Below are 112,522 nucleotides of genomic sequence, written 5' to 3' on the forward strand. Positions count from 1 at the left end.
TAATCCAAAGAAGCAAGGTGTGTTGGGTCCATCAGGCTTCATTTTTTGGAGATCTGTTTTATTAATTTTGCTTGATTTAGGAAGCTTCTTCAATATAGTTGTGATCCTGAATTCCTAATGTTATCAAAGAATTCCTGAACGTCATCAAAGATACCAAAATAGAAGAGGACAAAATAATGGTCTCCTTTGACGTAACAGCCTTGTTCACATCAATTAACATCAGCCTGGCCAAAGAAACACTGACCGCACTACTAGACAAATCAAGGACACAAATACCAGATAGCACCAACTCAACAGCAAGGGCAACATCCTCAAGCTAGTAGACCTGTGCCCCACTACTCACTCCACCTTCAATGACAAGACCTACAAACAAATCAATGGAACACCTGTGGGCTCACCAATATTAGGCTTCTTAGCAGAAACAGTAATGCAGAGACTCAATCGAACAACCCTCCCCACGAAGCAACCCAAACTTTGGGTCCACTATAAGATTAGAGATTAGATTAGACTCCCTACAGTGTGGAAACAGGCCCTTCGGCTCAACAAGTCCACACCGACCCTCCGAAGAGTAACCCATCTGGACCCATTTCCCTCTGACTAATGCACCTAACACTATGGGCAATTTAGCATGGCCAATTCACCTGACCTGCACATCTTTGGTCTGTGGGACGAAACCGGAGCACCCAGAGGAAACCCACGCAGAAACGGGGAGAATGTGCAAACTCCACACAAACAGTCGCCCGAGGCTGGAATCGAACCTGGGACCCTGGTGCTGTGAGGCAGAGTGCTGACCACTGAACCACCTTGCTGCCCTATGTGGATGATACCTTTGTCATCACAAAATGGAACAAATTAAAGGAAACTTACAACATCCTTATGGCATAAATTCTACAAAAGAGGAGAACAACATTCCTAGATGTCACAGCAGAACAAAGAGTTAATGGAGACCTGCAGAAAGCATCTACAGGAAAGCAACTCACACAGACCAGATACTTAACTACAGAAGCAATCATTCCAACACCCACAAACAGAGCTGTATCAGGACATTATTTAAACAAGCCACAACACACTGCAGCACCTAAAAGCTATGAGCGGCAAAAGAAAAATACTTAAACGGTTTGTTCAAGAACAACGGGTAACCGATAAACACAGTTCACCGATTCTTAAACAACAAAACCAAACAAGTAAACACCACATGCCCATTAACTATAGCCACATCAAAGACATCTTGGAGATGACCACCAGACCTCTCCAACCCCTTGGTATCATGGTAGCCCACAAACTTACCAGCACACTGAAACAAGTATTGATGAACCTAAAGGACCCTATACACCAATAGCCAGCAAAACAAATGTCATTTGCAAAATACCCTGCAAGGACTCTAACAAACGCTACATCTGACAGACAGGCAGAAAACTAGCCACCAGGATACACAAACACCAATTAGCCAGCAAAAGACATGACCCACTATCACTAGTATCTTTACATACAGACGAAGCAGGAAACCACTTTGACTGGGACAACACATCCATCTTAGGACAGGCTGAACACAGACACACATGGAAATTCCTAGAGGCCTGGCATTCAAACCGGAACTCCATCAAGAAGCAGATCAATTTGGACCCCATTTACCAACCTCTGAGAAAAAGAACAGGAAATGATATCACCTTCCGTAACAGACCAAAACACATAAATAGAATGTGGGACAGAACACCAGTGCTTCACTGGAGGCACACTGATGATGTTATCTAGCATGGTGACAAAACGTATGAAAACAAATATTCTAGTTCAGCGAGCAAACTTACAACCTGGGGTTAAAATTATTAGATCAACCATGAACTAACTGAATGGTGTGGCATACTCGATGGGAGGAATGGCCTACTTCAGCTGCCACGTCTTACAATCTTATGGTCTGATGCATAGCTGGGCTTTAAGTATGGCACCGCCTGTGGAAACAAGGGGCTTGCCTACAACTTTCCACAATTTTTGCCAATAAATTAATGCAATTTTATTTTTGAAGTATTTCTAAACTTTCCTTTAAAAGTGTTATGAAACCAGTTGCGTCATTTCTGAATTCATAGTTTTTTTTCATCAATTGCTGATTAGATAGTGTTTGGCAGATTATTATTTTGCAACAACATCAACAACTTGCATTTATCTAGCACCTTTAACTTTAGGAATGTTCCAAAATTTGACACTTGGACAGTGAAGATATCAGGACAAGTGAAAAAGTTGGTTTTAAGATTTGCCTTAATGGAGGAGAGACAAGACGTATGAGTGATTCTAGAATTTTACACCCAGTAACCACACGTATTGCTACCAAAGGGGGGCAATTAAAAGAAGGGAGGCAGAAAGCCCAGACCAGGTGCGTACAGAGATCCTAGAGAAAGGAAGGGATGAGGCTGAAGATGGGACTTTAAAATAAAAGTGTTGTTGCATCAGGAGCCAATGTGGATCATTGAGTACCTTGAATGGTGGGTGAGTGGACTTTCTCCAAGTTAGGAAATGGGTAGCAGCATTTTGGCTGTTTAGTTAGAGCATTTTTTTGCCTACTGGAAGTCTAACATGAAACACAAGACACCAGAAACATTGGAGGCACTAAGAGAGATAAAGTTGGGTGTACTCAAAATACTGTTGTTTTTAAGTTGCCAACAGTCAGTGTCTGATTATCTAAATTTTTTTGTTGTACATAGTTTTACTGATCATTCAAGTCATTTATGTTTCTGATTATCTTTATGGTTCACTTTATGGAATTTTCTTCATATTTAGTATTCGACTGAATAAATTCTGAATTAAAATGGCAGTGTCCCTCACATTGCATCCTTAGAATGCACATAACCCACACCTGTAAAAAAAAACTAAGAGACCAAAAAAACTAAGAGGCAAAAAAAACTGTAGATGCTGGAATCCAAGGACACTGAAGAAGGGTTACACCTGAAACGTTGACTTCTCCACCTCCCGCTGCTGCCTGGCTTGCTGCGTTCTCCCAGCCTCCTGCTTGTCTACCTTGTTAAAAAAAACTAAAACATGGTTTCTTTAGAATGGTAAGTTAATCTTTGCCTTCAATCATTCATAACCACTAGATGCTATAATCAAGTCAGTAAAACTAATTATTCGATACACAAGTGCAACATGAATCATTCAGAGAAATGTATTTTTTTGTTTATATACATTTTCCTCTTTATAACAGCTCGTTTCTCATTTTAGCATTAGGTTTCTAAACAGTCAGTATGTCTGATGGCAGACTAAACACCTGGTGAGAAAACTGTAGATTTTAGTCATCCAGAATATACTTTAGTAAGTTCTTACTTAGAATCATAGAGACTCAATGTACAGCACGAAACAGACCCTTCGGTCCAACTCGTCTACACTGACCAGATATCCTAATCTAATCTAGTGCCATTTGCCAGCACTTGGCCCATATTCCTCGAAATTCTTCCTTTTCATATACCCATCCAGATGCCTTTTAAATGCTGTAATTGTACCAACCACCACCACTTCCTCTGGCAGCTCATTCCATACACGCACCACCCTCTGCGTGGAAAAAGTTGCCCCTTAGGTGCCTTTTACATCTTTCCTTCTATCTTAGAAAAACAAATTAGGTAATTGACATGAATGTCTTACCCATACTTTTGTTTCATGCGGAAATATTGCATTTCAGTAAAACATTAATCGTGAGTAATCAAGAAATTGCAAAAATAAACAAGGTGGCCATCCTTAAAAACAATCTGCTGTTGTATTTTGCTCTTTCAGGGCGGAGGAATATTTAAACAGAAACAGATGAGAGTTAAGATTAGAAGAAACCTGTAATCACGTAAACGTAGATGTTAACCAGACAACTTTCAACACTGTCAAAATTGTCATGAAGCAAAAAAGACCTCGACAATGAATGAAGAATGGTGTATGTCTTTATAAAGTAAATACAGCCCCTCCCTCTTACTTCCTCAAATGATCTTTCCTCTTATTTCCGATAACTGAGCTCTGATCTTCTACTCGCTCCGGCCGAAAGGCCTTTTTTTTCCCTTATTAGGCGATAGCGGAAATTGGGTCCGGGGTGGCGCGGGGTGTTGTGGGATATTGGCGGTATTTCCGGCGACGGTTTTGGAGGAGCGAGAGCAGTTCGATCTCAGGTGAGTGGCTGGGGTGGGGAGCATTCGGGTACTGTGCTGCTTGTTCGAATGCACTGTTTGTTTTAAGAGTTAGCTTCTTTAACGCGAGTGGATGAGTGCCAGTCGCTGTTGTTCTCTATTCGGTTCTGTACGCTTTATCTGTTATATTGTGGTCGTGTTCTGAGGTTTTTTTTTACGTTTTCAGGTACATGACTAGGGAGGGCTTTGTGGGGTAGGGCCGGGGTTTCCATGACGACAGGAAGGTGTGTGTGAAATGGGGGTATGTAAATAATTTACACACTCGGGATTTAAATCGTTGCTGGAAGGAGTTGTTGCTTACTTGACTTGACTTGACTTGACTTGTGGCTTGGTGAGTCACAAGGAGCGGTTATTTTTGATTTAGTCCTAGCCTTTCTTTCTGGACAACGGTGGTCTTCTGCTAATGTAGCAATATTTTGATCATGTTTGGAAGTTGAAGCCTGTGAGACAGGATTAACTATTTGTTCAGTGATTTTGTGTGGATTTTTTCCAAATACATTTTAAGATGCCTCTGGTGATGGTGTAAAGGAGGTGTTAACTCTACGAGCTGTGTCCTGGACAGAATAGATTGAAATTTAACGGTGACCTTGCAATTAAGTAAGTGTATAAAATAACTAAAGCTCAAAAGTTCCTGAAAAAAAATTTAAAGTATGAGAAAACTTGATTTTTTTTTAGGCATGGATTTAGTGTCATCCTGTGGTTATTTTTCAGTTGTGGTTTTCTTTTCCTGCATGTCTGCATTCAGTTGGAATGTACTATATCTGGAGGGGAGTATTACTGTGAATCAATGACTTAAGTTTTGAATCTCTCTCTAAAGAGTTTTGTTTAAAACCTACACACAAGATGCAGTGTAAATTATAGCATGAATGTTTAGGCTGCTGCAGCAAAGTAACAAAGATTGAAAACTCTACCTTTTTATGAAAGAGTTGGTTAAACTTTGCTTGTCCTAACTTGCTGCAGCTGGCATGTAACATTTAGGAGGAATGTTTTAATGGCAAATGTGAGACTTGTAGAATCAAAAATAAATTGTGGGTTGTACATTTCATGCAAACCACTTGATTGTTTTTACCTGATTAACCATCATTTCCAATGACTGCAGTTACTGGAAACCAGATTCTGGATTACTGGTGCTGGAAGAGAATAGCAGTTCAGGCAGCATCAGAGGAGCAGTAAAATCGATGTTTTGGGCAAAAGTGCCTCATCAGGAATAAAGGCAGTGAGCCTGAAGTGTGGAAAGATAAGCTAGAGGAGGGTGAGGGTGGGGAGAAAGTAGCATAGAGTACAATGGGTGAGTGGGGGAGGGGATGAAGGTGATAGGTCAGGGAGGAGGGTGGAGTGGATAGGTGGAAAAGAAGATAGGCAGGTAGGACAAGTCCGGACAAGTCATGGGGACAGTGCTGAGCTCGAAGTTTGGAACTAGGGTGAGGTGGGGAAGGGGAAATGAGGAAACTGTTGAAGTCCACATGATGCCCTGGGGTTGAAGTGTTCCGAGGCAGAACATGAGGCGTTTTTCCTCCAGACATCTGCTGGTGAAGGAGGTCCAGGACCTCCATGTCCTTGGAAGAGTGGGAGGGGGAGTCGAAATGTTGGGCCACGGGGCGGTGTGGTTGATTGGTGCGGGTGTCCGGGAGATGTTCCCTAAAGTGCTCTGCTAGGAGGCATCCAGTCTCCCCAATGTAGAGGAGACCGCATCGGGAGCAACAGATACAATAAATGATATTAGTGGATGTGCAGGTAAAACTTTGGATGTGGAAGGCTCCTTTTGGGCCTTGGATGGTGGTGTGGGTGCAGGTTTTGCAGTTCCTGCAGTGGCAGGGGAAGCTGCCAGGATGGGAGGGTGGGTTGTAGGGGGGTGGGGCCAGGATGGGAGGGTGGGTTGTAGGGTTAATTAGTCTTTTGAGTAATTTGCATGTATTAAAGATCTTGTATTTTGGTTTCATTAGTTTTGACAATACTTTAAGTATTGATAAGTATTTTAATGCTGAAAGCTTACTCTTTGGGGCATTCTTTGACTTTTTCAAAAAAGCAAAACATTTACTTCATCCAAATATGTGCTGTTGAATGTCTCATCTAGTGGTCCTACTGTTGGTTAACTATTTATTTAAGCAGTCTCCAGTATGTTTAGCCTTGTGGTAGATTTTGTTTCGTTGGTGGTCTACTTTGAACGTTGCCTCAATTATAACTTTTCTTGACTTGTTGAAAGCACATGCCATGATGAAAAGAGGAGAGGCATGAAATCAAGAGCAACAAAACTGTATCTTTTTAAGAAACATTCACTTTCAAGATAAAAATTGCTGCACGTATAGTATTGATAATTCAATTCTACAAATTATGGTAAAATTGCTGTTCAAACGAGCAGGCAGTTTAATTTTTCCTAGCAGAAGCTGAAAAGTTTAAATTGGATGTGTTGTCAATTATACTGTTATAATTAGACATATGGTAAATGGAAAATACCATAGTACAGAAGCTCTGAAAGCATTTCAAATGCTACTTTTTAAGATGAATGTTTAGCTGAAATTGGTTCATGTAACCCACTTTTAAGCCTTTAAAAGTCTTTTATTTCCTCAATGAAATACTTTTAAGCAGATGTAAGGATGATACAGTTACAGACTTTGATTCTGATAAGAACCATATATTTAATTATAATGGAGACAGTGGCATGATCATATGACTTTCAATACATGATATTACCTGTTTTAAAGTGGTAACTAGAATTGGTGTCTTTATTTTTCAAAAAGGAGTGCAGACATCAATGGCAAGGCCAACATTCTGTTTATCACCAAATGACAACAGATTTATTGCCTTTATTATGAATTTGAATTTGTTCTTTGTGGAACATTATGCTCTGAGTTGTCCATTGTAGTTTGTGATTGCAACAGGAGAGATCAGCAGAGTGATATCATGCAATCTACTTATTAACAGGTCAGCCAGCAGAATTAAAATTGCGTGGATCATACTGAACTTTATACTGCAGGCATTACTAATTCCTCCAATTAATAAAACTTCAGCCTTTTGCTTTATTTTACAGTTTACAGAATAGCATTGCAATAGGAAAGTAAAATATGGCCCTTGGACTTTGGAAGAAAATCAATAAACAGTTGGTATAATTCAGTTCTTTTGAGGCTATGAGCACTTTGTTAGTACTCTTCTGTAACTTGTGCTGAAGGAAGCTTAGATATGAACCAAAATGAAAGTTAATTTGACTTGATAGCACTTCATGTGGAGTGTAAATTGTGAAACAAATGCAACACACTTTTGTAATAACTCCTGTATGAGCATGTTTAGTATGCATATTCCCTGACGAGATCATAGAAACAAGTAGTTATCTGACCCTTTACAAATTGTTCTGTAGTCCATCTTATGGCCTCTGTTCACAAAACTTCGTAGTTTCTCTGAAAAATTAAACTCTTCATTTGAAGAGCAACTCTTCAGTTTGTAGAAACAAATCATTGATGCAATACCAATAGCAAACTTTCACTGGAAAGTGAACATTTCATTAAAGGTATGGTTTTGTTGCTTTTGAATTCATGCCCCTCCTCTTTCAAAATGGCATGTGCTTTCATCAAGTCAAGAACTAAAGTTATAACTGAGGTGAAGTTCAAAATAGATCACCAACTGATCATGGCTGAACTGCAACCTCCTGTGAGCCTTTGTGCCTTGATTGAAAATATATTTATTTATTTTTTGAAATATAACAAATTTATCTAGCATCAGTTGTTTGATAAAAGGAGTTCCAAATGTTTACATGTAAGGTCATATATGTTGCAGTCCTGAAAATTCTGGCTCCGGGGTCATCTGAACCAACAGAGATGGTTCATCTTTCTGTTCCATATGTTTCTTGACAGTACTAACTGTAGACCAACATGTGTCTCAACATTGACCATTTCTGAATTGAGTTGAGAGTAATAAAATCCACCAGTGTGGTGGTCATGTGCATTTCCCATGAGTAGTGTCACTAGTGACTTCCTTTCTGCCTGCCAAGTAGACTTAAAGTTTATCCAGGTATTAGGGGAGCCAAAGAGTTCAGTAAACCTCCATTAAATTCCTTGTTTTTTTATATAACAACTCATTTGGTGAAGAAATAGTTCTGGCCATATGGCCCTTGTCTCTTTGGGTTGGTGAGAATTAAATCAGTCCATCCAGTTCTGATGCCTATGTAAGAATCCCCTGCTATGTGAAGCAGGAAGGTAGCTTTAAAATTTTCTTTTGGCGAGCAAGGGGATAGTGTAATGCAGAATATTTTTCAGGGGGTTGTGACACATGGAGCTTTGCTTTGAATTTTTCTTCATGCAAACACTTGGCGTGGATATTCATTGAATCATTGGGGACAGTAGAGGTCCTTCAGCGTATCAAATCTGCACTGATAAATATCACTCTCTTAATCTGAATCTACTCTCCAGTGCAATCATATCCATCCTTCATATAATTCTGATTTGGAAATTATGCAAGTATGCTTGGAAATTAACATATCAAATACCTTGAAAGGTCACAAGCTATTTAGCTGTTTCCTTGCTGGATGACCCTGCATGTGACAGATCAGTGACCAGTCATCTGGCTTCTGATTAATTGGAAATGTTCTTCTGGATCCTGGGGTTAAAAGTCCTGATCTGTGTCTGGTGGATCATCTCTATGTATAAACTGGTGGGTCTAGATCTATTTCTTGAACTTTGAGCAGTTTGTTTACAATTTCTGGAACCATATAAGTAGTCAGATTTTTGATTTGGAATTGTTATCGCATCAACTAAGAAAGATGTGGGAATATGAAGTTGATTTTGTGGTGGAACTTAAAGGAACCTGAGTAATTACTGAACTTGTGTATTAACTCTAAATTTTTCCTTCTTTGTATAATGTTGGATTGGAGGTACCCACCAAAATAACAATTTAAATGTAATTGGGTTTGTGTGGACAGTATAATGGGAAGTGTCCAAGTGTCTTGGTTTGGAATTTGTAAAAATTTAAGGCATTTGTGAAATTTTAAATGATCAATACTTTTCTGAAGAATTAGTGAACTGAGAGTAATGAGATGTGGCTTAACAGCACTAAGACTTCACAGTTTGAGGAATGTGGAGATCAGCAAAACTTGTAATTTAAACTGATCTGGAACTATAAGGGGTCCTCACTCCTAGCGTTTTAAAAGCTTGTTTTATGACTGACCTCCTATTCTTGATCCAATTCTGACAACTGTTCCCTTATTGACCAACGTGAAAGGCAGCTATCACAGATGGAAGCTATCTTTCATAAACTAGTTGAATGAAAAGCATTTTGTGTATTATAGCCTTGCACACTATAGTCACTTCTTTAAAGAGGACATTGACGATTGAGAGTTTAATGTATTGCCTATCCAATTTGCACTAAATGGATCTGTTCAAACAGGTGTCCACCCTTGCATTAACACAGTAATGGTTCTGACTAAAATCAATAGTTGACCACCTGTGACTGAGCACTGCTATTTTATTTTTTGCATTGTATCTGACACACTCAAGCACACTTCTCCAGTGATACCCATTGCCCAGTGCAGTGGAGCTATCCTTGAACTATGTCAGAGATGTCTTTTTTTTTTCTAACTTTGTCTAGTGTTCATTCCTCTCTCCATTTTGGTAACGTTATCCAAAAGTAGTGTTTCTTTCAGGTTTGTGTTGATGGCACCCACTCTACCTCGTCGTTTTTGACTCCTCCACTACAGTTTTAGATTGCTTATCCAATGCCAGTACTGTTAGTCATACAGCACAGAAACAGACCCTTCAATCCAACCAGTCCATGCAGACCATAATCACAAACTAAACTCCTCCCACCTGCCTATGTTTAGCTCCTATCCCGTCAAACATTTCTTATTCATGTACTTTTGCAAATGTCTTTCAAACATTGTAACTATACCCACAGACACCACTTCCTCAGGAAGTTCATTCCACGCATGAATCACTTCTCTTAAAAAAAGTAGTCTTTTTAAATTTGATGTTTGGGTCATGTTTATTGACTTGTTTTCCCTTTTTTTAGGTTGAACAATGGCAAACATGGAGGCCCTTGTGCAGAGGTTAGAGAAAGCTGTTTTACGACTGGAGACATTGGAATCCAGTAGAAATGCAGAATGTGGATCTGATGGTAATGGCAAACAAGTATTTTGACTTGAAACTATTTAAACTTGTCTGTTCTGACATAGAATTTGAATGGTCTATGAAAGCTTAGTCATAAAGGGCTATAGCACAGAAAAAAGCTCTTTATCCCATTGTGTGTGCACTGGTCAAAAACAAGTATCTAACTATTCTGATCCCATTTTCCAGCACTTTGCTCATAGCTTTGTTTTGCCTTGGCATTGAAATTATACATCTAAATATTTTCAGGATTTTTGCCTCTACTATCTTAACAGGCAGTTACTTTCAGATTTTCAGCACCATCTGGGTGAAAGTACTTTTCCTAATGTTCCTTTTAAACCTCCTTAACATTTTAAAATTTGTGCCTTTGATCATTGATTCCCCCCCACAAAGGGGGAGGGGGGGGTGGAGAAAGCGTTCTTCCCACTTTTCCTGTTGTTACCAATGCTGATGAAAGGTTATCCCTTTGATTCCTTGCTGCTCAGATGCTGCCTGACCTGCTGATTCTGACTTTCCAGTATCTGCAGGCCTCACTATCACCCTATCTGTCGTCCTCATTTTATACATCTCAATCACGAACCCCTCAATCTGCTCTGCTACAAGGAAAACAGTCTGTCTATCCAATCTTTCCTTTTACTAAAACTCCACTGCAGGCAACATTGTGGAATTTCTTCTCTGCAACATCTGTAGTGCAGTCACATTTGGCTTGTGTTCCAGAACTGCTCTAGTTTTGGCCTAACAAACTTTTTATATACAGTTCCAGCATTACCTCCTTGCTCTTAATTCTGTACCTTGGCTGATTTGAGAATATGTATAGGGTATTAGTAGGTAGGGAAAGAGTTCTGAGTTTTGTGAAACATGACATTCAGCTGAGTTAACAAGGTGGAAAAGCATTTTATGTAGAGCCATTTAACAAGATGAGGTAGCATTCAGTATGAAAGGTCAGTTTAACAAGGTGAGGAGTATTCATTATGTGAAGTCAGTTATTCATTGTGTAATGGCAGATGGCTTAATCTTTACTATTGACACTCGCTGATTGGGTGATCGTTACAAACAATATGTATGTTGTCTTATCTGGATGCTTCTCCCTGTAAAATGACTAATAATTCATTGAGAAGCTGTACTTCCAGACAAGACCATGAACTCATGTCTCTGCACATGGGCAATCATTCTCTCTCCCTCCAGGGCCTGAAATAAAGATGGAGGAGGTAAAACTACACTGTCTGAGCATTTTGCCTTGACGGGGGGGGGGAGGAACAGGATGACAAATTCAAAAACCATTAATCTACATGCCTCTTAAACACTACCTGTCCTGCTACCTTAAAGGGCCGGTGAACATGCACACCAGAGTCCTTTTGATTCTGGTGCTTCCCTTGGTCATACCCTTCAGGTACTCCTTTGCCTTGTTTGTCCTGCCCAAGTGCATTACCTCACACTTAGAATTTCATCCAGCTATTTGCCACCGATCAGCTCATTGATATCACCTTGTAATCTAAGACTATCTTCCTCATTATTTAGCACCCCACTAATTTTCATTTTTGTGAATTTACTAATTAGCCCTCCTACCTTCAAGTCTAAATCATTTACAGCAAGGGCCCCCGCACTGATTCCTGTGGACCCCACTGAACACTGCTTCCAGTCACACAAATACCTTTTGACTGTCTCCCTCTACCTCCTGCTACTCTTCTAATTCTAGATTCATGAACCAAATTTCCTTGGATCCCATGGGCTATTACCTTCCCTATTAGGAGCAAATTACTGCAGATGTTGGAATCTGTACTGAAAACAACAACATGCTGGAGATCAGTGGGTCAGGTGGTATCCATGCTGCCAGAGCTTCTCTAGTTCTGAAAAGTCATCTAGACTAACTTTTTTTTTCCTAACATCCTTACACAGCTGATGCGACTGCAACACCTCAACTTCTCTGAACAACCAAAATTTATTAAGCACAGTACGATACAAGCTTAGGCAAAACACTGAACACTCTGCTTTGCTTGTGAAGCATGTCCAGGGAAGTGCTCTGAACAAAGGAAATAGTTCTTCCTTATACAAATTTTTACATCAATCAGTAATGCTCACAAGACAATCCCAGTCACTCCCTGATTCTGGAGTGGCATGTGACTATCTAATGCAAATCTTTCCTTAGTGGCCAGATCTGGTTGAATTTTTTTTGTTGTAACTGTAGGCTGCAGTCAGAATTTTTAATTGCAATGTTCCAACTGACTTCTGAATTGGGGATGAAAATGTGAATAGGAGATGACAATGTAAATTGCTCTGAATGGCAAGGAAATGGCCATGTAAATGGCTCTGAAAAATGAGATTTCTTACAATCTCTAAGTCAGAAGTACCCCGCCATAGTTTCAGGAGATCCAATTTCCCTACAGGTCAGCAGATCAAGTTAATTTTTTAAATTGCAAACATTAGCTTGCTGTCTCTCCATGGATGCTGTCTGACCTTCTGTGATCTCCAGTATTTGTTTGTTTTTTCAGTACTTTCCCTATTAGTCTTCTGTGCAGGATTTTATCAAAAGCTTTGCTATAGTCCAGTAGACTGTTAAATGCAATGTCTTCATCTACACACCTAGTCACCGCTCCAAAAACTTCAAGTTGGGCAGACATGACTTCCCCTTAAAACCTTGCTCACTGGTTTTTGTTTGATCCCTGCCTCTCCCTGGGCTGATTTTAGTTCTGTCTCTCAGAATTGCTTCAAATATTTTCCAACCACTGAAATGAGACTGACTGGTCTGTAGTTAGCTGGTTTGGGTTTCTTCTTGTAAATTGTAACAACTTGATTGTCCTCCAGTCCCTTGGCACCTCTTCTGTAGACAGAGGAATTGAAAATTAACGCCAGTACCTGGGCAGTTTCCTCCCTTGCCTTGCATTTGATGTTTGCCTTTGACTTTGGGTGGCACAGTGGCTCAGTGGTTAGCACTGCTGCCTTACAGCACCAGGATCCTGGGTACAATTCCTGCTTGTCTGTGTGGAGATTGCACATTCTCCCTGTCCTCCAGTTTCCTCCTACAATCCAAAGATGTGCAGGCCAAGTGAATTGGCCATGCTAAATTGCCCACAGTGTTAGATGTGTTAGTCAGGGGCAAATATAGGGTGGAGAAATGGGTTTGGGTGGGTTTCTCTTCGGTGGGGCAGGGTGGGCTAGTTGGGCCGAAGGGCCTGATTCCCTATAGTGTGGAAACTAATAATCTAATCAGTCAATAGCTTGCCATATTGTTCTATTTCCAGGTTATTGTTGCTTTGGGATTGATCCAGTTAAAGTTAGGTCATGCTACTCAATTTGTTTCTGGACTAGAGAGCTGTTAATTGATGTTCATAGACATGTTTGCGTGATTGTCATCTTAAACAGATTTGACTCTTTGCATCTATGAAAAGACTTGTCTTTTTTTGGCCAGCTGCATTAATCTTAGAGATGTATCGGTTCTTGGTTAAGATAATAGGCATGAATTCCTCGCTGTTATTAGTGTAACCCGGGATATGGATGAAGTTAGGCTGCTGTTTACCTTCAAATTTTCTGTTCAAAAATGTCCTTTTTGTGCTGTGTTGATGCCATTCCAGTGTTAGTCACAAGACCTAAGCTGCTTTCTCAAAGGAATAAAATTAAAACAAGCAGTGAAAATTTGTTTTTATGTTGGATGGAGATTTAGTTATTACCTGCTGACAAACCTTTCACTCAACATGCAAATGAACTTACAACTTATGAGCAAGCGTGTGCTGTTTGAGCCCTGAGTCTGCTCATCCATTTGGCTGATCTGATTGTGGACACTACTTACCTGTCCACATTTTCAATACATTACCTGATTTTTTTTTTGTGAAGCTTGCTGAATCAGAAGGCTAAGATATGAGCCCCACCTGATTCAAAGGTGTGTCAGAACATATTTGAGCAGGTTGATTACAATCCAAGCTTCATTTGAATATTTTTAATGAGAAGTTACTGAGATGAATAAGGCTGTGATAAGAGAAATCAAAATTAAATTGTTCACTAATTCAGTTTAAGATTTTTTAAGTGATTCAATACTTTGATTAAAAATATGGTGTAATAAGCTGCATCTATCATAATTTATTCAGGATAGGGCATGAAGACAACTTAAGATCTAACTTTTACAAATAATTGCAATCAGCTTTCATGCTATACATCCCTACATATTTCCCTTTTATAAAGTTAAATGTGCTTTGATACCAGATTCCAGAAAACCAGTTAATTTTCTGTTTGCATTTATGTATCCTTATAGGGTAACATGCATTCTTTTGATCTTGAACAATTTTGTGTATGAATTGATTCTTTTGCATTACAATCACATGATGATCTACCTGTATGGTGTCTCTTTCTTTTATGCAGCGGTTGCTCCCTTTGTAGAGGCATTTGATGAGATGTTGATTGGAACAATTGCACAATATTACAAACTAAGCAAGGAGATTGGAGGTGATGTTGGAGAACATGTGAGTAATTATTTTCAGGGAGTTGTCAAATTATAGGCAGCCCTGTCATTTTGATAATTCCTGAAAACTGATCTGGGTATTTTGGGGGGGGGAAAGGAATAAGCACACGTTGATAGATCTTAGTGATGATATCTGGTTTTCTTCCCAACTCGCCGGAAAGTAGGCAGGATAGAAACTAACTGAACTATGATAGCTGTGTTGGGGTGGGCAATGCATCAAGCTGTTTCATGTGTTGAACCCCACTTGTTAAATAGTCTGGCTTGTATTGAAATACTGAATTACTAAGGCTTGGTCCTTCCTTACAGAGTTTATTGAATTCCACTTAAAAAGAATATAATTTTGTAAATAGGTGAAAAATTTAAAGTTCCTCCTTGACTGTAGTCATCCCATGTCACCAAGGAAGAAAAGCATTTAAAATATGTAATGGCTTCTGTGAAGATGGTTATATTTCTACCACAGTTGATCAGTCTATATTGGCTTTAGCTGTAAAAGCTGAAGCATTATTTTTAGTTTATCAAGAAATGATACTTAGCAACGATGGCACTGCACATCAGTAGTGTGTTCAGAAAAGGAACTATTTGGATGAAAGTGTCCCTTGTAGTTCCTGAACTTCTAATTATAGTGTTATCAAGTGGTTGTCTGATTAAAGCAAATTGAGCATCTATGTAGTACTTTATTTAATAGATTGAAATATTTCAATTTCAGTTCATACTTTGAAGACACTTAGTTCATGTGAGCATTATAAAACGTGGAGGTTGTAGTGTTGGACAGGGATGGACAGAGTCAGATGTCATATGACACATGACACCAGGTTAGAGTTCAAGTTTATTTGAAATCACAAGCTTTCAGTGTGTTGCTCCTTTTGTCAGGTGACCTTTGACATTATACAACAATACAGCATTCAGCTACAAGAGGGATCAGATCAGTAGATCAAAAGTTTGGTCACTGAAGTAGGTTTTAAGGAGGGAAGTGAGGTGGTGAAGTGGAAAGCGTATTCAAGTTTAAGGCTTAGGCAACTAAGTCACATCCAACAATGACAGACCTATTAAATTTGGCGATGCTTGCGTTCAGAATGAATGCAGTGCAGATAGCACAAATTTGTAGGGTGTGGGATATTAGAGGTATAGAGAGAAGGCTGTAAAAGAATTTGAAAGTGTGGGTGAGAATTCTGAAATAGTGTTCTAGCCCAAGAGTCAATGTACATCACTGAGTATCGTTTGAAAGGTAAGTGGGACTTAAAAGAAGTGCAGCAGAAGTTTTGGTAACCTCCAGTTTACTAAGAGAGAATATAGGAGGTGAAACAAAAATTTACAAAGACCAGAAGGGATGAAACCAAATGCATGTGTGATTTGAATAAAGATGGGAGAACTGAATGCAAATAGAAATGATTTAAATATGACCTGGTAGGGGTAGCATTGTGGCATGGTTGAAGATTGGCAGGCTACCAGGAAGCAGACTAGTGAGTAGGTCTTGTCCAGTTTGACAAGGTATAATATGTAATGTGTTCAAGGATTTATGTTAGGACCTAGTCTGTTTACAATTTAAATCCATGATTGAATGAAGGAGCACTGGATATATTTGCCTAATTTGCTGGTGTCAAAAGATGGGTAGGAAAGCAAGTTGTGAAGAAGCTGCAGTAAAATATGGGCTAGACAATTGGGCATGGTTGAGACAAAAAGTATATAATGTGGAGAAATATGAAATTCTGTTTCGGTATGTTGAGTAAAAGCATATTAAGTATTGATATAGCAGAGCTGTGCTGTATAGGAATTTGGCAGTCCTTGTGCATGAATTGCAGAAGTTTAGTATGCAGGTCCAGCAAGTAATTTGGAAAGCTAATGCAATGTTATCATGAGGGGAATTCAAGACAAAATAGAGAGGTTGTGCTTCAGTTATCTAGAATACAAGTGAGGATGCATCTGTAGTACTGTCCATACTTTAGGTGACCTTGTTTTGGTTCTGTTCGCCGAGCCGGGAATTTGTGTTGCAGCCATTTCGTCCCCTGTCTAGGTGACATCCTCAGTGCTTGGGAGCCTCCTGTGAAGCGCTTCACAGGAGGCTCCCAAGCACTGAGGATGTCACCTAGACAGGGGACGAAATGTCTGCAACACAAATTCCCGGCTCGGCGAACAGAACCACAACAATGAGCACCCAAGCTACAAATCTTCTCTCAAACTTTGTGACCTTATTTTAAGCAACAATAGGAATGCATTGTTAATGTTCAGAGAAGCTTGACTAAACTAATAGCTGGAATGCTCTCCTGCGAAGAAGGTTGGCCAAGCTAGGCTTGAGATTGCTGGACTTGAAAGGAGCAAGAGACAATTTGGTTGAAATATAAAAGATCCTGAGGGTATTGACTGGGTGGATGTGGAAATCAAAAGTTTGAAAATGTGAATGTACCAGGTCCACTGATGCTATTTCATTTGACTTTCTTAAAACCTTGTTTCCCCTCGTATTTCTGTGTTGGTTATCTTGTGAAGATAACAAGTAGTTATTTAATTGATGTGCTTTTTTTTCTATCCATTCACCTTTCAAATTGTAAAGGACCTATATATGTCATCTTTTTAATATTTTTTCATGTGCAGAAACCCATGTACACTTTTTTTAAATTCTGTGCAAGTTGACTGTCTGTCTTGCATGCTTTTCTCCTCTTAATCCGTCTTAATCCTCCTTTTCCTAAATTCTAAACTGCTTCCAATCCTTGGGCTCACTACTTTTTCTATTTGGATCTACCTTACTCTTTGGGTCTGTACTATTGTTTTATAAACCGCAGTTGGGCCACTCCTTTTTTCACGCAAGTGCATTATACATGCACTACTGCAATACATGCTTTTGTTCTTTGGCCGTTGATCTGTTGTTAGATTTTGTAACTTCATTAAAAAGGCCTATCTCAATCGACTTGCCCCTCATACGTTTTGTAGTTTTCCTTTGTTTAAGTTTGTGCCCCTCAATTTGAATTGGACTACCTCATTTACTATCAAGCCATGGTTATTTTCCTTTCAGGGCCTTCCAAATCAACATTACTAGATAAAATCCAGTCCAAGCCAGTTCTCGGGTTGTTTCCTCAATGTGCTGCTTTTTTATAATAAAAATCTTGCATTCCATTCACTATAGTATTATTGCTAATGTGGTTTGCCCTGTCTACATGTAGACTTAAAATCAGCCATGATTAAAAGCACCCTTGTGTGCATCTTCAGTTTGTCATTTAATGCTGTCCCCTACGTTACCAGCAGTAAGGAGGACTACAGGCACCTCCCACAAATGTTTTCTACCTCCAGTTGCTTCTTGGATTCATCCAGAGTGATTTACACATCTGGATTTCTTGTGCAGATATCCTTTCTCATTATTGCACTGATTTTATCTTTCACAAACTCTGCCACCCCAGTTTACTTTTTACTTTTTCACTCCTTCCTAAAAATTGAATACTGTTGGTTCCCAGCTTTGGTAACCCTGCAGTCATGTCTTTACAATTATGGAGACATGAGACTCCATTGCAACTATTTGATTTAAATCGTGTACCTTATTGCATATGCTCCAGTGCACTGTTTTTTTGATTTGTCTTTGACGTTTTTATACTTTTTTTTTTGTACGTTGGCCCTGTTGCTGCTAGGCCTTGTTTCCTCTTTCCGTTTATGCTTCCTTTTCAATATTTTGTTTACATCTTTGTTTCTCACACTCGCCTCCTTGCTCAAGTTTCTATTCCCCCTTGTCAGTCCTAGACAAATGACTGCGCAGATATTGGTTCCTGTCTCTCCAGAGTGCAACTTGCCCAGCTTTTACAGGTTCCATCATGTCCAGTGTCATTTCCAATGCTTCCGAAGCCTAAACCCACTACTTTGGCACCATCTTTCTCATCATGCATTCAACTGACTTGACTAGCACTGTAGCAATTTTTTATTGGGTTCTTTTCTATATTTCTTAGCTTCCTGTATTCAGTTTGCAGAACCTGATCATTCTTACCAACGTGGACCATGATCTCCTGGCTGATCTCTCTTCCTGACAGTTCTACAGTTGTTCAGTGACATCCTTGATCCTGGCACCAGGGAGGCAGCATATCCTTTAGGTGTAATGTCTGAAGTTTCTGGCATTGTAGAAACATCTTATCTGTTCCCCTTAAATTGTCTTATCGCTAATGTTTTGATAGTCACTATTTGCTTTTCACCCATCCACTCATCTGCAACATGACCACCTTACTGGATGTGCTAAAATGAAAATCGAAGTCTCTTCGAGGTACTCCTCAGTGACTCCAATCACTGCCTAATCAGGGAAACTGATTTTCCAGTAGCTACAGCTGGGGACACTTCCTGCATACTGTCACCTGTACCATATCTCTCAGGAAAAGTATTCTATCTGGCTGAACTGCCTGACTGACTTAACTTTTTTTAACGTTTGTCTTTAAATGATTCATTGAGCTGTAGCCACTTCAAACCACTTGCTGAGACCAGAGCCATGCCTAAAGTCTACTTGCCTCTAATTTGAGAAAAAACTCTTCTCTTGTTTATCTTGTAGTCAACTTGGCCATCTGGTCATTGACTGAAGTCTGGTCCTTTACCGGAACTCTACCAAAGAAACGTTGTTCCTAAAAGAAGATTACCAACATTAAAATGTATTCTTTTTAAACTTGCCAAAGCACGTGGATGCAATATTGATTTGTCATCCATGACGTTACTTTGACCTTGTATCTCTGATTAATTCTAGACTTTAGTTTCAGCAAAGAAATCTTAATACATCTTCAACTAGTTGATTTTGATGATGGACACTTCTTGTTTCCTACCTACTTCTAAGTGAAATAATTTTTAAAGGCACGCGAATGTGAACTCCTGAATGGTTTGTGCTAATGAAAAATTCTTAGCATTGCTCAGTAACTAAAAAAATGTTTTGAGTTTGTATCCAAGCCAGCTCCTGAGAAATTTTTAAAACCCACATGAAAGTGATGTCAATGAATAGCATGGTATGTTGTTAAAATACTTCAATTTTGCTAATGATAGCTAGAGTATCAGAAATGGAAGGTAAAGCTGTTAAATCCAGAGTGATAGAAGTTTTTAAATATGCCTGGACAACATTCTGGCTATTAGGATGCTGAGTATGGGTATCTGAGAGTTTTATTCCCTAGGCATTGTGAATGGTCCTGTCAACAAAATTGTTACAAATGCTCAGTCTTTCAAATAACTGCATGAAAGTACAATTTATACAAGTCTTTAATTTTGAAGAGTATCTAATGTTGGGGTGATTTAATCAATCAAGGTTTTTTTTATATCAAATTGGTGTTTTTGTCTAGAAAAACTGGGTTCAATGCAAAAATACAAAATTAATTCTAATTTTTTTGCTTGCTTCTAATCACATTAAAGCAAAATAAAATTTAACAGAAAATTACAAACTAAAATAAAACCAAACATTTAATCAAGTGGGGGCTAACCATTTTTTATGGTATATTCCAATGTTTTTTTTTTCCTTGCTGTTTGTTTAGGCTGACTTGGTCAATGAAGCTGTGAAGATGGAGAGAGCTTTCCTGGTAACTGCCTCCCAAAGCCAGCAGCCTCCAGTGGTGGGTGATATTTTTGGATGTTATCTGCAATGAAAATCTTTTTCAAATTTGTAAATTTATCAACTGTTAACTCTTTATCCAATAACTTAATTTATTCATTGTTTCATACTTAATTGTGCGAAATATTTCGCACAATTTCTAACTAGCTATTTCCATCACACCCTTTTTGTCTAAATGTCTGGTTAGTTTTGAATGCTATTTGTTGCCATGCATCCTTGGAGAACATGCAAGACAGTATCCAGTCTTTGATTTTTTAAATTAGTGGTTTGATTCACATTAAATAATGCTGAGACTTCTGTTAGGATTAATGTGATTTGGTGACCACAGAGTTTAAGGGGGCTGTGGATCAAGACCCACTACTTAGATTTGAGTTCAAAATCTAGGGTGGTGCTCCGGTCCTGGCCGGAGGGAGTGTTGCACTTCTAACGGCGCTACCTTTCAAATGAGACCTTCAACCTGTTGGGTCGATAAAAGATCCCTTGAAATATTTCAGACAACAGAGGAATCCTTGCCGACATTTTGTTGCTCAACAAATATAAATTAAAACAGCCAAATCTGGTCATTGTCTCAATCCTACCAGTAAAGAGTTGTGCACAAATTGGCTTTGTGGCTCTTGACACCAAAAAAATACTTAATTGTCTTAAGTATTTCAAGATGTCATAAGATGTAGGAACAGAAGTCAGTCATTCAGCTCGTGAACCCTGCTGTGCAATTCAGTGAGATCATGGTTGGTCAATAAACCTCAACTTCCCCTCTTATTTCTGTCCCATTACTCTTCATTCCCTTACCGATTTTAAAAAGTCTGCTCACTTCTACTTTGAATATACTTAATTACCACAGAGCCATTGATGCTGAGTTAAGATTTCCACAGATTTGCTACCATCTGAGAGAAGAAATCCCTCCTACTGTCTGAAATGTGACGCCTTATTCATAGTCTCATCCACAAGGGCAAACAAACTTTCTGCATCTACCCTATCAAGTCCCCTAAAAATCTGTTTCCATAAGGTTATGCCTCTTTCTTTCTTCCAATAAGTACAGCCCAAATCTATTCTACCTCTCCCCATAAGATATTTGTTCTATACCTGGTATCGGCCTAGTGACCACTTTCCAGATTACTTGCATTGAAAGCAGAGGCCCAAAATTCAGTATTTCAGCTGAGGTCTGACTAGTGCCCTACATAGTTTCAGCAAAACCTTCCTAGTTTTATATTCCATTCCCTTTGAAATGTAACATTCCATATGTCTCCCCTATTACCCATAACATGAATGCTAGCTTTTTTGCGATTCATAGATAAGAACTCTCAAATTCTGCTAATCTGTGGCTTTCCGCAGTCTGTTTTTTTTTTTGCCATTTTCATAGAATCCCTACACTGTGGAAACAAGTAATTCGGCTCAACAATTCCACACTGACCCTCAGTAAGTAACTCCCCCAGACCAATACCTCTACTCTATTACTCTACATTTGCACCTAACCTATACATCCCTGAACACTATATGGGCAATTTAACATGGCCAATGTGCCTAATCTGCAGATCTTTTGGATTGTGTGAAGAAACTGGAGCACCTGGGGGAAACCCATGCAGACATGGGGAGAATGTGCAAACTCCTCAGTCACCTGAGACTGGAATTGAGCCTAGATCCCTGATGCTGTGAGGCACCAGTGCTAACTACTGAGCCACCATGCCGCCCATTATTTTATATAATATCTGGCTCCTCTATTCTTGGCAAAAAGCATAACCACACATTTCCCATTTTATATTCCCATTTGCCAAGTTTTTACCCCTTGTTTAGCTTGTCCATAATGCCGTGCTCTTTTAGGGGGAGTCTTTTTCTCTCCTTTTATAAAGCATTTAGCAAATGATAACACCATCATTATGGGTGTGTGGTAATAGCATTGACCAGATTGTGCTTGTAATTATAAAAGGGGAGGAGGGGTGCGAAAGAATGAAATCTAGAAGTAAATTTAAATTGCATTTGCTGCTTCTACTGAACTTGTTTAAAGGGTTTCCAAAATCTCTGAAGCTGAATGCACAACTTCTGCGTTTACAGTTTGTTTTTTTTTTCCCAGCAATTTTAGCTATATGGCCAGTGTGCAAGCATACACATGACATAGAATGCGACCTGTCTGTTACTGGGGAAGCGGTGGTTTAGTGGTAGTATCACGAGGTCAGTAGTCCAGAACCCAGGGCTTTTGCTATAGGGTGTGTTCAAATCCCACTATGACAGATGTGAAATTTTGAATTCAATGGAAATCTGGAATGTGACTTCAGCCTAGTGATGAGCATATAACCACTTGCAAAAACCCACCTGGTTTACTTGTTTCATTTTTTTTAAGGAAGCAAAACTGTCATGTTTATCTGGTTTGGCCTACATATGACTCCAGACCGACAGCAATTTAGCTGACATTTAACTGCCCTCTGGCTAATTAGGGGTGGGTAATAAATGCTGGCCAAACCAGCAGCATCCACTTCCCATGAGCCAAGTTCTAAAGATTGTGTTGGCAGCTTTCTTTCCACTCTTTGCATCACCTAGAAATGGTCTTAATAGTACAGGTCATTCTGTTATAACATGTTTCGTCAACATGAATTCGCTGTAATGTGATTGACGAATTGGGGACACTTTCTACAGTACAAGCGTTTAAAACGTATTGGCTCTAATGTGATTAGAGCACCAACACTGAGTACTGGTTTCTAAAGTGCAATTTTTCTGTAACATTGCGTTTTTGTGGAACCCAACCATCCCATTATAGAAGAACTGACTCTATACATTGCCTTTACATTTTCAAACATAAATACTTGTTAATAAGAGCCAGTGATATCTGAATAGTAAAGTGGATTGAAAATAGACTTTAGGAATTCTGAGAGCTTTGGGTGCTTAGTCATTTGAAGGTGACACTGTGTACTTTCAAAAGTACAAGAACCAAGAAGTATGCATATCAAGCAGAAATAAAGTTAAAAGTTCTGCCCTGATATTGAAGGCAGGACAGGCTTAAGTGACAATGTGGCTGATCGTTCCCTGTGCTCAAATTTGGATTTTCTATTTGATTCCTGCTGCCAAGTTGTAAGTAAAATTGAATTCGGCCAGTTTTGGTCCTTGTTCTTGTAGTACCTCATTGATGGAAATCATGAGCTTATTACAGAGGTTTAAGCGTTTAAAGTTGAAAATTACTATACATTTAATTTTTTGTTAATTACATCATTAGTGTGGAAGCAGAGAGTCAACTGAATTAAGTACATCAGTAGGAATTTTGCATGGGATTCTGTAATTTGAAATGTTCTCATTCATTAAGCTGTGCCAGTCCTAATAAATGAGCTGTAATTCTGTAATGTTTGGTTGTTTATCCTCTCCAAGGATCTCAAGAGACTAATTAAGGTGTAACACCATATTAAAAATAGCTGCTAATTATAATCTGCACTCCCAATCATCTGTAAAATGGCTTATCTGAAGTCTTCCTTTGCCAGCAAGTTTTCATCTGTCTTTGATTAACAGGATTACTGAAGTACATCTGAAAATATTGGGTCACCTTATAGTATTTTGTAATGTGTGGCTATCAGAAAAATTGTCTTTTAGCAGTAAATAGGGCAGTACAATATATGGTATTATAACTAGTGCAGTTACAGTCTAAATTTCATGCATTCACAAGTTTTGGAAAGGAGAGCAAGTTCTTGCGACTAGAACTTGTGTTCAATGCTCAAATCTGTTTGGCTGTATGACTGATTTTAATTAAATTAAACTGATATTGCTGTACTTGTGATCTTTCTGCTGCAAAGGACCTGATCACCGGTAAAAGAAAGGATGTTAATGTAGCATCAACCAGTAGTATACTGTATCGAGGAAAAGGCCAATATTTTTTTTCAAACGGAACTGTCCCCCAATAAACGTTTAAGGGGGGGTTATCAAGAGTTTTGATTAAATTTCTATCTAGAACCATAGAATCAGAACCTAGTGTGGAAGGAGACTATTCAACCCATCAAGTCCCCAGTGACCTCAGCAAACCGAAATTCACCCCCTACCTATCTTTGCAACATTGCACTAACTAACGATGGCAGATACTCAACCTATGCATCCCTGGGCCCCATGGTAAATTTAACAAGGCCAATACACCTAACCTGTACGTCTTTCAACTGTCGCAGTAAACAAGAGCTTCAGGAGGTAACCCACACAGACATTGGGCGAGCATGCACACAAACTCCTCCCTGATGCAGTGTGGCCTCAGTGCCAACCACTCTGCCATATCCATTTGGAGTGTATCCAGTACAGTGCTAGCATTTTGAATTATGATTTGCTGTAAGCTGATGTTTTACAAAATTTTTTCCACTTCCCAAAGCATTGGGAAGCTGTAACTGTCTTGTGCTAACATAAAAGCTAATAATTAAAGGCTGTTCCCATTTAAAGTATTGTGTGCTGCTGGAAAAGCGTAGCAGGTCAGGCAGCATCCGAGGAGCAGGAGAATCGACGTTTCGGGTGTAAGCCCCTCATCAGGAATGAGGCTTGTGGATCGAAGGGTTGGGCAAAGTAGCTGAGAAAGTGATATATAGATGAAGGTGAGGGAGAAGGTGCTCGGTCGGAGGGAAGGGTGGAGTGGATTGATAGGAAAGGTGATGGATAGGTCAGGAGGGCGGTGCAGAGTTGGTGGCTTGGAACTGGGATAACATGGAGGGAAATAAGGAAACTGTCAAAATCCACATTGATCTCATGTGTTTGCGGCATCCCAAGGCAGGATGAGCTTTCTTCCTCTAGCATCGGGTGGAAAGGGTTTGGCGATGGAGGTGGCCTAGGACTTGCATGTCCTTGACTGAGGGGAGGGGGAGTTGAAGTGTTCAGCCACGGGGTGGTGGGTTGGTGGTTGTGCGGGTGTCCCAGAAATGTTCTCTGAAATGATCCACAAGTAGGCGTCCTGCCTCCCTGAGATAGGGGAGACCATATCATCTGCATCTGTTGCACCTGATATTTGTTGTGGTACAGGTAAATTCTCACATTAAAGTATGTCTGTCACATTTTGTTTAGTTATATATCTTGCAGTTATGTTTGCCAATCAGCGCATTACGTCAAATATCCCACAAAATAGTGTAAAACTGTGTCCATTATACTGATTTAGCATTTTGCCACAAAATACTACATTGTTGCAAATCTTTCACTTTACCATTACTAACAATACAAACGGTACTATGTAATGCTAGAGCATAAAGTTTAGTGGTTTGGATTTCTGTTGTCCCATTTTGAACATCTTATGATTCAATTTGTGGGGATCTTCAAAGGTCCATCAGCAAGGCACTATCCACTGTTTAGATTTGTAACTGATTACTCTACATTCCAGCATTCTGATTTCAGGGTGAGGGGAGGGGCTATGGATGTTGAATACCTCTTTCTAAATTGCATCCACAAAACCATAAGTAAGAACAAGAGCAGGCTGTTTGGCCCCTTGAGCCTGCTCCACTCTGCATAGCAGCATGGCTGATCAACAGAGTCCACTTTCTTGTCCCTTTTTTTGTTGTTTTTTAGTTCCCCAGTAACCTTAGATCAATTCTTGATCAGTAGGGGAATCAATCTTGACCTTAAATATACGCGAGGACTTCTAACTATATCTCCGGAAACTGTGTGTTTCTCTCAGCCTGTCTTTCCACCTATTTGTCATCCACAAACTTAGAGAAAGTGAGTGTACCACAACTGAGTCTAATACAGTTGCAGTCCCTGTTGAATTCCACTGTAACCAACCTGAAAAAAGAACCCCTTAATGCCACTCATTACCTGTGCCTGAGTTAGTTCTCTATCCATGCCAACCTCCAACACCATGGACTCTTATGACTTAATGACTTTTGAGAGGTACCTTTTTCAAATGCCATCTGTAAGTCCAAATACAGGGCATCTACTGGTTCCCCTGTATCCAGTCTGGTTGAGACTTCCTCAACTTTTCAGACAGGACTTTCCTTTCACGAAGCCATGCTGTCTCTGATTTGATTATTTTCCAATATTGATTGCAATACTTTTCCAACAGTATGTTAGGCTAACTGGTTCATAGTTACCCACTTTGTCTCCCTCCCATTTTGAATAGGGTTGTCATATTTGCAGTTTTCAATTCTCCAGTATGTTTCCAGAATCCAAAGTATCTACTATCTCTGTAGCTACCTTTTCAGGATCTGAGGATACAAGCCATCAGGGCCAGGGATGCTGTTTGCCTTTAGCCCCTTAGTTTGTGCAATACATTTCCTTTAGTGATGAAGATTCTCGATCCTTCCCTTGTATTCTCCAGTATTAATGGAATGGTATAAGTATCTTGCAGTCTAAGAGCTGATGCAAAATATGTTTACCAATTGTGCAAGTTCCTGTTCCCCAGATTCAATCAGTAGGGGGCCTATGTTCACTTTGACCCCTCTCTACCTAATGTATATTCAAAGAAATGCTTATTGTAATTTTTTGTTCCTCACTAGTTTTGCGTTGTAGTTTATTTTCAGTCTTTTTAGTCTTTTTTGGATTTTGAAGTTGTCTCTATCTTGAGGGCTATCACTGACTTTGACCTCCTTTTTGAAAGAAAAAGCATATAAAAATTTAATCTCTCCTTTGGTTATCCCTAGTTGGTTTATCCCTCTTAGAACCTTTCCTCACTGGTCTGTATTTTTCGCTGAGAATCATAAATTACCACTCTAAATCTTTGCCACTGCTTGCTTACTGTCATTCCTGCTCATCTATCTATCCAGTTCACTTCAGCTTACTATATCCTCATTTCATTGCAATTCCCCTTATTTAAACTGTGTTTCTGACCCACATTTTTCATTCTTAATAGTGAATTTAATATTCAGTTTATGATCCTTGGCTGATCTTTTTTACTTGGTCACTTATGAAAACTTTCTCATTACCCATTAACAAATCCAAGATAGGCTTTAAGTCAAGCAGGGAGCAGGCTATCTATTCCTCATGCAGTCTGAATTTGTCATGGTTACCTCTTCCAATCTGATTAACCTAGTCCAACATGACTATTGAAGTCACCCATAATCACCCATATTGGAGTTATGTACAGACCTCCTAACAGTGGTCAGGACGAGGGGCGCAACATATACTGGGAAATAGAGAAGGCATGTCAGAAAGGCAAGGTCATGGTGATCATGGGAGACTTCAATATGCAGGTAATTGAGGGCATGAGAGGGGAACTGATGAAAATAGACTGGAAGCACAGCTAACTGGGAAGACAGTAGAACAAAAATGGCAGGAGTTTGTGGGTATAATTGAGGACGCTGTACAGAGGTTCATCCCCAAGAAAAGACATTATCCGGGGAGGGATTAGACAGCAATGGCTGACAAAGGAAGTCAGAAAATCTATTAAAGAAAAAGAGATCCTATAAAGTGGCCAAGAGCATTGGGAAAGCTACAAAAACAAACTGAGGATAACAGAAATAAGGAAGGAGAGGATCAAATATGAAGATAGGCTAGCCAGTAATATTAGAAATGATAGTAAAAGTTTCTTTCAATACCTAAGAAACAAACGACAGGCAAACGTAGACATTGGGCCACTTCACTAGGCTTCCAGCATCAGTTTGGGAGATGAGGAAATAGCTGGAGAACTTAACAAGTACTTTGCGTCAGTCTTCACAGTGGAAGACATGAGTAATATCCCAACAATTAAAGGGAGTCGGGCCTGAGTTGAGTATAGTTGCCATTACGAAAGAATGCTAGAAAAGCTAAAAGGTCTAAAAATTGATAAATCTCCTGGCCCCAATGGGCTACAGCCTAGAGTTCTGAGGGAGGTGGCTGAGGAAATAGCGGCGGCGTTGGTTGAGATCTTTCAAAAGTCACTAGAGCCAGGGAAAGTCCCGGATGATTGGAAGATTGCTGTTGTAACCCCCTTGTTCAAGAAAGGATCTCGACAAAAGATCCAATTAGCCTAACCTCGGTTATTGGTAAAATTCTAGAATCCATCATTAAGGATTCTTGGAAGAGCAGGGTCGGATTAGAACAAGTCAACATGGATTTAGTAAGGGGCAGTCGTGCCTGACAAACCTGTTGGTATTCTTTTGAAGAGGTAACAAGTAGGTTAGACCAGGGAAACCCAGTGGATGTGGTCTATCTAGACTTCCACAAGGCCTTTGATAAGGTGCCACATGGGAGGCTGCTGAGCAAGGTGAGGGCCCATGGTGTTCGAGGTGAGCTACTGGGATGGATTGAGGATTGGCTGTCTAACAGAAGGCAGAGAGTTGGGATAAAAGGTTCTTTTTCGGAATGGCAGCCGGTGACAAGTGGTGTCCCGCAGGGTTCAGTGTTGAGGCCGCAGCTGTTCACGTTATATATTAATGATCTGGATGAAGGGACTGGGGGCATTTTAGCGATGATACGAAGTTAGGTGGACAGGCAGGTAGTACTGAGGAAGTGGGGAGGCTGCAGAAGGATCTAGACAGTTTGGGAGAGTGGTCCCGGAAATGGTGGCTGGAATTCAATGTGAACAAATGCGAGGTCTTGCACTTTGGAAAAACAAATACAAGCATGGACTGCTTCTAAACAGTGAGAAAATTCATAAAGCCAAAGTACAAAGGGATCTGGGAGTGCTAGTCGAGGATTCCCTAAAGGTAAACATGTAGGGTGAGTCCGTGATTAAGAAAGCAAATGCAATGTTGTCATTTGTCTCTAGAGGGTTGGAATATAAAAGCACCGTTGTGCTACTGAGACTTTATAAAGCTCTGGTTAGGCCCCATTTGGAGTACTGTGTCCAGTTTTGGTCCCCACACCTCAGGAAGGACATACTGGCACGGGTGCATGTCCAGCAGAGATTCACATGGATGATCCCTGGAATGGTAGGTCTAACATATGAGAAACGGCTGAGGATACTGGGATTATATTCATTGGAGCTTATAAGATTAAAGGGAGATCTAATAGAAACTTACAAGATAATACATGGCTTGGAAAAGGTGGACACTAGGAAATTGTTTCCATTAGGCGAGGAGACTAGGACCCATGGACACTGCCTTAGAATTAGAGGGGGTAAATTCAGAACAGAAATGTGGAGACATTTCTTCAGCCAGAATGGTGGGCATGTGGAATTCATTGCTGTGGAGGCTGGGACGCTAAATGTCTTCAAGGCTGAGATTGATAAACTTTTGATGTCATAAGGAATTAAGGGCTACAGGGAGAATGTGGGTAAGTGGCGTTGAAATGCCCATCAGCCATGATTGAATGGCGGAGTGGACTCGATGGGCCGAATGGCCTTACTTCCACTCCTGTGTCTTATGGTCTTAGAATGAAAAATAGAGCAATTATTCCATTATTTGATGTGTAGTCTTTACTACTGAGTGGCTACTGTTTGGTAGGAGTCATGACAGACCCCCAATGTCTTCATTCCTTTGCTGTCCCTCTGCTCAAGTGGACTCTGCCTCATTCAATCCTAGATCATCTCTCAACTTCCTCTTTGCGTGTTCACATTGCTACTCCACTATCTTTTCCATCCCTCCTGTCTCTCTAAAAGGTCGAATATCCCTGAATATTATGTTCCTGGTTTTGATCTCCTTGTAACCAAACTTTTGTAACAGTTATGAGGTCGTATTCATTTGATTAGCGGCATCAATTTGTCTACTTATTCTAAGTGTATCTTAATGCATGAAACAAAGCCTTTTAAGTTTGTTCTGTACAATTTTATGGTTCGTCCATATAATATGGCATTCTCATTTTGTTGCTTTTATTTTCTGGTAATAATCAGTCCCATCACTAAGCTTGTTTGGTTCATTTTTGGTTCTGATGTTTAACTTAGCTCCTCGTTCTGTGGAAGTGGGCTATAATAACTAGATCTTCCCCTGCCACTTGGTTGCTCATCTGAACATGAAGCAGGCAATGTAATTTTTGGGACTCTATTCTGGCGACAGAACAGTTTCTATTCCCCTGACTATGCTATCCCTGATTAAAACTAAATTTCATTTTTCTCCTCCCTGCTATGGTTGGTTTGCTCATTCCTCCCTACAGCTCCTCTTCCAGAAAAGAAACAAGGAGGATCTCAAACCTGTAAGACAAGCTCAAGGTCTGAGTCCTTCAGCCCTACCTCCTGGATCCCACTACTTGTTTCACACACCGCACCCTCCTGTCCCTGACCACTGATCAAATTTGAGTTTCTTAATCTAAGTGTGTCACTGCCTTCTGTAACATAACATCCGGGTAATTTTCCCCTCCCTAATGTGTCGCAATGTTTGAAGCTCAGACTCCAGATTATCAACTCTAAGCAAGTTTGTCCTATAACAAATGTTGTACACATGTGGTTACTATGAACCACCATGAATTCCATCATCTCCCACATCATGCAGGTGCAACCTGTTGCCTGGCTCTGGATCTCACCTTTTTTATTTACTTTCCTTGAAGGTGGAGACATGGGTGGATAGGATAGTGAAGGCAACATTTGGTATGCTTGCCTTTATTGACCAATGCATTGAATATTGGAATTGGAGGTCTGTTGCAGCTGTATAGGACATTGGTTAGGCCACTATTGGAATACTGCATGCAATTTTGACCTCCCTGCTTCACAACAGGGAGGATGTTTTGAAATCCGTTCATAAGGTTTACAAGAATGTTGCCAGGTTGGAGGGTTTGAGCTATAGGGAGAGATTGAATAAACTGGGGCTATTTCCCCTGGCATGTTGGAGGCTGAGGGGTGACCGGAGTGGTTTTTAAAGTCATGAGTGGCATGGTTGGGTAAACAGACAAGGTCTTTTCCCAAGAGTGGGGGAGTCCAAAACTAGAGGATATAAGTTTGAGGTGAGAGTGGGAAGATTTTTCAAAAGTATGAGGGGCAACCTTTTCTCACACAGTGGTGTGTGTGCGCATGGAATAACTGCCAGAGGAAGTGGTGGAGGCTGGTACAATTAAAACATTTTTAAAGGCATCTGGATAGGTACATGAATAGGAAGAGTTTAGAAGTACATGAGTCAAAGGCGCTAGATTTAAGATTTCTATGACTGGATGAGTTGGACTGAAGAATCTGTTTCCGTGCTGTATATCTGATTCTGACTTGATTCAGAAATTACAACTGGTATTTTAGTTTATAATCTATAAATATTTCTATTTATTTTCAAACTGGAAGTAACTAGATCATTAAATTCGCAGTTACAACCAGCCAGTGAACTTAGTTTTTCTGTGATATCTGTTTTGTAATGGCCCCCACATCCTGTGCTTCAATTTAACTTGTTCAGAAAACCTCTTTAAAAAGCAAGCCAAAAGTATCTTTTTCCCCTGTTCACCAAATTCTCACTACCTCAAATTCCCAAATTTCAGACTCATTCTCACTCTGGATGTGGTCTTTCCTTCCTGACTATATATAGTTTGCCAATCCAATTTAGTAGGCTTAATGAAATGTGGTTTGTGGTATGTGATGATGGGGCTCCTTCAGCAAAATTAGGTTGTCCTTGTTTCTTTTCAGGAGATTGTAAAGGGACTTTAAAATGTCTGGGGCTTGATCTGTTTGACAATGCTTTCAAGTTTTTTGAAAAAACACTTGTACAATGAAAGGAGAATGGCCAGTTCTCCTGGCTCCACTTCACCCTGGTTTGGTTTGGTTTTAGCAGTCTGGCTGTTCACTGAAAGCAGGCAGTAAGTCAGTGAGGCTGCTGGTCCAAGAAACAGTTACATGGAAGGTGTCCCATGCTGAATCCCCCTCTCCTGTAAGATTCTTACCTTTTTGTGCCAAGGGATGTTTATGGGGATTGTTGCAAGTATCTGGAACAGCATCATTAATTTGGAATAATCTGTTGGGTTTTCGGGTAGGTTCTTATTTGGTATTCTGTTCCCTTTTGTTTGTTACATTTGGTAATCTTGTAAATTTGTTTTGCTTTAAGCTAAGTAGTTTGACCAGCTGCATCTCTCCTGGAATATCTGCGCTACACCTGCTTAAAACAACTGGCAAAGTTATGGTCTGGGCTACTTAATGTTTTGAGGAGGTCTGGCCTGGTCCATAACCAGTAAAATGTTTCAACTCTATTTGGCATTAATTGTCCAAATGTGCATTTCTTGAAGTTTTTGTTGTTGCATCAACAAGTCATGCATACAAACTCTAGAAATGCCTGGTTGCTTGACACTTTAGTGCATATTTTAAGGACTAATTTCTTGGAGATGCTGCTCTTCAGGTAGAAGTTAAACTGCATACAGATGAACTCTGACAGTGTTTATCTATTCAAGACTGTGCCAGTCCTCAACATCAAACGTCCTATTGTAATTAAAGCAACACTTTTTTTCAAGAACCTACTATCCCTTTAGTTTATTTAGTTTGTTGCTACAGTCCTATTACTGGAGACAGTATAGAACAAAAATTGCATTGATGTGCATATTCAGATGACACAACTTGTGTGTGTTTAGTTTTGTCCATTATAGGAGTAGAGGTAGACCATTTAGCCTGTCAAGTCTGCTCCTTTTCAATCTGAATGAAGGCCAGTGGGAAGAGGCAATAAGTGGCAATTAACTAGAAATGCTCAAATCCTGTGAATCAAAAAGTCTGGATTGCCGCATGGTTCTGATGGGTCTTATTTAAATTAATTATTACCTACATTTGTGAAAATTCTGCTTGAGATTGACTGCAACAAATCATAGCAGCAGAGTTTATTTTGAGCTAAATTTGAAACACTCTCTCATTACTGATGCTCTGACTTGTGTTGCCAAAATGCATCATTTAAAAATGACCAAAATTTCATCCCAGGCTATGCAACAAAAATGTTCAAGCCCTAATGATAAAGACTGAATTTGATTTTGCATTTTAAGTAGTGATTATTAACTTGGTGGTTTTTTTTGTAGTGTGGTTGTTCCAGTAGTGTTTCTGACTTACATTTAATTAAACTGACCTGCCAGGTTTGGTATCATGAATAAACTGGGTTGAAGGAGTTGGGAAGGAAGAGAATGTGAAAACCAGGCATCTTTCAAATGTATTTCTACTGTTATCATTTTTGAAGTGACTGACATAGACTCTTACACTTAAGCTGGTGCAGAGAATTTTCAAGCACAGATCCAAGGGGACCAGGATAATTAAGCATAATTTTATCTGCAGTTGGGCTTGCTACAAGTGGTGAGCTGAGTGTTGTACATGAAGTACTTTGTTTTTTGAACTCTGCATTTAACTTACTAATGCCCCTCTCTTCTGTAGAAGTTAGTTATCTTTAAATGTGCACTGCTTATATGTGTGTCTTACTTTTTTTTTGTAGAATGAATTGGCCCAATTACTTCAGCCCCTCTCCCAAAAAATTTTACAAATCCAAGAGTTCAGGGAGAAAAGACGTACAAGCAAACAGTTCAATCATCTGTCGGCAATTAGTGAGAGCATCCCTGGTCTGGGATGGCTGGCATCTGTAAGTGTTCTAGTTGCTCATCTATGAGCTATCCTAGTAGTGTTAATAAGATAATTGTGAATTTGACATATATGTATTCATTATTTTTGACGGGCTTTCTAACTGAGGGACTTTTTATTAGCCACTTTGAAGATTTGTTAACTTTCTATCCCCAGTTTATTTCTTGGTACGAGCAGGTGTAAATTAGGATTGACTCTTGTGCAATTACTCCTTGGTCAGGAAAAGCAGAAGTGTCCAGTCTGAAGGAGATGTGCAGCAATGAACAAGCTGCACCTGTCGTCAGCACAGTCCCCAACTGTAACAGGCATAGATTGGCCTCTAACCCCCTCTTCTTAAATACAAACTTTATATCAGCTATTTTCCAGTCCACTGGGACCCTTTCTGATTTCAGTGATTCCTCAAAGATCACCACCAATGCCTCTACAGTCTCATTAGCTATCTGGGTGATTTATCCACATTCAGACTTTTAGCACCATCCTCTCCTTAGGATGGACACTAAACTCACTTTTGACCCTGACTGTGTGAAAGTTCTGGGTTGCTGCTGGTGTCTTCCATTGTGAAGGCTGTGGTGATGTACCTTTTTCTTTGATTTTATTTTTTCCCCATTTTCATTGTTGTTCCCTTATTTGCTGTGCCTGATGTTTAGGTTCCCAAGCCCTGCCATATTCTGTCTTAATATGCAACTGCTTTTTATAAGTTATTTCAAATGCAGTTAATGTGAATGTAAAGAATCTCAATATGAAGTTAATTTGTATCAAAGGTGCAAATAGCTGGTCACTTGAAACTTAGCTCTTTTTCTTGAAATCAGCAGAACCTTTTTTTTTAAAAAAATCAATAAATGGGGATTTGTAATGCAGAGGAAACTATCGGGAATAGTTTGCTTGGCTTTACATAATTGGTCTTTGAAACTGAATCCTTTGGAAATGGTTAGTGCTACTCCAACCAATCTTGGTTGAATATGATCAGCATAAATGGTAAGTGGTGGGAATTGTATGTGGCTGCTCTTTCCTTTGGAATAGTGAAAATATATGCTAGTTTCTTTACATCAAATAGTTAAATTATGGTATTTAAGAACATGAGAACTATGATTTCTGCTTTTAGGCTCCCAAACCTGGTCCTTACGTTAAGGAGATGACTGATGCTGCTATGTTTTATACCAACAGAGTTTTGAAGGAATACAAAGACACGTATGATTCCATTTACTATCCTTGTGCATTCCCTTTTTCATTTACAGAAAATAAACAATTCACCATGCTAAATATTTTCATATCTTAATCTGCAAAGTTTGCATGGGGTTGGGTGGGGGTTTATGGGAGAACCCCACCTGTCCAATCAGTGCCAACAGCAAGTATGATACTGTTCTGGGGTTGATTTTGGGCCTGTTTCCTCCAGAATAGATGCTTGTTTTTGAGTGAGTAGTTTTGAGCAGAAGGGCTTTTTTTCTGTGCTGTAGACCACCAACTCTACTTAATGGGCTTTGTGGCAGTGGAGGTTGGACCATACTTCAAGCAGAGAACTAGAGAAATGAGTAGCGGTGTTTGGACATTGCATAGTCAGTGTTCTGAGTTGGATTACTCTTTTTTTTTAATCGTTAAGGGAGTTGAGGCCTATTGAGCGTGGGGAAGTAAATAGGTTATGATTTGAACTTTATTTAGCCTAGATCTTTGCAGCAGGGTTGTGGAGTCTAATGGTCTACTTCTAGTGATGTTTGCATTTAAGATTCTTAGATTCCCTGAGACTTGGTTACCAGAACTGTTCCCTTGTGCTTCCAGCCGCCTTGTGCTCTGGACATCTTGTGCACTTGGTTTTGAAGATAACACCTTTTATGAGATGTCGTGTCATACTGAAATTGTCAGTCTGTTAGTAATCCAGAGTCCCAAGTTAATGTTCTGGGTTCAAATCCCACCATGATCAATTCAATAAAACTTGGAATTAAAAGTTTAGTTGACTGTAATCACTGTCGATTTGTAGTAAAAGCCAATCTGGTTCACAATTCTTATGAGGAAGGAAATCCGCTATTCTTGCCTGGTCTGGTCTACATATGACTGCAGGCCCATAGCAATGTGGTTGACTCTTGACTGGCTACTTCATGGGATAGTTAAGGCACTTGATTCAAGTGCAGTTAGAGATGGGCGCAAATGGCAGTCTTATCACAAAATCAACATTCTGTAAAAGAGTAAAGGAGAAATTTCTTTTGAAGAGAAGGTGGGGCTAGGAAGGGGGATTTTTAGGTGAACCAACCGCCTCTAATGAACTGCAATATGATTTTTTTTTTTGCATCCAAATAAAAAGTTTAGAACAATAGTAAATGCTAAGTAGTCCAGGATCATCCTCCTCTCTGCATACTTGCCTCACTTGAATTTTAACTTGCTCGGCTTGGACTATCGAGGTTTTTTCCCAGTCAGAACGGCTGTAATAATGCCAGGACACACCACTGCTGATCTCAGCACTACTTACAACCTGGTAGTAATGGAAAACCCTGCTGGTGCTTAATCCAGGCTTTGGTATCCCTCCTCTCTGCCGTAAATTTCCAATCAATTCCCTGCTTGATTCTCATCTGCCTATAAATATGTATAGAGTTTGACATTGAAGTAAAGAAAAACGCATAAATCGAAGGAAACATTTGCAGAAAAGTAAAACTTAACTACCTTTTTCAACTTCAGTGATAAAAGACATGTGGAGTGGGTTAAGGCCTACATAAACTTCTGGACTGAACTTCAAGCATATATCAAAGCACACCATACAACTGGGCTTTCATGGAGTAAGACTGTAAGTATCCTGGTTTTCTATATCAAAAGATCTAGTGCTGATTTTTCTCTGGCTCACCAGAATATTTCATTGTTTCTTAGACTAGGTCACGCAGTGAAAGTTTGCATTGATTTCAATGAATTTAGACCATACAAATAGGGGGTTTGCTGCATTTAGCTGCTAGCTTTGCAAGAATCTGCATTAATGCAGTAACTGTGTGCCAATGACTCAATTTCCTGTTTGTATGGGCATATGGTGAGATGTTGTCATCAATTACTTCATCTTGTCCTGGCTAAAATAATGCTGCTAATGTTTTCATCTAAAATCATTAGACAAAACATGAAACTGGTATTTTTATCCACCATTCTCATTCAGTCCAGGGCTGCATCCCATTTACTCCATACATTTAGTGTAAAGTGCAGATTAGGAATAGAGCCTGGGATGTTGTGATCTTTTGGCTTAGTACTGTGCTATTATATTTAATCTAACATTAGGAGCTTAGTCTTTTTTCAAAGTTTAAAAAAAAGTCTCATTTTGTTGTTGGGGAAATGATTGCTCATGAAATAGATTCACTGACCATCAGAGAGGGCAGAATGGAAAATAATATGCTTTTCATCTGGAATGAGTATTAAATGCTTAATAGAATTTAGAATTTTCCCATTTAAAAACAGATGTTTGCTTAAGAAATCTCCTCCTAGTGCAGAATTAATTCTATGCATATGTCTGAACTAGCTACAAAATGGCAGAAGTTAGTTACTTGAAGATTGAAACTGGCTGAATTTAAAGCGTCAACATTTTTTTTAAAAATTAAGTTTTTGAATAGCACTATGTAGTGTTTCTCAAACATTAAGTTGTCAAGCTACTTAATGAAGTGGAGAATGATGAGGACAGAATAGAGAGATGCCTAAAGAATGGAGGTTTGTTTTGGAAGTGGCAAGGAGGAATAACACATATATTTGACAACAGGAGTTAGTAAGATTTGAGGTTCAGATGGCTGGCAGGGTGGCTAGCATAAGAACCATATTCTGAATGGAACCTGTCATCTTTTGAGTTTGTGCGGTTTTCATTATGCATTGAACTTTGTTTCTTCACAGGTTTTCAGTTGCAGAAATAAAAGCCATGGCAATTTGAGGTGGGGTATGATGGTGATAGGTCAGAGTGGAGGGTGGACCGGATGGATGGGAAGGAAGATGGACAGGTAGGACAGTTGAAGAGGGTATTGATGAGTTGGAGGCCATGCCCTCTTCAACTGTCCTACCTGTCCATCTTCCTTCCCATCCATCCAGTCCACCCTTCCCTCCTTCCACCATCACCCTCCACCTCTATAATACCTAGTGCATTCCCAGCTACTCCCTCTCCCCCAGCTCCACCCCCACCCTTCTATTTATTTCTCAACCCCCATGATTCTCTGCTCCTGTGATGCTGACCTGCTGTGCTTTTTCAGCACCACACTCTTTTTTTTTTTTGACTGATCTCTAGCCCCTGTAGTCCTTACTTTCGCCTAATTCTTTATATAGTTTTAGCAAAGTCTCCTACTTTATTCCTTTTTTGAGATGAAAGCTAGCATTAATTTGCCTTCTCTTCTTTCTTTTCCCCCCCCCCACCTTCCCCGGCTGAATTTGGATGCTAACTTTTTGTGACTTGTGGTCATAGATTCCTAAATATGTCTGCTTTTCTCACTTTTTTTTTCTCCATTTTTAAAGCATTAGGATAGAAGATGAGGATGAGATCTGAAGGATATTTATCAACGAAGAGCTGTGATAACATGAAAAAACTGTTTTCTGTTAACTGGTGAATTGATAGAGCATAAATTAGAATCATAGATGTACAACATGGAAACAGACCCTTGGATCAAACTTGTCCATGCCAACCAGATGTCCTAAACTAATCTAGTCCCATTTGGCTCACCTCCCTCTCAACCCTTCTTATTCATGTACCCATCCAGATGCCTTTTAAATTTAATTGTACCAGCCTCCTCCACTTCTGTGGCAGTTCATTCCATACACACACCATCCTTTGAAAATGTTACCGCTTTAGGTCTCTTCTAAATCTTTTCCGTCTCACCTTAAACCTATGCCCTCTAATTTTGGAATTCCTACCCTGGGGAAAAAGTGTTGACTGACTATTCATCCTATCCATGCCCCTCAATTTTATAAACCTCCTGATATCACCCCTCAGCCTCTGCTCCATGGAAAATAGCTCAGCCTATTCAGCCTCTCCTTTATAGCTCAAACTCTCCAACCCTGGCAAATCTTCTCTCAACCTTTTCAAGTTTCACAACATCTTTGGGTACTTCAAGATGGAGGATCAGAGAAAATTGTTCAAGATGCTCCTTTTTTCTTTGGCGGGGGGATTTTTCAGTGGACATGGAGGATGTTGGCAGTTTTTTTTAAATGCAGCAGTTTATTGGACAATGTACTGTCTTGCATTCTGCACATATTTTCAGTAATAGGTATGAATAGGAATGCAAACGAAGCAATTGATGCAGTTGCCTGTGTACCACAATTTTTGAACAAGATTTTATTTGGAAGAGAAGACCTGTAATCTTGGCATTAAACTTCTAATACTTTTTTTAACTGTTCTTTAAGATATCTAACTTACAATGATCATTGTTAGAAATATTATCAAAGAGGATTAATTAATGTACTTTTGCCTGTAATCAATATCTCCAATGGCTGGGCTGTGTATCTGAACTGAAACTAATGAAGCTACATATTTGCCTAGATACAACATACCAACATTTTGACTTTGGCACAAATGTCCTGCAAATTGTGTAGATCAAAGAATTCTGAAATAATTAGACATTTAATTTCATTGTTTTTTTCTGTTTAGATGACCTTGGGAAAGATCTGATCATTTGAATACAAGATTAATACAATACCTCCTTGAACTTAGTGTTCCTGAGCTTTTTTTTAACGCTGAGTTAACAATATTTAACCAAGTTAGTTTTGTGAATTTTAATTGATTTTTCTTTCTTTCGTATCCCCCTCTTCTCTCTCCGTCCCACCTTTCTCTCTTCTCCATCCCATCCACCCATGCACACGCCCCCTAACCCCCACACCACCACTACCTTGAACTTTTGAAAGGGTCCAAAAGCAACTGCGCCTCCAGTTACTGCGCCACCTTCAGGAGGAATTGCCCCCCCTCCTCCTGGGGGGCCGCCGCCGCCACCACCACAAGTTGCTTCCTCAGTGGACACAACCAGTTCAAGAGCAGCTCTATTTAGTGAACTTAATAAAGGAGCAGAAATTACAAGTAGTAAGTATTCTTGGCAAATTATTTGAAATGAAACCAGTATAAATGGATCACTATTTAACTGTCTATATTTCTGTACACTAATAGACACATGATCAACTTTATTTAAAAAGATAATAAATTTAGGACTTTGCTTTGATTAGAGAAGAATAGAGTTTATAGGCTGCTTTGTTAGCTGTACTACAATAAGATGTGGTATTGATTTGGACTTTTAGAGGAATGAAATGAACCTTAGGTGCTGCATTCAGCAAGAGGTGCATTAAAGTGGAGGATTATTTTGGCCCAGTAACGACACTGCAAAACTTAAAATGTTTTGAATTAAATTTGTGCAAGTTACTCTTGGGAAATTGTTCACCTGAAAAACAAATGTGGGATGTATGTATTAACACACTTTCACTCAAATGTTTATTTCAGAAATGAGAGCAAACTAATGAAGGAAATCATTCCAGCCAAGGTGGTACCTCAGTGCTGTATCTGTAACTAATAGTCAGTTCTACTATGTGTTTCTTCAACACAAATTAGCTTTAACATGATTGAAAAAAATTTTTCATTTGTAGAATGAAAACTTTCTTTACCAGTATTGGCTATAATGAGATACTGGCCCTATTAGTTTAAATGGCACGGCTGATACACAATTTTCTTGTGAGATCACACAAGAACAAAACTATCACATTATATCAGAAGAGACTGTACAGGAAAGGAGGACAGCACACCCTGTGCAGTCAAGCAAGGTGTTCAAATTGCTTCCCATGTTCCACCTCTGAGCCCATGTAGCCTTGCTAATTCTATTTGTTTTACATTGGTTTGTGAATGTCCTGTAGCCACAAGATTTGGAGACTGGCAACTTATTGATTGTCTTATTTGACAGAGAATCTCAGCATATTAATTCAGGATTTACCTTCAGATCTTGATCGATCCAATTGGAAAACGTGGATTCTAACTTCGTCCCTGAGGGTTTATGGTTGCGTCCAAGCATAGCCTATATAGACAAAGTTTGAATGCTCCTGTAGGGGGTGATATTCCATAAATGGGGTTAAGATGCATAAGGCTAGAGGTATGTGACAGTCAAGAAAAATATGATCCTATGATTTTTATATTGTGGCTTGTTGTAAGCATTTGTTTGTTCACTTAGAACTGAAGCATGTGCCAGACAGCAGTAAAACTCATAAGAACCCAGCATTAAGAAATGCAAATACACCTGCACATACTGGACCAAAACCATTCAAAGCAGCTGCTGCTTCACCAACACCAACAATCAAGAAAGAGCCACCAATGCTACAGTTGGAAGGAAAGAAATGGAGAGTGGTGAGTCTTAAAGTTGGACTAACTTATAAAATATTTCCTGGGGTACTAGGTTGTGTGATTTCATATGGTGTTACCAAATATGCCATGATATCATGATTCTAAGAACCCACGGTATAATTGCTATGTTTGCTTCAATGATTTCAGCTGAAATGTGCTCCAGTTGACCTTGCCACCTGTAAACTAGTTATTGTCACCCTTATAGTGCCTCAATAGCTATCCTTGTGACTTCAGAGTTAGTATATCAGCATGTCTGATTGGAACAGGTTTGGGTGGGTGGAATTAAACTTGAAATATTGGTGGGGCAGGGGGAAACTGTCAAACTTTCCAGGATAGGTTTCATGCACTGTACATCAGAGTCTTAATGATCATTTGAAGTGCCAGAGGATATTGGTTAAAAAGCCATCAAGACGGGAGAGGAAGGAAACAAGGAGCAATATTGATAAATTAGCAGCATTTTTGCATATTTTGATTTATTTCTGAAGTACCTTTAAATTGTTGGTCAACCTACCAGTATCTAATTAACCGCCATTCATGCATGGGAAATATTAGCAAATGAATAAGCCAGCCATATCTCTGCATGGGATCACTTTATATTATTGCTACCCTATCTTTTCGGTATCTGAAAACTATACATTGTTTTCCACTTGTAGGAAAACCACAACAATGCCAGTAACCTAGCTATTCAGGTGGAAGAGTTGAAGCAAGTTGCATATGTGTACAAGTGTACCCAAAGCACCCTTGCCGTCAAAGGCAAGATCAACTCAATCACTGTTGGTAAGCAGAAACAAAGTTTCAATCTTTTTAAGGTGAATTTAAAGTATTTATTTTTAAAAGAACTTTCCTGTATTATGACAGCTGCAGCACAATCATAACTTCATGATGCAATGTTCCCTCTAATTTCCTTTCCAGCTGTACAGGCCTCTGAGGCCCATATGTGGTGACGACTTCTGAAATCAGAAGTCGGTGTCATGATCTGCATGCTGCAGCCAGTTGCTGTGTGCAGAATATTGACGTGATCACTGTGCTGCTTATAGGGAATGTTACCTTGAACCTTACAGAAGGCGAATTGATTGACCACATTGTTTCTTGGATCTCAAATTCACTTCACTGATTTGGGAATGCTATGTCTCTGAAGTCTAGGTAGTTGCTTGATATCTTTATCTTTTTAAAAACTTGTTCACTGGTTATTTGCTTTCTTCTGGGCTTGCTGTCTTGGAAGTAAGTGCATGTTCACTCCATGCTATAATTTGTCACTTGGCCCTCTCTTTTTTTTTTAAATCAGGTCTTTACAACAATTTGAAAATGTGTCAAAAATACCAACTGGATATTTTCAACATTTGTAACAGTTTTGAAGTGAAGTGTTGTCTCTTTGTTTCGCCACTCAAGTTTTGAAATAGAATATGGTCAAGAGAAAAATTTGTATAAGTGAGCTGTCATTTCCAGTGTCCGTGCCACTCATTGTGCATTGAAGTTGTTTCTTTGCATTGATTGGAAACACCAGGCAATATGCTAACTTTCATAATGGTCACCTTGGTGATAGGACCTCCCTAATACCTTGATATATTTGTCTAATAATTAACTAACTGAGTCATGCATATAAGAAAGTTTTAAGGGTCAATTGACTAAACTTAGCCAAAGTGCCTGAAGAATTGCTACAATTAGCCTTGTGTAGGTTAAAAGTTTATTTCATCAATGTTTACAGAAGAACCAAGGGTTTTTCATCTATCTATTACTAACCAAATAGTGCAGTTGTCCTGGGAAACATTTACAAAATGGAGCCGGATATTTCAAACATTGAATTTGTATTTGTAACAATGCAGCTTTCTACACCCTGACAGATGTTTTGTTTTGCAGATAACTGTAAGAAACTGGGTCTAGTTTTTGACGATGTTGTTGGAATTGTGGAGATCATAAATTCACGAGATGTGAAAATTCAGGTAATTGAAATGTGGGAAGAAAAGTAACTGAACTATCTGCCCCATAAGAAAATACCAACCTTTTAACAAAGGCAATTGACATATTCATTTGATTTATTACTGTCACATGTATTGAGGTACAGTGAAAATTGTCTTGTGTGCTTTACAGGCAGATAGTACTGTACAAGTGCATCGGGGTAACAACAGAATGCAGGATACATTGTTACAGTTGCAGAGAAGATGCAGAGCGAGGTTCGCGTTAGAGGTTCATTCAAAAGTCTGATAACCTAGCAGGAAACTATTTTCAGCAAAATACAACTTAATTTATCTGTAACATATGCAAACATACAAACCGAGGACTTAAGAGACTTGGATTTTGCATAGTGCTATTCACTATTTCAGAACTGCCCTGAAGTACTTTAACTCAAATTTGATATGTAGTTGCAATATAGGAAACATGGTAATCAATTCACACACAAGCTCCCACAAACATTTGAGGTGGCACTAAGATAATCCCTTTTTTGAGCAACTTCAGTTAGGTTCCCCATGGGAGACTGGTTAGCAAGGTGAGATCGCATGGAATGCAGGGAGAACTAGTTATTTGACTAGAGAACTGACTCTACGGTAGAAGACAGGGTGGTGGTGGAGGGTTATTTTTCAGGCTGGAGGCCTGTGACCAGTGGAGTGTCACAAGGATTGGTGTTGGGTTCACTACTTTTCGTCATTTTATATAAATGATTTGGGTGTGAACATAGGAATAGTTAGCAAGTTTGCAGGTGACACCAAAATTGGAGGTGTGGTGAACAGCGAAGAAGGGTACCTCTGATTACAACGGGACCTTGATCAGATGGGCTGAGGAGTGACAGATGGAGTTTAATGTAGGTAAACGCGAGGTGCTGCATTTTAGGAAAGTGAATCAGGGCAGGACTTATGCACTTAATGGTAAGGTCCTAGGGAGTGTTGCTGAACAAAGAGACCTTGGAGTGCAGGTTCATAGCTCCTTGAAAGTGGAGTCACAGGTAGATAGGATAGTGAAGAAGGCGTTTGGTATGCTTTCCTTTATTGGTCAGAGTATTGACTGCAGGAATTGGGAGGTCATGTGCAGCTGTACAGAACATTGGTTAGGCCACTTTGGAATACTGCGTGCAATTCTGGACTCCTTCCTATTGAAAAGATGTTGTGAACCCTGAAAGGGTTCAGAAAAAATTTACAAGGATGTTGCTAGGGTTGGAGGATTTGAGCTACAGGGAGAGGTTGAATAGACTGGCTGTTTATCCCTGGAGTGTCTGAGGCTAAGGGGTGACCTTATACAGGTTTATAAAATCGTGAGGCATGGATAGGATAAATAGGCAAAGTCTTTTCCCTGGGGTGGGGCAGTCCAGAACTAGAGGACATAGGTTTAGGGTGAGAGGGGAAAGATATAAAAGAGACTTTGCAGAAAGTGGTAAGTGTATGGAATGAGCTGCCAAACAAAATGGTGGAGGCTAGTACAACTGCAACATTTGAGGCATTTAGATGGGTATATGATAGGAAGGCTTTGGAGGGATATGGGCCGGGTGCTGGCAAGTGGGACTAGATTAGGATATCTGGTTGGCATGGACAGGTTGGACTGAAGGGTCTGTTTCCTTACTGAACATCTGAGATGCTGGAGGACTAAATATTGGCCAGGACACGAGGATAATTTCTCTGTATGCTTGCAGCAGAGTGCCAAGGGTTTTTTGTGCCCACTCAGTTTAAGATGTTGGCTGAAAGATTGCACTTCCCATTTTGTGGCATTGAAGTGTCACCCTAGATTTTTGTGCTCACGTTTCATGACTGGAAGTGAACCCACACCATCTTTTGAGGCAAGAGTACTGTTTGAGCCATCACTGACATTTTGTTTAGATCATACTTGATACATTTATTGTGTAAACAACACTGATTACTAATGGAAGTTTGCTCTTGGATAATTGTCTATCTTATTAAAATCTAGTTGCAACTGTAGATTTAAGAATTTGAGGCTTTCCAACTTTTTTTGTTTTGGTCTTTCTTTTTTTTAAAAAAAAACCTTCACCACCACCAAAAAATACTCCTCTAAACTGAAAATCCCAGTTTTATTTGAACAATAAAACTCATTGGAAATGGCACATCTTTTATCTGTGACAAAGGATTGTTGAGATTACTACCTTGATTTCTTTTTGGTGCGCAGACAGCCAAGGTCTGTGTGTAGCGTAGACTTTCAAAACCAGAGATCAGTGCGTCAACATGCCAATTAGTGTGCGAGGAACCTTGAAGATGGTGCACTTCCGTATGGTTTAGAGGAAAGGATGGTAACTTATGGGGATAGTTAGCAGGCACCATTTTTAAGGGATTGACCACCAGACTAACAATTGCCCCAATGGTTTTATTGCTAAAACTTAAATTAATTAGCATGTTTATTGTCAAATATGCCAAGGGGTTAGATACATTTGTGGGAAACTTTATAAGTCTGAACCTAGTTTTTAATGGGACTCTGGTAATAGTATAATGCTTGTTTTGCCCCATACCTGAAAAATGGGGTAATTCATCTTCTCTGCAACTGAAGAATGTACAGTAATATCTAGATAACATCTGTTTTAAAAAAACTTGATATTTGAGATTTTGAAAATTGCATTCAGAGACTTGTACATCATGAGACATAGTTCTGGCATATCCTTTTTTTTGTAAGAAACCAGTGTGAAAGTTTGGTTGTAGTTGTCCCTTTCAACATAGGGAGAAAATCACTTAACTGTTTTACTGCCCAGAAGATTAGAAAATTTATGACTTTAAAAATTGGTGCTTAGTTTGACTCCTATTAAATTTTTTTAGTTTGTGTTCTGATGTCTGATCATCAGTGGGGAGGATTTATATTTAAATTGTTGGTGTAAAATTACAATACAGATCGTTCTGCTGTAACGCACGCTTCGCTAGCGTGAATTGGCTATTTAATGCAATTGACGAATTGCAGGCATTTTGATAACGCAAACTTTCTGCTGAACGGGCGTAGCAATTTTATGTGGTAAAAACAATGACTGCAGATGCTGAAAACCAAATACTGGATTAGAGGTGCTGGAAGAGCACAACAGTCATTGGATGCTGCCTGAACTGCTGTGCTCTTCCAGCACCACTAATCCAGTAGCAATTTTATATTGCAATCTTCAGTGTGATTTTTCTATAGCGGTTTTCCATGGTGCAATTTTCTATAAGCACGGAGGAACAGAACTGCCATATTATAGCAGAATGACCAGTACTGTAATTTTTCCTTTTGGTTTTCCAAACTGCATTAGTTACCTTTTTTTATATTGGAGAAATTGGTTTGTCTAGTTTTGGTTTCTTTTCATGTCTTCAGTAGACAAGTAAGTTTCTGAATTAGTTCTCATTCAGATGCTTTCTATCTGCAAAGCCTGTGTCCAAAGTAGTTCCCTTTTTTCTCCCTGCAGGTGTTGGGTAAAGTGCCAACTATATCCATCAATAAGACCGATGGCTGCCATGTCTACCTTAGTAAGGATTCCCTCAATTGTGAAATTGTTAGTGCCAAGTCCTCTGAGATGAATGTCTTGATTCCCGTCAACGACGATTTTGTAAGTCCATCCTTTCCCTCTTTTGCTCTTTGCATACAGGTCTGGTGGGAGGAAGAAGGCAGTGAATTCCAGTGAGCCATTTGTTGTAATTTCTTTCCATTCTCTTTCTTGTGTATCCTGGAGTGATTTTAAAAATTGCCAGTGTCAAAATATTGAGACTTTGCCTTTTGGAAATTGAGTTCTTATCATTTAAATTGCTGGTCCATGTTTTTTAGTTTTATGTACCTCCATTTGTTCAAACAGGTTTGGGCATGGTGGACTTTGGTCCACTAAGAGGTCAGAGCACCTTTTCCCCCCTCCCATCGTCCTCAAACTTCAAACAACAGAACTAGCCAAGCAAGGTTGTTTAAACTTCTACCAGAAAGTCTGGCCTCTGAGACCAGAAGGTCCACTGTGAACTGTTTTATGTCGACCATCATAAAAATATGCAGCATAATTGGTTTACTGTATCTTGATTTGAGATACAAGAAGGTTACTACTTCCATAATCAGCCAATATTGTGCAGCTATATGACAATTTGAATGCTTGCATCTCATACAGACAGAAGAAATGAAAGTCTAACAAGGCCATGTCACCCTTCAAGTGAACTCTGTCTGTTCAGAAAGATTATAGATAATCCAATACAATGACATGTCCTTGTTTAATGAGTGTTTCATTATTAAGGCCAGAAACTCTAATTAGACTTATTTTGCATATGTACCTGAATTATAGCTTGTTCTTTAATATATAATATCCAAGCAGACAGCAAACTCTTACTGTGCCTGAACAATGGAACATGCATTAACAAACTTTTGAGGTATATGAATTAATTAACTACAGGCTACTGAGTTTGAGAGTAAAGTAATTGAGGCATCTTAAGATTGAATCACTAAGCATTTAGATTTCTGTTATAATTAAGCAACAGCATGGGGGTCATTACAGAAAAGTTTACTTGAAAATTGCAAGTTTTTTTAAAAGAAAGATCAAGTTGACAAAAATTTGGAGCTGAGCTTTTAAATGTAAAGCTTTTTGATAATTTCTCCAAAAGATGATAGAGCATGAATTGGTGGCAACGTTCTGAAACTAATTTAAAATCAAGATCTGAAAGACTAAAATAGTTGAATGGGATCTATGGCTGCATATTATGTGGCCATTGATGTTGACAGCCTGATTGAAAGTAGGCTGATGGGAAGTAAGAGGCTTAGTTGGATTTGTCAAGCCATTTGAGTGAGCACAACTTTGGCAGTTTTCCACTTGTTGCCAGTTCTGTACCTGTACTAGAAGGGCATGGCTAATTCTGCAGCATGCATCTTCAGTATTTTTGAATGCTGTCAGGGCCTATAGCCTTTGTCTAGTGACTTCAGTTTCTTTTTTATTACATGGAGTGAACCTAATCCACCAAAGACTGGCATTTGTGATGCTGGGAACCTCAGGAGGCTGCAAGTGAATCATACACTCAGCAATTCTGGTGGAAGGTGGTTGAATACTCCAACCTTATCCTAAACATTGGGCTTCTTCACCACCATGGATGAGTATATTTGTGGAGCCTCCTACTCCTGTTGGTGCTGTAATTATCATCCTCCTCCGTTCATGGCTGAATGTGGCAAAACTGCAAAAAAAAGACGTGATCTGTTTGTCCTACAAGTAGTTCTGTTTTATAGCTTTTACCAGTTTGACATCTTGCACTATTCATTGAACCAGATTTGATCTCCTAGCTTGATTGATAATGGTAGAATGGGATATGCCAGTCCATGGGATTACAAATTGTGGTTAAATTCTGCTGTTGGTCGCCCACCTGCTAAATCTATCCAATTTAGCATAATAATGTCTCTCAACTTAATGGTGGCATGTCCTCAATATAGTGACAATGGAACTTTGCCTCCAGAAGGTCTGTGCAGTGGTCCCTCCTGCCTATACTGTCACACAGATGCATCCGCAACATCTCTCAAGATCAAGTAGGTTAGAAGTCTGGTTACTTCTCCAGCTATAGACTGAGTTGAGGAGCTATGAGCCTCAAGAATCCTAGAGGATAGTCAATTGCGACTGAGTCTCCTAGCCATAATACAATCTATACCTTTTCCTTCCTCTGTGTTCTTCTTCCTGATTCTGTTCATCGCTGTTCTTCTACCTCTGTCATACCCAGAGATGGTGGTGTTGGTGTTAGGATGATGTCCATCTGTAAAACTGGAGTATGACTGTTAGGCTATTATCTGTCTGTGGGACAGCACTCTCCGTTTTGGTGCAAGCCACGTTAGTAAGAAAACTTCATAATTTCCAATGTCTAGTTTGATGTTGAGTCTGTCCAGTTTCATTGTTTTCTTGGACTTTGTAGTGATTTTGATACATTGCCTTGCAAATAACTTTAGTTGTAAGATTCAACCATGTCGCTACGAGTACGATGTATACCAGACCAGTTAAGGATGACTGGTTTCTCTCTAAGAACATCCGTAAATTGGATGAGTTGTTTGACAATCAACATGGTTTCATGGTTGCCTTTTTGAGGTTTTTATTCACTGAATTCAAATATCACTGTTTGCTATGGTGGGCTTCAGCCCTATGTCCCCACAGCATTAGCTGGGTCTAGTCTATTGCTAGTTGTGTGACCCTTTTATTGCTATGTCACTGCCTCACCCACAAGAGGCTTTGCTATAATAACGGTGCAATTAAACTCTGCAGGCGTAAGTGCAGATTGAGGGTAAAATCTTTCTCCCAAGGTGTCTGTTTACCCAGCAGCAATTAAGTTTACAAGCCAGTCAAGTATATGTCAGTAAATTTGAATTATTGCATGTGTATGCTTTAGTGAAAAGGCTGTGCACATGAAATGAAAACTGAAGGGAACATAGCCTCCGACTGTATTAATAGTGAAAACAGTTTTACATATCGCTTATTCTGAGCCAAATTATATGCTGTAATGTCACTGACTATTTAAAGAAAATATCAAACCTCTAATCATTGCTGTGAAACCAAATGGAATTTAAGCAAAAAAACTGATAGCAATTCACTTTGGTTTTGTTTTGACAGGTTGAGTATCCTGTTCCAGAACAATTCAAGACTGTCTGGAATGGGAAGAAACTGGAGACTACAGTAACAGAAATATCTGGTTAAATACATGGTTACTGAGGATGTTTTATCTCCAGGCATGATCTTAATGTTGCTAGTAATGATGAGCCTGATTAATCTGTAGAAGCAACAAGCTAACTTTCTGCACAATCTACTCTTAAAATTTAGCCTATCACTCCTCATGAGAGGTCATTTAATCTGCTACAGCATATACCTCAGATGTACTGGGATTAGCCTTTCCAGTATAAAATGGCCTTTAGTAGCTGGATTTTGAGCATGACTGGCCTGAGATTCTAAAAGTATAAATATGAATAATTGAATTTATGGGAGTAGAATGCTTACAGAATGGAAAAATTGGAGAGAACTTCTAAGTATAGTGCATCATGCAATTTTATTCAAGGTGAACATTGCTGAACTGTTATTTGCATGGGATAAGGTTTTCTGCTCAGCCTTGCACTAAAAAGAAATGCATTAATACCATTCTAATCCTAAAAAGTTACTATCAAAGCTAAGGAAGTTCTAATATGCAAAGATGTGTTTTTAATTTTCTTCTTGCCGTGATTATTTAGGCTTTGGAAACTATTGTTGCTTTTTAAATTATAGGTGAAACAATTAATTCATTGCTGGGATTGGCTTTTATCCCTAAAACCACGTAGCCTTTTATAGAAAGATCAACCTAATTGATTACAAAACCTCCATTGCCATGAGCCAGACCAAAAATTCAGTGCAAAGATCAAAGAACGATTACAGCATAGATAGGAGGAGGTCTTTTGGCCCCTGGCTTTTGTGGATCATGTTTTGAAAAATGAAAGTTAAGTGCGTCAATCTTCTTCAGAACTGAAATGTGGGAACTGAGGTTATTGTGGACTAGCTGTCTCTAAAGCATTCCTTAAATCCTCAAACTTGAGCATTCCAAGGTGAAAATTTATCCTCAAATTTTCTTTTTTGCTCCATCTTGTATCTTACCACTGTGGCTTCACGAGGTGTTCTTCTGCAGTTTGCTTGGCCTAAAGTTTATTTCGAGCACAATTGATGTAAGCTGAAGTTGAGACCGACATGGTTTGTCCCCTGTTGTGGTTTTTAAAAAAAATTAGAACTTCACTCCACTTTTTCTCAGGGTCTGATTCCTACTGAAATGTGCAGTGGCTGTTCAGAATATCGCTGATTATGCAGTGCCTGAGTTTTGGTGCCTGCTTTCAGAGAGCATTTTTTTTCTCTAAAGTTGTCTAGAAACATTCCATACCCCAGAAGGCAAACTTAACTGTTTTATTCCTTTCTCTAATGTTAATTCACTCCATTGTTTCAATAATAGATTAAATAAGGCTATTTTGTATCTGGATATTAAACAATTCAGCACAGTTGCATTGAGTACTTTTTCCAGAATTTTGTTTCAATTTAAAATAAATTCATCGCAATGACTTGCACACTGTGCTTATTTTCTTTCATTGACAATGCATTTTTTGGGTACATTGTGCTTTAGATTCAACTTTTTTGAAATTACCAATATTGTACTAATAATGGTGAAGTCATTGAGGATGAAAAGTAGTTATGACTTCTGAATGGGCCACCAAGCATGTTGTATTTGATGTAATTAATGTCAATATCTGAGCTATTTGAGAAATACATGCAGTCCTTGTAAGTTTCTAATTAATGATTGTGGAAAATTGGGTTGTAAGACTGCTACAAGAAGTTAGAAATAAGATTGAAACCAATTTTCTTAATTGCCTTGAACTTTACATTTTGTACAAAATGACGACAATTCAGTGCTGAGTTACATTTTAGAGGAAGCTTAATCCATGAGTAGATTTTGTGCTTTTGACAAGTGCTGCTCTATCTCAATGTGCACTTGGGTAATTGGTACTTTGTCAACAACCTCAATATTCGGCATAATTTTAGTACTGTACAAAGGGATCAAACTCGTTATTGCTACTTGTGGCTACTATGCTCTTATCAAATTAAACTTAAATAAAATTTTGTCAACTTCTATAGTGTCTTGTTTGAATTTGTTTACTGATCAGCCTTGAAATTAAAATTGCTCAACTTTGAGGTGAAACAATGTCCTCGTTTTGTTCAATAGCATGAAAAGCTCCTAATAATCAAAGCTTCTAGGTCACTGACATACTACTGACTACATGTGATCTTGAGATCAAAGTTGATATGGAGAACAGGATAGGTGGTAACGAAAAGTACACAAGTATTTGGTGCTTTGAGTTCCCAATGCTGAGCCAGAAACCCTAGGTTCATGTTCCAGAGGTATATAATATAACATCACTGAATAAGTTGATTTTTAAAAATATCTACATGAAATTAATCTAAATCCAAGATGATACTCTTATAAAAGTGTTAACAGACTAATGAATTTTTAAAAATTCATTTAATTCCAATCCCACAATGCTTTGAAGATTACAACATAATTTGAAGTTCCTGTAAACATTCTTAGCCAAGATGGTTAGCACAATACTAGTTTCCTTTTAACTATACAAATCCAAACCAGCTTTGCCTACTGTTTCTACCCAGTAATTAGAGTGGGATAAACTCAACATAGACTTTGCCAAGAAAGTTGTTTTTGTAACAATTTTGATTTTAGGTACAAGAATGTGGGTATATGTAATCAGTGGTAGTTAACCTTGAACACAAAAACTGCAAATGCTGGAAATCAAAAAAAGCAATTGCCAGGAAAAAACTCAGCAGATCTGGCAGCATCTGTGGAGACCAAGCAGAGTTATCATTTCAGGTCCAGTGACCCTTCTTCAGAATGGTCATTAACCTGGATTGAGAGAAATAATGAGGTAAAAATCAACGAGGTAAAAACACGAAGGCCTTTTGCCCGAAATGTTGATTTTGAAGCTACTTCGATGCTGCTTGACTGCTGTGCTCTTCCAGCACCACTAATCCAGAATTGAGAGAAATAATGTCAAAACATACACCACCTCTCCTTCCTTTTTCCCACCCCCCCTCCCATATAAATATTCAAATACCCCATTGGTTCCAGATATGGTTATCTTCAGTTCTGAACCTAATTTTAGTAAGACCATAAGACATAGAAGGAATGTCATTTGGTCCATTGACCCAGTCTGCCATTTAATCATGGCTGATTTGGCATTTCAACGCCACTTACCCATACTCTCTGTAGCTCTTAAATTCTTGAGCTTGCAAGGAATTATCAATCTCTGCCCTGAAGACATTTAATGTCCTGGCCTCTGTTGTGCTCTGTGGCAATGAATTCCACAGGCCCACCACACTCTATAAGAGATATATCTCCTTATTTCCATCCTAAGGCTGTGCCCATAGGTCCTCATCTCCCCACCTACTAGAAACAGCTTCCCAGCATCTACCCTTTCTAAGCCATGCATTATCTTGTAAGATCTTCTAAACTGGGAGAAAGTGAGGACTGCAGCTGCTGGAGATCCGAGCTGAAAATGTGTTGATGGAAAAGCGCAGCAGGTCAGACAGCATCCAAGGAGCAGGAGAATCAATGTTTCTGGCATGAGCAGTTTCCTGAAGGGCTCATGCCCAAAATGCCATTTCTCCTGCTCCTTGGATGTGCCTGACCTGTGCTTTTCCAGCAACACATTTTCAGATCTTCTAAATTCAACTAATACAATAGCAGGATCCTCAGCTGTTCATTGTATGTTAGACCTGGGATCATTCATGTGAATCTCTGCTGGATACACTTCAATGCTAGTATGTCCTTCCCGAGGTGTGGGGCCCCATGTAGAGAAAAATGTATACCTTGTGTAATTTCTCTCTGCGTACCCCCCACCCCCCAAAAAAGTTATGTTTCTAACTGAAAAGAAATCTACACAATTGTGAAGCAAACATGTCATTTACTTCAATTGGGTCATTTCTAGTTCTATTGAGAGAACATTTTAATGATTTTTGATATTGTAACATTCGAACCAAGCAAAACAAGTTGCTAGAAAAAATTGATTTTATGATTCAGTGCATTAGAACTGTTGATGTGAAAGTGACAGTTCAAATAAAAATACATAAAATTTACTAGATTCTGCAGAAGCTTTTGTCACAATCACTACAAACAATAGATAATGAGCCAGTGTTACATTACAGCATAGGCATATTGAATAATTAGTCAATATCTACCAGCTTAATAAAAGGGTCACTTGAGATATGGAATTATGTTGGTAACAAACCATTCTTCTGAAAACTGAAGGTGATCACCATTCACAGTTAGAAATTGCAGTTTGCCTGCTTTGTCCATTGTCTTCAAACCCAACCGATCCTATTGAGTGAAAAAACAATGCTTTTTTTATCATGCAAATATAAGTAGTGACTAGCTTTGTTTCAACTTCAACTGGGATGTCCTAAGCAACCATGCCTCCTTACATAATCAAGAAGTGGTTTCTATGTGACCAAAATCCTTGCCCTGATAGTATCACTTTGGCAGAATTGAGAAATTCAATACAATTCATGCTGCAGCTTTGTCCCATTAATAGCATAGCAAAGCAATGCAAGTCCATTCCAAGTGAAGCTTTCATATCTTGCACTGTAGAGTTTGTGCAATAAAAATTTTCCAGAATGCCAGATTTACTGTTATAAGAGGCATTCCAGTTCTAGAGTGATTTGTACACACAGTTTATTCTCACTATCACTGTGAAACCATTTACATATTGTTCAAATTCCTATGGGTGCCATGTATCCATATGTCAGAATTTGCAGCCATGTCACTGTCTTACTGGCCAATGGCAATGACTAGAGATATAACTTGAAGACATCACTGAGTTCAACCTTCACTTTGGGAAATCCTCTTCTTATTTCTGTTAAACATGCTTAAAATCCATTAGATACTATCCACTAAACTTCCTTTCAGCTTTCTTTCCACAGAACTGTACTAAAATCAAGTCAAGTTTGCAACATTTCTTCAACTTCCTAGAATATTAAATGCATGATTAACTTGCAGTGAAAAGTAGTGTGCAGTCATAAAATACAGATTGATACTAAATCCTGCCCTACCACAAACCCATCAGCTCATCAAAAGATTTGCCTCTTTTGGCCACATTCCAATCTTGATTGTCGCTATAAGATCTTTTTCTTGCATATTTTTACCATCTGTTTTTATAGATGCCAAATGTTAAGTTTCAAACTTTATTGTTACCCTCTTACATACACAAACTTAACCAGTGCTGGAAAGATTACAAACTATGTCCTATTGTCTACTGTAGTTCTAATTTAGCTCAACATCCCTATTTATCTTACTGTAACTTGCTTTGTGTGGGTATTTTTGGAACTTCCAGTCAAATTTCTCTCAAAAATTTTACAGTCAGATTCCATGGACATATTATTGAAAAGGGACAGTGTGTTAGCATATCATCTTGTTTCCCAAGGAAGATGCCTTTCTTTAACACAGCAAAGGTAAATTGCACAAGTTGCATGTTGACAATTCTTACCTCTTGATAAAGAGCACTCTCCTGCAAGCTGTAAGTGTCCTTGGCTTGGCCAACTTTATAGAAACCAAACCACTGGAACATAAATGAGATTGATCATTTAATATTGGGTTTGATAAAATTAGACTGCTTATAAAGAATACATTGTGGATGCTATAATGCTGTGTCAAGGTTTGTGTTTTGAAGCAAGATTAAAACTCTTCAGCTTTAATTTTAAAATCCAAGCAAGATTGGCCTGAGGTTCATATGGATGAATATGCATTGCTGCAATTTTTTTTTCATCTGGTTCTCATACAAATTAATGTCTGACCTTGTAGTTCTAGTTTCTGATAACCTAGAGGAATATAAATTTTCTGTTTGAAGTGCAGACATTCAACCTTGTAGGGACACATCCCACATCTGTAGATTTTCTGTGCATCCAACATGTGCAGAATAGCAGCTAACTGATCATGCAAAATTCCTGTTTTTTTTTTGTTTGACAAAAGCCACAATCCTGACCATTCAACCGTTTTGGATTACTTCTTGTTTAATTTTTGGAAGCATTATGAAGTTCTCTAACTTGTGTCAAGTTGAACATGAAGAATTGACTTGCCTTGAAAATGTCCATTCACAGCTGTACAATCTACTTCAACTCTAAAGGTGGCCTCACGTGCATAACTTACCCCAATTGAATAGCATATTGCTCACAAGATGTCAAATGCAGCTAAACAGATGATCTCAACATAGTGGCTAAAAAGTGTCCATGAGCTTTATGGATGAGGACAGGAGAATTTGAAAAGTAGTTGGCTGTGGAGAAATGAAGCCAGAATACAGCTTGTATGGATGGCACGTTATTATTCAATACACAATTCGCAGAAGAAATACTGCGAATTACATTTTTGGAAAAGATTTGGCTTCCTAGGTTTGATACTTTCCTATTGTCATACTGATAACTCTCTAAGAGGTATAAAATGTGAAAGCAAACAAAATAAATCAATTTAAATGCAACTTTTCTGATGACTGAAGCAAAATTCTATATCCAATTTACAGCTGCAACAACAATAAGTTAGATGAAGCATCGAGAGTAAGCATTCTCACCTCTGAATCAACTGGATCAACCATGGTATCATTCAAGAATTTCACCATTACAAGTTTTTTCAATTTCATCAGATTCACCTTATAGCTTTCGTTAATGCCCTGTATCAGAAGTAGAAACAGTAATTGTTTGAATCTCTCTAAAATAGCATCAAATGCCAAGTTTTAATAATATTTGACAATTATACTTTGAAACATGCCTGGTCCAAGTGCTCAGCAAATCTACTCAATGACATACTAAGCAGCAAGATTGGCAACCAAAGACATAGATGTATGAATACAGTGGAAGACAAAACTACATTTCTGCAAAATACAATGTCTGAGGTGATGCACACACCACTGGGTGGATTCTTAATGTTGTGCTGACATTACATGGACATTGTTCATAACCATATGCAGAGCTGTCATAGGGAGAAGGTGAAAGTTTATTTTACTAAGACTATTGAGTACCTACCCTTTCTTGATTAATATCTGCCAAGAAAATACTCTTCTCCCTGTACAGGTCTTCATTTAAGGGATCATGCCAGTACTCTGCCTGCACCAAGCTAACAGGAAAACAATTGTAAATAAACAGAGTTGCTTGATTTTTAAGCAATTATAGAAATAACTTCCAAATTCACCATCCCTTTTATGGCTAATTGTGGAACTGGTGAGAGGAAAACCATGGAAATGGACATCATTGTTAGGTCCTTTTAAAACTATTCCATCGAGTAGTTTAAAGAAGTTGTAGAAGACTAGATGGGACGCTGTCACGTTTTTAGTTATTGAAGTTATTAGTGACTGCCTTGCATGACAGTGCTACCAAGGAGGAGAAAAGCCAATTGAAGAGATTCAAAATATGAATAATGGCTGAAGTGATATCAACGCTGATTGGTCAAATGTTCAAGAACCTTTGAAAGCATTCAAGAGAAAATTCAACTTCCCTGAATCCAAACCCACTATGTTGCATTAATTTCAAACTAATTAACCTTGAAAAATTTCTGTAAGTCTAAATGTTCCAATAATTATCCTTTCCCAGTGAATAAAATGGACTCCTGCACAAGTAACTCCTGCCACTGGGATTTCTTTAATAGAGAAAATCCTGGACACAAACTGAATTGAAAGTGAAAAACCATTGGTATATTTCTTAATGATACTTGCTGTTTCAATTCTAAAATCTACAAAGTTTTATTCAAAATGGGTTATTTTTCATTACTTAGCAAATATGAAATCAAATAAGACATAGAACTTGCATTAAATTGCAACATTAAAACATAATGTTACTTTTAACCAGTACTGGTTATTCTCCATGTAACTAATACTTCATTCCTGCACTGTTTCCTCACTATTTTATTCACTCTTTTCTCAATTACCTTTCTAATCTATTCTTAGACGTTGACACAGTTGGTGCTTCAACCACTAATTCCTTTAATTTACTCCACTGCCTCAGCACCCTCTACAGTACAAATATATTTTGCTCAGATCCCCTCATTAAGGCCCCACCATCATTGGTTTTTACATGCCTATCTCTACTTAATGTTTGTTCTATTCACAATTTCTAGAACTATTATGCACAGTGGTTAGCACTGCTGCCTCACAGCACCAGAGATCCGGGTTCAATTCCCAACTCGGGCATCTGTCTGTGTGGAGTTTGCACATTCTCCCCGTGTCTGTGTGGGTTTCCTCCTACAGTCTAAAGATGTGCAGATTAGATGAATTGGCCATGCTAAATTGCCCGTAGTGTTAGGTGAAGGGGTAAATGTAGGGGAATGGGTCTGGGTGGGTTGCTCTTTAGAGGGTCGGTGTGGACTTGTTGGGCCGAAAGGCCTGTTTCCACACTGTAAGTAATCTAATCTAATCAAATTATCAAACCACCTGTAAATTTCCTTTTTTCCTAAATACTTTTTTTATTTGTTTTCCCAATAACAGGCAACTTCCTCTTTAGTCGGCATTGTATCTACTCACTGCCTCGGCATCCTTCCTGTACAGTTCAGCCCACAATTTGTGACATTACTTGAACTGTTGCTTTAAAATTTCCTATTAGGTTCATCAACACTTCCTGCCTTTTCTATATCCCACTTTCCAAAACACTATGACTCTATCCAGTGAGCATCAACTCCAAAATGGCTGCATCATCACATCTCATCAGCCTTTTCCCATTCACGTTATCATTTACTACCACCTTGAATTCTGCCTCTTTAACAAAAGCATTTCACCATCCTTTTGCAGTTTTTTCGGTCCTCACTTATTTGTGTTATGGACTAGGCCTGACCCCTCAAAACATTTTTAAGGTAGCCCAGACTATAACTTTGCTATATGTTTAGATTGGTGTTTAGTGGATATTCCCGGTGTAAATTAGCTGGGTCAACTGCCAAGTTTTAAACAAACAAGACTGATTTATAAAATTACAGAATGCCCCCTCGTGCTAGCCATGATCATCCTAGAAAAAAAAGACCCTCACTGTCCACCCTATCTAACCCTCTGATTATATGTCTCAATTAAGTCACCTCTCAACCACCTTCTCTCTTTCGAAAACAGCCTCAAGTCCTTCAACCTTTCCTCGTAAGACCTTCCCTCTATGCCAGGCAACATCCTAGTAAATCTCCTCTGAATCCTTTCCAAAGATTCCACATCCTTCCTATAATGCGGTGACCAGAACTGTACGTAATAGTCCAAGTACAGCTGCAGCATGACCTTATGGATCTGAAACGCGATCCCTCAACTAATAAAAGCTAACACACAATATGCCTTCTTAACAGCCCTATTAACCTAGGTGACAACTTTGAGGGATCTATGTACGTGAACACATATCTCTCTGCTCATCTACACTACCAAGAATCTTACCATTAGCCCAGTACTCTGCATTCCTGTTGCTCCTTCCAAAGTGAGTCACCTCACATATTCGGCCTTAAACTCCATTTGTCACCTCTCAGCCCAACTCTGCAGCTCATCTATGTCCCTATTAACTCCATTAAATTTAATTGTATCTACTTCTTTATAGTTGTTCAGGATGTGCCCTTTATTGTTACATCCTCATTATCTGGGAATGAACACATGGCAGAGAACAGCATATTTGTTTTTTGTAACATTAGAAAAATTTACTGATTGTTTCTTAGTTCACTGTGAAGTCATTAGACATATAATTCAGGCAATAAACAAGACAAGATAGTCTTAACACCTCAACATTGGTATACTTACTGGTCTTGGATTGGACTGCTGTAAGCACCCACGTTCAGCATTTTTCTTATCAAGTTACAGATCTGAGAAGTCTCTCCAGGACAGCGAGGTAAACCGTACACTCCTGATGGTGGAAAAAGATACAGAATTTAGTCTGAAATGACTTCTCTTTCCATCTTTTAAAAACCAGCCTTGATTCAATGGAAATTTGCAGGAAAACAGGGCAAACTCAGCAATACACTGAAGTAGTGTTATTGTTTTAGTTTAGTTATAGCTCCCTGGCCCCCTCCATATATTAATAAAAACCTAACAAGTGTGCAAAGTCAAACCAAACCTATGTAAGAATTTCAACTTATGTAAACTATATTTCAAATTAACGTGGATAGAATACAATGTTGTCATAAATGTTACCTTGATGTTGGCCTCCAAACGTGATAAGTTTTAACATTGCAGGAGAAGGACATCTTTGTGCCACAGCTCTTCTATAACAAACAAAAATCCACAAAGAAAACTTCAAGTAAACAGTCAAACCTCCCTTCAACTCCAATTTTGAAAAAAAATGTAACTTTTCGCAAGTCCGATTTGGTTACACTTACAGAAATTGACCACCTTGAGAGAAGCCCATTGCATTGTATCCATTCTGTAGATTCTTGTCCTTGGACAATATATTACACACCAGCTCAACCTGGTCATTTACATTCATGAAGAAACTGTTCTCCATGTCCTAAAAACAGTGTTCAATATATAAGAATTTTTAGTAACACATAGAAACATAGGAGTTGGAAGCTGGAGTAGGCAATACACCCTTTCAAGTCCAGTCTGCCATTTAGCATGATCATGGCTGATCTTGTCCTGGTCCCAAAACTCCACTCTCCTGCTTGCTCTCTATAGCTATTTATACCACTTTTCATCAGAAACATATCTATTTCTTTCTTGAACCTGTTGATTGATTCTGCCTCAACGGCGCCCTGGCACAGTGAGTTCCATAGATTCACAACTCTCTGAAAGTAGTAGTTTCTCCACTCAGCTTTGAACCTAACCCCCTCAGCTCTTTTTCTATGATCTCTTGTTCAAGACTGTCCCACAAGGGGGAACATCTGTTCCACGTCCACCTGATCAATCTCCTTTAGCATCTTATACACCTCAATCAGATTCCCACTCATTTGTCTAAACTCCAGTGTCCAAGGTATTCAGCTGCTCCTCAAACAACAGCCCTTTCCTCTCTGGAACCATCTGGTAAACCTCTTCTGAACTGCCTCTAGTGTCATCGTATCCTTCCTCAAGGAGACCAAAACTGGACACAATACTTCAGGTATGGTCTCACCAACGTCTTGTACAATTGGAACAAAACTACTTTGTTTTCATAATCTAGTCCTTTTGGAATAGATACCAGGATTCAATTTGCCCCTCATTATATGCTGCAATTTACAACCCACATTCTACAATTCATGCACCATGATGCCCAGAGTCCTCTGTACTGACACACTTTGAATTTAATAATAATTTTCTCTTCTATATTTCAGGACAAACCTTGTGAGGGATTATGAAAGAATAGATCATTCTCCAACATCACAAGTTCTCTTTTTTGAAAAATCAACACTTTACCCAATATTTTAATATTGCATATTTAATTCAAAAATATCAAAATTAGACAAAAACATTACTTTGTAATATAAAACCATTTACAGGCTAGTCAAAGCAAGTACTACATAGACCAGGAGGGCATTTTATTTATACTTTTCACTATTCTCAGCCAGGTTACTATGGCCTTAGTGTCTTGGACTAGACAATTGAGATCCTCAAGGATCTTATATCTAAACATATCCTGTGTCTTATCTCAGACTATTTGCATATATGGATGACTGACAAGGTCAGCAAAACTTTGTTGCATAAGCTTTCCAATGTCAAAGCCCAGACCATGCACTGAATGGATTCACACATAAATAGGTTTTTTAAGGAAGTATATCCAGATTATTTCATCTGAAACTTTTCTTTCTAAAAGCATCTTAAGCATGAGGGTATACTGGCCTGTACCTGGTTCAGACATTCATAAAGAACCTAACTGAATTTAGTTAAGCTATTCAATAAGATTAAAACTGGAGGAAGGAGAGAATTTGTCAGCTTCCTAATTAGGAAAGCCCATAATATATTTACATGTCACCACAAGCAAGATGTACGACAGAACTACTGTAAAGGTCTCAACTGCACCAAATAATTTGTACAGAGTAATTTACTAAAGCTGATGCACCAGTGCCAGGAGTGTATGTTATTTTGTAATAACTTTTATTAAAACATCACAATTGTGATCATTTCAACTTAATGGATTAAGACACACCTCAGCAATGCTATTTCCAATTTCCAGGGATAAGACATAAATTCCTGTGATTTCTTGTTCCACCAGTTTCTTGATAAATCCCATGCTAAGAGGATTACAGCAACTGTCACCTAAAATTTAAGCAAGTTGTACAGAAAACAGAGCATGTGTTTAATGTATTAAATAGAATTTTACAGTAAGAAAATCTGCGGCTTAACCCAAATGATCTGAGGGCATTTTTGCTAAGTTTGCTGATGAGAAAAGATAGGTGGAGGAGAGGAGACCACATCGAGAGCAACAGACAAAGTAGATGAGGTGTAGATGGGGGTGGGTGGTGGGCTCAAGTTTTATACCTCGTGCAGTGGTAAGGGAAGGTGCCAGGAGTGGAAGGTGGGTTGGTGCGGTCGTGGGCCTAATGAGGGAGTTGCAGAGGGAATGGTGTCTGCGGAATGCTTTAAGGGGTTAGGAAGGTAAATGCAATCTTAACATTCATTTCAAAAGAGGCTAGAGATGTACTGCTGAAGGTGTACAAGTCTCGGTTCAGACCTTGTTTAGAATATTGAGAGCTGTTTTGGGCCTTGTATCCAAGGAAAGATGCTCACCTTGGAGTGGGTCCAGAGGAGGTTCACAGGAATGATCCTGGGAACGAACGATTTGTGCAATACAAACAGCGGTTGACGACTCTGGGTCTGTACTCAATGTAGCTTAGAAGGATGAGGGAGTTCTCATTGAAACTGAGGGGCCTGGACAGAGTGTACATGAAGATGCTTCCACAAGTAGGAGAGACTAGGACCCAAGGGAACAGCCTCAGACTGAAAAGACAACACTTCAGAACTGAGATGGAAGAATTTTCAGCCAAAAGGTGATGAACCTTTGGAATTCATTACCACAGAAGGTCATAGAGGCCAAGTCATTGCATGTATTTAAGACAAAGATAGTTAAGGTTTTAGATTAGATTACATTACAGTGTGGAAACAGGCCCTTCGGCCCAACAAGTCCACACCGACCCTTCAAAGCGCAACCCACCCATACCCCTAACCTAACACTACGGGCAATTTAGCATGGCCAATTCACCTGACGTGCACATCTTTGGACTGTGGGAGGAAACCGGAGCACCCGGAGGAAAACCACGCAGACACGGGGAGAACGTGCAAACTCCACACAGTCAGTCACCTGAGGCGGGAATTGAACCCGGGTCTCCGGTGCTGTGAGGCAGCAGTGCTAACCACTGTACCACCGTGCTGCCCACTAATTGATTAGTTAGGGAATCAAAGGTTACAAAGAGAAAAGAGGAGAATGAGGGTGAGAACATATCAACCACAATTGAATGGCAGGTTGTACTGCATTGGGCAAATGGCCTAATTCTGCTCCTATATCTTATGGTGATCTCCAGCATCTGCAATCCTCACTTTCACCTATCTTATGGTCATGTTCCTTCTCTGCCCTTCTTCATCTAAGCCTATCTGCTACCCTATGTTTTTACACAACGCATTTTGAAACTTCTACATTATTCAACTCTATGTGGTAGCAAGTTCCTCATTCGAACCATTCTGAGTAGTGGGTTTGTTGTTTGAGGAATTCTATCACCGGCTTATCGTGATAGAATCAAATGCAAACAATAGTTGTTTTCTTTTAAACCAGAGCATTATACTTGGAAAAATAAAAATAAGTAAACTGTACGTCCACTTTCGAATACTGCAGAAATTTTCAAGCTATTGCAAAATGGTTGGGGCATTCTCAAGCGTCGACTAGATGTGGAGTGTCCTAATTTAATTCAAGTCAGCTTTCACTTTTACTTCGCCGCCTCCACGCTTGATTATACAGTAATAGGATTTGCCTGACTTGATCACACGAGGCAGCTCAAACAGAATACCCTTTATAGAGGAGTTTAGTTAATTTTTATAAGTCTATAAACACACAATTGGTGTTTTATCGTGTATCCTCCTATCTTCTAAAGGGTACATCGAAAGTAACTGCGCGTTTCGTGTATTTTAAACGAACAATCCACACAGTTCAAATACTAAATGAAATATTTAAACATATAATTTAAACAAGGGATCCCCGCTGGCAGTCAGTGACCAAGAGAGCGATACAAACAGCCGCTGTGCTCCCGCGATCTGTCAGTCCCCGGTTAACTCCGTTTCTAAAGTCTGTTTACGTTGAGATAATGTTTTCCCCGCCGTCTTACCCATGCCATGCCAAATGACCACCGGTACTGGCCCCGTGTCGTTACTGGCGGTCTTCCATGACACGGTTTCCCAGACGAAGGAGAGACAGAGAAGCAACAACATCCACCCTCTTCCCTGCGCAGCCATCTTACTCACTCATATGATCCGTGGTTGTCATATGATCTTAGAGTTTGCGTGTGGTCCGGAATAAGGTCATTGCATTGCATGTAAATGAATATTCATTTCGACACTTCTCAAATGTAATGAGTCATTTGCAGTCCACACATCAATTAAATGTGGTTCACACAGGTTGTGTAATCTATATACTCTCATTTATGGAAGTTGCTACTTTTGAATTTAGTCACCAGCATACCGTGTTCCTTTTAGCATAAAGTCCATGCTACTACATACTAATCAAGATAAACCTAAAAAATCACCTATATCAAGCTTTCAGAAGCAGAAGCTGAACAATCTTAGAAGACTGAAGGTCCAGCTGGATGCATGCAGCTATGATACAACTTGATTCCCCACACCACCAGCTAAAGCCCTAAGCAAGTTCAAGAGGGTGTGAGGGGCAAAAATCTGGGAAATCTGACTCCCAACGTTGTCCAACAACAAGATGTCATCACAACGAACATCTTATCAGCCATTAACCTTAGGAACCTCACCCCCCCCAGCTCCCTAAATTCTGGGGCTTATTGCAAAAGCTTCCAACTTCAAACGTGAATGATCCTTTGCAAAAAGAAAGAAATTTCTTGACACCCAATAGTTGTATCTTCATAATGGGCCTTTGATTCACCTTCAGCTAATTTCAATAATCTTTCTGTACTGACTCTGTAGTCCTTAGATTATTTTTAAATTATCTAAGGATAATTCAGGCAACAACAACAAATACTGTTTCAAATTGTAGCCATCACACTTAAGGACAGATGCAAAGGCATTAAAAAATTGTGCAGAAAAGATTAGTTCACTTGAAGTTCCTCTCTAGAACCATTAAATTCATAGGTTGAAGCAGTTAGGACAGTTTCCTTGAAGAGAAGTCCAAGAGAAGGTTTGAAAGAGTATTTAAAAATAACGGTGTGTCTGAAATAAGTAGATAGAAAAAACTCTCCCCACTCACAAAAGGACAAAAAAGCTAGCACAGAATAAGTTACTTTGCAAAAAGCAGCAATGGCAACATACAAAATAAAGTTTCTTCACAGCAAACTGTTATGATTTGGAATGCATTGCCTTGGCGTGGTGAAAGTAGGTTCAATTTGCAGGATCCAAGAGTGAATAAAAGTATTACAGAGAGAAGGCAGGAGATTGGAGACAAGCAGGTTGTTCACTTGGAAATCTGGTGTACATACTTTGGTTTCTTTGCCCTATAACATTTCTGTGCTTGTGTCATTACTGATACAGGAGGTATATTTTCTGACCTGTAGGGAAATATTAAAGAGAACAATTCTTGCACATGTCCAGAAGCTGATTATACAGCAAGGTTCAGGATAAACAGATGGATGGGCGATAATAAAAAATTCAAAAGGAAGAGAACACATTACAAAAATTATGGTATTTAAAGAGACAAGAATTTAAGGTGGTTAATTTGAATAGCATGCAATTAAATTCCATCAATGTTAGACACAGATTCATGATTTATACAATAAATTATAACTTGAAAGTGTGAAATCATTATAGCTCCATACTAATCATTACTGGATTACTAAATGCACCCTTTGACAATTTGGTGTGGAAAATAAATCTTGCCTAATAAAGTGGCAGTGACAGTGCTGCAAAGACCATGCCACTCAAAATTGGAGCATCTCAAACATAATGCCATGAAGGTCATGTTCCACACTCATGATCAAATGAGGCACGCTCCAGCAGGGAGCAACTGGTGTTCTCAGACATTTTTTAGATTAGATTCCCTACAGTGTGGAGACAGGCCCTTCAGTCCAAAAAGTCCACACCGACATTCCAAAGAGTATCCCATCCAAACCAATTTCCCTCCGACTGGTGTACCTAAAAAAAATGGGCAATTTAGAATGGCCAGTTCACCTGACCTGCACATCTTTGGGCTGTGGGAGGAAACCGAAGCACCCAGAGGAAACCCACGCAGATACGGGGAGAATGTGCAATCTCCACACAGACAGTCGCCCAAGGCTGGAATCAAACCTGGGTCGCTGGCACTAAGGCAGCAGTGCTAATCACTAAGCCACTGTGCTGCCCCATTTGAGCAATAATAGCTATTTTCTCTTCTCCCCTTTGGACTCAATCATTAGAGTTGTGGACTAGGAAGTCCAGAATGGGTTCCCATTGTGAAACAAATAAAAGGAAACAAAATTCAAAATGAAACAGTAGAATTTTATTCAATAATAGTCCAAAACTACATTGAACAGGTTAACGGAGATGAGAATGAAAACAATGCATTCTCATCACAAATAAATTAGTGCACATTTTTCAGGCCATACACAAAATTTTCTGTACTGTATTTTAAAACATTAGTTTTATTAAAAAAAGTGTTAGTTTCTTTTTAAGAATTTATAATATAGTCAGCTTTGCCTTAAACAACACTTTATCAAATGGCATCCTTGATAAACTGGCAACAATTACCATGACGTTTGCTGTATTATTCTGTTCAATTATTATAGTTTTTTGAATTTATTTACCTCAATGTAAATATACTTGCGGTTCAATCAAATGGCCACAGGAAATATTAACAGATGATTCAACTTTGAGTCAACTTCTCCTCAAATACTGCAATGTCCAAGTAGTCAGTTGAGCATGCAAGTGAGAAGGCTTTCTGCCAGTAAGTTTTATTTCGGTGATTTATGCTTTAAGTATAACAGTGGATTACATTATTACTTAGTGTATGTTTTTATGTTGATTATTTGGCTATCTTGACTATCCGGAACTATTCGATCAATTGGCACACTCGTGGTCCCATGAATACTGGATAATAAAAGGTTTATTGTAATTTCAGAGCGTGGAGGTCACTCACTGCAATACCATACCTCTCATTTGGCATCTGTAGTGCCTTGGTGATAGATCATAGAGTCTAAATGCAAAAATGACATTAAAGTCTTTTTGTCGTTGTGCTATTTGAAAAAATGTTACAAATTAATGCTCTATGAATGTGAAGGTAAAAGATCCAATCTAAGTTGCCAGATTTTTGAAACACATGACTAGCAAAATTAATTCCTCTCTGGAATGGGTCTGCTATTTGTCCTAATGAGAAAAATCTATTGTTAAAAAGTTAAGCAGCATTAATGCCCATAAATTCAGTGTGCAGTCTCAAATAATGGAATCACAAAATATAAGGTGCTTGCTCTTAAAATGTTTCAAGTGCCATTTCAGCATTAGCTTAAACTTCCCCATAAGAGTCAAGAGTAAGCTATTCTGCAAAGGGAATTATCAAACGAAGCCAGATCCTTCTCTCATCTAATTTGTAATTTTTCAGTAGGGGATATCAATGAGTAATGATTAAGTTTGGCAATAATTGCTGATCGTTAATGATGTTTATAGAAATATTGAAGCCATATCTGATAAAATGACTCAAAGTAACTCCTTTTTGTTCTATATGGCTTATTCTTGCATAATTGATTCCACTTTCAAAACCATTATTTGGCATCAGCTTTTTCTCTTGCACTCAAATCTGTATTAGAAATTGAATTGTTTAGCAAGTTGAATTAAGCAACATAAGGTATGAATTGAGTTCCATCATTACAAGTGCTGTGAATTCATTTAAAAGATGACATTATGGAAAATCACAACTTGGAATAGAAACTTCTTCAAACTTGACTAATGAACCAATTTTTTTTTTAAACACAGCTTTATAAGTTCTTAAATGGATTAATGATGGCGGTGATGGCAAATTACTTGACAGCAAAAGGGTCACTTCAGGTAAGGAACTATGTTGTTAATAAACCATTTCTTTGAGAATTGAAGGTGGTCCCCATCCACAGTTAAAAATTCCAATTTTCCCGCTTCATCCATTGCCTTCAATCCCAATCGATCCTATGAATACAATAAAGTTAATTATTTTCTAGCCTTCCGGCTTCCTATAAAAACATTTTACTCTTGCCAGGTGCTGAACCTTGCTCAACTGGTCGTTGTTAATGTAAGAGCCTCAAAAAGTTCCTATTCCACCCAAGTGAGATCTAATCTTTGCGGGGTCTGCATTTAAAGAAGGCATGCTTTCTATCACCAAATTACCCTGAAAATGAATAGGAAATAAGTTCAACATGGCCCATCCACTGGTGAGAAACCAGACATGGGGAGCCTTTCATATTTTACATTTACTGAGGTATTTTTGGAAAATATTAAATGCAATATCAAAGACATGTACCTCTAAGTGTCTATATTGATTTTATAAGGTTAACCTACAATATTCCTAATACACTGTGGTAAAAATATTTATTTAAAAACAACAGAATTTGCACCCACATAACTGTGGCCAAGGAAAACAGCTGTTGCCATTTATCTGACCTTGCAGAACATCAGTACATCCATTAAATCTTTTGAGCTCAACCAAACTTAAGTACCAATTTAGTCATTTCTAGCTAACCCTTTACTCCAGCATCATCCCTTGAATGTATTACATGCATTTTCAAAATGTTTCCAAAACAGTACATAACATTCTGTGACTCATTTGTAGAAGTTAAAATGACCTCCTTATTTCTGAATCCCGCACTTCTGGTTGCAAAACCAAATATTCAGCTTATTTTATGATCTATTTCCATGCATTGCCTCTTTTTAAATTCCTTGTACAAGTATGTGCCTAGGTCTGTAAAATACCATATTCCAAACATGCATGTTTCAACGTGGAAATCTAGCATTGAGGCAGTGATTCTATTTGACTCTACAGGCTACACTATTTTGTGGCCCCATCCCAGACAAAGCAAGACAATCAAACTGTTCCCATTTTTAAGATGAAGAATCAAAGGACATGGACTAAGTTCTAGATCCCTTACAGTGTGGAAGCAGGCCATTCGGCCCATACCTACCCTCCGAAGAGCATCCCACACTATCCCTGTAACCCCACTTTTCCCATGGCTAATCCACCTGGGCTGCAAATCCCTGGACACCATGTGCAAGTTAACTTAGCCAATCCATCCAATCTGCACATTTTTGGATTGTGGGAGGAAACTCACACAGACAGTTAACAGAGGCTGGAATCAAAGCAGAGTCCTTGGAGCTCTGAAGCAGCAGTGCTAACCACGGAGCCACTGGGCTGCTTTAAGTGATTGGCAAAACTAGAAGGGACATGAGGAAGAGCCTTTTAAAAACAAAATGTTATTAGGATCTAAAATCACCTTCAGACAGTGCAGTGGAGCAGATTCAATTGCAGCTTTCAAAACAGATTTGAAATGGTTTTCAGAAAAATAATTGCAGGGTTTTGAGGGAAAAGGACTAAATTCATAACTTTTAAGAGTACTGGCAAAGACATGACTCAACAGGCTCTTCAAAATGCTGTAATCAACAATGAGAATTAATTTAACTGACAAGATTTTAATGGTTTACACTATTAATCTCAGTGTTGAAAACCTTTAAACTTGCACATTTAATAGGATGTAGCTAATTTTTTTCACAGAATACTAGTTTCATTATTACTGTGGACAGCCTTAAGGTTCAGGAAAAATGAACTTGTTGGATGTTCAATTTTTTAATGTTAATTCCACACATTTTGAATTTAAAAATACTTTAGGTTCTACTTTATTTTGATGTTTATGCACTGGCACAGACAGGACTGGCTGAACAGTTTCTTTGTGTGTTCCATGTGGCAATTAGAATGCTTTCAGTTTCAAATTTGATCTCTCATCCCTGAATATTCAAGGAAATCTTTACTTAATACATTCCCTTTTAAGTTTGATCTGTAACTCTTCCAACACCAGTTTACTTTCTATTGCTGACCTGTCATTTTGATTCTTGCTCTATGGTTAATCATTTTGGAACTGGTTAACACAGCCCTAATTTCACTTAGGAATTTTACAGTCCGAATCGAACACTAGCATTCAGCTCCCCAAGATTGCCCCTCTCTACAGCATAAGAGAGATAAAAATATAGCATCATAACAAATCTTACCTCTTGATAAAGAACACTCTCCTGCAAACTGTAAGTGTCCTTGGCCTGGCCAGCTTTGTAGAAACCAAACCACTGGAACAAAAAGCAGAATGAATTTGGTCATTTTGTTGGTTTGATTCACTTGAAAATCCCTTCTTAAAGTTCTAATTGAAGTTAACTGAAAGAAGGAACACTCATCTATAGGTTTACTGTGTGTCAGTACAAGATGAAAACACTTCAGATATCCCACTTTGTATCTATAGTTTATGGATATGTTAGCAGAGTAAAAGCTAAATAGCCAAGTTTCTGGTATTGAGACTGGCTCTAATGCAACGAGGGGTACGTTGGCTTCCAAGAGATCAATTGTGTTAGGGGATTCTATAGTCCGAGGTACAGACAGACGTTTCTGTGGCCAGCAGAGAAAAAGCAGAATGGTGTGTTGTTTCCCTGGTGCCAGGATCAAGGATGTCTCAGAGAGGGTGCAGGATGTTCTCACGGGGGAAGAGGGGCCAGCAGGAGGTCATTGTCCACATTGGAACCAATGACATTGGAAGGGAAAAGGTTGAGATTCTGAAGGGAGATTACAGAGAGTTAGGCAGAAATTTAAAAAGGAGGTCCTCAAGGGTAGTAATATCTGGATTACTCCCAGTGCTACGAGCTAGTGAGGGCAGGAATAGGAGGATAGAGCAGATGAATGCATGGCTGAGGAGCTGGTGTATGGGAGAAGGATTCACATTTTTGGATCATTGGAATCTCTTTTGGGGTAGAAGTGACCTGTACAAGAAGGATGAATTACACCAAATTGGAAGGGGACTAACATACCGGCAGGGAAATTTGCTAGAACCACTTGGGAGAATTTAAACTAGTAAGGTGGGGGGGTGGGACCCAGGGAGATAGTGAGGAAAGAGATCGATCTGAGACGGGTACAGCTGAGAACAGAAGTGAATCAAACAAACAGTCAGGGCAGGCAGGGACAAGATAGGACTAATAAATTAAACTGCATTTATTTCAATGCAAGAAGCCTAACGGGGAAGGCAGATGAACTCAGGGCATGGTTAGGAACATGGGACTGGGATATCATAGCAATTACGGAAACATGGCTCAGGGATGGGCAGGACTGGCAGCTTAACGTTCCAGGATACAAATGCTACAGGAAGGATAGAAAGGGAGGCAAGAGGGGAGGAGGAGTGGCATTTTTGATAAGGGATAGCATTACAGCTGTGTTGAGGGAGGATATTCCCAGAAATACATCCAGGGAAGTTATTTGGGTGGAACTGAGAAATAAGAAAGATCATCACCTTATTGGGATTGTATTATAGACTCCCCAATAGTCAGACGGAAATTGAGAAACAAACTTGTAAGAAGATCTCAGCTATCTGTAAGAATAATAGGGTAGTTATGGTAGGGGATTTTAACTTTCCAAACATCAACTGGCACTGCCATAGTGTTAAAGGTTTAGATGGAGAGGAATTTCTTAAGTGTGTACAGGATAATTTTCTGATTCAGTATGTGGATGTACCTACTAGAGAAGGTGCAAAACTTGACCTACTCTTCGGAAATAAGGCAGGGCAGGTGACTGAGGTGTCACTGGGGGAACACTTTGGGGCTAGCAACCATAATTCTATTTGTTTTAAAGTAGTGATGGAAAAGGATAGATGAGATCTAAAAGTTGAAGTTCTAAATTGAAGAATGGCCAATTTTGACAGTATTAGACAAGAACTTTCAAAAGCTGATTGGAGGCAGATGTTCACAGGTAAAGGGATGGCTGGAAAATGGGAAACCTTCAGAAATGAGATAACAAGAATCCAGAGAAAGTATATTCCTGTCAGGATGAAAAGGAAGGCTGGTAGGTATAGGGAATGCTGGATGAATAAAGAAATTGAGGGTTTGGTTCAGAAAAAGAAGGAAGCATATGTCAGGTATAGACAGGATAGATCAAGTGAATCCTTAGAAGGGTATAAAGAAAGTAGGAGTATACTTAAGAGGGAAATCAGGAGGGCAAAAGGGGGACATGAAATAGAATTAAGGAGAATCCAAAGTGTTTTTACAAATATATTAAGGACAAAAGCGTAACTAGGGAGAGAATAGGGCCCCTCAAAGATCAGCAAGGCAGCCTTTGTGTGGAGCCACAGAAAATGGGGGAGATACTAAATGAGTATTTTGCATCAGTATTTGCTATGGAAGATATAGACTGTAGGGAAATAGATGGTGACATCTTGCAAAATGTCCAGATTACAGAGGAGGAAGTGCTGGATGTCTTGAAACGGTTAAAGGTGGATAAATCCCCAGGACCTGATCAGGTGTACCCGAGAATTCTGTGGAAAGCTAGAGAAGTGTTTGCTGGGCCTCTTGCTGAGATATTTGTATCATCGATAGTCATAGGTGAGGTGCCGGATGACTGGATGTTGGCAAACATGGTGCCACTGTTTAAGAAGGGCGGTAAAGACAAGCCAGGGAACTATAGACCAGTGAGCCTGACCTCAGTGGTGGGCAAGTTGTTGGAGAGAATCATGAGGGACACTATGTACATGTATTTGGAAAGGCAAGGACCGATTTGGGATAGTCAACATGGTTTTGTGCGTGGGAAATCATGTCTCTCAAACTTGATTGAGTTTTTTGAGGAAGTAACAAAGAAGATTGATGAGGGCAGAGCAGTAGATGTGATCTATATGGAATTCAGCAAGGCGTTCAACAAGGTTCCCCATGGGAGACTGATTAGCAAGGTTAGATCTCATGGAATACAGGGAGAACTAGCCATTTGGATATAGAACTGGCTCAAAAGGTAGAAGACAGAGGGTGGTGGTTTTTCAGACTGGAGGCCTGTGACCAGTGGAATGCCACAACGATCAGTGAAGGGTCCACTACTTTTTGTCATTTACATAAATGATTTGGATGCGAGCATAAGAGGAACAGTTACTAAGTTTGCAGATGACACCATAATTGGAGGTGTAGTGGACAGCGAAGAGGGTTACCTCAGATTACAACAGGATCTGGACCAGATGGGCCAATGGGCTGAGAAGTGGCAGATGGAGTTTAATTCCGATAAATGAGAGGTACTGCATTTTGGGACGGTAAATCTTAGCAGGACTTATACACTTAATGGTAAGGTCCTAGGGACTGTTGCTGAACAAAGAGACCTTGGAGTGCAGGTTCATAGCTCCTTGAAAGTGGAGTCGCAGGTAGATAGGATAGTGAAGAAGGCGTTTGGTATGCTTTCCTTTATGGGTCAGAGTACCGAGTACAGGAGTTGGGGGGTCATGTTGCGGCTGTACAGGACATTGGTTAGGCCACTGTTGGGAATATTGCGTGCAATTCTGGTCTCCTTCCTATCGGAAAGATGTTGTGAAACTTGAAAGGGTTCAGAAAAGATTTTCAAGGATGCTGCAAGGGTTAGAGGATCTGAGCTACAGGGAGAGGCTGAACAGGCTGGGGCTGTTTTCTCTGGAGTGTCAGAGGCTGAGGGGTGACCTTATTGAGGTTTACAAAATTATGAGGGGCATGGATAGGGTAAATAGGCAAAGTCTTTTCCTTGGGGAGTCCAGAACTAGAGGGCATAGGTTTAGGGTGAGAGGGGTAACTGTTTCACACAAAGGGTGTTATGTGTATGGAATGAGCTGCCAGAGGAAGTGGTCGAGGCTGGTACAATTGCAACATTTAAAAGGCATTTGGATGCGTATATGAATAGGAGGGGTTTGGAGGGATATGGGCTCGGTGCTGGCAGGTGGGACTAGATTGGGTTGGGATATCTGATCAGCATGGATGGGTTGGACCGAAGGGTTTGCTTCCATGCTGTACATCTCTATGATTCTAAGGGGAATCCAGCGGAGATAGAAAAAGACAGTCATCATAGTCCCAAAAGACCGTAGCCTGCCCCCTCAGAAAAGCTTAGTCAGATTAACCAGAGGGTCACCACACCTCAGAAGAAAGGGGAGGTTGAAGATGTAGGGTCCCATAGTGATCTCAGCCAGTACAGGAATTAAGCCCACATTGATGCCATTAATCTGCATCAGACACCAGAGTTAATTGGTGGCAGTTTCGGTGTGGACATGTGCAGTTTGGGGGCTTAGTTATAGCAGAGGTACAGTTACCAATGCTATCACGAATGAGACGTAGAAGAGACCAGAATCAGTGGAAGAGTTTGCTGGTCTCAAAATTAATAAGCAAAGCCACAGCAGAATTTAAGTACAAGGAACAGAATATTAAATTTGAGGCATTGTGGACTAGGGACTAATGTAGGAGAAAATGAGGACTGCAGATGCTGGAGATCATAGCTGGAAATGTGTTGCTGGAAAAGCGCAGCAGGTCAGGCAGCATCCAAGGAGCAGGAAAATCGATGTTTCGGGCATGAGCCCTGAAAAAGGGCTCATTCCCAAAACGTCGATTCTCCTGCTCCTTGGATGCTGCCTGACCTGCTGCGCTTTTCCAGCTAGGAACTAACGTAGGCTTGCAAGAATAGAATGTCACTGAAATGCAATAAATAATGAGCCAAGAATAGATTCCTGGGGCATTCATGAGAGAATCATGCAGAAGTGGGGAGAAAAACATACTTGAGCTACAAGCAGATACATAACAGTAGAATGCAGTAAGAGCGCGCAATTTTTTTTCAGGTCATTTCATGGAGATCTCTTGGTTGAGGGAGGGATTCAGAGGGGTTATGTAAAAATGGGTACAGATAAGAACATGTTCAATTACCTTGGATTGGAGAGACTGAGATGCTGAGCCTTCAAAAAGTATTAATTTAAAATGAGGGATGAGTTATAGGAGTCTTTGAACAGAGGATGACAGTACCTGATAGGTAAATCATGAACTAAATCACCCAGCACAGAAACAAGGAAAGAAAGTTGAATGTTCAGCAATTTACTGTAAAGACAGTCAAGGGAGCAGGATTGTATTTATTAGACAAAGCATGAAAAAGAGATGGAAGAGAAAAATGTCATACAGGGCTACGTGATCAAGGGAGGTAACAATAGGACTGCTGAATAGATAGCCTTCACTTAGCAAAGTCTATGAGCTGCACAATTATTGGAATCAAAGATGGAAAGGGCATGTAAAATATTTCAAAAGATGATAAAGAAATGAAACTACTGCTTTTGTGGGTTGATAGGTCGAGACACAGCTTATTTTCATGTTGTAATTTCTATAAAGTGTAGTTTAGGAAAAATGTTAGAGGAGGGGCCAGTGGGAATATGGTCAAATGTGTGCTGCTGGAAAAGCGCAGCAAGCCAGGCAGTATCCAAGGAGCAGAAGAATCGACGTTCAGACATAAGCCCTTCATCAGGGATGAGGCTTGTGGGCCGGGGGCTGAGAGATAAATGAGAGGGGTTTGGGGCTGGGGGAAGGTAGCTGGGAACATAATAGGTAGATGAAGGTGGGGGAGAAGGTGATAGGTTGGACAGGAAGGTCGAGCGAATAAATGGAAAAGACGATGGACAGGTCAAGAGGGCGGTGGGAGGCTTGGGACTGGGATAAGGTGGGGGGAGGGAAAATGGGGAAACTGGTGAAATCCACATTAGTGCCATGCGGTTGCAGGGTCCCAAGGCAGAAGATGAGGCATTCTTCTTCCAGATGTCAGGTGGTCAGGGTTTGGTCATGGAGGCCCAGGACCTGCATGTCCTCGGTGGAGTGGGAGGGGAAGTTGAAGTGTTCAGCCACAGGGCAGTGGGGTTAGTTGGTGAGGGTGTCCCAGAGATGTTCTCTGAAACGATCCACAAGTTGGCGTCCTGTCTCCCTGATGTAGGTAAATTTCTGTTGGATGTCGAAGGAAGGATCCTTTGGGGTCTTGGTCAGAGGTGGGGGAGGGGAGAAAAGAGGTGTTGGCGGGGAGAAGAGAGGTGTTGGCGCGGGTTTTGCACTTGCTGCGGTCGTGGGGAAGGTGCCAGGAGTGGGGTGAGGGCTGATGGGGGGTGGATCTGACAAGGGAGTTGGGAAGGGAATGGTCTCTCCGAAACGTTGATAAGGGTGGGTAGGGAAATATATCCCTCATAGTGGGGGTCTGTTTGGAGGTGGCAGACATGGCAGAGGATGGTGCGATATATACAAAGGATGGTGGGGTGGAAAGTGAGGACCGGGGGGTTGGGGGGGTTCTGTCCTTGTTGCATTGGGAGTGGTGGGGTTTAAGGGCGGAGGTGCGGGAAGTGGAGGAGTTGCACTGGAGGGCAACGCCGACCATGTGGGAAGGGAAATTACGGTCTTTGAAGAAGGCGGCCATCTTTCTATGATGGAATTGGTCATCCTGGAAACAGGTGTGACGGAAGCAGAGGAATTGAGAATAAGGGATGGCATTTTTACAGGAGGCAGGGTGGGTACAGTCCAGGTAGCTGTGGGAGTCGGTAGATTTGCAGTAGATTGGTTAGTTGGTCGCTGAAGATGGCAATGGAGTGGTCCAGGAAGGGGAGGGAGGTGTCTGAGATGGTCCAGGTGAATATGAGGTGAAGTTGGGGAACAATGCCGTTGTAGCTGTGGAAGATGGACTGTTCCATGTATCTGACAAAGAGGCGGGCATTGCTGGGGCCCATGCGGGTGCCAATGGCTACCCCTTTGGTTTGGAGGATTGGAAGGAGTTGTTAAGGGTGATGTGGGTATGTGAGTCCTGGGCCGCCTCCATTGTCAAACCCTAACCACCTGATGCCTGGAGGAAAAACGTCTCATCTTCCACCTTGGGACCCTGCAACCAAACGGGATTAGTGTGGTTTTCACCAGTTTCTCCTTTTCCCTTCCCACCACCCCACCACCTTATCCCAGTCCCAAGCCTCCAACTAGGCACCACCCTCTTGATCTGTCCAATGTCTTTCCCATCTATCCACTCCACCCTCCTCTCCAACACCTTCATTTACCTATTGCACTCTGTTACCTTCCCCTCAGCCCCCACCCACCCCCTCCCATTTATCTCTCATCTCCCCCTGGCCCACAAGCCTCATTCCTGATGAAGGGCTTATGCCCGAAACGTCAATTCATCTGCTCCTCAGATACTGCCTAGCCTGCTGTGCTTTTCCAGCATCACACTCTCAACTCTGATCTCCAGCATCTGCTGTCCTCACTTTCTACCAGTGGGAATGCGCCAACTAATGACTACTGGAGTTAATTAAACTTTCTCCTCACGTTTAGAAACAAAAAGGTGGCAGGAAATAGATGCAACAATAGTCCAAACATTCTGATGATTGATATTTATAGAACAACAGACACAGCTGCAACCATATTCATAGCAACATTAAAATTAGAAGAGTGAAAGCATCCATTCTCACCTCTGAATCAACTGGGTCAACCGTTAAATCCTTCAAGAATTTCACCATTACAAACTTATTTAGTTTCATCAGATTCTCCTTGTAACTTTCATTGATTCTCTGTAATAGAAGAAAGATAGGTATTGAAATCCCACTCAAAATTAGCATTTTAAAATCCAGACTTAAATATGCTATTTTAATTTTTTTTGCACCAATTACGTACAACCATACCAGTTCAGAGTAGGCTATTCAGTCCCAAGTCTGTCAGCCAGCCATTCAATAAGATCATAGCTGATCAGATTGGAACCTCAAATCCACATTCCCACCTACCTTTCACCCCTTGTTTAGCAAGAATCTTCCAGTGTCTTATGTTACAACATGGGGTAAAACCGCCTGCTAAATTTAAAACCAGCAAAAGGGAAAAGATTTATCCTGTGCAGTAAACTGTAAAATTCGAATGGCTAAGAACTATTTAAAGTAAAAATTAACAAATTTATTTCTCAAAGTATAACAGAGAATAATTAACTAACAACAGCTTACCATGCCTTACTCTAACCTATCTTTTACCTTTCCTTCTATAATACTAGTCTGATAAAACTCCCAATTAAGATTTACAAAACCATACTTATCTCAAAACCAGACAGCTTTTGTGCTTCTATTCAGATCTTCCTGTGTCTTCTCTTTTTCATAGGAATTTCTGCATCACAGGTTACTGATCGAAAAGGTACTTTTAAGAGAGACTATTTTTCAAGCAGTCTGTTTATATGCTGGGCTTAGCAGTTCTCATCTCAACTGTTCAGTTTTCCCTGGTCTTACACCCCCAAATTGTGTCATTGGCTTTTAAAGATTGTCAATATACTCAATTCAAATTGGATTGGAGTTTAGTTTTTTGGGGAGGTATAATTTAAACTGATTGGCCAAATTCAAATTTGTGTTTTTGTCTCATAGCAACTCAGCGAATGCTGTTTACTCTGAATCAAATGTTACTTTGTAAATTCTCCAGCACTCTGTGTACTTGCCAAGTCTTTCACTCTCTTAAAAGGTAGACCTATATCTTCATAACACTTATTCAGTGACTTTGTTTCCACCACCTTTTCAGGAAGCATGTTCCAAAGACTCTTGACCCAGCAAAAAACAATGACTTCATCTTTTTTTTAAAAAAAATACGCAACCCTTGATTTTTGAACAGTGACCTCTAATTCTAACTTCTCCCCTAAGAAACATCCTCTCCACATCCATCCTGTCGAGACTCCTCAGGGGGTAGTCTGTTTCAACCAAGTCACTTTTATCTTATAAATTCAGCAGATACAAACTTACCCAGTCCAATCTTTCTTCATAAGAAAGTCCTCTCATTCCAGCCTGGTAAACTTTTTCTAAACTGCCTCTAGTATATTTACATCCTTCATATTTTTGTACTCAATTCCACTTGCAATCAATTCTAGTATTCTTTTAACTTTCCTAATTACTAGCTGTAAATACATACTAACATTGTGTACATGCACTAGGACAGTAGATCCCAGTATATCTGAGCTGTAATCTCTCACCATTTAGACAATAAGCTTAATTTTTATTCTTCTGCTAATTTGGTCAATTTGATGTTTTCCTATATTATATTCCATTTGTCACATCTTTGCTCACACATGTAAGTTATTTATATATCTTCTTCACAACTTAACTTTCCTAACTACCTTTGTGTCATCAGTAAATTTGGTTACCCTACCATCAATCCCTTCAGCTAAGCTTCGTATATAAATTATGAACATTTAGGGTCTCAGCACCAATCCTGTGATGCACCATTTGTTACAGTTTGTCACCTGAAAAAAAATATTCTTATTCTGCTTCCTGTTAGTCAATCAGTCAGTCAATCTTATATCCACACTACCCCCTATTTTTCTCAATAAAGCTTTGACTGGACATTTTATCAAATGCCTTCTGAAAATTTAAGTACAGTGCATCCACTGGTTCCTTTTTCCACAGCATGTGTTACTTCCTTGAAGAGCTCCAATTGATTGGTCAAATATGATTTCCCTTTTACAAAACCATGTTAACGCTGATTATTTTGAACTTCACAATGTAGGACACTATTTAGCCCATCATGTTTGCATTGGCTGAGCATTTTAATTTGAGGAAGCTCAAATCTTTTAATTGTAACCCTGTACATTATTTAATATACTTTGAACCTATCCCATTACCCTGTTATAATTAGTCATAGGGAAAATGTTAGCTGTTAAGCTAATTGGCCTGTGTTTCCTGCTTTCTTCTTCTTCCCTTTTAAGTAAATATGTTACATTACTGATCTTCCAATCAAATAGATCAGAAAATGGTGAATGTGATACCTTTACTGAAACTACAGTTCTACATTATAGAACAAATCTGTTCCATAAAACAAACAAACAGCAAAAGTGATAACCAAGGATAAAGACAGAAGAATACAGAAAGAAAGAAAGAAAGACAGTAAGTTATATTTTCAAAAAGGAAATGGTGTTTGGTGTGATGGTAGCATAGAAGGCTGGATTCTTGGTGTTTATCTGGCATGTGATGGATAGAGTTCACAATCTACAACTTCCCACAAATTAAAGCCACTAAGCTCAAGGAGTACCTACCCTTTCTTGATTAATTTCTGCCAAGAAAATGCTGTTGTTCCTGTACAGATCTTCGTTCAAGGGATCATGCCAGTACTCTGCCTGTACCAAGCTAACATGAAAACAATAAATAAGTGAAATTAATTGATAGCCTTAAACAGCTACAAAAATGACTTGTTTAAAATGCACTACAACTCTTACGGTTAGGTTAAGGCAACTGAGGGTGGAAGACTGAGAGGTTAATGTCATGAATGGACCTCATTGGAGAAATCACAAAGAAAGAGCACAGGAGTCAACCAGGCACAATGTGCAAGTTTACAGAGGACAAGGTGGGTACCACGTTCATTATTACAAAAATGTGGGTGACACTGCTTTCTCCCCATGCCAAGGCAAACCTTGAGGCTGTTCAAAATGGGGATTGTTTAGTATACAGACAGTCAAATGTTTACAACAGATTTGAGAACCTTTGAGAGCACCTGAGTAGAAAATGCAAGCTTCCTCAATTCAATTTCACATTCAGATTCATAATGCAAAAACCAAGCAGATTGCTTTTGTGCTAATCTAATTCTCCAGTAATCATTATGTTTCAATAACAATAAACAAGATTAACTCACCCCTTTGGCATCTATACATTCAAAGTGATTAAATTTGGTTTGTATTTACAAAGTGTTTGTTGAACAAAAATAAAATCTGAAATGAGTTTACGCATGTTGATGCTGTTGTGGATCACAAAACATTGTGACACAAGGAGTTAAACCAAAGTATTCCATTAAGAATTTAAAAACTACAAAAAAAAGACAACTTTCCATTTACTGATCTGGTCACTTGCCTTCCTCCCCACCTTCCCAAAGTGAAATTACATTTTGTAATAAGATCATCTAATGCTCTCTTAGAACATAGAAAAGTACAGTACAGAAGAGGCCTTTCAGCCCACGATGTTGTACTGAGGATTATTCCTAATCTCAAATAACCTTGGCACCCCTTAATTCACTGCTGTCCATGTGCATTTCCAGCAGTCGCTTATATGTCCCTAATGATTCTGCTTCCACCAGCACAGCTGGCAATGCATTCCATGCATTCACATCTCTCTGCATAAAGAACCTTTCTCTGATGTCTCCTCTATACCTTTCTCCTAATATCTTAAAACAATGACCCTCTGTGCCAGTCAATTCTGCCCTGGGGAAAGGTCTCTGGCTATTGACTCTACCCATGCCTCTCATTACCTTGTATACCTCAATCAGGTCACCTCTCTTCCTCCTTCTCTCCAGAGAGAAAAGTCCAAGCTTAGCCAATCTCTCTTCATAAGATAAGCCCTCCAGTCCAGGCAACCTTCTTTGCACCCTCTCCAAAGCCTCCATATTTTTCCTATAGTAGGGTGACCAGAACTGGACATAATATTCCAAGTGTGGTCTCGCCAGGGTCTTGCAGAGCTACAGCAAAACCTCGCAGCTCTTAAACTCGATCCCCCTGTTAATGAAAGCCAAAACACCATATGCTTTCTTAACAACCCTATCCACTTGGGTGGCAACTTTGAGGGATCTATGCATTTGAACACCAAGATCCCTCTGTTCCTCCACATTGTCAAGAATCCTGTCTTTAATTCTATATTCAGCATTCATGTTCGACCTTCCAAACTGCATCACTTCGCATTTATTTAGGTTGAACTCCATCTGTTATTTCTCAGCCCAGCTCCGCATCCTGTCTATGTCGCACTGCAGCCTGCAATAGCCCTCGATGCTATCGACGACACCTCCAACCTTTATGTCATCTGCAAATTAACAAACCCACCCCTCAACCTTGTCATCCAAGTCATTTGTAAAAACTACAAAGAGCTGAGGCCCAAGAACAGAGCCCTGCGGGACACTACTCACCACTGACCTTCTGGCAGAATACTTTCCATCTACAACCATTCTCTGCCTTCTGTCAGCCAACCAATTCTGAATCCAGACAGCCAAAGCTCCCTGTATCCCATACCTCCTGAATTTATCAACGACCCTCTCATGGGCAACTTTATCAAATGCCTTGCTGAAGTCCACATACACAACATCCACTGCTCACCCTGTCTCGTCACCTCCTCAAAGAATTCAATATGATTTGTGAGGCACAACCTGTCCCTCACAAAACCATGCTGACTGCCTTTAATCATGCTATGCTTTTCCAAATAGTCATAAATCCTAACTCAGAATTCGTTCCAAAACCTTGCTGACCACAGACATAAGACTGACTGGTCTGTAATTGCTAGGGATTTCCCTATTCCCTTTTTTTCAAAAGAGGAACAACATTCACCTCCCTCCAATCCTCTGGTATGACTCCCGTGGAGAGTGAGGAAACAAAGCTTAGCAACCTTTCTTGCTTCCCAGAGCAACCTAGGATAAATTTGGTCTGGCCTTGGAGACTTCTCAATCTTAACATTTACCAAACTTTCCAGCACATCAACTTCATCAATCATGATCTGTTCAAGCCTGTTTCCCAGCTCCTCAAAGTTCTCATTCACAACAAGGTTCCTTTCCTTAGTGAAAACCAAAGCAAAAGACTCATTTAGGGCTTCCCCTATCTGCTCAGACTCCACGCACAAGTTCCCTATGTTATCCCTGACTGGTCCTACTTTCTCCCTGATCATTCTCTTATTCGTCACCTATGAGTAAAATGCCTTTGGGTTCTCCATAATCCTTTCTGCCAAGTCTTTTTCGTGCCCCCTCCCGGCTCTCCTCAGTCCACTTCTGAGCTCCTTTCTAGTAAGCCTGTAATCCTCTAAAGCTTTATTAGATCCTTGCTTCCTCCACCTTACGCAAGCTGCCTTCTTCCTTTTGAGGAGAAGCTCCTCTATTCTCATCATCCAAAAGTTCCTTAAACTTACCCCTTTTTACCTGTCTCAGAGGAACAAATTTGTGCATCACTTGCAACAACTGCTCCTTAAACAGTCTCCACATGTCTGTTGTGCCCTTTCTGTGGAACAATTGCTCCCAAGCTGTACTTCCCAACTCATGTCTGATAGCATCATAATTTCCTTTTCCCCAATTAAATATCTTCCCTTAGTAACTGCTCCTTTCCCTCTCCAAGGCTAACGTAAATGTGAGGCAATTGTGGTCACTGTCACCAAACTGTTCTCCCACCACGAGATATGATACTTGTCCTGGCTCATTGCCAAGCACCAAATCCAATATGGCCTCTCCCCTTGTTGGCCTGTCTACATACTAAGTAAGGAAACCCTCCTGAACACACCTGACAAAAAATGGCTCCATCCAAACCATCTACACTAAGGAGTTTCCAGTCAATATTGGGAAAGTTGAAGTCACCCATAACAACAACCCTGCTACATCTGCATTTTTCCAAAATCTGCTGGCTTGTGAGTTCTTAAATCCCCCTATTGCTATTAGGGGAGGGGGGGGGGGCTGTAGAAAACCCCCCATTGAGGTGGCTGCCCCTTGCTGTTCCTAACTTCCACCTATACTGACTCAGTAGACAGTCCTTCCTCAACAACCTTTGTTCTGTAGCTGTGACGCACTCTCTGATTAGCAATGCTACACCTCCTCCTCTTTTTTTTCCACCCTCCTTGTTCTTTCTAAATGATCTAAACCCTAGAACATCTAGCAACCATTCCTGCCCCTGTGAAATTCATGTCTCTGATTTTGTGGCCATAACGTAGTCCCAAGTACTCTTCTGTAATTGTTCTTCTGTACTTTCTTTAGAAAGTCCTGGGCAAAATCTAAATTGAACTTGAAAGTTTAAAGGAAGTCAAAAGCATACAGCAAGTTCCACTCAAGCACCTAAGTGTAGGATTTTTAACATCTCAAACAAAAATGTTATATGTGTTTTTAAAGACTTTACATTTAATTACAGCAGGCTATTTGCCCACAGAGTTTGCATTGATTTTTTTTTCTCTCCACTTCAATAAGACTCCAAAATCCACTCCCCATCTTGTCCCCCTATCCCGATTTTCGACCACTCATCAAATTAGCTAATCACTAATCCATGGTCATTCTAAAAGATGAGAGACCTAACAAACAATCCAGGTCTTTTTCAATATATAATTTCAGTTACATTACATTGTAAACGTTTGGTCTCAATTCTGTCTTACAATCTTATATTCCACCACCACTTGATGAAGGAGCAAAGATCCGAAGATTAGTGCTTCCAAATAAACCTGTTGGACTATAACCTGGTGGTGTTGTGTGATTTTTAACTTTGTACACCACAGTCCAACACCAACACCTCCAAATCATGACTGCTTTAATGAAACAACCATTTTTTTCCAACTCACCTTTCAATCCTGTTTTTTCTCATACCAGACAACTCGTTCACGAATCTGCACTTTATCTTTTCTCTGCCTCAGTGTGGAGCCCAAAACTGGACAGTGATGTGCCAAAGCTTTTTTTTAAAAAAGATTCATTAATGGTCTCAACTTTCATATAATTCTTTTGCCATAATACCCAAGACCTCCAGTTCTCTTAAAATAAAACTTGGTTGTCATGTGAAACACAACCTGCAAACATCTTCAATCTTCCATCACTTTTCTTCCATGCAAATTATAATCTTTGTTTTAAAAAGTATCACCTTACACTTAGTGCATCAAATTCCATTTGCTACTTGCAGTTTTGTGTCTTTATGTTTTTACTATGTCTCATAACTTAATATCTTCAAGTTTAAACTAGGTCTATCATTGATACATGCAAATAGAAGTAGTTTTAGGATAAAACCTTGTTGGGTGGCACTGCTAAGTTTAATTACTTTGAGAAACTGCTCTCACCTATTACCTACTCTCTGATCAGTTTGTAAAAAACAGATTTCCTCCTCAGACTTCAAACTTCAAAACCAAATCCTCAATCTTCTCCAAATGCTTTACAGAAATATACGGTCAAAGGCCTTTGAGTTAATGTGCATCATCTCAGCTCTATTTCCCCAACCATTACAGCAGTCAGTTCAAATACACTAGCTAGCAACCACAATGTTCCTTCCTGAAATTATTACAGTCAGTTGTTATAGCTGTTCCGTTCTCATACAATCCCGTGTTATAAGAAAATCACATAATAGCAGCACCATTTAAACTAATGGGGTCAGAATTGTGTTATAACCAGTACACAGTTTAGATGTTCGTACTATAGAAACAGTGTGCCCAATTCATCAAGTCATAGTGAATTCACATTAACAAAACATGCATTATAGCAGAACAACTTGTATATAGAAACCAAAGTAAGATGTTATGATAGTTATTTCAATTATTCCCCTTATCAGGATGTGGTTTTTATTATTTCATTCTTATAACTGGACAATACATGACACTGAGCAACCTATTCATATTTCACTAGAGATATAGACAATTTATGAAATGACCAAGATTCAACGGTATCTTAATTTGTCTCAGTACTGGTAATACTTACTGCTGTTGAATTGGACTACTGTAAGCACCCAAATTTAACATCTTTCTTATCCAGTTGCATATGTGGGAACTCTCTCCAGGACAGTGTGGTAAACCATACACACCTAATGGGGCAGCAATGTGACAAAGAAATAGTCAGAAACTAGTCTGAAGAAAAGATCTGAAATAACAATTTTTTGAAAAAAAAGACGAGTCATAGAGCACAGAAACAGACCCTTTCATCCAACTCGTCATGCTGACTATAATCCCAAATTAAACTAGTCCCACTTGCCTACACTTGGCCTATATCCCTCCAAACATTTTATTCATGTACATATCCAAATGTCATTTAAATGTTCTAACTGTACCTGCATCCATCACCTCCTCCAGAACTTCATTCCACACACAAACCACTCTCTTAAAAAAGGTTGCCCCTGTGTCCTTTTTAAATCTTTCGCTGCTCACCTTAAAAGATATGCCCCCAGTCTTGAAATCCCCCACCTTAGGGAAAAGACACCTGCCATTCACCTTATACCCCTCATGATTTTAAAACCTCTATAAAAGGTCACCCCTCAACTCCTATAATCACAGTGAAAAAAGTCCCAGCCTATCCAGCCTCTCCTTACAACTCAAATTCTCCATTCCCAGCAACATTCTGGTAAATCTCCGAACCCTCTCCAGCTTATTAATATCCTTCTATAACAAGTTTACCAGAACTGGACACAGTACTCCAGAAGTATTAGGAAGTAACTGTGGAGTCTGTGGGTATGTAATGGATATTGGTAGAGAGCTGAAACAAAATTGATTAATTTTTCTATTTCTGGACAAGAGGGCAGGTGAAAATTGAGACCTTGAGTGAGGCTTGCAAGCTAGGAGACTTTACGAGAGTGTTTCCAGTAGCAGAGGTAAACTGAATGACAGCTTTGTGAATGGGAGGTACCAGAGAGAAGTATCCTTTATTTTTGCAGAGTGCAGATGACTATTGACTTTTCTGATACTATTTTCCAACACTTTTGTGAGCTGCAACAGCAAAGCTGTCTCCATCTAGATTGAATGGGTGTGATTCAATGGCCTCATGATTTTAAACCCTCTATAATGGTCACCCCTCAGTCTCCTACACTCCAGTGAAAAGTCTCAGCTATCCAGCTTCTCCTTATAACTCAAACCTTCCATCCCCAGCAACATCCTGGTAAATCTTTTCTGAACCCTCTCCAGCTACATAACATTCTTCCTATAAATGGGTGACCAGAACTGGACACAGTACTCCAGGAATGGCCTCACCAACATCAGGTACAACTTCAACATGACATCCCAACTCCTATACTCAAAAGTCTGAGCAATGAAGGCAAACATGCTAAACACCTTGCTAATCACCCTGTGATTATATGACAAACTTCAAAGAATTAGGTAACTGAACCCCTAGGTGTCTCTGTTCCGCAACACCCAAGCCATACTTTTAATTGTGTATAGGTCCTGCCCTTGTTTGCTTTAAAAAAAATGCAATACTTTGCACTTATCCAAATTAAACTCCATCTGCCACTCCTCAATCCATTGAACCAATCGATCAAGATTGTCTTTGTAATCTTAGATAACCTTCTTCATTGCCCACTATACCACCAATTTTGACTAGAACTCAGGCTAAGTCTATACAGCGTATCATGGAGTATTCAGTGGGATTTATCCCAAGCTGTCTCAAAGACAACTTGTACACCCACACATAATAAATTAGTTAAAGAGAACAAGTTTGGTTTTAAACTTTGCAATCCACTGAGAAATGGCATATCAGGGGAGAGGTGACACTGAAATGGGGAGGAAAGGAAGAAGCCACAAGAGAGAAAACAATGTGGGGAATGCAGCCAGAAAGTGGCTGATATTTTCTTTTGGGTAGCTGGGGAGAACAGATGATGCTAGATATGTTCAGCTTCCAGAGTGTCACAGAGTCATACAACACGGAAACAGACCCTTCAGTACACACCAACCACAAATCCTAAACTGATCCAGTCCCATTTGCTAGCATTTGGCCCATATCCCTCTAAAGCCTTCTTGTTCATGTACCCATCAAGATGCCCCTGAAATGGGCAATTGTACCTGCTTCCATCACTTTCTCAGCCAGCTTGTTCCATATAAGCACCAACCTTTGCATGAAAAAGATGCCCTCTTAAATCTTTCCTCTCATCATAAACCCAGCCTCCTTGTTTTGGACTCCCCTACCCTTCTGAGGGAGCCCTGCACTTATGGAGCACTTTTTAAATCTTAGCTATTCATGCCCCTTGATTTTAGAAACCGCTAGATACTTATGTTATTTTATGAGTTTCTGTCTAATTTCACCAGCATTCTATGATTTGAGTATTGCATAACTGATTCTAATGTTTAGTGAACAGGAAAGATTCCAGCGACACTTTATATTTTAAATGGTCTCTGAGAGGAAACAAGGACCGGGGTTTTTGTGGCAGCAGACGGGATTTAAGGATGGTGTGTTGCTTTCCTGGTGCTAGAGTGAAAGACATCGCGGACAGAGTGCAGGACATCCTCAAGGACGAGGGTGAAGAGCCCGAGGTGGTGGTACACGTCGGCACAAATGATGTCGGGAAGAAGAGGAGGAACATACTACAGCGAGACTTCGCAGAACTAGGAAGAAGGCTAAAAAGCAGGACGTCCAAGGTGGTTATCTCCAGTTTGCTTCCAGTTCCTCGGGCTAGTGTGGCCAGAAACCGGGAGATAATGGACGTGAACGTGTGGTTGGGGAACTGGTGCAGGAAGCAAGGTTTCAAGTTCTTGGATCACTGGGGTATATTTTATGGTAACCATAAATTCTACAAGAGAGACGGCTTGCACCTTAATAGAACAGGGATCGGCATTCTGGCAGGCAGGTTTTCTGCTGCAACACCACTACATTTAAACTAAGTAGCGGGGGGAGGGGACAAGCTGGATGCTTAAAAAGGAAATTGAAGGGGTAGTTAGAACAAGAGAAGTCAAGAAAGACAACTGTATCAAGGAGGCAGAAAACTGGAAAAGGTATCATGCTGTAAAGTTGAGTGAAATAAGGGTTGAGGGGAAGGGTGAGAGCAGTAACAAATTAAAAATTCTATATATGAATGCACGAAGCATTAGACACAAGGTGGATGAGCTGGAGGTTCTTTTGGAAATTGGCAGATACGATATTGTGGGGATAACTGAGACGTGGCTTCATGGGGACAGGGCCTGGGAAATGAATATTCAAGGCTACACATGTTATCGTAAGGATAGACTGACGGGCAGAGGGGGTGGGGTGGCCTTGTTGGTAAGGGAGGATATTCAGTCCCTTGCGCGGGCGGACCTAGAGTCAGGGGATGTAGAGTCAGTGTGGATAGAGCTTCGAAACACTAAGGGTAAAAAGACCCTCATGGGAGTCATCTACAGGCCCCCAAACAGTAGTCTGGATGTTGGAGGTAAGTTGAATCAGGAGCTGAAATTGGCTTGTCGCAAAGATGTTACTACAGTTGTTATGGGGGATTTTAACATGCAGGTAGACTGGGAGAATCAGGATGGTATCGGGCCTCAAGAAAGAGACTTTGTGGAGTGCCTCAGAGATGGATTTTTAGAGCAGCTGGTGCTGGAGCCGACCAGGGATAAGGCGATTCTGGATCTGGTATTGTGTAACGAACCAGAATTGGTCAGTGACCTCGAAGTGAAGGAGCCATTGGGAAGTAGTGACCATAATACAATAAGCTTCAATCTGCAATTTGAGAGGGAGTGGGTACAATCTGAAGTGACAATATTTCAGTTGAATAAAGGGAAATATGGAGCTATGAGGGAGCAACTGGCCAAAGTTCAATGGTTCAATACCTTAACAGGGAAGACCGTGGAGGAACAATGGTGGATATTTCTGTGTATAATGCAGAAGATGCAGGATCAGTTCATTCCTAAAAGGAAGAAAGATCCCAGGAGGAGACATGGGCGGCCGTGGCTGACAAGGGAAGTAAAGAAACATATAAGGTTAAAAGAGAAAAAGTATAACTTAGCGAAGATAAGCGGGAAAACGGAGGACTGGGAAGCTTTTAAAGAACAACAGAGGATTAGTAAGAAGGAAATACGCAGAGAAAAAAATGAGGTACGAAGGTAAACTGGCCAAGAATATAAAGGAGGATAGTAAAAGCTTTTTTAGGTATGTCCAAGGCAAAAAAATGGTTAGGACAAAAATTGGGCCCTTGAAGACAGAAGCAGGGGAATATATTACTGGGAACGAAGAAATGGCAGAGGAATTAAATGGGTACTTCAGATCTGTGTTCACTGGGGAAGACACAAGCAATCTCCCTGAGGTAACAGTGGCTGAAGGACCTGAACTTAAGGGAATTTCTATTTGCCAGGATTTGGTGTTGGAGAGACTGTTAGGTCTGAAGGTTGATAAGTCTCCGGGACCTGATGGCCTGCATCCCAGGGTACTGAAGGAGGTGGCTCGGGAAATCGTGGATGCGCTGGTGATTATTTTCCAGAGTTCAATAGAATCGGGGTCGGTTCCTGAGGATTGGAGGGTGGCTAATGTTGTGCCACTTTTTAAGAAGGGTGGGCGGGAGAAAGCAGGAAATTATAGACCAGTTAGTCTGACCTCAGTGGTGGGAAAGATGCTGGAGTCTATTATAAAGGATGAAATTACGGCACATCTGGATAATAGTAACAGGATAGGACAGAGTCAGCATGGATTTATGAAGGGGAAATCATGCTTGACTAATCTTCTTGAATTTTTTGAGGATGTAACTCGGAAGATGGACGAGGGAGATCCAGTGGATGTAATGTACCTGGACTTTCAGAAAGCTTTTGATAAAGTCCCACACAAGAGGTTAGTGAGTAAAATTAGGGCGCACGGGATTGGGGGCAAAGTACTAGATTGGATAGAGAATTGGTTGGCTAATAGGAAACAAAGGGTAGTGATTAACGGCTCCATTTCAAAATGGCAGGCAGTGACCAGTGGGGTACCGCAGGGATCCGTGCTGGGACCGCAGCTTTTTACAATATATGTAAATGATATAGAAGATGGTATCAGCAATAACATTAGCAAATTTGCTGATGACACAAAGCTAGGTGGTAGGGTGAAATGTGATGAGGATGTTAGGGGATTACAGGGTGACCTGGACAAGTTAGGTGAGTGGGCAGATGCATGGCAGATGCAGTTTAATGTGGATAAATGTCTGGTTATCCACTTTGGTGGCAAGAACAGGAAGGCAGATTACTACCTCAATGGTATCAAATTAGGTAAAGGGGCTGTTCAGAGAGATCTGGGTGTTCTTGTCCACCAGTCAATGAAGGCAAGCATGCAGGTACAGCAGGCCGTGAAGAAGGCTAATAGCATGCTGGCCTTCATAACAAGAGGGATTGAGTATAGAAGCAAAGAGGTGCTTCTGCAGCTGTACAGGGCCCTGGTGAGACCACACCTGGAGTACTGTGTACAGTTCTGGTCTCCAAATTTGAGGAAAGACATTCTGGCTATTGAGGGAGTGCAGCGTAGGTTCACGAGGTCAATTCCTGGAATGGCAGGATTGCCTTACACGGAAAGACTGAAGCGACTGGGCTTGTATACCCTTGAGTTTAGAAGACTGAGAGGGAATCTGATTGAAACGTATAGGATTATGAAAGGACTGGACACTCTGGCAGGAGGGAACATATTTCCGTTGATGGGGAGTGCCGAACCAGAGGACACAACTTAAAAATACGGGGTAGACCATTTAGGACAGAGATGAGGAGAAACTACTTCACCCAGAGAGTGGTGGCTGTGTGGAATGCTCTGCCCCAGAGGGCAGTGGAGGCCCAGTCTCTGGATTCTTTTAAGAAAGAATTGGATAGAGCTCTTAAAGATAGTGGAGTCAAGGGGTATGGAGAGAAGGCTGGAACAGGATACTGATTAGGAATGATCAGCCATGACCATATTGAATGGCGGTGCAGGCTCGAAGGGCAGAATGGCCTACTCCTGCATCTATTGTCTATTGTCTATTGTCTAAGGACACCAGTGAGTCAATTACCATCATCAGTAGGAATAGGTGGTGATGACAGTTGATTTTTATATCCAAACTGGGCCAAATAAGTGCTCGATAAGAAACACATTGCTTCAGTGTGATAGCTGATCATCATGGACCTAATTAAAATAGCACCCACTTTTCATGTCTGCCTCAGTTTTAGGTGCAGTTAGCAGGCTGATTTTTGCATTTGTCAGTAACAAAAAGGAACATATGTTCTATGTTAATGATCAACTCTATTGAAGGGTAGTTAACTGAGAAGGTAGTTTCAGTTGAAATTTTAGAAAGGGTGAAGCACTGGAATGTTATAACAGATACTTCAATAAGAGTACAGGGAGGCTGTGATGTAATGACATTCTACCTTAAATAGTCCTTTGATCATGTGATCTCAACATTACCACCTTCACAGGTAGTAATTATGGAACAGTTGCTCATTTTCACAGCAGGTTTGTCATACAATTGCAGTAAACAAACATTTCAGCCTTTGAAAGTTATGCATTTAAATGGAGCAAACCAAACTAGAAAACATTACCTTGATGTTGGGCTCCAAATGTGATGAGGTTTTTCATTGCAGGAGAAGGACATCTCTGTGCCACAGCTCTTCTATAACAAATGGAAAATCAGGCAATTTTTTTTTATTGAAAAAAGATCATTGGTAGTGAAGTGTTTTGTAATATCCTGAAGATTTAAAAAGTGCTCCATAAGTGCAGGGCCACCTCAGAAGGTAAACCCTATTGGTCTTCACACTTACATAAACTGACCTCCTTGAGAGAAGCCCATTGCATTGTATCCATTTTGTAGCTTCTTATCGTTGGACAGTATGTTACATACCATCTCAACTTGGTGATTTACATTCATGAAGTAACTGTTCTCAATTTCCTTTAAAAAAAAAGACAGATTTTGTGTGTAAGGTTGTATCACTAACAGTAGATAAGGCTAGATCATAGAGTTTGCTTATTTTTGAAAAACCTGTAAAATCCTCTTGGGTACAATGCATATAGTTGTCAGTACAAAGGAACCACACTATTAATAGACAGCATTTCCAGGGAGGGAAAACATTATAGATGCAGAAATCAGAGGTAAGCTAGATCTTCCTAAGTACCTGAGAGACTATAAAAATCAAAACACAATGTAAACTTTAATACACCCTCTTTATATAATTTGTCTTTTCTCCAGATTTTCTTTCAGACAGCATCAAATGTGGTCACTATAAGCATGCATTTCCTGTGCATGGCCTGTGTGGAACTTAATCACACTACTCATCAGAAAGCAAAGAGGGGTTAACAGCACAGCTGAGTCATTTTTTATGTTGATCCTAATAAGATGTATTCTATGCAAACATTTCCACTGGGAAGTGCCAGGCAAATAGGAAATATGAACTCTGCTTTGTTATAACTTGTATGGTGGGCGGCACGGTGGCACAGTGGTTAGCACTGTTGCCTCACAGCGCCTGAGATCCGGGTTCAATTCCCGCCTCAGGTGACTAACTGTGTGGAGTTTGCACGTTCTCCCCGTGTCTGCGTGGGTTTCCTCCGGGTGCTCCGGTTTCCTCCCACAGTCCAAAGATGTGCAGGTTAGGTGAATTGGCCATGCTAAATTGCCCCTAGTGTTAGGTAAGGGGTAAAATTTAGGGATATGGGTGGGTTGCGCTTCGGCGGGGCGGTGTGGACTTGTTGGGCCGAAGGGCCTGTTTCCACACTGTAAGTAATCTAATCTAATAACCATGACTTGTGGTATAGCATATTTAAAGCTTCCTAACTAGTTAAGAAACCAGTTTTTTTTAAATCGACCACTCCAAAATAAGCTATTTAGCATGTTACCAAACTGATTTCTCCAGGATCACATTTTAAATCATATTTAAATAATTCAAAGTTTATTTGACAGCAATAAATTCAGTCACAGCATTTTAACTTTCGCATCACAATAATCATACCTAACTTCATTCTACCTTATTAAGACCTACCTCAGTAGCACTTTTTCCAATTTTCAAGGATAACACATAACTTCCTGGGACAGTTTCTTTCACCAGTTTAATAAATTTCAGGGTAAATGCTTTACAACAGCTATCACCTAAAAATAATCAAGTTGTATAGAAATCAGAACACTGAAACATCACTATTACTATTGAACACACTGACAATTTTAGTAGTAAGGATTATTTCAGCAAGTTTATTAGTCAAGGTAGAATCCTGTTGCAGACTGAGAGATTTATACATTTATAATACTTGCAGTAAGTTTGTATTTTGAAGTAGTGATATAGATGGGTATAGGCTTTCCCATGTCTGAAGGAACTAATAATTAACATGAGTGATTCTATAGCCATTGTGATTAAACATCATTGCGGGCCAGTTTTCAGAACTGAGTTTTATTTACATTACATAGGGCTTACCTTGCAAGGTAAACAATTGCACCTCAAGGTTTCTGTAAAAAATTTTTGGACCTGTTTTTAAACTTGGGGAAACACCTACAGCTTAGTGAGAGATCTTTTAATTTCAATTTTGTACTTTTACAGGGAGAAAGCTGCTCCTGAGAAGAGGAGAAGATACCCTTGTTAACATTAGATTACCTTAAAGTCAACAGATCAGAACTGTTGGTTAACATCCTGAAAAGATTATTTGAAGCTGAGAATGTTTGAGCTCAGCTGTATGATAGCTTCTTCCTGGAGCTGTCAGATTTTCCAGATGGGATTGGAAGTTAAATTAAGCACATTGAGGTGTCAGAGAAAAAGAATTTTGTAGTGCGAGTACTATGCACGTTTGCTTTTTGGGTAACATACAGAGATGTTTTGGGATTAATGGTGTTACATTTCACCATACATTTCAAAACTTAAGTTTCTTAGAAGTTAACTGGCTAGTTTATTCTATTTTATTTTCATTCCTTTTGCTTCATAAACTCCTTTTACTGTGAAAAAAAATGCAACATTGCACACTTATTTCAGTAAGAGACCACTTCATCAAAACCAAAACATTTTGATCAATAATACCAAATTTCAGTCTGGGATCCAAATTGTTCCACAATAGCATCAGGTGGGATCAATACAGGTTCAAATGCAAATAAACTAAATTTTGAACAATTCTGTTAATACATAACAAAAAGTAAAACGGATTATAATAACTCAATGTTAGAAATACACTACCTATTATGCAAAATGGTTTGCTTACTCTTGACAAAAACATGAATAATTGTTACTGCTATGCCTTGAACAAAGTCCAACTTTAGTTTTATATCTGATTATATAGTAATAGGATTTAGTTGTCTTAACCTCACAAGACAGCTTCAAATAAATGAAAATTTAAGGGTTTACATTTTTTTTTAAATGTTAACCATTGCGGGCTGGTCGTATAACGCCAAAACTAAGTGCACTTTCCTGTTTTGTGGATTCTAAATCAACAATTTACAATCCGTAAACATGTTCAAAAATCAAAGTGAAATGCACAAGCATATGATCAAACGAGGGATTCACCCATGATCTGTCAGTCCCCGGTTAACTCCGTTTCTAAAGTCTGTTTACGTTGAGATAATGTTTTCCCCGCCGTCTTACCCATGCCATGCCAAATGACCACCGGTACTGGCTCCGTGTCGTTACTGGTGGTCTTCCATGAGACGGTTTCCCAGACGAAGAAAAACCAGAAAATTACCAAAATCCATCCTCTTCCATGCGCAGACATCTTACTCAGTCATATGAGCCGTGTTGTCACATGATCTTAGAGTTTGTAATTGGTCAGGAATAGGAGTCTGTCTAGTTCCCTTTACTTGCTACAGTGCTGGTTAACTGTGAAATACTGTTTTCATTTTTACCCATCTAGAAGTGTCTGCAGTGTTGAATAGTTGAAGATATTAAGACACCGAGTATCCATTCTTGATATTGTGAAAGATCATAAACCTGAAGTTTGTTTCTCCCGACTGAGTAATTTCAGTGTGTTTGTTTTTTGTCAGGTTTCCAGCATCCTCAGTACAGTATTTCGATTTTGTGTTTGAGCAGTTATATTGCTTGGATTGTGTACAGTGAAATGCCTTTTAAGTTTGTTCTTTGGATGTAAATCAGCTTGCCCACTCTAATTGCGTTGGTGATGTTTATGTGAGCCACATTCCCAAACCACTGCAGACTAAATAGAAACGTAGAAAATAGCAATAAGCTATTTGGCCGTTTGACCTTGCTGTGCCATTATTAATGATGATGTTTGATTATTCAACTCAATACCCTGTTCCTGCTTTTTCAATGTTTTGGCCTGAACCGCTTTCCATGGTAGAGATTCCATATGTTCACCACTCTTTGGGTGAAGAAATTTCATCTCATCTCACTCTTCGGGTGAAGAAATTTCACCTCATCTCAGCCTTTGTCTACACCATATCAGTAGACTATGACCCCTGGTTCTAGCAAATTTCTGCATTTACCCTGTCTAGTCCTGTTAGAATTTTAGAGGTTACACTCCTTATTCTTCGAATGTCAATGAAAGTATTCCTAACTGATCCTATCTGTTTTCATATGTTAGTCCTGATGTCCCAGGAATCAGTCTGATAAATCTTCATTGCACTCTCTCTATAGCCAGAATATCCTTCCTCAGATAAGGTGGCCAAACTGCAAGCAATACTCCAGGTGTAGTCTCATCAAAGCTGAACAACTGCAGTAAGACTTCCCTGCTCCTGTACTCGAATCCTTTCACAATGAAGGTGTCGGAGAAATTAGCCCAATAAAGCAGAGATCACAAAATGCAGATCGAAGTGAAATTAACAAACTTTTTATTAACAGTCTGTCCAGGTAGCCAAAACTCTCTTCCCCAAGATGAGAATCAAGCCAGTTTTTATAAGAATACTGTACAATGATGCTAATTTAATATATTAGCAAAGAAATTATCTGAAGAATATCCTGAAAGTAGATACAATGAAGTATCTGGTAGCATCAATCAGTTCTTAATGGGATCAGAAGATTCCAGCTCTCTTCGAGGGTAGGTGAGAATGTCCCTTTACTTGGCCGTAAGGTATTTCCATGTTTTTCTCCAACCTCTACATCGGGGAGAAGGTACAGAAGCCTGAACACACGCACCAGCCAGTTTGGAAACAGTTTCTACCCGACTGTTGTTATAATATTGAATGGACTCTCAAACTCTTAACATTCGCCTGTACCTGTGTTTTTGTTTTTGCTGTTGTTTACCTATTATTCACTTATCTACGTTACTTAACTCTGTGATCTGCCTGCATTGATAACAAGGCAAAGCTTTTCACTGTGCCTTGGTACACATGACAATAAATTCAATTGTTACTCTCCTATAAGCGAGGTATTCTGGTGCCTCTCCATCTGACCTGTCCTTTGTGTGGCTTTGGTATCACTGGGGTATGGGACTGCCCTTAGGGCTTTTGGACAGCTATGTTTATCGGGTCCAGGAAGCTTATTGCCAGATTGTCTTGGGAAGTGTATTCCCTGATCTGTGAGTGACTGCGGTCATGTCTGGTTTCCCTTGTCAGCCTGTTTGGTCAATGCTGAAGCATTCTGGGTGTTCATTGTATGATTTGGACAGGCTTGATTTTCTGTGTTCTGTGTGGCCATGCTGTGGATAGGCAGGGGAGTAGATCTTTTCCCACAGAAGGCCAACGTACCGATTTCCTGCTTCACTGTGTGCTGCACCTGCATGCTTACTTTCAGGGACTGGAGCACAAAGACACCCAGGTCTGGTTGCATATCCCCTTACCCAATCTATCACTTTCAGATAATAGTCTGCCTTCTGTTTTTGCAACTAAGTGAATAGCTTCACATTTATCCACGTTATACTTTATCTGCATGCATTTTCCCACTCACTCACTTTCTTCAAAATCACATTGAAGCACCTCTGCATCCTCCTCATTCCCATCCAGCTTTATGTCATCCACAAACCTGGAGATAATACATTTAGACAAATTCCGTGTACACACATTATTTACTTCTCAAGTGTGCTCATGATAGAGTTCATACTTTTTCCCACTGCAAATGTGAATTACTTTTTCTTGCAGATCTGTTTTGAGCCAACTTAGCAATACTTTCTCAAAGATACAGATGTGAAATTTGGTTGTGGCTAATCAATGAAAAACATTAGTCCATTCCTGGTCATGCAAGCATTATTTCAGCTGTCATGGAACTGCAAAGGGACGAACTTTAATTTTGTTGTGGAGGTGGCATTGAAGGTAAATGAGCCAACATTTTCCTGTTAACAGCCAGTACAGACGAAACTCGATGATCCGAATCCCAATTATCCAAAAGTCGGATTATCCGAAGGAGATCTTGAGGTCCCGATAGAAACATTACATCAAAGACGTGTTTCCAGCAGTGATGGCATCTTTTGTTTACAGTGATTAAACAGGCACTGTCTCCAAATGACTGACCTCCTGCCCTCTCTCTCCACCCACACTTTCCTTGGAGTTCTACAGAGGGGTGTACCCTAATCTCCCCAACCCCCCACTTTCCAGGAATAATCTCTTCAACATTGTTCTGTACAGGGCAAACATGGACCCTGTCAAAAATTTGCAGTAAAAGGTTGTGTGCGTGTCTGTGCACTTTTGGGAGACTTACCCAACAAAGGCAGCAGCAGCAGCAGTCTTGTTGTTCGTGTACAGTCTGATAGCCCTGGAGAGGGGCCGGGCATGAACGGGGGTTTACGCACTTTGTGCTGGGGGGGGGGGAAACGGAGGGGCGGGGTTGGACCGGGTTGGGGGGCTGGTTGGACTGGGTTGGGAATTGGGTGGGGGGGGGGGGCAGAGCAGTGTTGGGGGCGGGGTCTCACACTCTGTGTGCTGCTGCAGTCTCCTGAACAGGGAGCAGACTTTTAAAATCTCCGAGCCCCAGAGGAAAGGCATTTAATCGATTTTCCGAATAATCAATAATCCGAATGAAATAAGGCCCACCCATCATGTTCAGATAATCGAGTTTCCACTGTATATGGGCTTGCCAGCTTATTCTCAACTCTAGATCATTAGAAACAGACTAATCATTGGAGGGGTTGGGGTGTGGTGGTGGGATGGTGATGGCTACCCACCTGCTACTAGAGGGAACCACTTAGGGCCTAGTGGCCTTTTATAGAAAATTTATAGAAATTCTTTAGAAGGATCCTCTATCTTCAGGTTCCCTCTCTTTCTCAGCACTGACTGTGAGGTTTCAGGTTTTTTAATGTTGAAAACCCTGATATTGGCCTCTGAGCCTGTGGAGCCCACTTCTTGTGCTTAATTTTATTAGGATCCTGGAGGTGACCACTTTAATTGCCTGTCATTTCCAAAATTAATTTGAAGGTCCCAGTGTTATTTTTCTTGAGATTCTTACACACTTGATGCAACTGCAACATACCAACTGTTGCAAACCAACCAAACTTTTATTAAGCATACACAGTACAAACTTGGGAGAAACTCTTAACACTTTGCTATGCTTGCAAAACTTGTCGAGAGGTCTCTCTGAACAAAGGAACAGTCCTTCCTTTATACAAAATCTTTATATTGTGGTCAGTAATGCCCACAACTCACAGCCACTCCCTCACAGTCACATGCCACTCAAGACATAATGCAGTGACCTAATCATCTCCAGAAACAATATAATGTAAATCATCCCTTAATTTTCAAATCTGTTGCAAATCGTATTTTTTAAACTACAGGGAGTAGTCAAAATTCCAACTATAATGTTCTTATTGATTTTGAATAGGATGATGATGCAAATATAAATTATCTCTGAATAATAGGAGATGGCCAGGTAAATGGCTCTGAATGGCAAGGGATGGAAATGTAAATTCCTTACAATCTACCTGTAAGTCAGAGGCATCACACCTTAGCCTTGGGACTGAATAACCTGAATGGGGACTCACAAGGCTTTGATTTTAGGACCATTAATTGTTGCTTATAAATGACTGAATTGTTTAGGCAGTACAATTTAGAAGTCCAATTTCCTGCAGGTCAGCAGAGCAAATTAACTGTTTAATATCACATTCCCTCATTTTATCATTCCATGATAACCAGCTAGATGGCACTACCACCTTCTTCATAAGAATCTTACTGCCAGTACTTAAGCAAGTTATTGACACACAACATATAATTATTATAACAAGAATTACTAGTCCATGCAGTGGATAGAATCTACAGGAAAGAAAGTGTTCACCAGTAAAGTTCTTAAACCCACAGGCCTTAGTGACCACTCCATCCCCTCCAAGCTGAGAGGAAACGAGCCAGATATCCAAAATCTCCTTTAGTAAAGTCCAACCTGAAAATAAAATCCAGTCTGTCCTTGCACACCACTGCATGGAAAAATCTGAATTCTTGGATAAGGGCAATTAAATACTTAACAAAACTGATGAGACTTCCATCCTTGGAGATGTTTCAGGTGGAGGATACCAGTGTATCTGAGCACGAAGTGCAGCAGCAGGGTAGGTGAACGCAGCATTTCTTGCTGCTTATACTCCTGCTTTGCTGTCAAATGTAACAAAGCCAATTGGTTGTTTTGATGTCAGCTTGATCAGTGAACCGGATCATGGTTTAAGATCCTTAAGTAAAAAGGAAGGCCACTGACAAAAGGCATACGGACCTTCTCTTCACTATTGTTACCTTCTTGACTTTTCTTGTTCATGACTGGGGAGCTGATTGAATCTGTTGGATCAGGTTGTGGAGGTGTTAGTGGTGTTCCAAAGGCGTGCTTTACCTGTGAATGGAGAAGCTCTTGAGACAACGTTAGCTGCTGCAAGTATCTTTGCATTTCCTCTTTCATTGCTTCCTTGCCAAGGTGGGTATCAGTATGAAGACAGTCACACATTTAACTATACTAAATTGTGTCTCCCTATTTCAACATTCTCAGTTGTCTTGAAGTCTGCTACTCTGTTCACTATTTATAACCTCATCAAGTTTTATACAATCCATAAACTTCTAAATTGTACTGCCTAAACAATTCAGTCATTTATAAGCAACAATTAATGGTCCTAAAATCAAAGCCTTGGGAGTCCCCATTCAGGTTATTCAAAAATTATTTTCCTTTAACGAATTAATACTTGGCTAATATGAAAGTTGTCAGGAAAAATATTTCCAAGATCTGGAACAGCAAGAAAACAACAAAATGTTTCCTGTGCTTCGGCCATTGAAGAGACAGTTTCAATTCAGATTTAAATCTCAAATATTCATGGGAAACAAATGCAAAATATATTAAAATATGTTCTCCAAATGAAACTTCCCAAATAAAACAGTCAGAATCACAGTAGTTACAGACCAGTAACTGTACAACTTTGGTAGAGACCAATATTCTTTGAATTTGCAATATGAAAGGGGCCAATGAAGCCTTAATAATAATTGACAGAATTTAAACAGCTCAGCCTCAAGTTCTAATATTCTCTAAAATCTTAGCAAAACATGAAAATTAAAATGCGCTCTTCTTTTTGTGAAAACTCTGCGTTAAAAAACAGCAAAGATATTATAATACATTAGCCAAATGAAAGTATTGTATGACCACTGACACAATTGTTTTTGAAACAGGCATTATAAATCAAGGGCTGCAGGTCCTGAATCAATTTGTTTTAAGGTTACATGTTTGATAATTTTTTTAAAAAGGACCTAATGTTGTATAACATTAATGTAAACACAAAATCTGCCATATTATGTAGCCCACACAACACATTGAATTGATATCCTAATTCAAATAAGGCAAAACAGTTACTTCAATATTTTCTGAACCATTATTTTAACAAATCAAAATATTTAAATATTAAACACTTCCAGTAAAGCATAATTTATACTGAAGCTTCCTTTTTCAACCCAACTATTAGTACAGCCTTAATTTAAGTGTTTCTCATTTGTTTTAAGAGCTTCTGGTCAGAATTCTTCTCATTTTAACATGAGGGAAAAATGCGGAACATTTGAGAACCCCGTCAATTCACCCAGTGATAATCTATGAAATGGGAAAACGAGCAGTCAAAAAGATGGAGGAGCTGGCCCCAAAAGACCCACATCAGAGTCGGACAAAAATAAGTCTCGTCCACACAGAAAAAAACCACAAGCATTTGTCTAAGATTCTGAAAGCCCCGCGAACCCCATAGCGCCCAGCATGTGCACACAAAAAGATTACTAAAACATCCTCACATTGGTGGAAGCCAGAGTGAGGAATGCCACCCCCAACACCGGACAAGGCAAGTGAAACGTAAAAAGACCAGTCACACCCTCCCGATGAAAACACACCCACAAAAACCGAAAACCCTCACAGTTGACCACACGATGCCGCAATCCAAGCAGCTCCCCTCCCCCCAGACGAAAAACTCGCTAAGTCGAGTCCCCAGAAACTGAGACTCCCACAATAAAAAACCCGGACAAAGCTTCCCAGTAGTCAATGCACTTCACTATCGGGATTCAAATGAACCGGTTCCACTTTCATCCCCTTTTCCTGGTGACGCCATGTTGTCTGAAAAGTATTTCTAAGGGGAGTTGTGGGGGTTAAAGGCAATAACTTTAAGAAGTACCAGATTTTGTTTAGATGTTTTTCTTTGAAGTTCGTGATTCCTACCATTTTTTTCGCTGCAGAGCCTCAAACCTCACCACTAGAGCACTCCAACCTCCTTTTTCCAGGGGACTTTAACACCCTTTTCCTAGAAGACTTCAACTTCCTTTTCCCAGAGGACTTTAACCTCCGAATTCTCAATAACATATGATGCTGAAAGCTAGCACGTGAGAGTTACCTCGGAGATTCTGTCACCACAGAATCCTAGGGGATGAGGGGTCGACTGAGTGATAGGTTAAGGAGAGAGAACAAGGTAAACCTTACCTTGTGAGCCCATCCGTCTCGCACAATCGGCACTCAGACGATCAATTATTCAGTCTACCTAGAAGTTTCGTCTATGTTGGATCCCACCGCTGCCATCAAATGGTTCTTTTCCTGAGATTCTTACACATTTGATGCAACTGCAACACACCAACGTTTGTTAAGCAAATATAGTACAAACTTTGGAGAAACTTTTAACACTCTTTGCTATGCTTGCGAAACATGTCAAGAGGTATCTCTGAACAAAAGAACAGTCCTTCCTTTATACAAAATCTTTATATTGTGGTCAGTAATGCCCACAAGACAACTCACAGCCACTCCCTCACAGTCACATGCCACTCAAGACATAATGCAGTGACCTATTCATCTCCAGAAACAATATAATGTAAATCATCCCTTAATTTTCAAATCTGTTGCAAATCGTTTTTTTTAAACTACAGGGAGTAGTCAAAATTCCAACTACAATGTTCTTATTGATTTTGAATAGGATGATGATGCAAATATAAATTATCTCTGAATAAAAGGAGATGGCCAGGTAAATGGCTCTGAATGGCAAGGGATGGGAATATAAATTCCTTTCAATCTACCTGTAAGTCAGAGGCATCACACCTCGGGATATCCAATTTCCTGCAGGTCAGCAGAGCAAATTAACTCATTAATATCACACCAACATCAGAATCTCAATTCAAAAATCATCAAAAAGCATCGAGATTGGAAACTCTAAACTCTAAATCCATTTCAAGTGTCAATATTTCAATCAACATTTGATGTTCAAATCACTGGCAGGCTTCCCACAGCTTGACAGTTTATACTGCTCTTCATGGTAGTTCATCAGTTATTGACAGGATTATCTGAAGTTGAAAGCAGAGAGATTTAGAAATAAGTTACAACTGTAGTCCTGCCAGTCCTATCAACAAGTTTGACGAACCAACTATATGGTTTTCTGTGCTGGTGTGATATATACTTTGCATCCCAAACCTGGCAGATTGTACCGTAAGACTAAACAGTGAATCTCTTTGGCCCTTTAGAACAAGAAAGGTACCGTCCATAACCAATTAGGTTGTGGTTGTAAAAGTAGTATCCGACATTACAAGTAATTGGACAAAATTTCCTAAATATTCCTGAGTGTGTGAAGAATTACATTGAGAGCCAATTTGGGATTGTCAGTTGAGCTCGCAGTGTAATGCATTGCATATGTTGGAAGTTATGTATATTGATACATAGGGCCGTCTTCTTTGTAGACATAAAGAACATGGACACTCTCTGTATTTCTTTCAATTCAGCAAAATAGGTGACAGCCCTTCCGTGGTTCATTTCTCAGAGCTATGCCTTGATCAATCAGAGTCACTTGTCTGATTTAAACCTTAAACATTGCTTGGTTTTTAACCATCAGTCATTGTTAACTGGTGGATTCTTCATAGCAATGTCTCAACTGATCAGAGTCCACTTGCCAACCAATCAGCATTCTCCTCTCATATAGTATAAATGTTGTTTTCCATTTACTTTGGTATTTTTGGAAATTTGGATGAATGCAAGATGAAAATCTTTAGTTTTGTCTTTTCTGCAATACTCAAGTGCTGAACTGCCATAATACTATTACACTAAAGATGATAATTTCATCCAAAATCATAAAACACTGGAAACATCCATTAGTGAAATCAGCATTTGTAGACAGAAGGATGCTATTTTGAATATTTTAAATTCTTTTATGGAATGTGGGTGTTGTTGACAAGACCAATATTTACCGATCTTAATGACAAGCATAACAGCAATGTCTGCACTTCAAAATAGTTAACATACTGGTTGTAAACTGCTTTTGGATGTTGTAAACCCTTGTAAACAGAAGTCCATTTGAAAGAAGATCATAAAATGGTGGAAGAAAAACACAAGAAAACTCAGTGGAAGTTCATTATAATACAAATGATGAAGTCCAAAATTGAAACTATAGCTGGATTATGAAACTATAGCTGGATTATGTTAGATTGTGTTTATTTCTCTTATTTATAAATAGCAAAATTAAAACTAAATAAAAATACAGTCATTTGGGAGATGTGAGACTCAGAGCTATGTAAATTTACGAGATGTTGAGCCATGCTACACCAGACTTCCACAAAATCAGAACTGCATCTTTTCAAAAGTTACTAACATGGGAAATTGCTGGAAAATGTGATATTTTGATACAAGCAATAGAGCATAGAACAGTATAGCACAGGATCAGGCCGTAGGATCACTATGTCCATGCCGACTATGATCCCTGTCTAAACTAATCCCATCTGCCTGTACTTGACTCTAGCCATCTATTCCCTGCTTGTTCATGTCCATGTAAATACTACTTAAACTTTGCTAAACCACCTCCCTGGCAGCATGTTCCAGGTACCTACCACTCTCTGGGCAAATGTTAAAGACACAATAAAGCCAACAATGAAATTGACTCTAACTGTAGACATCCAAAGATAAGGGTCCAGCCAAAATGCAAAAGGAGTGAAGTGTCGAACCACAGATTGCTGAGAGCACATTTGTGGATGAAGAAAGGGTGTTGAAGTGGAGCACTGTATATTTAGGGCCCTACTAGAAACTGGAACCTTAGTTCAATAGGACTGCATTTAAGGCCAATGCTCCCATTAGGTGGAACAGCACTCACGCATGCTCGGAATGAGACTATTCACAAGGCGATGGAGAGGCAGCAGTCTGTAAGAAAGATTTCATTAAATTACATTTTAGGATCTGATTGCTAGGCTTAGTTAATGATTCCACACTATCACATGGTCAAATTGAGTTTTTCACAGACAGCAAAGTCTCCGTCTAAATAAAGCATTTATTGAATTTCATGCAGAAAGTGAGAGGCCTCTGCTTTCCATCAAGTGGATATTGGAGTAACTATGAGACATGGATCAATATCTTTTTGAGTCTGATTTAATTAGATCCCAAAGTTTTCTGTTTGATAACAAACATTAACTTAATCTCAGCTTGTTTTTGATTGTAGGAGAGGCAATCTAGGACACATTTACAGGAGATTGATACCTGCCCGCGCCCCCTCTGCATGTATGCTGTCCTTACCTGGGGCTATCTTTACTAGTGCTGAGAGTTAGGAATGAACTGTAATCCAATAAAACAAGGAATTGTGACTGCAAACCTTTAGCCCCAATGTTTTTATTGTCATGTCATGACTACATATTTTGTGATTTTCTTTTCATGCCAAAATGCACAATTCTTTTCTTTGAGGCAGGTTCATAATAGTTTCCAACCTCCCTCTCCTTCCCACTTGCAGAAACCAAAGTTACTTCCTGCATGCTGCTTTTACGTGTTCCTGCTCATCTCTGATTCTAAAACTGAAGTGGAAATTCTTATCAGTCAGCTTAAAATGGACTCATGTTTACTGGCTATTTCATGCTGGCAGTATATAATACTAGTGATTTATACAGAGTATTGCCCAATCATGTAAAATGAATGTACAGTCCTTTACATCCAGTTTCCTTTGCGTGTGTTCACGTTTAGCACTTTCTTTTAAAGGTGGAGTAGTGACAGGAGACATTTTTAACCAACTCAAGAGTAAAATATAACAAACATGGAACTAAGTAAAGATCATAGTAACAGATGCAATTGTGTGGGATGCATGAGCATGTCCAACACTATAGGTGATACTTTATGATTCCATTTTTAGGTTTCACATCTATGACTTGCATGTAAGCAAGTGCAGTTACAGATGTGCATAATCCAATTTCATCTTTTCCATTTGGGCAAATGGAGAGGTGAAAATTGGAGGAATTGGCTGACTTGTATGTGATCATTAGAAATTTCATCTCTAACAACGTTGTGGGTCTATTACAGCACATGGATTGCAGTATTTCAAGTAGATAGTTCACCACTGCCTTCCCAGAGGCAATGAGGGATGCATTAAATACTGGTCCAGCCAGCAGCACCCAATTCCCATGCATGAATTTTTAAAAAAATGTGATGGAACCAGGGAAGGCAAAAGCTTCACTCTGAAAAAGGCATTCACTGATGTACCACTACATCTAACAAGATGGAGGAAGGTGGTCCTGTTTTCATTTCTGCACAATGAAAAAGGCATGCCTGGGGGAGGCTGATGAGGTGAGTAACAGGCGTATTATTAGAAGGATGGCACTCTGTTGTAAGCACTTTAATGAACTAACTGGATCAGGGAAGGTGAGCAAAGTTGCAAATTAGCCCACACCCTGTAGTACATCTCTTCACTCTGTCTTTGTCAAGTGTATTCCATCTCATCAGTAGGGCCTGGAGACAAGTGGTGTGTCAACATACCTGAGAAATAGAGATGGCAAAACAAGGCTCAGTGGTATATGGAATCCAAATTAAATATCTCCAGCCCACATCTCATTAGAAAACTGAGTTATTCAGACTCAGTGCTGAATAGAATATGGTCACATTACTCCATGTGCATTTCAATATTTGTATATTCCATGGCTAAACCAAATCTATCTCTTCTCACTTCCAGGACACCAGATGTAGAACAGCAGTTCATGACTTCCTAAAGGACTGTTCCTCAGAAGAGCTGATTCCTTCAGGGACTGTATCATTACAGGACAATAGACACACTTAGATTCTGTTAGATGGAATGTCATTTCATGAATTGCACATCAAAAGTGAACAGAATTAAACAGTGGTGTTGGGTGAGCTGTGGAAACCTGTGTTTGCAGGAACATCTGCAAGCTATGCTCAGATGGACCAAGGCACTGAACCAAGAGTGGGCATGGTGGTGTATACTTGAGGAAAACAATGAAAAGAAGAATGATGGAGAGTAAACAGTAAAAAGTGCAAAAGCATTGCCAGGGATACTTTCTTCAGTCATGGAGAATAGAGGATTCCAGCTCAATCATTTGTGCATTGATGTCACAGGACACTGCCAGGATGTCATCCTCAGTGGAATTTGAACCATAGCACAGTCTTTGCTGGCCCTGGATACTAATATCACTGCTTCAATAAACAGGATGGCAGAAACCTTAACTGATCTATTCAAAGCTGAAATTGCAAAGTGACAGGTGCAGTGTGCTCTTAAACAAGGAGAGATAGAATGGAGATGGGGGAGATTAAAATGGATGTTAGGTGTGTCACTAGTTGCCCAGCTCCACCCGTACTATAACCAGCGTGCTGTCTCTTCTCCTGCTATCCCAATCTTCCCTTGTAATCAGACCAGTTTCCACTTCCCAGCTGAAACCACTGGAATTACACCATATAGGAGTCTGGTTCACAAAAGGTACAAGAACGTATCTTATGAAAATGTTTTAAAAATATCTTTAATTTATTAAGTTAGATAAATATTAATCTGCACTAGTTTTCTGATTTGTGTTAGCCTTTGGAACTAATAAAGGTCTGTGTTTAAGTTGGGGTGAGAATTGCAACATAAATATCGCTGATGGAGGAGTGGAAAACTGGTATCATTTTATAAATGCATTTCATCAAATGGCTCAAAGAACTTCACATGATAAGTTGTTTTTTGGAAGCATTGTAACTGTTATCTAGTAGCTACCCTGCATCAACAAGCATCCCACAAACAAGAAGTAAATGACAAATATGTGGAGATGCCAATGTTGGACTGGGGTGTACAAAGTTAAAAGTCACACAACACCAGGTTTTAATCCACCAGGTTTATTTGAAAACACTAGCTTTTGGAGCGCTACTCCTTCATCAGGCGGTTGTCAACCTATAGTGACTTCCTCGACCATCAATGAACAGGCTTTTCAAGATCCAATCATCTCATAACCCAGCAAAATTTTTGTAGAATAGATTCAATTCCAAGCATTAAGTAATCACATCTTTTTATCTTTACCAGCTGTGGCCTTAATAAAACAACAGCTCAATCATAATCAAACCCATCCATATTGCTGAAAATGAGTTTGGATCCAAAGGTCTGATTTCAAACTATTTCAGATACCATTAGTCTGAAAACCCCTGATCTAAATTAATTTCAAGACGGGGGGCATATTTTTAAAGTGAGAGAAGAAAGATTTAAAAACACATGAAGGTCAAATCTTTTACACAGAGGGTGGTTCGCATGTGTAATAAACTTCCTGAGGAAGTGATGTATGTGGGTACAATTGCAATGCTTGAAAGACATTTGGCTAAGTACATGACTAGGAAAGGTTTGGAGGGATATGGGCCAGAAGCATTCAGGTGGGCAAGTTTAGTTTGAGATTACGTTTAGCATGGACTACTTGGACCTAAGGGTCTGTTTCTGTGTATGAATCTTTGGCATCCCACAGCTATAGGGTGCAATTGATTGTATCCACATAGCTTTGAGAGTGCCCTGACATTAACCAGCACAGCAGTGTTTATGAATGAAAGGCTTCCACTCCTTTTAACGGTCACTTCAGTTGTGGCCATATCACCAGATTTTGCATGTCTATGCCAGATATTCAGGGAGCTGCCCATTAGCCATAAGTGCTGGAGTACTCACAGTTGTCATCATCTTTCATAGAGTGTGGTGCTGGAAAAGCACAGCATATCAGACAGCTTCCGAGGAGCAGGAAAATCGACATATCAGGCAAAAGCCCTTCATCAGGGAGGCTTCATTCCTGATGAAAGGCTTTTGCCTGAAATGCTGATTTTCCTGCTCCTTGGATGCTGCCTGACTGGCTGTGTTTTTCCAGAAACACAATCTCGACTCTAATCTCCAACATCTGCTGTCCTCACTTTTGCCTATCCTCTTTCATAGGCCCTCAGCCAATACAAAGATGTATGGTAGGTGACAAAGGAGTATCCAATACAGACACAGCTGGTGACATCTCTAGGAAATTCTCAGCCTGCTGCGGAGGAAAGGTACAATGTCAAATATCCTTTGACCAGGTCTATTGTGAAACAGGCCATAGGCTTTGAGATATTCCAATTTTTTTTCTTTCAAAAATATACTTTATTCATAAAATTATTTTGATATCTATACAATTGGTGATGCCATACATATGTATACATTCCATTTCTTTACATACAGAGATCGGAATTAATCATTCGTACGTACAAATTTGTACATTGACTATCCAGATATTCTGCTGAGGTGTCAGTGGAGCTGAATTTCTGAGTGGGCCCCCTGTTCTTCTTAGGCAGGCATACCTTACATGGTGGACTTTTCCCATCGCGCCTTGGCGGCAGCTGCCCCTAGCTTCAGCGCATCTCTCAACACATAGTTCTGGACCTTGGAACGTGCCAGTCTGCAACATTCAGTCGGGGTCAACTCCTTCAGCTGGAAGATCAACAGGTTTCGGACAGACCAAAGAACATCTTTGACTGAGTTGATGATCCTCCAGGCGCAATTGATGTTCGTCTCAGTGTGGGTCCCAGGGAATAGATCATAGAGCACGGAGTCCCGCGTCATGGAACTGCTCAGAACGAACCTCAACAAACACCACTGCATTCTTCTCCAGACTTCCTTTGCGTAGGCACATTCTAGAAGGAGGTGTGTGACAGTCTTGTCCCCTCCACAGCTGCTTCAGGGGCAGTGTGCGGTGCTGCAGCGTCCGGGCGTGCATAAAGGATCTAACAGACAGAGCCTTCTCACCACCAGCCAAGTCATGTCTTGGTGCTTATTGGAAAGTTCTGGCAATGAGGCATTCTGCCAAATGACTTTGACAGTCTGCTCAGGGAACCGCTCAACAGGATCCGCCCTCTCCTTTTCCCGAAGGGTCTCAAGGACACTACATGCTGACCACTTCCTGATCAACTTGTGGTCAAAGGTGTTTTTCTTCATAAATTTCTCCACGAAGGACAAGTGATACAGAATGGTCCAACTACTTGGAGCATTCCGCAGCAGTGAGGCCAGGCTCATCCTTCACAACAGGTAGAACCTCAGTACGTAGTGACACTTGGTGTTTGCGTACCAGGGATCCACGTACAGCTTGATACAGCCACACACAAAGGTGGCCATCAGGGTGAGGGTGGCATTTGGTGTGTTTTTTCCCCTGTTGCCCATATCATTATACATTGAGTCCCCTTGAGATGATATTCCAATGCCTGGACTGCTCAATTTGTGCTTTGCAATGGAGCCCAGATATGGTGTTTCACACCGTAGTGATGTACTGTCCTCTTCACAATCTAAGTTGCCAAAAAAGTGGTGTAATGAATGAAGAGGAGATGCAGGCGTGAGAGAAATCCTTTTGAGGAGGAAAATAAGGGTAAGAATCCTGAGATGGGCAAGGAGGACAGTCAAAAAGAGGAAGACAGAGTAATGATCCCAGAGAGCTCAAGATGCTAAAGAGTAGCTTATAGCCATACACTTCCAAGATGTCTGACCTGAGTCGATAACTTTAATTTACGTCTAATTTTATTTGAGCAGTTAGCAGGAAGCCCTCTGCCTGATGTATTCATTGTTGCTAACACAGTTGCTTGGTTTCATTGTTCACAACCTTCTTCAATAAAATGTTCAGTTCTTCTCTCAAATGTGGACATAATATCTTCATCTCTATGAAAGCTAATATGTCTTTGTAAAATTTGCCCTAGATGAATTTTAGCAATGAAGCAGCTGAGATTCTGTGAGTGGTTCCACTTGACCATATTCCTGGACGTTTGTGCTAAAATGGCCCTTGTGTCAAAGGTATGAGAGTCATATCAGGGAGTGCACTCCTTCATATTGACAACTTAGTTGTCACTCATTCTGGGAGTGCTCCTTTTGCCACTATCCCTTCAGTGCTTCAGAGAGCTATGAAGCCTTCACTGTATCCCTGCCTCAGTATTCTCTCAGACAGCATTTCAACTGCAAAGGACTGTGTATTTGATTCTCCAGAGAGTTGCACATTTGAGGGAAACTAAATGTGTGAGTGTGCATTGCCCATTTCACAGCCTTAAAAGTTAGCATTTTTTTGAGAAGCCCAGACATAGGACACTCCTTTCCTTCCTAGATGAGCTGACAAAGGCCGTCAAATCCTTCAAAAAGATTAAACTCCCAGAAGCCAAGGCTCATTGCCTAAGTTGTATTCAGCTCTGTGGGATTTGACTGGCTAGTACCTGCTGGAGGTGGATGATATTATGCTTCTGGTAAGTAGCATGTGTGAATGCATGAGGAAAGGTATCATCACCTTTATCTGCAATTGGAAGAGGGAGAAAATTAGGAATTGGTGACAAATTTCACTGTTGAATGCAGATTACAAAATCCTATCAAAGATCACCACCAACCAAGTCAGGTCTGCTCTGGGATCGGCAATTCATCCCGACCAAACCTGTGCTATACTGGGCAGGTCAATCCCTGACAGTCTTGCTCTCTTCGGGGATACGATTGCTGCGTGCAGGACAAGGGAGTGGATGCCTATCTCATCACAGCCTGGACCAGGAGAAGGCCATTGACAGGATAGCGTATCTCTACAAGTGGGACTTGCAGTCTAAATGAGCTTTGGGGAGGGAATCCGCAATTGAATCCAATTGCTCTACACCAATATTGTTAGTGCAAACTCAATTGAAGGTGGGAATCAGACAACTTTCCGATCAGATCTGGAGTCAGACAGGCCTGCCTACTCTCTCCTCCCTGGTTTGTGTGTTGTACAGACCCTTTCGCTGAGTCCATTAGAAAGGATGTGAGCCTGAGAAGGGTGACTATTCCAGGCAGTAAAGGCCTGCATTTCAAAGCCTTCCTGTACATGGATGATGCTACCATTTTCTGCTCAGATCCACTGTCAATGCGCAGATTCATGAGCATCTGTGACCATTTCAAATTGGCCTTTGGAGCCAAGCTAAATTGAGGCAAGAGCAAGGTTATATTTTTTGGGAACTGGTCCAACTGATCCCTTATCCCCTTCACCATCAGGCCAGATTATACAAAGGTGCTGGGAATGTGGTTTGAAGGGTCTGGCCATGACCAAATTCTTGGGAGGAGCGTATCACCAAGGTGAGGCAGAACCTGGGCTTTTGGAAGCACTGCTCTCTCTCCATTGTGGTAGAAACCTGGTCATTAGGTATGAGGCACACTCTCTGTTGTTGTACCTGGTGCAGGTCTGGCCCATTCCCAAAATCTGCACCATTGCAGTCACACAAGCCATCTTCCACTTCATCTGGATGTCTAAGATAGACCATGTCCCACGGCCACCATGTACAAAGCTCAGGTTTGGGGTGGGGGAGATGGAGAATAGCCCCCTCACAGCCCTCATCCTGATGGTCACCATTGTATGCGGCTGCATCAAGCTTCGCATAGACTTTAAGAATGCAAACACCAAGTGTCACTATGTACTGAGGTTCTACCTGTCCCTGATTTGCAAAGGACAGTCTGGTCTTCTTGCTGGGGAATGCTCCAAGTAGTTGTACCATTTTGCATTAGCTATTCATAATGGAGAAATTTCCAAAGACAAACACTGTTAACCACAAGTCCGACAGGAAATAGCACGTAGTGTCCTCAAGACCCTGTGGGAAAATGAGGGGGTAGATCTTGTTGAGTTGTTTGTTGAGCACACTGTCAAAATCATTTGGCAGAATGCCCCATCACCAGAACTTTCCAACAAGCACCAAGACATTGCTTGGCTGATGGTGAGGAGGGCAATACCTATGAGATCCTTCACCTGGACTCTCTGTTCCACTGCATATTGACACTGGAGCAGCTACAGAGGGGTGGAGATTGCTACACACCTCCTGCTGGAATGTGCCTTTGCAAAGGAAATCGGAGAAAGATGCAGTGATTTGTGGCGAGGCTCATCCCAAGCACCTCTATGATGCAGCACTCTGTGCTCTACATGCTGTGCCCTGGGACACACACCACTGCCTGTGCCAGGAGGACCATCAACTTGGTGAAAGGCACTTTTTGGATCTGCCTGAAACTTACTGGCCTTTCATGGTAAGGAATTGTAGACTGGCACTTTCCAAGATCTAGTACTGTGGGCTGAGGGAAGCTAGGGGCAGCTGTTGCCAAGATGCAGTAGGGAAAGACCATGATCTAATGTCTTTCTGCTTAAATTAAATGGGGTCTGTTCAGTTATTGGACTCCCAAGTTCACAAATATGTGTAAATATAGTCTTGTATAAGTAAGAAATGCCTTTGGTTTGCTTTGGTGGATCAAGTCAAAATTCAATGTTTGTTTGTTTCTCCATAATACTACGATAGAGAACAGAACTGCTTTAATGACTATGTCTGTATATAAAGATATTTTATGAATAAAATATTTTTGAA

The 112,522-nt window shown here is 39.9% G+C and overlaps 3 protein-coding genes across 4 annotated transcripts; 1 reads left to right on the forward strand and 2 right to left on the reverse strand.

Annotated features, from left to right (window-relative positions):
* Window positions 1–4,052: 4,052 nt before the first annotated feature.
* On the forward strand, window positions 4,053–51,352 carry cap1 (CAP, adenylate cyclase-associated protein 1 (yeast)). The gene is made up of 13 exons (XM_072548413.1): window positions 4,053–4,130; window positions 10,143–10,247; window positions 14,588–14,688; window positions 20,156–20,233; window positions 33,384–33,527; window positions 34,629–34,714; window positions 36,191–36,296; window positions 39,362–39,533; window positions 40,663–40,835; window positions 41,486–41,609; window positions 42,690–42,772; window positions 46,189–46,329; window positions 49,330–51,352. Exons 2-13 carry the CDS (start codon window positions 10,151–10,153, stop codon window positions 49,411–49,413), a joined length of 1,389 nt encoding a protein of 462 aa, XP_072404514.1. The 5' UTR covers window positions 4,053–4,130; window positions 10,143–10,150; the 3' UTR covers window positions 49,414–51,352.
* Window positions 51,353–53,175: 1,823 nt separating this feature from the next.
* Window positions 53,176–63,655, reverse strand: ppt1 (palmitoyl-protein thioesterase 1 (ceroid-lipofuscinosis, neuronal 1, infantile)). Its single transcript, XM_072548414.1, has 9 exons — window positions 63,503–63,655; window positions 61,336–61,445; window positions 59,597–59,724; window positions 59,412–59,482; window positions 59,022–59,124; window positions 56,299–56,389; window positions 55,848–55,946; window positions 54,774–54,845; window positions 53,176–53,608 (listed from the first exon to the last, which is right to left on the reverse strand). The coding sequence occupies exons 1-9, from the start codon at window positions 63,627–63,629 to the stop codon at window positions 53,486–53,488; spliced, it is 924 nt and encodes a 307-aa protein (XP_072404515.1). The 5' UTR covers window positions 63,630–63,655; the 3' UTR covers window positions 53,176–53,485.
* Window positions 63,656–65,804: 2,149 nt separating this feature from the next.
* LOC140453599 (palmitoyl-protein thioesterase 1-like) lies at window positions 65,805–94,367 on the reverse strand. Of its 2 annotated transcripts, XM_072548415.1 has the most exons (9): window positions 94,211–94,367; window positions 92,633–92,739; window positions 91,421–91,548; window positions 91,202–91,272; window positions 84,705–84,807; window positions 79,348–79,438; window positions 76,766–76,864; window positions 69,546–69,617; window positions 65,805–67,478 (listed from the first exon to the last, which is right to left on the reverse strand). In XM_072548415.1, exons 1-9 carry the CDS (start codon window positions 94,335–94,337, stop codon window positions 67,356–67,358), a joined length of 921 nt encoding a protein of 306 aa, XP_072404516.1. In that variant the 5' UTR covers window positions 94,338–94,367; the 3' UTR covers window positions 65,805–67,355. The 2 variants fall into 2 exon arrangements, with proteins under 2 accessions (XP_072404516.1, XP_072404517.1); XM_072548416.1 differs by lacking the exon at window positions 92,633–92,739 and having other exon boundaries at window positions 94,211–94,336.
* Window positions 94,368–112,522: the final 18,155 nt, after the last annotated feature.

This window comes from Chiloscyllium punctatum, chromosome 27 (assembly GCF_047496795.1).
Source record: "Chiloscyllium punctatum isolate Juve2018m chromosome 27, sChiPun1.3, whole genome shotgun sequence".
NCBI lineage: Eukaryota > Metazoa > Chordata > Chondrichthyes > Orectolobiformes > Hemiscylliidae > Chiloscyllium > Chiloscyllium punctatum.

Excerpts from the sequence above, each read along its gene's own strand:
- cap1 (XM_072548413.1), top strand. The coding sequence starts at position 10,151 with ATGGCAAACATGGAGGCCCTTGTGCAGAGGTTAGAGAAAGCTGTTTTA. Across the intron at positions 20,234-33,383 it reads AAAGCCAGCAGCCTCCAGTG|AATGAATTGGCCCAATTACT; the intron begins GTGGGTGATATT and ends TTTTTTTTGTAG. Across the intron at positions 41,610-42,689 it reads GATCAACTCAATCACTGTTG|ATAACTGTAAGAAACTGGGT; the intron begins GTAAGCAGAAAC and ends TTTGTTTTGCAG.
- LOC140453599 (XM_072548415.1), bottom strand. The coding sequence starts at position 94,337 with ATGTCTGCGCATGGAAGAGGATGGATTTTGGTAATTTTCTGGTTTTTC. Across the intron at positions 84,808-91,201 it reads ATTTGGAGCCCAACATCAAG|GTGTGTATGGTTTACCACAC; the intron begins GTAATGTTTTCT and ends CTGCCCCATTAG. Across the intron at positions 76,865-79,347 it reads CAGAAATTAATCAAGAAAGG|AGAATCAATGAAAGTTACAA; the intron begins GTAGGTACTCCT and ends CTTCTATTACAG.
- ppt1 (XM_072548414.1), bottom strand. The coding sequence starts at position 63,629 with ATGGCTGCGCAGGGAAGAGGGTGGATGTTGTTGCTTCTCTGTCTCTCC. Across the intron at positions 59,725-61,335 it reads TTGGAAATAGCATTGCTGAG|GACATGGAGAACAGTTTCTT; the intron begins GTGTGTCTTAAT and ends CACTGTTTTTAG. Across the intron at positions 55,947-56,298 it reads CAGATATTAATCAAGAAAGG|GGCATTAACGAAAGCTATAA; the intron begins GTAGGTACTCAA and ends CTTCTGATACAG.